We start from the raw sequence: 133,682 nt of genomic DNA, 5'->3' as shown, positions 1-133,682 counted from the left end.
ATGTGCCACCCTGTTACAATCAGTCATACAGTTGAGGGATGTGCATTTACTACAGTGACATTCATAGAAAGGCTAAAGGAGACTGTGACACTCCTAAAAATAATTCTCCAAAATCCACCACTTTGTAGCTGTAGAAGTGAAACATATTATTACAATGATCAGTGGCGATGGGATGTTTTAAAACATTCTCTTTGGTAACAGTAAGAATACCACATGCTGAAAAGACCTCAGTACTGCATTATCCAATGAGATGTTTGTCAGGGTAAATGGCATTTCTAAATTGGCCCTAGTTGTGGATATGAGTGTAAACTATTGTCTTGTTCTCTGTCTTGACTGGTCACCTCTAGAAGGTGTACCTAGATGGGATAGGCTCCAGGCCTGACACCGTGTCAGCCAAACTTCAGCTGTCGGTCAAATGGCTTCACATTTGACTTTAGAAAACTTTGGTATACAAAGGAGTTTGTGGTCAACTCAGTGACCACTGATTATTTCTGGTAACCGCTCCAAATAAGGCACACTGACATGGTCTTTTTTTCTTATTGCACCATCACTAACTTTTACATTTAACGTTCTACCTGAGGCCTGTAGACTCTGAGATGTAGGTTCTCTGAGCATTGCTAGACTGTCTACTACTGGGGAGATTGCAGCTTTGTATTAATACACACCTGAATGCAGGTGACCAGCAGGTGCCTAAGCGTCTGCTTTTATAGAGGTGGTCGCAAAAATACATTTAATTAGCAGCACCTGGCTTCTACTTATCGTCTTAATTCCTATTGAAGCAGTTTTCATCTACTTAGTTTTTCACTGGATTGCAAACTTATATTCTGTTTCAGAAGTTTGAGCTACTGCAACACCCCTAATATTATAACACAACATATTTCGGCAGCACAGGTATGGAACAGTAACGCTTATGTCAATGAGTCATTTTGTTCGAGAACAGAACTTTTTTCAAAAAATCTTTGGTTTTGATTTATTTACACAAAGGGAGACATTTGTGAGTACTGATCAATAGTCACTAATGTTAGCTATCATAGCTAAGCTCTCTGAAGCGCTCTAATAAGCAACACATCTGCAAAAGAAAAAGATGTTGGACATGCTGTGTTAAACAAAAACACCTTCATTACATTTTATTTCTGTCCAGGTGATTGCATGTATAATTAATTTAAACAGAGAGACCTATCATTTGTTTCAGTCATACAGCCAAACTCTGCATGACTGTGTAACATGTATAGAAGTCACAGTGTTTGAATGGATGCACAGAATGGGTCGTCATGAGAAATGGTGGCAGTAACAATGGGGAAAAGAAGAATATACATTTATCTACAATACTGAGTTGAATTCTTAAAGCATATAAGTTGCCATCATGATGTTCTCATGTTGAACACATAGTTTCAAACAGACCGAGTTTGTCTTTATGACACCTACATCTTTGAGAAGAAAACACCAGCAGATGGAGTAGAAGGCGCTGCAGCGATCCTTTTGTCTGCTGCAGATCCAGCATCTCTTCCAGACGTCTTTTTTTTCTGGCGGCTATATTACGCAGCGAGTCTCCAAACTGAAAATAGATTGAAAATGCAATTTCAGTTTCTGGAAAAAGAACCTCATTACTGGTGGTTTAGTGCTCAACTCATGTCCCTGAGAAAGGTTTGGTCTAACTTGACTAACAGACGAATGTAAGTCTACAGCCTGCTAACCTTCTTTCAGCTGTCAGTTTTTGTAATCTTACCACATGTTTTGAAACATGGTTTACTGTTTGTATATCCAGGGATAGAATAGCAGTCCAGGATTTTGAAATACACTATTTTCCTCCCAGACATGAATTTCAAAGCAAACCCAAATTGCAAAGAGAAACATTTTGTAGGAGAAACAAATTATGATGCAACACAGGAAAAAAAGCACCACTCAACATTTTTTCCACTGATGCTAAACTAAACCAGGAAAACATACTATTTTTTCTCCTACATTTTGCACGTTATTACCCACAGTCTTTCTGCATCACTTAAACAAACAAGATAAAGATCCGCAGGCCAACATAATGACGACCCGGTCGTCGCTGGTCAGATGAAAGGTTGAGCAGGTGGTGGATGTTTGTTGATACAGGAGCGAGGACGTCTGGAAGAATGTTCCACATGTGATAATTGTTCGCAGTTGAAAGAAAAAAGGGGGAATGAAAAAGATCAGAAAGCAGACATCTAGGAAAAGAAAGAAGAAGGAGATTAGAGAAGGGAGGAGTAAAAGAAAACTCTGGGTACTAAGAAGGGGTCAAGAGAGCAATTGACACTTGGGATACACAGTATTGTGTGCATGTGTGTGTAGATACTTCATCCTTACAGTTCTACACTTTTAATCCCAACTTTATTTCCCTTTTTTTCTTTCGTTCTCTGTTCACGTCTCACTACTCCCATCTTAGCTTTCCTCCACTGGTGATGTGATTTCTTGCCATATAGTTCTGGTTAGTAAGTTTCCCACTTTTTGCACATTCATGATCAAATGTGCCACAAAGGTGGTGATTCTGAAAAACCTCTTCAGGAACTTATGTTTTGCATCAATATGATATGTTCAAACTGTCATATGCAGTTGTTGGTCAGAGGTTTATGTAGACTTATCAAGGGTATTAATATCATGGTAATATTGGTACTTTATTCATTTCTTTGAACTGTTCTTTTTTCCAGGGTGGAATGATTGTACAGCATATTTCTTTAATGACTTAAAAAAAAACAAGAATTTAATTCACCAGCTTGAATTTATTTTAGATTTTCTCTAATCCACGCAGGATCATAAGCAAGGTCAAATATATACAGACACAACCACTATTCTGGCTGGATGTTTGACCATTTTTGGTTGTTTTTCTGAACACAGAATAGCCTTTGGGGAATAATCCACAAATTTTCAACAGGTTTGAGATTGAGTCTTTGGGATGGCCATTTATGAAGATTAACCTTAGCCCACATTTCCAAACCAGTTTTGATGTATGTTTGGGGCCATTATCCTGTTTGAACACCCAACTGTGTCCAACTATCAACTGTCTAGCTGTCCTCGTTCTTCATTATTCCATGGACTGCAACGTTCCAGTATTACTGTCATCAAAACAGCCTCAGAGCACGATGCTACCACCGCCATGTTTGACAGTCAGTGCATTATTCTTAGGTTTGAAAGCCTCACCTTTAGTCTCCCCAATATACCTGTTGTCATTGTGGCCAAATGGCTCAATCTTTGTCTTGTCTAACCCTAAAGCTTTTCTTCAGAAAGCATTTGGCTTATACTTGTAGGCAGCTGTAAGTTTCAGTCAAGCTTAAAGGAGTTAATTTAAGAGTAGGTTGGCATCTTGGTTGGCATCCTGTCAGTCAATAGAGATGCAAAACTTGCTTGAATGTGAACAGTGACAGTGATGTTCCAGCAGTTTTCAGCTGGCAGACTTAAGCCTTGGCGGATCCTAGGTGATTCCAGAACATCCTAACCAATTTCCTCTCACCTGACCATAACAGTTTGGATCTTCTTCCATACCTTGGCTATCTTGTACTTGTACAGTTATTTGAAATGATCACCTTGGATTCTGCAGTTGTTTAGCAATGGCTCGAAGAAAACTTCCCAACAAACAAATCCTTTTTACGCTGTAAAGGGAAACTACCAGTCGTAGTCAGTCATGCTCACTAACAAGAAATAACTAAACCATGCCCTTGTCAACAAAAGACACTGGAGAACGTTCACCACCAAAAGCGAATCCTATCCCCATTACCAAATAATCTGCCAACACGATAAGGTGAGCTGGTGGCAAATCTGTAGACTCATGTTTCTTTCTTCCACCCTTATTTCCTTTACATTATTTCCTCTTTCCCTTTTTCCTCCTCGCCCTCCCCATTCCTTTTTCCTCTGATCTTCCTTTTGTGTTCTCCATCTTTCCGCTTGTCCTTTTTGACACCCCCCATTACTGCCTGTTCCCTTCTCTTCCTCTTCTTTTCTCATATCTTCCTCTTCTCTACTTATTTCTCTGTGTGCCATCAGGAAGTGCCTCGTCAATGGGGACTATTGAGTGTGCCCGGCTCTGGCCCAGTTGGGCCTCTCTGGCCCTTCAACAGTTGTCTTGGAGAGGGACAGCAGCCGCCAGAGCTGGCTGTCCTCCCACTGTGCTTCTTTGGCCCAGCTCGGCCCAGAGCTGCTGGACTGCCCGCTCCCAATGCAAACAAGTCGGTCCGGAGCCAGAGGAGGTGCTGCTGGTGGATTATGTATGTGTGAATGAGACAGAGAGTGTGTATGGGCTGGTTGGCTTGCTGGCTGAGCTCACTGTCACAGCTTGGATGGACATTCAAGAGGAGGCAATAAGAATTCTGTGATTTTACTTATTCTTTAATTTGATATGATGCAGAAAACATGTTTGAACTGATTATTTACCAAATACCCAATTATACCTAGTGCAGCACTGTTTCGATGCATCTGTTAATCACAGCAGACTTAGTAGACTATTAGATATGCATAACCTTTAAATGGCAACATAAGGATCAGTTGGACTGAAGTTTTGTGACTGACTTCAGAAACTCTGGGATCCTCCCTTATGGTTTCCCCATTTTAGCGCAGAAGACCCTGACTTGAAGCCAGAAATATGAGATTGGTGTGGGGGTTTTTTTCTAGCTTCACTTTTCAATACTACATAAAAAAAAGTCTGTTTGTATAACTGCTTGCTGTGGTGTAGTTACACCATATAGAAACTATCCTGAGAGCTACAGCTGTGGCCTCCAGTTCTGAAAAGAGCTGGACACTTTGATTTGGCTGTTCTTTGGTGTAATGTAGAAAAACATGCTGCAACTGTTTGAGAGCATGTGATACTATAATTATGCAATGTACATAGCCCTACTACAGTATGTAATTATGTTTTAAACCACAGTCTGTGGTTTCTTTCAAAACAGAAAGTCTGCTGTTGAGAAATAAGGGGAAAAGCACAAAGTTGCTTTGGTCGTCTTTAGCATGCAGCTGTGAAATAAAGACAGAATTGGCATGTGAACAAGTTACACTTTTGCCCCCTGGCAAGACTTAAAAGACTTATTTTGAGATTTCACCTGAATTACTCTCAGCAGATAACCTGATGCGTGATGTGCTGCTACATCTGGGAAGTCACTGCTAGAAACTTTTTAGCAAAGAGCGCGTGCTTTAAAAAAAACTTGGTCGGTTTTTGGGTGAACCATCTGTCACTGTCTACCACAGGCCAGCCCAACCATTCAGATTAATGAACCATAGGAAGGAGAGACACGAACAGGCTAAACAAATCACTGTCTGGGGAGGTTTGTAATCTGTCAAAATTAAAACACAGCTTTAGCTGTAACTTCTGGTTTTGTCACCAGAAGTTCCTCAAAGATGCATCATCTCAGCTAAGGTAAAAAGTCCTCTCTTTTATGACACACATTTATTCCACGGTCTAAATATAAAAGACAAATGTAGCATTTGGTTTTGGACTCTGCGTTAGCTTCAGGCATGTTGGTTTTTTGGAGACAGAAGTAACTATATGTCAACTTTAGTGGGTTCTTAGTTCTTGATAGCAAACTTAGATAGTAAGCTCCATTCAAAATCTGTACGGGTGCGATGAACAGATAAACATATCTGCTAATTATATATATATAACAATAATAATACTAGAATTTCACTCATTAAAACTGAAGCATTAACTTCTTGTGTCGGCTCTACCACAAAGTAAACCATTCTGTTTGCATGGTCCAGTTCAGTGCCTGGAATTACTGGAAGGGAAGCCAGGAACACAACAATGCACTATTGCTCACTATGTTGGCATACCTGTCAATCAAACTGTCAAGTTTCCAAATGGAGGAGGAAAAAGAACACAGAGGGCACAATTGTCATGAAGGGGGAAATTACCCAAATGGCTCTAAACTAGTCTTTGGCTCAGACTGTCAGCTTGTTGTTGTTGTTATTGCTGTTTTTAGTGTTTTGGCAAATATATATTGTCTATAATTATTTCCAGCAGAGTCATACAGTGTATGTTATTTAGAGAAAATCCAGCATGGAAGTCTTATTGTGCTTTGACCTGCAGGATAAAGAGCTAGAAATGGTATCGCTCGGATCTGGCCCACACAATGTGCTTACACATGGCCCACATACTGCAAAGAATGACGACCCTTTGGTGGCCCAAATTTGGTTTGCCAGAGGTGGCCCACACATGAGCCAACACAAGGCCAGTTGTAGACACACTGCTGGCCCTGTGCTGGCCCAGAACAGTTTCAGCTCTGGCCCCAGATGTCAGCCTAATGTGTACCTTAATCAAGCCACGTAATAACAACATGCATAATAGAGCAAAAGTAACATGACAAAACTCTGTTCAGATAGCATATGGAATGATTCTTATACAGCGCTTTTCTACTCTCCCAGATTACTCAAAGCACTCAACACAACAAGCCACATTCTCCCAATCACAGACATTCTCTAAACTGAGTGCTTCCTAACTACTAACTCCTAACTACTTTCATACACATTCACACTCTCGACATGCAGACTGGAGGAGCCAAGGATCAAACCACCAACCTTCCAATTAGTAGGTGACCTGCTCTACCTCCTGAGCTACAGCCACCCGGTGGTAACATAATTAAACCGTCACTTATTTTTTGGATAAAGTGTACACTCACAAACCTGTCAAACCTGCATTTGAAATGTTGGCTGCCATAGCAGTATCGTATAGTGATGGGATTTCCGGCTCTTTTTAGAGATCCGGCTCTTTCGGCTAAAAAGATTCGGCTCTTTCGGCTCCGAACCGGCTCTTCAGGTTGTTTTGTTGCTTTAATTATTTAATCATTAACAATAATACAAAATTATGCAGAAAAGGAATTACTAATGTAAAAAAAGTGGTTTTATTTATATATGTTTATATATGGCCCCTAGAGACAAAGCACGTACAAACTCTAAAGCATTTACAAACTCCAAAACACATTTCTAGCGTTTACTGAACTTCCAAAACAGAGCTACCTAGATCACTTAAATTACACAATTGAAAACATGTGTGTATTGTTTGTGTATTTATAGACAAGCACTCATATTTATTCAAATAATTTAAAAAAAAAAGTTCATTTACCTGTTACTACCACACACCAAATCCAGTTGTTGATACTTCCTGGCTTGTGTAGCCACTAGGTAACAAAAGCTCAACACTGCGCCCTAGAAAGCTGGAGCACTTCTGTTGTCATTTGTACGTGTTTTGGACTTTGTACGTGCTTCTGAGTTTTTACGTGTTTTGGAGTTTGTACGTGCTTCTGAGTTTTTACGTGTTTTGGAGTTTGTACGTGCTTTGTCTCTAAGGGGCACCATAAATATACTTTATTTATTCACTCCACATAAAATGTAATAAATAAATCATATAATACAAAGAACAACTATTTACATTTTAAACTTTTAACTATTTAAATTTTCAGCTTTTTCCTTTTAAACAAATTTAACATGAAACAACACAAAACACTGCAAACCACAACACAATTAAATATAAATTAAAATATTAAAACAAAAAGAAGATGCACATTCTCTGTCATATGGGCCTGCATGATTTCTGAATCCTTTATCATCTGCAACTGAAAATAGTGGATGATTACTATACCTTTCTAATGTGACGTTGTTGTCCCTCGCTCTCTTTCTCTCTGGCTCTGTTCCTGTGCTACTGCGAGTGTAACTAACGCCCCTCCCCCCCCTGCCCAGCGCAAAGTACAGGCCGCGTGTGCGGAGTTCAGCGGAAAAAAGGGTGAGAGAGAGGGTGAGAGAAAGAAAAAAAACAAAAAAAACCAAAAAACAAAACCTCACGGCTCCCAATAAGGAGCCGGCTCGCATCGTTTACTTCAAAGAGCCGGCTCTAAGAGCCATTTCGTTCGCGAACGACCCATCACTAGTATCGTATTATAGTATTAAACCCGATTCTTTGATCCCCATGATAGAACAGAGAAAACCCGACTCAGGAGTGGTCAAAACATTTTTTTTCTTTATTCAATCATCTTCTGGAAGAGAGAGCCCTGCACAGCCCAAAGCCAGTTGCAGAATCTCTAACATTAGAAGCTAAAAATGTGTCTCATATAGGTGTTATTTTGGTACTTTCCACGTCACACATAGTTTCGATATAAACAACTCCTTAAATGTTACCAGTTCCGCTTTTTCTGTCTGGTTTCCTGTATGTATTAATATGCTTGTACAGCTCTACACTAACTTCCTGTTTTTCAGTCTGGCTAAGCACTTAGTTTGTGAGTCAAAACTGGCTTTGCTTTACAAGCCTTTATTGTTAAAATACATAAAACAATATAATCAGAAAATAAGCACTAAGAATATATACATTTATTCCTTAACAATAGTCTTCTAACTAACAGGAGTAACTGTCATGTTACTCCTGGAGGTACCCAGGTCCAAGAGAAAGCTCAGAGGGGACAGGGCCTTCTCTATTGCTGCTCCTATGTGGAACAATCTTTCCCAGCACATTAGAGAGGCCCCTTCACTGTCCACTTCTAAAACACGTCTTAAAACCCATTTTTACTCCTTGGCTTATGACACAGTCTGACCCTGATTTTATTGTTTTAAATGTAATTCTCATCATCATTTTTATACTATTTTATTATTGTTTTTGCTGTTTGTGCTAATTTTATTATTTTAAATGTCATTTTAATAATCATCTTATTTTTTAAATATTTTTTATTTATTTTATATTATTTTAATTATTTTTTAATTTCTTATTTTTTGTTAAATGTATCATTTCTGGCATGTCAAGTGTACAGCCCTTTGTGTTCAGCTGGGGGCTGATCTGAAAGTGCTATATAAATAAATTGCTTGCTTGCTTGCTTGCTAAAATAGGAAAACAACATAACAGCAACATAAACAGTGCCATCATTGCCAGACCTGGCCCATATCTGGTTGACAGACACTCTGCCATGACACCAGTCAGTCAGAAGTGCCAGCTTCACGCCAGATTTGGGCCAGACCTGTTTTCTATGGGCCTGGGCCACATAACCCAAACCATAATCGAGGTAGATATGGCATGCCATCACATAAACAGTGCCATCTATGACAGGCCTGGTCCATATCTGGATGGCGTACCACTAACCATGCCAGACGTCAGCCAGCAGTGCCGGCTTGATACCAGATCCGGGCCAGACCTGCGTGCTATGTGGGATAAGTGTACGTGTATAAAGCCTGTATGGGCCAGACAGTAAACATCTGCTTCTTTAGTTGAGTGTTATTTGTAGGAAAGTAAGGAAGCTAGAAAGCAAATATGAGGATGCTTTGATGCTGACAAAACAAAATGACACATATAAGAGCATAAACACTCTATAATATACTGTATATGAGCAGCATCAGAGTGCACTGTGAGTTAATGGAAAGCTGAAGAAAAAAATACTTTTGTTTTTTAGGGGTTTTTTTTGTCACATTGACAAGGTAAAAATGATAACACCCTAAAATACTTAATGTACTGTTATCACTATAAAACACTATGCAGTGAACACACTGCAACTCTTTGAATACATAAAACAGAACAACATCAAGTCAACCATTCTTTTAAGCCACTGTGACACCCGCAGTCTCTCACTGATGTTTCAGTAAACGAAGAAGAGACTTCTCTCTGCTTTGACATACAGCAATGTAGCAATGCAAGAACAATCGACACGTGTGACATGTTGCCAAATATTATCACAACAAGACACAGTAGCTCTTTGATTGCATGTTTAAAACCAGCCAACAGCTTTGAAGTACATGCAGGACTTGAATGACGAAATGAAGGAAAACGAGGAACTAAAAGCATACAAGACATCACTGAAACCACTTGCCTAATGCTGTACAAATCTCCTTTGGTCTGTTAAACAGCTCTAACCCATGGAGAGATTAGCAAAGACCTCTGAAATTGTCTTGTGGTAACAGACACTACGGCATTAGCGGTAGATCCTTTAAGTTGCAAGGTGTGGTTCTTGGATCTGAGCGAAAGTCAACACCTTAAACTCTTCATATATTCTAGTCATATTCCTCAGACCAGTCATTGCCATGAAGTACAGCAAATTATCCTGTGGAAAGATATCAGTGACATCAAGGATTACTGCTAGTAGGAAAGGGTGTACACAATTCGCAAGCATTATCCGCATAAATGCCATTTGCTAGATATAAAAGAAAAGGTGACTCATCCTCCATCCATCCTTCCATGGCTCCATGATCTTGTTTACCTGCACATGCATTGCTTTCTGCAGAGCACAGGGGTCCACCACCACAGTTGCATATATAGCAAATTGCAATGCTCTGTAGAACCTAGCGTCTATCCATCAATACTTCTTCTTTCACTTATCCAATTTAGGGTTGCAGGAGGCTATCCCAGCTGGGTTAAGGTGAGAGGTAGGGTACACGCTGAACGGGTCACCAATCTATCAAAGGGCTAGCATCTATCATAGCTAGCACATAGCGTTTTAGTAGTTTGTGCTATAGTGGCTCTTCTGAAACTGACTGTTCCCCTTTTGCCTAGCAAATACCACCTTTTGACAGATCAAACTGTAACAAGATAATTGTTCACATTAAATGAGAGTGGTTTTAACCTAAGCTGAGAAGCTCAAATCATTGAGTAATTACTACAGTCTGTCTAAATACAGTTTAGCTGCATCTTCTGAGAATCAGAAATGAAAACAGTATGTGAGTTGACTTTGTAAATATGGTGTGTAAGTACAGCATATACAGTTTGTGAAAACTGTTCCTTCGTCAACTTTGTGATGCCACCTGTGCACCAAGACGGGTCCATAGCAGTTCTTTTATTCTGCAATAACTTTGGATGAACCAGACTATATTTCCTGACTTCCCACTGTAGATGTAAAACATGCATGTAGCTTCCAGGTCAGAAAAATGAAACCAAGGTTGCAAGTGCTTTGAATTTAAAGATGATACTTGTGGTTGGTTTGACAAACAGTGTGAACAGAAAGGGAAATCATGAGCCACATCTCAGATAGTTTATGGGCTTTTTTTTCATTTACAAGTTTTAGTGACTTAAGAGTTTAAAGTCATTCAGCCATCTGTTTATACATTGTGTAGGTTTGAAATGTCAGCATTATTCTGAGAATCTTTTTTCCCCCCCAGTAATGAGACAGTCCTAATCACCAAGTCTAAATTTGGGTTCTCAGTGAGCATCCCAAATTCAGTTACTGTCAAATGTGGTAACTGAATTCCCCCGGACTGTAGCCAGCTCCACATGTCCACCCAAAAGGAATGCACTGATAAACAAGTGATCCAAACTTGTCATTTTCACAGAATGCACAGGTGTTCACATCTAGGTTAAATTTCAGTCTTAGGAATTCATTAGTTGGGTAAACCTCATTTATGACTTTAAAATTAACCTCTCTTGCTTTAGGGGGAAGGGGAAGGCTTTAGGATTTAGGCTATGTCCACACGAACACGGGTATTTTTGAAAACGGAGATTTTCCATTTTCATTTTAAAAAATAATCCCGTCCACACGTAAAAGCAGAAATGAAGGAAAACGCTGCTAGGAACATGCCAAAACAACAGGTGGCGATATATTCCTAACCGTGTAGAAATGTTGGCCAATCAGAAGTCTAGAAGCCTCGGTGGGAAATAGTAAACAAAGCTGGGGCATAGAAGCAGAACTGAGTCGTATGTGTGGTGGGACAGTAACTGTGTGTGTATATGTAAGCATTTAAACACTGCAGAGAGAACAATTAACAGTAACAGTATTGTAGAAATTCATTTCACCGAAACAATAACGTGGCGCACAGTGTGACGTCAAAAAAGGCGCACACCTTTGACGCTGCGTTTTCTCCGTTTTTCTCGTCCACACGTAAATGCAAAAACTGAGTTTTAGAAAATATCCACCCTGGCCGGAGTTTTTAGAAATCTCCGTTTTCAGTGACCAAAAACGGCGTTTACATGTGGACGAAAGGTACAAACACATAGAAAAATCTGCGTTTTCAAAAATGCCCGGGTACGTGTGGACATAGCCTAACTATTGGGTTGGCTATCTCATTTCTGAAATCCTGAAGCAATGCAAATTAGCCACGTGGTGTGATGTAAGGAGCTCTCTGATTGGTTGGACAAACACAGGCTGGGTCAGAGGGGATTGTTGGGGTTTTCTCTCCTCTGTCTCTTTTTGACCTCTTTTTACCTTGTTTCTTTATTTACTTGTTTGCTTATCAAACAAAATAATAAACCAACCAACCTTAATTGATCCTTTGAATATTTTTCATCTAATCTTTCCAAAACATTTTCAAACATTCAGATCTGTCTTTTATTTTCTTGTTGTAATCTCATGAATGGTGAACTAAAAACCCTGGAATATTGTTTGAAACACTGAAACTTTAGTCTTCAAGGGAACATGTTTGGCTTTCTTGCAGCTTTTATTTTGAAAGTGGAACACTAATCAGTGCTTCTCCACACCTGTGGTGCAGGCGCTGCAGAGCATGCACACCTGAGGAGGGGGCTGACTTGATCAGAAAGCACGCAGAAACAAGTCGAATGGAAAAGACAGACCGATGAGGAAAAGCAGACACAAAGAATTTAACTGAGCTTGAGATGAAACAAGATCTAGCCAATCTCTGCCTGACAAGTAATTACCCCTGTTTGGTTTAATGTTTGATTTTAAAACAGTGTAGCTATGAAGCTCAGACAAATACAGATCACATATTTTCATACAGCGATGCTCCAGTCAGGTTAATGTTTGTGGGTCATCACTGTAAAGACTGCAAGTTATTGGAGAGTGTCTGAAAATGTGTCTGTAAAGCGCCCCTTCAGTCCCAATTTTAACCACCGTCTGCACATCTGCACTTCAGTCCCGCTACCTACTCTTGAAAATTATTTGTTTGTTGGCCTTAAGTAAGGAATTCCTGATCCCCAAAGTGATGAAGTAATACCTTCCCTCAAATGCCTTAAAGCTAAAGTACTAAGCCCATTTTGAAAATGTAAGGAGTAAAAGTAAAAAGTTGTCAGAAAAATGACTACTCAAGTAAAATACAGAGACCTGAAAATTCTTCTTAAACACATTAATTTGTACTTTGTTACTTCCCACCTGCCTAGGTTTGGTGCAGGTTTGCAGTATCAGTTTCTCAATGACGAGATCTCCACTCAGATTAAAAATAAATAAATAAAAACAACCTTAGCTGGAAATGATGGTGATAACATTAACCATTCTTGTTAGCACAGTGGGGATGTTCCTGGCAAGGCTAACCAACTAGTCGCTTGTGCTGAAAAGGATGATACCAAACCAGGAAAGGTAAATAATCTTTAAAGTGAAATGTAGAGGTAAAATCAAAAGTAATGAAAAATTACAATTACCACAGTAATAAAACTGCAATTACCGTGCAGCACGGTGGCACAGTGGTTAGCACTGTTGCCGCACAGCAAGAAGGTCCTGAGTTCAATTCCAACATCAGGCCGGGGTCTTTCTGTGTGGAGTTTGCATGTTCTCCCCGTGTTTGCATGGGTTCCCTCCGGGTACTCCGGCTTCCTCCCACCGTCCAAAGACATGCAGCTTGTGGGGATAGGTTAATTGGATAATCCAAATTGCCACTAGGTGTGAATGTGCGAGTGAATGTGAGTGCGAATGGTTGTCTGTCCCTGTGTGTTGGCCCTGCGACAGACTGGCGACCTGTCCAGGGTGTACCCCGCCTCTCGCCCTATGACAGCTGGGATAGGCTCCAGCGTGCCCCGTGACCCTGAAAAAGAAGCGAATGGATGGATGGATGAAAAATTATACCCCAGAGCAGGGGTGGGCAACTCCAGGCCTTGAGGGCCGGTGTCCTGCAGGTTTTAGATGTGTCCTTGATCCAACACAGCTGATTCAAATGGCTAAATTACCTCCTCAACATGTATTTCTCCAGAGGCCTGGTAATGAACTAATCATTTTGACCCTGGGTGAGATCTACAACCTGCAGGACACCGGCCCTCGAGGCCTGGAGTTGCCCACCCCTGCCCCCAGAGGGTTAAATTTTTTTTTTTAAGTAACGCAATAGTTACTTTTTCTAGTAATTAGATACTTTTTTGATACTGTAACTGAGTTACTAACTCAATTACATTTTTGAAAAAGTAACTGATAACTATAACTAATTACCTTTCAAAGTAACTTGCCCAACACTGGCTTTTATACCCTCTACACTTCAAATCCACCCAACAACTATTGGATGATGTGAAATGCTGATAACAAAGTGATGCTGAACCTCACAAAACAGCTGAGTTTTCATATAACATAATAAAAACAAACAAACAAATAATTTTAAGATTATCTTTCTAACTGCATAGTTTTTAACTTTTGACTGGCATATAAAATACCCCAGAACACCTTATTATGGTGGATTGTGTTTGTCAAAGGAAAAGCCCTGCATTGTGCCGTTATACTTGGGTGTGGCATGCAGAAAATCTTTAGACAACACATATGTGTAAGGTTTTTTTTACTTACATTTTCACTGCATGTTTGAAGTGTGTGAAGAGTGCAATGAAAATATACAAAAAAGCTTTTATGTAATATTACCTACTGTCTTAAGCAGGCTGCAATATTTTCCATTACTGTAACCTACATTGCATTACACACTCCAGCATATTTGCACTATGAAAGAACAATACCATGCTACTCTATATTTCACCAGCATTTTAATTGAACTCCCCAAACAGTGCTGGGGGTGCTTTCTAGCACTGTACCTCCATATTGATCGCAGAGAACAATAGAGACCCGAAGGCCTTTGTAGTCCAGCTTTTGACAAAGAGCCGTTTGCAGACAGATAGAAATGTGCGTGGAGTGCAGAGCCGCTGGACTCACCTGTCACTGCGCACTGAGGAGCGTTTAATCTCCACTACAGCTCATCCATCAAACGCTGACACCACAGGAGACAGCCACTATGTTTACATGCACAGAGCATTCACTTCTAAGTAACCTAGTTACTCGACCGCGATCAATTTTTTTGTCATAGGCACAAGTAAAGAGCTATTTCGATAAAAAAAATCTCTAAATAATTGAAGACAATTTATATGTATAGATGATAGATGTGCTGCCCTCACTTTCAAGCAAGAATAAGACATCTAAATGCTGAGAAACGTTTTCTGTGGGGATACTTCATTTCCATGCACGGAAGCAGCCTGGTTTTGATCGGTGCATATAAATGACACCACTCTCAATGACCTTGCTAAGCTTATAATTTAATTATGGGTTATAGGTAGATTTGGATGTCAATAAAAAGGCATGGCAAGCGAGCAGTACCTACTATCACCGCTGCCATGGAAATCCTCATTTATTTACCCTGTAGGCTATTAAAGGAAGCCTCGGTCACTGAGGGAGCTGGCAGCCAAATCCTTTCATATATTTTATGGAGCAGCAGGCTCACAGCAGACAGGAATATTCTATTAACTTTTTTTTTGACAAGAGGGAAACTCAATCCCACAGTATCAAAGGTTCATGTAGAGTCTGGAAGCTTAACCTGAATAATACTTTAAGTATGACCAATAGCTAGGTGGCTCTGTACATGTATTTTTCACTGCTTTGCAGACCTACACATAGAGTATTGCGCTAAGTGCCAATACTATGTGCTCGATAGATTTCCATTGTGTTTTGCATGGCTTTGGGAGTGTCAAGATGGTTATATTGTATTTAATACAGACCTGACACTATTTAAAGGATCTGGTAGCATTGCTTTTACAAACTAGTGTGCCTCTTTTTTCCTCTTGGATGGCAGAGGAAGTCCCAGTTACATTATTTGTAGGCCAATATTTTGCCCCTCTAGCATCATGAATGGGCTGGATGTATACTGCAACACACCAGTGTAGGTGAAATCATTAAATTGCCTGCGCTGTGTGTAAAAATCAACTGCGTGTTCCTTTGTTTTTTGACTTCATGGCTGAGGGCTGATTAGGTCTGAGTTACAGCACCTTCCTGACAAAACTAAGATAAATCCATGTTCTCCAATTAAAGGTTACAAATAGAACAAATAGGAGTGGATTCTTATGTCTGAAAGAAAATCATGCCAGAATAATTATTCTTAATATGTGACCCACACAGGAACTTTGCAACGGTCTACACTGTTTTCTCGTGGTAAGTTCAGCCTTCAGGGTGACTTTGTCTACAAATTTAGTGGTTAATGCTGTTTCTCACCTCTTTTTTACCCATTTTCAGAACTGTAGGTATTGAAAAATGACATAACCCATCACCATGTTTACTGTTTTTCCGGTGCCATTTGTCCCCCATTTTACGGAGTTGTTCTTCTTTTGGTTGCTCTCTTCACTGGTCGCCAGAATGGATCATCTACCTCTACTCCTCGCATCCTGTAGCTTCTGTCCCACCAACTCTCTGTATTTTCTCCTTTACTACATCTGTGGACCTTCTCTATGGTCTTCCTCTTTCCCTCCTATGTGACAGCTTCACATTCAACATCTGTTGTCTAATATATCCACACGTCTAAACCATCTCATCCTTGCCTCTTTAACTCTTGTCTTTAAGCCACTAAACCTGAGCTCTAGTTCTGATATACTAGTTTCTAATCTTTTACATCCTGGTCACTTCCAACAAAGCATAGCAACTCTGTCACCTCCAGCTTAGCTTCCCGTCTGTTTTACAGTGCCACTGTCTCCAAACGATGAATAATCACCTTCCCTGGCCCTCTTGCTACTATCTTTCTCTCTTCTTTGCTTCCCTTGTTCACTGTCCTTTGCTGACCGTTCACAAAGCAAAACATCATATCTAAAGTGTTTTTTCTCAACAAGAAGCCATACAGCTCCTCACTGATGGTCAACTCCAGTCTTAATCTAGTTTCAACAACTCTTTCCTGTAGCTTTATCCTATGGCTCATCCACGTCCATCTCATCCACCTTTCCACTCTTCTATGAAGAGACCATCCTCTCCATAGCTGACGTACTTCCTCCTTACTAATCCTCTGCTGATTTTCCAGCTGTCTTTTATTTGTCTTCCTCTCTCATTTTCATCATTCAACTACTCCTCAAAATACGCCTTCCATCTTCTCAACACTCTCGTCACTCTCTGTTAGCTTATTAGCGATCACTTTATAATACAGTTTTCTAATACGTCAAACTAATTTTCCTAACCAGACAGCTGCCTGCTGAGGGAACCTAACAATATACATTTCCTTAAAAAACTCCTTTCCTTAAAGCAGCTCTATTCAGAGCCCTTTCCGAATGGCAGAACCTCTCACCCTATCTCTAAAGGAGAGGCCAGCAACCATTTGGAAGAGGCCCATTTCTGCCGCTTGAATCCACGATCTTGTTCTTTCTGTCACTGCCCACAGCTCGTGACCAGGTAGGGACGTAGATTGACCGGTAAACTGAGAGCTTCACTTTTACACTCAGCTCTCTCTTCACCACAACGGACCGGTACAGGGTCTGGGGCACTGCAGCCACAGCACCAATCTGTCTGTTGATCTCCCGCTCCCTTCTCCCGTCACTTGTGAACAAGACCCCGAGATACTTAAAGTCCTCCACTTGGTGCAGGAACTCGTCCCTGACCTGGAGTCAGCACTCTACCCTTTCCGGCCTTCTCCGATACTAACCCCAAGTTGCCCTCCAATGTGTTCATCGAAGTGTGAATGTGTGTGAGTGTTGATTAGTTTGCACTTGTGCTTGTATGAGTGGGTGTGAATGGGTGAATGAGGCATGTTGTACTCCGGGAGAGTAGAAAAGCGCTACATAAGGATCAGTCCATTTACCATTCTGGCTGAGGACCACGTTCTCAGATTTGGAGGTGCTGAATCTCATTCCCACTGCTTCACACTCAGCTGCGAACCGTTCCAGTGCGAGCTGGAGGCCATCATCCGATGAAGCCAGCAGAACCACGTCATCCGCAAAAAGCAGAGATGAGATTCTGAGACAACCTAAACGAAACCCTCCGCTGCTTGGCTACGGCTAAAAATTCTGTCCATAAAAATTACGAACAGAATCGGAGACAAACTAAATGAACAGGAAAAAAAATCTATGAAACAAATGTTAATGCTGCTGTTTTTTATCTTTTGTTTCTACTACATAAAACTGTCATGTAAATCCACGTAAAACAGTAACTTGATCAGTCAGGGCTGATGCTTCATGTAAATTACTAGCTGTGGCATACAAGAGTGGAGTTTCTCTAAGTTACAAACCAAAAGAAGAGATAAAAAGGATGAGTGGAGAACAAGTTGGCCGCACTGTTGAAAAATACATGAGCTACTCTTATATTTTGCAGCATAAATAGGTGCATTTCATCATCCTTACACAATTTTGGCTGATGACTGCATTGTGGTAACTACAGGGGGTGATGTTTTCCTCCCTCTCTGCTACGGATCTGTTGATATCAAGATAAAAGTTATCATCTCATTTGGCTGAGTAATCAGTCAAGTTTAATTTACTGTGATGGATACGGCTCGCTATAGAAGCTCAATCCAAGTATGAAAAGAGAAAAGCAGACATGAAACTGAGGCAAAAAATGAAAAAGAAATCATAAATAGTCAAGAACTGATTTATTAAGACAAAAACGAATAAGTTCAAAATACCCTTAAACATTCTCTCAACATTAACTGAGCAATTAAAACAAGATAAATCTGTAGTCAGCAAGTGAGAACGCAACAAAATAACATTTGGACTTGATGAAAATAGACTTCATAGATTCAAAGTTTATAGTGTTCTGTTGAAGGTAGTGCTCTGTAATACTGCACATTTTGGTATCGATCAATACTAAGTAAATAAATACAGGGGAAGCTTTTAACCTATAAAGGCAGCCTGTGTAGAGGAGAGCAGTGTGCGATAATTTATTAAATGAAATATAATTTATTTACAAGTTCTGAACACATTTTATTGACCTCTGAATCTGAATCACAGATTTTTTTATTTGTCACAATAATTAAAAAAACTCCACTCTTTTCAGCTTTGCAGGTACTGTAAACTGGGTGTTTTTTGGAGACCTGGAAGGTAAATGTGCTTGTCTCTAAAGCAGTTTGGGGGTGCTGGGGGTGGCTATAGCTCAGGAGGTAGCGCAGATCATCTACTGATCGGAAGGTTAGTGGTTCGATCTGGCTCCTCCAATCTGCATGTCACATATCCTTGGCTAACCCCAAGTCGCTCTCCGATGCATCCATCGGAGTATAAATGTGTAGGAATGTAGTTAGGAAGCACTCAGAAGTTTAGAAGAAAGTGCTTGTGTGATTGGGTGAACGAGGCATGTTAAATAAAGCGCTTTAAGTACTCCGGGAGAGTAGAAAAGCACATAGATATAACATATATATCAGTCCATTTACCACTTTAGGCTTCTGTTGTTTAAATGTGCTATAGGCTATAAATAAAATCAACGTGACAGTCAACAAATAAAGCTTCATCTATTTTTTTAATGCATATTTTAGGTATATTTTTACATACTAAACTTAGTAGATAGAAAAAAGTAATCCGATGCCGATATCAGCATTAGTAACGATGCTATTGGTTTGTGGATCAAGCTGCCCACCTATATTTGAAGGATGTTAATCTAAAAAATCATTATATTTTTCTCTGGTAATGCATTCACTTTTTCTGTCTCACGCTAGATTAAATTTTCCGAACTGTGATGCCTCCTTCCCCCCCAGGCTTTACCTTTTGGTGTCAAAAATGTATCCCACATGACAATCAACAACATCGAGGTACTGTGATTTGACCTGATGCGTCAGACTCTGTGGAAACTTCCCATATCACTGTGTGAAACAGCTCTTCATCCACACCTCCTACCCATCACATTCCACCTGGCCCCACATACACAGACCTCCTGAGCTCTGTCTTGGTAGCAGCAAAGTTTCACAGGCTCACTTTAAATTCCACATTGGTAGCACTGTGTTACCTCAGTGTCATCAGTCATGTTCATTCCTGTCTGGCAAAAAAGTGGAGGAAGTGTTCTCGAGTGTTTCTGCGTGTGTGTGCGTTGCTGTGAATGATCAAAACATCCTGCAAGGTCAAACGAAAATGTGAAATGTGTGGGTGAGAATAAGATGTATTGTCGGCGCAGTGTGTTGTTAAGTTTGTCATTGATGCTACTTTCTAGGTCAGACGTCTAGTGAGAGGGGAGATTTGAGCTCTCAGTGGGGCTACCTGCAACTAGCTTAAGGTTATAAAAATAAAAGAGTGAGGGCAGGAGAGTGAGTGTGAGTGAGACCTTGAACGTGAGACTGAAGACAGTTTTCGCATGTGGAACCATTTTCCCCAGCCTTAATGACTGCTAATTTCATGGCAAATAAACTAAACAATGATGTCTTTGAGTCTCGCTTCATTTATAGAGCGATGCTACAAGACAAAATCACATTCTTTTCCAGTTAAAGTGCAGCTTAAATGTTCCTTTCTTATCTACCAATCGACCTGTGAGTGCACTCAGACGGATTTAGTTTTGTGGACCAGTGCAGAAATATATATATGTGTGTGTTTTGTAACATAGGCCAGCACTGTTGTCTCACTGCAGGAATGTACTCGGTTCAAAGTCACCATCTGGCCAGGGCCTTTCTGTGTGGAGTTTACATGTTCTCTCCATGTTTGTGTGGGTTCTTACCGGGTACTTCAGCGTCCACCTACAGTCCAAAGACGTGCAGTTAGTGAGGTTAGGTTAACTGATTATTCTAAATACCCATCTGTGTGAATATGAGTACAAATGGCTGACTGTCTCCCAGTGTTAGCCCTGCAACAGACTGGTGACCAGTCCAGGGTGTACCCCGCCTCCCACCTTATGGCAGCTGGGATAGGCTTGTGAGATGATGGAGGGATGGCTGGATGTTCAACTTTGAATTTCATGGTTGTTGGCCTGAATATTTCAGAAACTGCTGTTCTACTGGGATTTTCCCACACAAGGAAGTCAAGGGTTTACAGAGAATGGTATAATAAACAGAAAACACCCAGTGATCATTGAGTGAGGAGAATAATCAAACTGCTTTAAACTGACAGGACCAAAGGACAGGAGAGAAGAGGGTGTCTGAAAGCGCATCGCACTGAACCTCGAAGCAGATGGGCGGCAGCAGCAAAAGACTGCATTGGGTGCTACTTCTGAGAACAGGCAATCGAGGCTACAGTTCATATGGGCTCTCCAAAATGAGACAATAGAAACATTGGACTGACGAGACTCTTCTGCTCTGACATTTGGAAGGTAGGGTTGGAATTTAAACACCACAAAAGCATGAATTTATCCTGCCATGTACGACAGTTCAGGCCACTGCTTGGTGGTGTGTTAGTGTGAGGAAATTTTCTTGGCACTCTTTGGGCCGCTTAGTACCAACTGAGCTGACCATGTCTCTTTATAACCACAACATACCCATCATCTGATGGCTGCTTCCAGCAGGATAATGCATTGCCTTAAAGCTCTAATCATTTCAAACGGTTTGCTTAAACATGGAAATTGAGTTCTCTTAAATCGGCCTGCACAGCAACCAGATCGCAACACAACAGAGCAACTTTGGTGTTACCACATTTGGTCTTTAATGCTACCATAAAGAAAGGAAAACTCAGTGGTGGCATTTTAATACATGAATTTAATATTAACTGCATCAAACACATCGTGAAATAAATGCTGATTGTACAATATAGTGCCAACAGAATAATAACAGGATAATAACATCCCCAGTGTTGTTTCCTATAAATCTGCTTTCACTGCACATTTCTTTCTGCCACCATTTACTGACTCCCCCGGGAAAGTTAACTGTAACTTAACTCTTACTTATTTATGAACATCTAAAGTAACTGTGGATCTATACCGAGAACATGGAAATTATCTATTGCAAGTTTTAATGTAAGGTAAATGTATTTTGATGGGTTAAAAGTTTTCCATTTCTGTTACTGTGGAGCAGAGCTGTTATTGCGTGCTTTTACGGTTTACTAAACAAGAATCGGTGTGTGCGTGTTTTACTCTCACAAATTTTCCAAGGAGCAATGGTGCAACTGTGACCAATAAAGAAAACCTGATGGTTAAAGATAGATGGTAAGTTTCTTCCAAGCCTAGCTCTCCAAGTTTAGGTTGAAATACATCTTACATCATAGCTGACTTTTCTACACTCATCCTCATGTCTGTTGATGTGTGCTTTGCTACAATAATGTGTGCAAGAATGATCAAATACGTGAGACACCAGAGTTCAAACAGCACACAAAAATGTATTTACATAACCAAGGACACTTTAAGAAAATGTCAAGAAAGAACCACAAACACGTTGTAACCTCCACTCCCTTCAACCACCCTGATAAATGCCATTGAATGTTGTGATACCGTGACCTACACAGGCATTTCCCCCCCATGATTGCACATCATGGGTGAACTTGTCAAAACAGCTCTGAGACAACTCTTAACAACCAGGGCCTTCCTGTCAACCATTAATCCAACAATTAGAGAAAAGGCCAGAGAGATGAGCAGATGCTCCATAAATGGGAAAGGCTGAGGGAGTCCTGGCCATCAAAGGTATTCCTAATCTCTCTAAGGAGGATGACCAAGGAGAGTAAGAGAACAGTCGTCCTCCTGTAGTACAGACGGATTTCAAATAGTCTACTGATAATTCATGTGGCTAATTTTAATCAGGACAGGCTGCCAAAAATAGTTGAGATTGCCTGTAAGAGGGTCACTTTGAATCTAGTAAAGTGCTTATTTAATCAACAAACTCTTTCACCTTTCTAATATTAAAACTGGAGGATCTACGGTAACCAACAATCCAATAATCATGTGTACCTGGTCATTAGAAGAAGAGTGATTCATGATTTTGGCGGACTTGGTGGGACTGAATATGGCAGTGCTGTGTTACTGAAATAACAAAAAGAACAGGAGACCTGAGCAATCAAGACCTTCTGCAACTTTGCCTGTAAAAACCATCCATTCTCTTCCACTTATCCTTATCAGGGTCACAGGGGGCTGGAGCCTAGCCCAGCACGATTGCGAGAGGCAGCTTCGCTATTCTGACATAAGGCTAACACAGAGAGACAGATGACCATTCACACTCATATTCACACCTATGGCCAATTTAGACACGTTTCTAAACTGTGGGAGGAAGCCGGAGTCCCCAGTGAAAAATCTGTGGAGGACATGCAAATGCCACACAGAAACACCCCTGCCAGATGTTGGCAGTCGAACTCAGGACCTTCTTGCTGTGACATAGTGATGCTAACCGCCATGCTACTGTACTGCAAAAATCTTATCTGGTTTAAATTTAGCTTTGTACTTTGAATACTGTGCACAACATGTACACGCTGGATTGGGCTCTTTCTTTGCTCATTGTATTTTCTCAGGTATGGGAAGCGATGTCCTGAGAGTTAACGTAACTGATCCTCTCATGCAGCCATATAACGACTTGCTTGCTAAATCCTGTCTACATACCCATAGGTATATATTTAAGTTAGCTTTAGGATGAAATCAGGCCAAACTCAGGCCAACAAACACATCAAAGGAACACAGCCATGGTAGATTAACTAAAATAAATTGAAATACAGCAAACTACCTCCTTGCCTAGGAGCAAACAGTGTCAAAAGAAATGGAAACCCACCCCTAAAAACATTGTGGCTAGCAAGCAAGGTACATGGTAATGGCTACAAACTCACATATTGACTTTTGCTGCATCTGGTTCAACTGGGAAGAGCCTATTCATCTTGACTTTGGGACAGAACAAAGGAACTGGTCATTACCTCATCAAACACTAACAAAACTAAAGAACCACATGTTTGTTGAGAGCAAGATAACCGAACAGGTCCCACACACAAAAAAGTTAGCTTTGATGAACACAGTGTGGATATCTGTGACTGCTCCACATAATGACGCCACATCACACAGAAAACTGTTACACAAAAACACACAGAACACTGCTCTTATACAAAAGCATAATTTAACTTACCTAAGTGTTATTTGCCCTTTCTCATGGCTAGTGTTGGGATTGCAAGGAAAGAATGTATCACACAACACTTTGTGGGTGTTGCGTTAGCAGCAGTGGATAGCTGCTTCTGGCCTGGTACAAACCAGTTAACCTGAACACTGGATTTTCAAAGTATCCAAAGTGAAGCTATAATGCTTACTAGGAATAGCACATACAGATGGGGTCACACAGGAAGCAACTTGCTCAGTGTATATAACTGTAGCTGATGGTTGGTAATTAGTGGACACCACTTGCGTAGATAAACATCTGATGAACATACTGTATCATCCTGCCATATGTCAATCAGTGGCATCCTTTGCTGTTGCTCACTGTGTTAACTGTTCATGGCAGGCCAAAATGATTGACACGTCACTGGGAAATGTCCTGGTTCTCTGGACAGGCAGTCCACCACTGGTCACTTTGGTGAAAGTGTTACTAAACAGACTTTTGGAGTTGTTGGGTGCTTATCTATTGCTCTAGTGAGACAGCTACCAGCTAGTTTTTTTCCTCACAAAAATAGTGTGTAGCTTTCTAAAAAAAATAATGTGAATTTTACGTATTGTCTTTCCAAGCTAGCAACATTAGCACTGTGCTCTCTGCACTGAATCATAGTTGTTATTAATCTCTGGCTCTCTTCCACAGCATGTCTTTTATCCTGTCGTCCTTCTCTCACCCCAACCGGTCGTCGCAGACAGCCCCGCCCCTCCCTGAGCCTGGTTCTGCTGGAGGTTTCTTCCTGTTAAAAGGGAGTTTTTCCTTCCCACTGTCGCCAAAGTGCTTGCTCATAGGGGGTCATATGATTGTTGGGTTTTTCTCTGTATGTATTATTGTAGGGTCTACCTTACAATATAAAGCACCTTGATGCAACTGATGTTGTGATTTGGCGCTCTATAAATAAAACTGATTTGACTTCAATAGTTAATCCATTTTAAACAAAGCACTGGTTAGTACATATCCACCAAGAGTTTTGGAGACGTACAACATGTTCTTTTGTCCTAATGATGTCACACTTTGTTTGTGGTAAGACTGAGAGCCTGTCTTCAAAATATAAACATAATGTATGACATAAAATATAAAACAGTTCTCCACAGTTCAAACAATGCGGTTAATGCAATTTCAGAATCATGATCGGTAATTTTGCACTGGCAGATCAACACACATGCCAACACAAATGTTTGTGCACTCCAAAAACAAAAAAACCTTCCAGCCATCCATTCACCCCTGTTTACAAATGTGGTCGCCAATGAGCAAAGTTCAGGCTGTGCGTCCTTACTTCATTATCACCTGTCCCTCAAGCACTGTGGGCGGAGCTCTGACAGCTTCTCTCCTGAAATAGAAAACACAATCAAAGAGGAAATCTATGCTACGTTCAGTCACACAGTAAGACTTAAATTTGAATTTGTTTGAAATATTATACAGATTCTTGATTTTTTTCTGGCCTTGCCTCTCGTCATTTAATGCTCTTAAACAGTTATTTTACCTCTTTAACCAATTGTTGCTTCTGCGCCCGCCACTCTAGCAGCCAGCTTTTAGAAGGGCATCTAGCTAAGCGAAGACAAACCTATGTTGGTCCCTAAACTATCATCAAGTCTATTCCTGCTTTTCAGTGGGACAGCAGTTCTCCAAGGAGTGCTGAAAACCGGATTGTTTTACACACACCTGTTTCAAAATGTCACTCAGCTACACGCTTGTCTCAGAGGGAGCGCAGTTAATCGCTGATTTGGCACACTTACAGTGACAACATACCAAGGTCCAGTTTCAGGAACTCAGTGGCACACTCACAAAACACACTGTCATTCTTATAGTCTCCCACACGCATGTAGTGTTTCAGACTTGGATGCACACAGATAAACGCACACACACAATTCAAAAACTCAGACGTTTGCAGAAACACGTACATTGTGTTAATGTCACAGGCACACAGCGTATGTAGCAGACACTGAGACCCTATGATGAGACAAACAGTCCCTCTGCTCCGCAGACATCTTTGATTTTCCTCCCAATGTTGACTCACAGTCAAACTGTGCGAAACACATAAGGCTGCGTTTTCAAAGCCAGCCTGAAACGTGCAATTATTTTCAGTTGCCTGCAAAAAAAAAAAGGAAAAAAAAAGACCCACAGTTTGTATATACTGGAACGCTTTGTGAAGCTTTGTGGCTTTGACTGAATGGGAAACAATTAAAGAACTTTTTGGCAGCACATGAAGCCAGACAGCGATAAAAATGGCCAAGCTTTTCAGCACGGGCGAGGCCTCTCAGTTTGGCCTGTCAGGAGGTCTGAGAATCTTCCAGAAAACTTTCCTCCTGGTCTCCCTGGGTTTCATTATTTAGGGACAAAAATACAAAAGTTCTGCTGCTGTACTCATTTCATGTTTGTTAAATATTAGTTATCAGAGCTAATTTACGTGAAAGGCATTAATCATGCTGTAGCTAGCCACTGTACCGTTGTAACTGCATGACTTATTGTGCTATTTTCATTCACGTGTCTTTTAGAGACTCCCAGTGGTCTCCTTCAAATCTTGAGGCAAGTGAACTAATCTGACTGTCGTATTGAATATTTTCTGTGCAGTTATTAATCTCTTTTTGGGCAGGTTTCACAGGCAAGGTTCAAGCCTAGTTGCAAAGACTCGTCTTAAAATAGCTCTAGATTTAGCCTGTTCTGGATTAAACAGATCCAGTCTCAAGATGGGGGATAGAAGCTACTCTGGGCCTACGCCGAAGCTTTAATTAATCCTTCAAGTTGGTAGCTTCAACTTCAGCTTTGCAAATTTGTGAGGGCTCATTAACAACCCTGGGTATTTAAATGAGCATTGACATGCACTGCAAAGACCTGCCCCATGACTGCTCTAGTTGTTGAAAGGACGATTCTATTGAAATTTTTGACAACATAAACTTTTCAACATTTTCTAACATCTGGAATCCATCATAATGAAACTGGTTTTATGTGTTGCCAGAGAAACAGCTGTGTGCAGAATTGTCTAATAGTCTGCAGGGTCCTTTTTTAATGCAAAGTTTTAGAGAAAGATGGTTCCAGCTTCTTCTTCTGAGGAAGATGAAAAGCTAAATCTCAGCTGACGGAGAGCACGATTGTGTGTTTTTGTTTTGGAAAAATCCGAGTTTTTAATGCACTGCCACTCAGTGCATTTTTACGAGCCCGTTTGTTGCAACAGTAGAACTACGGTTCGATAAACTGACCCTCGAGTACAAATTCATGTGTTTGTCGCCTTCCTAACTAGTGCGCCTTCTTTTTCCTCAGAGACTATGGGCTCTTTTAATGTGAAGATTTCTGTTTGATAGCTGTGTCATAGCTGTACAACCGAGTCATAACACCAGTGATGATGCTCGAAAGGTTGGGGCATCCCCGTGCCTGATGATGCTGCTGTTCCTTTGAAGTCAGGAGCCACGGCACAAAGAATCAACCAAGTGACACACTCACAATGTCAGCAGTTTCCATGGCAGTGAACCAACAATCCCGAGGTGCACTTCCCTCAAATTCTTGAAAAGTTTCAAGGGTTTGTCACCTTGGTAGATTGCCCTGATGTCGGGTAACTTTCTGCCTCCTTTGAAATAGGAAACCTGCAAAAAAATGTAATTGGGCTAAATGATTTATTTATCATAGGGCTTTAGTAACATTTCAAAGTTCTCCTCAGTAGATTTCGCTCGCTGCTCTGTGCAGCCATATTTGATAGCAAGGCAATTGCAGAGCTTGCCTGGTGAGAGGCAACCTGTCATAGCCATTTCAAACTGACCACGACTGGTCTCAGACCAGTGGGAAAAGGTTTATGAGTAACTGTCTAATTTATAAATGGAGAAAGACTGCCAACTCGTTACAGTCTGAGTCAGTGTGTGCCAACGAGTGCAACTTTTCTGTGCAACATCTCTTTGCAACAGTGGACTGAATTCAGCTGGTTGCCAAATGGTTCTATTCGGTTTATATATCCATATAACAGAAAGCTTGCCAAGTGCCTATGCCATTTTGCAGCTAACGTGCCATCGAACAGTAACTACATCACTATTTTCACATTTATGAAGTTCTGGCGAGATTCTGAATGTCTTGCCAGAACATTCACAGAAAAATACATTGCTGTGTATGTAGACGGCAACAGATTTTGCCGTTCGTCACCATATTGTCGCAGACAGATTACTTGTAATTGACCAATATGACCGTATTTAATCACAAACTAATAGACACGTAGTAGACTGACTGTCTTATTGTTGCTTTATCTTCTTGAGTGACCAAAGTTGACCCCACGTGGTCAGAGACCTGGACCTCACCTTCAAAGCAGCCATTTGAAAGACAAAGAAATGGCAAGTTCATTGCACTTTTGATCTTGTTGTTGTCTCCAACCACTGTTTCCCCTAATGTGACGGCAGCACTTATCAGACTCACAGATTAAACAGTCTCAGGGAACATAACGTAAATGATGCCCAAACTGGAAAGTCCACAGATGCAGTTCTTTAATGCAGTTTTTTCCTAAAGCAACTGTTTCTCATCATTTTACACTTGATAACATGTGCACTGTTTTACATGAAAAGATACAGATGTGTAGCCGGCTGATTAGAAGACTCACCACTTCTGCTTTAGAGAAGTGAAAAAAGTATCCATCCCTTTATATCTGCTTTGCAGTTACCCCTCCTCGACTCCGGCTCCTCCTGTGCTGAGAGGTGGATTAAAGGTCTAACAGGAGCCTAAAGTGGGAGTGTGAGTTTGATGAACTGCAGCTGAGACTGTAGTTAGCTGAGAACAGGGAGGAGAAACAGAAGGGAAAAGGAGAAGGAGAAGAAGGGGAAATGGGAAGTCAACAGGAGGAGGAGGAGGAGAAAAGTGGGGGTAGAGGGTGTGTGCGTAAGTGTGTGTGTCTGGGGGATGGCGTGGAGTGGAAAGCGTCCAGTAGCACAAACACCTCTGAAACAGAAACATCCATTTAGCAGCAAAAACAAGCCCCCCTCACAAGACCTCCATGAATGGGCCACTTCAGCAGGCCGAGGAAGTTCCAACGAGGGGCAGGATGTTCCCCTCAGGACGCACTTGAGACGGGCTGAGGGCCAAAAGCCTGAATACATAGACCCCTCTCTCTCCCTCTGTCACTGTCCAGCTTTGCCCTCCCACCCTGGCCGTGCCTTCAGTACCCCTCTGAAAAAAATCTTCCCCTCCTACCAGCCATTTACTGAGCTGCAGCCAGTGAGGCGGCGAGGGAGGGCGTGGAACCATGCTCAGCAAACAAAGACAGAGAGGCAAAGACTTTACTTGATTAAAGAGCAGTTAAGATGCTATGAGAGGCTAATTTGTTCACTGTGTGACAGAATCAACAGGAACTGGGGCAACAAAATCTCTGCTCACTGCATTTCCTGTTGCACTTTAAAGGTGTTATTCAAATTCTCAGCATCTTTGGTTTCCCTCTCTGCATGCTGTACACATACCATGTCATGATAATATAAACATTATTCTGAAGGACACAAATAATTATTGTAATTAAATTGTAATAACACATCTTCACATTCAGTTGATTTACATACCTGCATGTACTGGTTTTGGACCTTTAAGTTTAGCCCCTACCTTGGAGGAGACGAGGTCATAATATACAAAGAATTTCTTTGTCATAAAGCTAACTGGACACACTCTATTACAAATTAAACATCACCACAATAACCAGTGCAGTCACTGACTTTGCTCGGCATCCTTGGTTTGCTGACTTGGCTTGTTAATCAATCAGCATTTGACTTTCACACAGCGCCATTGTTGCTGGACAACGGAAGTGTGTCTCTGCGTTGGTCGAATTCCCATAATCCTCCTCTGTGCATATAAGAGGCTCTTTATGCAGAGTGGCATAAACACTTGGTCTCTTATTTCCCTTCAAGTTCCTTTAAATAAGATAATAACAAAGTAATGTGTCCACTTGTCGATGGAGATATTCGGGAATCGAAGGAAACAATACCATCCAGTAACGACAGTTATCTGTAGTTGCTTTTTACTTGACTGAAAAACCGTGTTTAGGTATTGCTAAAGACAGTATGACAGCACGCTGGTGCAATGCTTAGCACTGTTGCAGCACATGCAGTTAGAGAGGTTAGGTTAATTAGTTAATCTAAATTGCCCGTAGATATGAATGTGAGTGAGAATGGTTGTCTGCTTCTATGTGTTGGCTCTACGACAGACTGGTGACCTGTCCAGGGTGTACCCTGCCTCTCGACCTATGGTACCTGTGATAGGCTACAGACCCTCCGTGACCCTGAATTGGATAAATGGAAGAGGATGGATGCATGGATATTTATTTTTAGCCATGCTTGTGACACGGCCTGAAGGGTTGGCCCTACAAACTGAGTATATCTAATGCTGAAGTCTTTGTTGGCCAATTTTCCTCTGCATGCAAAAACAAGTCTATTTGTGTAGAAATCAGTGACAAAAATGACAAAAAATGTTGGCTTTACGTGTTTGTAAAACATTTTTGTTTTCATGATCTCATAATAAAAAATAGCATGATGGTCATTTTGTAAATTATGTTTCCTTTTAGAGTAAAATCAGCTTTCAAAACAGGAAATGCTTGGCTACCCCATGATAGCTACCTCATCGTTGATAAGTTGCCATCAAGTTGGCCCCTGAGCATCGTTCAAATGCCACAGTTTAAATGAGCATTACTTACCGTGTCCTTTACACCACAGTGTTATCCTGACATAAGGCATCATGTCACAAACCTCAAATGACCTTAAACTGGTTTCTCAAGCATGACAGTGACTTTGCTGAATGCAACTGGCCTTCGCAGTGATCCGGTCTCAGTCCACCTTTGAGATGTGGTAGAAAACAAGATTTATATCATGGACGTAAACTGACAAGTCTGCAAAATTTGTCAGGAATGTTTCTGAAGGCAAAATAAGGCTGAACTGGGTACTAGTGACATGGATGTAGTAAAGACTCCAGTGAGTGTGTTTCTTTGCAGCAACTTCTTTGTCTTTGTTAAAGTCTTGCATTTCATCCCTCAGTTATGTAAGTTTGTGTAGAAGGGAAAAGTCCCACAATCTGTGTTTGTACTGACAATGTTCAGACGAAACAACCTGAGACAGCGGGCAAACAAACATGCTGACATTTGTACTTTTGTGGTATTTTAGCTCCATTTCATTGACATACACTTCCAAACTTCTACCATGAATCATAAAATCTGTCTGGGGGTTTTTAATGTTTGACTCATTTTTTGCCACGGGAACAGTTTGTTTTGCAAATTCATACTCTTAGCGACAGACACACTGCTGACAGCAAACGCTATTATATTGTTTATTGAAAACGTTTTTGTTTTTTTTTTGACAGCATAGTTTGTCAGGCACAGAGACACACAGAGAGAGAGAAACTGAGAGAGAGAGACATAAAGAGAGAGTTGTGGAAAGTTGTTTTGTTTGCTCAGAGGGGGTGTGATGGTGGAATGTTACAGAGGATTCACCATGAGCAGAACAGGTACGTTACAACAAAAGCTATGAATTACACACACACGTTAAAAAAAATAAAAATCAAATAATGCCAAATGGTTAGTTCCACCTTTCGATGTTAGAAACATGAATACAGAGGGAGGAAAAATAAATAGTGCGGGATTGTGAAAAAAAATAAAAATCTGAGGATCATTTTTGCAAAAAAAACACAAAACCCCGACAAACAAACCCTGCAGAATGCAAAATGACGGAAATAAAACAAATGCATGAAAACGATACTTACAAAACAGCTCTACTCGTGCATACTTAAGCAACGTAAAAGCGCATTTCAAACTATAAATTATGCTGGACTAACTCATCGCGAGGTTAGAACTACATGAAGCGTAGAGAAAAATGAAAATAGCGCGGAGCTGCTTGACAACTTACTGAAAAAAACTGAATCCACGTGAAAAAGGACGTGAATGTTTGGGTGTAGTTGTGCAATAGAGGGAAGGAAATACGTATACTTAAGATGACACCCCCCCTCTCCCCTCCTGATCATCGCGAGTGATCGGAAACGGGAGAATAAATAAATAAATCCAAGCGGTAACCGCAAGCGTTTAAAGGTCAACGCGTGACTGTAAGTACAGTAAGAGTCTCTCCCTGCTGAGGCTGTGGGGGTTGTTCAGTTTAGTAGCAAAGCAACCATATTCACTCAGATACATGTGTTGTTTTTAATGTGTCGCAGATACTTCTGCACAGTAATACGGAAACGTCTCCACTAAAACTCCCGATTCCGATTTTATTTGAATTGTGAAACACCATCACATTTTATAGAAGATTCATTATCTTTGATAGATGTGTTTGACAGGTTGTTGAAATCACATGACTCAAAATCAAAACCGTGGAAACGAGGTCCTGGTTATTGCCAAAAATAGGACACGTCTTAAATACAACACATTCATTTTAAGAGTGATGAAACAGAGAGAGGCCATCAGTGTCAAGAGTAAAAAGCTCGACATGGACACAGAAATAACATAAAAAATAAAAGATAAACTATGCCAGGAGCAAATCCTGATGGGGAGCATCAGCATCTAGTACAATTACTACTCTACATCATCGTCACCATCATCTTCTTCTTCTTCTTCTTCTGGCTCTTTAATGAATAACAACACTGAAAAACTGAAATAGTTAAGAATAAAAATACTCTCACCATAGGGAAAGCTTTTACCCAGCATGGAAGAATAAATACAACAAAACATCATCTGTTTCATTAGATCCATCCAACCTTTTACCGAAGTGCCTTTTTTTTGTTTGTTTTGTTCACTTGGGAAAGAAAAGAAATAAAAAAAATCAGGCTAATAGTTGCGCGCTTCTAGTGAGAACTTTATTTTGGTAATTATACATTCAAAATGTGATCAAAATGAACCAATGTCCTAAATTATTTCCAGGCACTTTACAGATTTGGGCCAAAAACTGTTCTGAAAACAGAAATAACTACGACTTTGTGTGGCTGCTCACTATGCAAAGGCCTTGTTTCAGTGCTCTACCAGTGAAGCAATCAATTCAAATATGAATTTTCACACTTTAAAGTACTTCAGGTGAGGTGAGGGATGACCACGTGTCTAAAGTCGTCTCACACACTGAAGCGAGGCCTTTGCAGAGCGGCGTGTCTGCACCTTTTCCATTTAGCAGCGAGTAAAATGTGTTAGTGAACCCTTCAATGCCACTCGAACGTCGCTTTCCCTTTTGTGACCTTTCTGGAAACAGATTCTGTAAACATTTCAACGCTTTTGCTTTTTTGAGGGAGGGAGGAGTCAGCTAGACAGATGACTGCATTAAAAAAAAGAAAGAAAAACAAAAACAAAATAAAAAGATGGATCCATCTTGGAAATCCCATGATCCTTCCCTGCACGTGTAAACCTCTGCCCGCCTACATTCACCAGTGCAGTATTTGGTTCAGAGATCTGAAGAATTTGATAAAATAGACTTTTAAGACTAATTTGGCACTTTTCTCAACAAATGGAAATTGAAGAAGGACCCACCACAGACTTTAGAGTCTCATTCAACAAACCAATATTTATATATATTTATATATATATATATATATACTGTATATATAGTTTCTTTTGTTGCCGTGTGATCTGTAAGTCGCACAGCATGCCTTCATTTCAGTATTAATACTACAGAGCAGCGATAAAATCTCAAGCGTTTGGGCAGAGTGTTTTGTTTCCTCACACTCAAGCACAAAAGGACGTAACAGCTTTACATTTCTGCCTTCAAGCTGATCTTTTCATCCGTGAAAGTGTACACAGGCGCTCAGAGTTTTGAGGCTGAACGCAGCTTGTTAGCGCTGACCCTGTGACCTTTACGAGTTAAGCAATCGAAGCCTTCAGAAGCATGTTTAAAAAAAAAAAATCCCCCTATAATTACGTTAAATCTTTTCAAACAACACCAGCTACAGGTGATGCAACTTGAATTCCTCTTTTTGGTCATTTTAGACAACGAAACAAGTGACGTTTAACAATTACACATGAAGAAGCCCATTTCTAACCCTCGTCGTAGCTGCTAATCTTAACCCTAACCCTCTACAGAAAACTGTGAATACAGGCTAACACCTTCATGTTTGCAGGTGAGACGTTACTGTGACACCAGCCTTTGTGTTCAGATGTAAAAAATGACTATAATGCCAAAACTTGGAAGAACAATTGATCCAGATGGCTGCCCCTCCCTCAGCCTGAATCTAGCAGAAGTCTTCCTGTTAAAAGGGAGTTTGTCCTTCCCGCTGTCGCCAAGTGCTCGCTCTGATTGTTGGGTTTTTCTCTGTATTATTGTAGTTTCTTCACCTTACAATATAAAGCACCTCAAGAAGACTGTTGTGATTTGGTGATTACATAAATTGAACTGAAATAATAGAAGCAAACACATTAATAAGTAAAACAGTTCAAACAGGAGGATTTTTTTTCCCCTTACAAAGCGTCTGAAGGCTTCTTACGATTCACAGCTAGTCATTGTTGTTGATGTTCAATATGTGTTTAAGTACTAGAAGGTCTCCCCGGTACGCATCTCCTGCCTTTTCTTGCCCAGCAAGAGTTAATCGTCGCTTCGATACGGCAAACGCTAACTTTTCTAAACCAGAACTCAGAACTCATTGGAAACACCCGGCTCTCCTCAGCAGGAGCCTTCAGCCTTCGCGAGTCCTCCTCCGGCAGTCAAATCGCACTCTCTCGCTCTCAAAACAAATCATCTTCGTGTCATACATTCTAAACTGTAAACAAACCAATAAAAAGATGGATCAGAAACCAGAGGAGTCCGCCAGCTGTGAAAATAACATCGCAGTTTGGTTGTAAAATAAGTTACAAAAACAAAAGGAAAAAACCCACTGAAATAGAAATCTTTGCGTACAGTACTAAAAATCCTAAACTAGACCTTTCGAACTTAAGAACCACATGTTAAGTCTATAAATATCTTTACAAATATACACGTTAATTACTCAAATAAACCTTTTCTGATTAAGTGTTTTACACGTTCATGACAGTGTCTCCTAGATTGCAAAGTTTCCAATCCTAAAACAATATCTTAAAAAAATGTCATTTTTTGTCTTTTAAGTACACGGCTGTGGACAGCATTATGATACATATTTGCATTTATATATTTACAATAAATCACTTTGTAGATACATTTTTAAAAAAAAAACCCTCGTAACCTCGCTGTTCTTATTACTGAATGGCCCTGAAGCTTTGCCTCATCTTTGATGAGAAAAATTTGTTCCATGATTATCACTTTTTCTTTTTCCCAGGAAGCTAAAATGCGGATGATGGCGTACACATTCACGAGGAAACGCTCACGTGATCCTCTCTGTTGCTGAACGTCTTCTAGTAACTCTGCGGAAGAACAAATCCCGTCATTGAGCTCACGCTGGCTTTGCTGGTATCTCGTTCATCAATTTTCTTTCAGATCGCTTTATTGCGATAAAAGGGCTCCGTGTAGTAAAAAAAAACAAACCGAAAATCGGAGGACCCCCACCCACTGGATCGCCAACAAGTCACTCATCAATGCCCTTCATTTCCTCCTCCTAAATCCAGTCTCAGGAGGTTTAATCCCAGTAGGCACGGAATGGTTTCACCCCACAGATTGTCTGTAACAAAAGACTGGCCCGAGTACAAAAATATAATTTCATTTCTGAAAAGAAGAACACAAACATGGTTCAACGGCAAGAAAAAAAAATCCTTCAATGTTTAAAGAGAGTTCTTGGGGATGAGGAGGAAAAGAAAACACGAAACAGAGCTTTGTCCGAGAGTTTAAGACAAATCGAAAAGAGCTGAAGCACTGTGGAAGTATTGCATGCTGAGTTTTCTTTTTTTTCTTTTTTGTCCCTCTCCGTATCTTGAGGTGCTTGAGTCAGTGAGCGGTGATATTTCTGTCACAAACTGTGAGAAGAGGTTAATGTCCGACCTCCTCCGGCACAGATTTTATGTCCTAATCACCCCGTTACTGGGAAGCTGTTTGGGAAGACAGGGCTCGTCAGGCAGCGGGTCGTGGGCGAACACGGAGTCGTCCCCTGAGGAGCAGGTGCTGTTGGAGTCCTGACAGGTGGGCGAGTACTGCTCGAAGGGCACCGACAGGTCCAGGTACTCCTGTCAGAGGAGAGGTCAGAGGTTAGACTCTGGTGTCACAGTCAAACCTTTTCACTTTTTGGTGGTCAAATGAGTGGAAAAAAGTTTAGCGTATTATTCAAAGTCTTCAGAATATGAAATACTTTGGAAATGTTATGCTGCTTTACATTGTTCACTCGCATGCAACTTTAAAAATGCACCCAAACATCTAAAGAATCTCTCATTGCGACTCTTTAGCAGTGTTTTTATGGTTGGGTGAAGCAATAAGCTGCCTGTGCTTTTATTTCTGGTGTTGTGTGTGTTCTGCAGCTTTGCAGGGAGACTTACGTCTGTGGAGGTCATTGATAAAATCCGGTCGTGATCTTCTACCAGCTGTCGGAAGGTCGGCCTCTGCGATGGCACGGCGTGCCAACACTCCCTCATGATCATGTACCTGGAATCCCAACAGCGAGGATTTAGTCACACTGCATCTCGTTCACTACATTCTCCGATCTTAGATGGACTGTTTTTACTGTTTCGCTTTTTTTTAGCAGACTAGACATAACGCACAAATAGTGTTTAAAAGGTCCCCATTAGGCTCATTTCCAGCTCCTTATTTTTATTCTTAGCTTTGAGTGATTCACAGCTGAAAATGATCTCATATCTATATTTCACAGGGCCAACAAGCTGTTTGGTTCCCTTATACCAGGGGTGTCCAACTCCAGGCCTCAAGGGCCGGTGTCCTGCAGCTTTAGATATCACCTTGGGTCAACAGCGGTCCTAACCCCCGGGCCGTCGTTTGGTACCGTGAGAGATGAGACTCGGGTGTGAAATTTAAGGTTTTCAGGGTTTTTATCATTAACTTGGTTTCCCTGGATCTTTTCCCGTGTTGTAGTTGTGTGTCTTATTTTGAAATAAATATTTACGTGTTACCATAGTGACCAGAGAGCATTAAGGGGCAGAGAGGAGGACGTTACTCTCTTGTTGGCGCATTTCAAAAGGGGACGCTGCTAATAAAGTTACACAATTACACAGTAAATTCTTGTTTATTATTATATTTACAAAATACCACAGTTTTCGTCCTATCGTATCATTTTATTTTGTTGTATTTATCTGTGATGGATCAAGGGGACATTTAAAACCTGCAGGACACCAGCCCTTGAGGCCTGGAGTTGGACACCCCCGCCTTATACAAACATATTATGAATACAGTATTTTAATGACAGAACAACTCATTAAGACATCGAAACCCTCCTAACAAAAAACACTTCAAAAAAGGGGTATAAAGTTATGGCTTTCTGGGAATGTCAGCAAATGTCTCTGTTTATAAAGTTGCTACTTCATGTTTTTTCAGATTTTACAATTAATATTCCAAAACTGGAAGGACTTGGTTTTGATTTGCATTAAAAAAAACACAGATAACTCGATAATAATTTGTATTTTACGTACTATAACAATCCTGTGAAATTAGAAATATGTTATTGAGGTTTATATCAGTGAGGAAGCTGGAGAATGGGTGGGACTAAATAAGTGTGCACATCCTGTGTATTTTGTATAGTATTTCTTGGAAACTTGGATATTTAATATGAGCCCCCACCATTGAAACAGTATGACAGATAAACAGAATATTACTGAGGAACATAACAGGGCCCTGGTGTAATCTGCTGTTGTTTGGCTCATCTGGACAGCCTCCTGTAAACAAAGGTAACACACTTATACTCATACAGACACCTACAGTTCATGGGTGCAGTTGGCAGGCTTGTCCATTCGATGTCCTTCCTTCAGCAGTTTAAAGAGTTCTTCCACTGGGATCCCTGGGTACGGCGAGCCTCCCAAGGTGAAGATCTCCCACAGCAGTACCCCGTAAGACCACCTAAACAGCAGCGCAAACACACGAGGAATATAGATCAGAGGTCGTAGCGACGCAGCGGTCTAAGGCAGTCATAGTTCACACAGATGCGCTCTGTCCACCAATCGATCTGTTTGAGGGAAAAATTGATCCTCAGTCATGTTAACTGCACTCAATTTGAAAAAATCCATTTGAAATTCTTATTGTTTCAGACAGCTGGTCAATATTTGTAAACAAACAAAAAATCGACTTCTCTTGCCTCAAGCAAGAAATAAGACGAGTAAACGAAAGAAGGAGACGTAATCATCAGTTTGTTGTTTTGATGGCTCAAGAAAAAAACAACAAAAAACGAAGCGTGCACCAAAATCTTGTGGTAAATAAATGGTAAATGGCCTGTATTTATATAGCACTTTACTAGTCCCTAAGGACCCCAAAGCGCTTTACATATCCAGTCATCCACCCATTCACACACTGGTGATGGCAAGCTACATTGCAGCCACAGCCACCCTGGGGCACACTGACAGAGGCGAGGCTGCCGGACACTGGCGCCACTGGGCCCTCTGACCACCACCAGTAGGCAACAGGTGAAGCGTCTTGCCCAAGGACACAACGACCGAGACTGTCCAAGCCGGGGCTCGAACCGGCAACCTTCCGATTACAAGGCGAACTCCCAACTCTTGAGCCACGATCGCCCTATATAGGCAGCTGTTAACTATGGACGCAGATAATGATGTTTCCACAACACCAACACAGGCTTGACCTGAAGGGAGAAGCAGAGATAAATGGGAAAACTTATTATACAGCATCTAGCGTTAAAGCGCAGCTGCTATCTAAACCAAGCCATCATCTCTCTTTCTTTCTCTCTCGGTGGCAGCAGCTCCAATGAACCCCTGTATTATTTCTTAATGTCTAAAAAATGAGGGACAGTAATCATATAACGGGCAGTCTATTAACTCAGCATACTATTGTTTGGCTATTCGTCCAGTGAATCAGAATGAGTCCCCTCCTTCTATAGCAGCTCTTGGTAGGTCTAATCTAATTATCCGCGCTCTGGTCCAGAGGGTGAATAAATAAAAAAAAAAGGCCGCTACACTGGCTTAGCCGGCTGGTCCTAAATCCGAATACGACGCACGCCTGAGACAGAGTGGGAGAGAGTCGGATGAAAGCCTGAGAGACGACTGTGGTGAAAAAGAGACATCAATATTCAAAGAGAGGGAAACATGTCAACAAAGCAGGTGTTCAGGGTCACAGCAGGAGAGTCGGAATCAGAAGGAAGAGCAGAAAAGAGAGGCTGCTTATATTTATTGATGGTTGCTAGGAATGAATATTCACAGGCTATTAGGTGACTAACAGGAGAAGAAGGCAATGAAGATATAAACACTTCATTTGGGCACCTGCAGCAACGGGAGCTGACCGTCTCGGAATCTCAATGCAAGCATCACCGATGGCTGATTTAGTGAGATTTAGAAGGATAATCACTTTGGGGAGGAATGAATATAATCCTGCATTTGGTGTGCTGGTTCAATGATAGCTGTGGCAATATCTATCGACTTCAAATGTGTTCATCAATCAGCCCCGTTGGGCGATGAAAAGCCGCCGAAAGTACACGTGCGAACAGACGAAGAGGAACAACGCTGCCTTAGTAGCAAAAAGGCCATGCTGCCACTACTAATTTCGTTAGTGGGGAACTCGTTATTTGCTTGGATTTTCTCTTCACCAATCATACCAAACCTGTTACTGACAATCTGGCAGTACTGCATGTGCTAGGTGGTTGGAGACGAGAGTTAATGAAAAGTCAGCCACAACTTCATTGGCTTTATTTGTTGCCCAAGCATTGCTTCTTGCTGTTTTCATGTTCAGCACCGACTCTCTTCGTGACTTATACGGAAAAACAACATCATCTGTTTCTGGGACTAATAATAGACTCTGACGAATGGCATCCATCTGTGATTTCAGTCCTGTAGACACTTTTAATAAAGAATATTTGCACATGATACCAATCAACACACTGCCGATCGTGTATTCTTACAGCAGACATTAATAAACGTCAGCCACTCATATAAGCAGCGGCATGAGTAAAATTAAGAAAATGAAGTGTGCAAAATTATTGAAAGGCTTTTTCCCATGTGTCTTTTTAACATAGTATATCTAAACATACTACTTTTACTGAGCTATAGCACAAACCACTACAGGGTGTGCTTTAACTCTGTAATGCTCAACGCTTGCAAAATGTATCTTTCTATTTATATACAGTATAAAAACTTCAGTAAGGGTTCTTAGCTGTCGCTGTGAAAGCATCGTGCCAACAAAAAGGGAATCGGTTTAGAGGAGGTGGACATAAAAAGTTATCAGAGGGTTTCCAAGTGTCAGGAATTGGAGTGAGAAGTATCACCAAGAAACTCAAAGAGAGCCACGCCGTACAGAACGAGCCTGGCAGAGGTAGGGAGCAGAAGATTTCAAAGACTCTTTGAGAGAAGTGTCAAATAATCCCAGAACACCTGCCAAGACATGAGTGAATGCTGGGAATTGTAGTCGCAAAGAAGACAATCGCACACAAACTCTGCACAGGAATGGACTGCCAGAAAAAGTCCACTCCTGCAGAAGAGAAACCTTCAACTCAGACTCAACTATGCTAAGGATGACCTGGAGGAAGATACTGCATACTGGAAAAACATGCTTTGGTCAGATGAGACAAAAATAAAGGCATTTGATCATAGAGGCACTGCTTGTGTTTGGAGGAAGAAGGGAGAGGCGACCGACCCCAAGAACACCGTCCTCACAGTCAAACACGGTGGTGGGAGCATTATGTTCACAGTAGAAGGAATCATAAAGGAAGGATATGTGAAGATTTTGAAAGAAAACAGCAACACACGTCACTGAGGAGTGTCCCAGTCCTGGTGAAGTCTACAGTGAGTGTCATTGACTGTGGGGTGAACTGACGACCAGGGTCTGTGCAGGAAGTGCATCACATTTGGAGGAGCTCGAGAGATTCACAAAAGAAGAGTAGGCTGGGACTGCTCAGGAGGACATATACAGTTGAGTATCAGCATCAGGGGGGATAATAATTTCAATCCAAAGCAAGCCTTGGTTTTTGGAAAAGCTGTGCTAAAATGTTTCATAGGGGGACTTAGAATTGCATCCTCATCTAAAGATATTGACATTGCTTAAATCAGGCTTGGCCAACTCCAGGTCTCGAGGGCCGGTGTCCTGCAGGTTTTAGATCTCATTGTGGGTCTACACATCAGGACATGTTGAGGAGGTAATTTAGCCCTTTAAAGCTGAGATGGATCAAGGTAGGGCTGGGCGATATATCGAGTTTTTTTAAAAAAAATATCGATATATTTTTATACGAGATATAAGATGTGACAATATCTTTTATATCGATATAGTCTATGTTACGTTATAATTATAGTTGTGGAGCCACAAGTTTGCCTCTCTTTTGTCCACTTTTGTCTTTACGCAACGTTACTCGGCCTCGCCTCTCCTTCACTGAACACAACTCCCCCTCCCTCCCCGATTGCTTCACCTGCAGGCAGCGACAAGATGGACACGGCAAATCTCCGTTAACGAGTTACAGCGCATCGCCCCGTGCGTGGGGCTGGACGGCGTCAATGTGTTAACGAGCTAACCACGCTAACGAGCTAACCACGCTAACGAGCTAACCACGCTAACGAGCTAACCATGCTAACGCCATGTACGGCCTAAAATCCGTTCATTCTCTCAAAAGTTGACAGCGCCGCCTTATGTATGAATTCTGGTTGTGCTTGATGACCGCGAACCGATTTTATGTGGTACACGGCACATAAAATCAGCAATCTGTCAAAAAATGTTTTAGTACGACTTTGGTAAGCTACGGAGCTGCACCGGCTTGATGGATTGTCGGAGCATTACGGCGACCGAGGAGCCTCGCGGAGTGATACGTACTGTGCTTCAACGTAATATTACCGTATTGTGTGTGTATAAGGACCATAAATGGCACCTGTTAAGAGACATGGTTTCAAACTCCAGGCTGTCAGTCACGCAGTAGAAGTTTTGAACAGAGCAGCTGCTTGTTATTATGCTCAGCGTCTTTTAGTTTACATTTTGACTGCACAATTGTGAGCTTTTTTGTTATGCACAAAAACAACATAGTTTTCTTTTATTTATGGAGCATTATTATTATTTAATAAATGCTCATAATTTATTTTTGAGTAGTTTTTTTCCTGTACATCTACACTGTATGTTAATAAGTGCCCGTGTGACATCTGGGACACAGCTTTGACTAAGAACTCTCTTTTTGTTCTTACCTTGTGGCTTTAAAAAAATATCGAGATATATATCTTATATCGCCATCCAGCTAAAAAATATCGAGATATGAATTTTGGGTCATATTGCCCAGCCCTAGATCAAGGACACATCTAAAACCTGCAGGACACCGGCCCTCGAGGCCTGGGTTTGGACACCCCTGGCTTAAATGAAAAGAATGGCATCTACTCTATCTGTGACTATATCTTTGCTCTAAGCCTACCAGCATTACATTTACTGTTCTACTGGACATTAATTTGTTTATTTAGTTACAGGTAAGTTTCTTTCCCTTTAAAATCATTTCTGCAAACGTGTCAGTGCCAAAAGCTTTAGTCTTAATCATACCTGCTTTTACAACCCAGCTGCTTTTGGCCCACACCTTCCCTGCTTTTAATGGGCTAGTGCGTCACTGTGAAGCTGCAGTGAGATTTCTCCACTGCAGCTTTTATAGGCTGACACCTCCGAAGCTGTCCAAAATAAAATCCTCACCTCCGTGACATTGGCAGCGGCCGCAGTGCTGGCTGAGCCTCTATCTGCACTAAATAACTCTGGTGTTTGAAGTCGAAAAGAGAACTGGCGATGTTAATGACGACTTACACGTTTTCTTGAAAAATGAAAAATGTGCGAAAGGACAAAAATCCTATAAAAATGGCTCCCAAATGTTGCCACTGTGTTTTCTGCCTTTACAGCTGTGAATGAGCCAGGAGGGTTTCAACAAGCATGAATCTGACAGGAGAAACAATATGCACTACTGTTTTTTCATTGTTTTTTAATTGATTCGCCATCATATTTCCTAAAAAAAAAAAAAGGGGGAAAAATAAGAAATCATTGCGAGTCAAAAGTCAAGGTCCCCCAGGGTGTGTGAGAGTAAACTGGCTTCAGAGCGACTACTGTATAAAAGGAGGAGGAGGAGGTTTGGCGGGAGGATTGACTGTGTAATCCAGACCTGCTGAAATAACAGAGAAGCCTGATTCTCCCCTCAGCCTGTTCCCAGTCTAGTGTAATCACACGGCGAGCCAGTGTTGACAGGGGCCTGTGTTTGGCTTGGATGGCTGTGCTGGGGACACGGCGTCTGGCTGTAGCCGGCGGGGCTTGGGGGTTGAGAAGACGTTTCGGGGTGGGGGGTGGTATGTTACAGCTACTGCAAGGCAGGCCGCCTCGCCTCCTCACCTTTCTTCTCTTGATCGTGGCCAACACGGAAGCAATCAGAGGTTGTGAAAACTGTCTCTGCTGCCCAGATTCCTTTTGAACTGCTGTGGGGAAAGTCCCCGAGGGAACACCTTGTGATAAATCCACTGACCCTCTTTATCTCCTCCTGCTCTGGGGCAGGTTGGATTTTCACTGATAAAACAGCACTAAGATGCCGGGACTCCGTTGTGTTCCTATCTCTCTCTGATGTCGTCGGATAGAGATTAAAAGAACAAATGCAGGAATGCGCCGCGGCTAATACGCGAGAACCTCGGGGGTTATCAGGTGAACCGCAGATATTTGGAAAGGGAATGTTATGATTCCGTGTTCGCACACGGTTGATGCTAACGCGCTCAGTCACGATATTTCAACACCCGGATTCCGCCGGTGCACTCGCTTCCACGCGACTGGGCAGTTGGTATGTGACGGTTAGTTTGTGCAAACTCACACATCGCTCTGGTGCGTGTAGACCCGGTCGAAGAGAGCCTCTGGAGCCATCCATTTCACGGGGAGACGACCCTGAAACAAAGGAGACAGAAACGCTTGGGTCAGCAGAAGCACTCTGTACGGAGCTGACAACCAAACACTCACACAAACACACAAACTTCAGCCTGGTCGCGCTGCCACCACAGCTTGAACTTCAGCTAGCTTCAGAAATCTGATGACCATTTCGGTGCTTCATTCACAGCAACGCTTTTGCTTGAAAACACATTCATATCAACACTGTGGATTCCGCATATACACTTTTAATTTTGCTCAATCTGCTCAATTCTACTTTTGTACTGCGACCCGACCGTGACACTGATAGAAAAGACTTTCAGCCATATGTAATAAGCTGCTGCTGCATTCAATACCATCCCCTCGTATCGCTTCAAACACGTAATATTTTCCTAAAGGAGAGCACCAAAGGAATGAGCCTCACATTCGTGGTCTTTTTGTAGTAGTCTATATTGTGCACATCTCTGGCGAGACCGAAGTCGGCGATCTTCATAACGTTGTCCTCCGTCACAAGGACGTTTCTGGCTGCCAGGTCTCTGTGGATGCACTGAGGGAAGAAGAACAAATGCATCAAACACACGGTGCATTGCACTCACGCATACACGCAAATATACTGAAACACTGATGTAAGTTGACAAGTTTTACTTTGCACTATGAAACGCACAAACTGAACTTTAAAAGCCTCAAATTTAGTTTAAACTTAGATTTTTAATTCGCTAATCTAATTATCTTTCAATATCGCAATTAACACATTGTTAATGGACTTGATTTCTTCTTGTTAAAAGGGAGTTTTTCCTCCTCACTGTTGCCAAGTGCTTGCTCATAGGGGGTTGTCTGATTGTTGTGATTTGGTGCTATATAGATAAAACTCAGATGAATTGTCTGCCATCAAAAAATCTTTCCTGTTTTCTCACAATGTTTAGAAGTTAAGCGCAGGCCGAAGCATCCTTTTATATGATAACTGAGTTAAAGTGAAGCAACGTGGCGAACCTTCTGTGAAGCAAGATACTCCATGCCTCGGGCAACCTGGTAGGCACAGGACACCAGGTCTTTGAACGTGAGCTGCTCATCGGGGATTTTGCACGTGTCGAAGGAGTAGTCCATGCCCGGTGGCCGCCGTGCACGCAGGTACTCCCTCAGGTTGCCTTTGGAGGCGTATTCCACCAGGACATACAGAGGACCTGCACGGGAAACAGAGAACAAATATGACTTTCATGGCAACGGTTAAGTCCTGCATTAATTCTGTTATTACTGCACTCTGCGCTCACCATCCTGTGTGCAGGCTCCGAGTAGGTTGATGATGTTTTTGTGTTTCCCAATCATCTTCATCATCTCCATTTCTGACACCAGGTCTGATAAATCTTTATCTGTGGCGTCATCTGAGATAAGAAAATCAATGGAGCATTTGTACTGACGAAAATACGAACTGAAGCTATCAAACCAACGCAAATCCAGTACACGAGACAAACAGAACAACAGCGAGCATGGTAGCACTGTCACTGCCAAGGTCATGTATTCATTCCTGGAGGGCAGCCACAGTGATTACTTACCTTTCAACATTTTCACAGCAACAGTGAGCGACTTGTTGGGCTTCTCTTTGTCGATGCCAACAGCCTCAGCCATAACCACCTGACCGAAGCAGCCCTCTCCCAGAGGTTTACCCAGAGTTAGCCTGAAACAAGTGGCCAGATTTCAGACTTGGAGTTCAGTGTGTATACTCAAAAGACTTTAAGTAATTTGATTACATGTAAATTTCACATAAGCACAATGTAAAATGTGAAATATAATTGACTTGACTTAATAATTTTTTTGAGCGTGTGCTGCAGTGTGCTTTTTTCCTCACCGTGTCCGAGGAAACTCCCATTTGGGGTCGGACGGCAGCTCCAGCTCCGAGACGTTGGCGAGCATCGGGCCGTCGCTGGACGACAGACGGGCGATCCTGACCAGCGGCGTGTTTGAGTTCATGGAAGAGTTGGAATCCAAGGACACCTGCTTGGGTACAAAAGAATAAACTGTTATAGTCTCTGAAAAAGAGTTTGGTGACAGGCATTCAAATAAAGACAGAGGGAAAAGAGAAATCTAACCGTGACCTTTGACCAAATATTTTTTTAACTAAATAATGAATAAGTAATTCCTTTTTCAGATCAGTTTGACTCTTTATTATTTATTCAAACAGTCCTAATGTTTTTGATGTTTTTGAAAATGAAACAGCCCCTGAAACATAAAATATATTCAAAAGAAATCCTTTCTCGTGACATACTGAAAATCTTGACACTCTTTTGGGGGGTGAAAAAAAACAAAACCTGACAAAAATACATCCAGTGCAAAATCCAGTCAAATTCAAAACAGCTTTGAAGTTTAAAGAGCAACATTCAGTGACTTGAGATAAAACCCTTTTTGGGAAACATCACACATCTCGGGACCAGACCAATGTCAGTGACTTTTACAAACAGCAGGCCTGTGGCTGCGCACAGGAGGAAGCGAGAGGTAACAAAGATGAATGAAGGAGGATGCAGAGGTGGGCGAGTGAGTGGCGAGGTGGGGTGGACATCTCTATCCATCAACAAGCTCCATTTCTGGATCGGCGGTCATTCCGCTGAGCCCTTGGGCTCGGCATCCTCCCGCTATTTATCTGACTGCTGGGGAAAAAACCGATGGCTCGGGCCTGCTTTTTGATAGATCTGTTTATGTCAGGGTCTGCCGGCTCAGACCCTTCAGGTGGGGTCCTGAAACAAACATGTCCACTTACCAGACTTCTTGACTGGAAGAAAATGAGAAAAAAGGGCCCTGACCACAATTTCAGAGGCATGAAAAGTAATATCTGATAGAACATGCCAGGAGCTTTACAGGAGATTTACTCAGAGTTATGAAAAAGAAAGGAGAGAACAGGGAGATTAGCTTTACAAAAACGAAGCAAAGATTATAGAAAAATGCAATAAGAACTTTCCCTGCACAACCTTATAAGACCATTTATATGAGCGCTGCACAAGTAGAAATGATTTAGAGGCTACAATTAAAAAATGTTTCAATAGATGAGGTTTCTACTTGATATAACTTAACAATACTTCTTTATGTACCAAAAAAAAACCCAACCTCAGACTGTATAACAGCCTTTACAGCTGAAACCTTATCGTGGTTTTAAAAGTCTGTTTGTTTTCCAAGAACTGCATTATGGCTTTCAAATAATATTTTCTTTTCTAAAAATGCATCGTTTCCATTTTGAGACGCACAACCCTTTAATTATGGAGTCGGAAAGCTGGATTTTGCACAAAACACACAGACACACATAGTGGCTATGTCCTGCACAGAGTGGGAGCCAGCAGGGTGGGGCCGAAGAGATAATCGCAAACTCGTCTACATGTTAGACATTCAGACAATCTTGGCATTCAGAGAGAAATGGTAAGATGCACATCCCTGCCTGGATTATAATTACTGTAAGAGACCAAAAGTAATGAGCTAAAGGCTCACAGGGATTAGTGTGACTGCTCTAAATAATCTGTTTCTGACTGCCTTGTTTTGTTCTTGGCTCTCTGTGATGTCATTCAAAGTGGCTATCCTTAATATGCTCAACCCAGACTCACAGCTCTGGCTCTGAGCACAGAAGCCTATTTGTCCCACCTCTTGTTCGACCTTCTCTTTAGAAAAGGTTGAAGGTAAAAAAGCTTTTTTCAGATGGAAGATAAACTACAGTACGTAGGATAAATCAGGATTTCTTGAACTGTGATTCATGCAAAGCTAGAGTCCAAAAATAATAACTTGGACTTATAAAAGAGCGTAAAGTTCCCTTTTAACCCGGTACTGCCAAGTGTATCATATCTGATATCTTAATTTTTGAGGCCTCATCAGTGTGTTTTTATTTCTCCTAATATGATTTTGCTTGTTTAAGGGAAACAAACCGTGAACAATAAATTGCACAAAATGCTATTTGTAGCAGAAATTATACAAAAAAAAAAAAAAATTATCGTGATTTAACCTAAAAACTGAAAGCCCCCTTCATATATCTGTTAAAAGTTACCATTAGAGCTGCTCACAGTAAAGCACAGTAAAAATGGTTTTATATTAGCTATTTGGCAACATATAAGTATCAGCATTTATAACGGCTTATAAATAATAATTAAAAAAGTAAACAAGAGACAAAGAAAACACACTTTAACCATTATATCAGTGCTGACGTTGTATAGTTAGTCCACAAGAGGGCGCTCTGCAACTGATGACAACACAAGTGTTTGAGAGCGTAAACTGGTGACAACGACTCGCGATCCGATCCGCAACTGATCTTAGCAAATGATCCACGAATAAATAACTGCATAACAAATGTTAAGGAGATGTTTTTTCGTGCGTCTTAACTCTTACCCCCAAAAAGATGACATCTGGCGGCGTCCCCCGTACAGATAATGACGAGTTTTAGCATCTCAGTAAAAATCAATAAGGATGTGGTGTGATGACCATTATTTAGAAGCAGTTCCTGTTTTTTTTTTTAAGGGTAGCTGCATAAGCAGAGACCAGCTATGATAACGTCTGATGCGCACCCAATAATTTTGTTCTATAAGCAGTCCTGAAATATGACAGAAACCACTAAGGTCAGAAAAGAGCTTGAAAAGTTAAAATATCAACATCAGTCTTAAAAAATCCTGCATCTGTCTCTCTCTGAGTGTTTACTAACGAGTCAAGCTAGCGTCCCCAGGTTTTAATCTTTATGCTAAGCTAACCCGCTACTAGCTCTAGCTTTGTGTTTACATAAAGAGATGATCAATCCTTTGTCTCAACTCTTGTTGGAAGAGTGCTCAACAATTATTCTACAAAATAAATTATTCCTTCAGCCCTCGAGACTTGCTTTAATTTCAATAACAGCCTGTTCGATAACAAACTGAGCATGATTAGCCTGATCTTAGTAGATACTGTATCTAAGCTTAGTCCTGAAGTCACGAAGAGTTCTTCGGACTAAAAGCTGCGGCAATGCAGCTGCTCCACTCTGTGTTTCTTCGCAAACAGTTGATGAGAGAGAGTGTGTGATACACTCAGAGTGAAATCTAAAACCAACACTGACAGTCACAGGAGGGCATAAATATCCCTGAGCCAAATCTGCTCCAAGATAAATGTGAACACATGTCACCAGTGTGCTGCCGTCCATCGTCAACACAGCGCCAATTAAACAACAGGACAGACAGACGTGTAGAAACCTTCTTTAACCAATTTATACTTTGTTCTATTATTTAAATGACAGATACCCCAAACTCTTCCTTTCTTAGTTTGACCTGGGTTATATACTGAAAGCTGCATTAAACAGACAAGCAGAGAGAAGAAGGGTTTTGGGAAAGTCTTGTGCAAATCTTGTATCTACTTTCTGTTACCTGTCTCTTGAGGGGGAACTTTGACAGTTTTTGCACGGGAGGCGTGGGCAGAGTCTTCTGCGTGGTCATCCTCATACGACAGAGGATTGCAATGACCACGGCGAGGATGAAGAGCACGCAGCCTGTCACGTAGATAAGGATGTCGGCGTAGTAGTCTTCCTTTTGTGGACTCACTGCTTTAGGAGGGAAAATGTGAAATGTCAGTTGAAATTCACCAAATTCACACAGCATTTTGTTTTAATTCCCACTCAAAAATAGCTTGCTTTGTTCAGTAGCACACTTCAACCAAATGGATTTTTAGTGAGCATTTTCTGTGAAGAAATATCCATAAATCAAAAGAGAAACAGAACAGAAACTTGTCGTTCCTCACTGAAAGCTCGCATTCACACCGTGGGTTGGGGCAGCAACGTGTAGATCATCGTGTAGTTTTATCCTGCTGCAGGTAATTGCACCTGTGATACGCTTTTCCTCAGGGAGGCAATTATTGTCTTGAAAAGCAAAAGCTGAAGTGTCGTTAAATTGCCTCATAGCCCAGAGACATCTGAGCAGACGATCTGCTCTGATTAAAAAGCGCCTTTCAGTGAAGGATGGATTGCATGTTCGGTTGGTTAAATTAAAGGGGTGGTGACAGAGCGTCGACGCACTTAAAATATGTGCTTACAAGTAGCAATCTATGATAATTAGGTTTGAAAATTGATGTTAAATATTGTGCTGCAGAGCAAAACAAGTTTTGTGGCGTTTCTAACATTTCAGGTAACACAGGTGGGAGAAAAATGGACCCACAGAGTGAAGAGTATACCTGGAAGCACCGTCAGCCAAGCAGAGTGGTGAGAATAGCCGATAGAGTTCCCTGCGAGACAAGTGTACTCGCCCGCATCCTCAAAAGACACATTGGTCAAGAAGAGAACCTCTAGCTCCTTATCTGTAGTGTTAATGCCAGCCGTCTGTGGAGGATGAGAGGGAGGAGAGGGAAGAGAAAGAGACAGAGAGAGAAGATATATCGTAAGGCGAAAGCTTCTTAGAGGAAACACCAAATGCACCCTGGAGGAAAGGACAGTCTTGTTTACTGTTGTCAGCACCATCACCCACACCTGAAAACACCCAAGCAGCACCTACACCACGCTGTGAGACAAGCTCGTTGGTTCAGCCTAACGCCACAGGCACTCTTTGATGTAATGAACTCCTATCAAGAATTTTCTAGACTGCAGCAGTGATTTACTTTCATATGTGGAATCGTAAGACACTGGCATCCATTTCCACATTTAGAACATGCAGAAGTGTCATTGAGTTTCCTAACACAAAATATTTCTTACAGACTTCTGTAAGCTTCTTTGATAAGGAGAGTTTTCTGTTGCCTCCAAACGCACCCGTGAGTTTAAACTGAACCACGTACCTGACCTGATGACAAAGCTTGCCTTTGGTTCTGGTCTTGCTTATGAAGGTCTTTGTGTGTGTGTGAGAGGAAAGTGATTTGCGCCTTTGGATCAGTGTTTTTCTAGGAATGCCTCAAGGATCAGTCCTAGATCCTTTATGTTTTTAAAAGAAAACTAATTCAAATGAGCACCGGGTTTTGTAAAGATGTTTTAAAAAGATATTTTTAGTTTAAGATTACTGCTGCAAGATGTCATTACCAAAATGGGATTTCACCTGAATTTTTTACAAGTAAAATTTAGAGCGCCAGATTTATTAAATGGTGCAAAAATAGCGCGAGCGCAATCCCCAAATAGAGCTCAGAGGCCTGGTTAGTTTTATGGGTGATTTACAAAAGCGCCATAAAGCACAAAAAAAAAATTTTTCCCCCAGCTTTTTAAATTGTGCAGATATTTAACGTTAGTAAATCAGTTTGCACGGTTGATTTAAACAGTCTAAGGCTACGTTCACAATGCAGGTCTTAATGCTCAATTCCGATTTTTTGATCAAATCCGATTTTTTGTCTGCTCGTTCACACTACAAATAAAATGCGACAGCAAACGCGCTCTAGTGTGAACGCTCAAAGCGGCCCGCATGCGCAAAAGAAGACGTCACACACAACGTGCTCTGTTTAGACCCAGAGCAAACAATATTGTTTGACTGATGGCCCTTAATATAAAGACTTCGGACTTCACGTTTCCAAATTTTTGCTTTAAGTTATTTTGTTATTTACATAATAATGTAAATAACCTAATAATGATCCTTATTGCTGTTTTAGAGGAGCGGTGCTTCAAAGGATAGTTGCAGATTTCTGTCAGAATCTGCAGATTATGCTGTATAAATAAAATGTTCACGTTGTCTTCCCAGCAGTTTCACCGGATGGCCAGGAAGCGTTCGCGAGGTTTTCTCCGGCGCTTCTCCGGCGCTGATAATTGGCGTCTGTCTTGTGTCAGTGACGTAAAAGACGGATTTAATGCGACTTGACCATTCAAACAGCAGTCGCTTTCTAAAACATTGGATATGTATCGGATTCAGTACCACATATGAAAGTGACCCAGATTGGATTTGAAAATATCGGATTTGTGCCGTTCACATTGTCACACCATGATCGGATATGAGTCGCATAGGGTCAAAAAAATCGGATTCGATGCGCTTTCGCCTGCAGTGTGGACGTAGCCTTAGTCTTAAATAGTTTGTGCCTTGAGAAAGGAACTCCCAGAAATACAACAGGGTCTGAGTTCCCACCTCTTACACGCCATCTTGTCGCTGTGCACTTTTTGTAAATATCAAGAGTATCATCAACGTCAACTTTTTTTTCTTTAAGCACCAAAGCCCAGCCCAAAAAGTGCATCACTGCAGTTGTGATTTTTCTTTCTTCAAATATCATTTGGTGTGATGACCGCTAGGTTAGCTTGATTCAAAGGCAGTGCTCGATGTGGCTTAGTAAAGGCTGAGGTGGAGGACTTATTCCCCGTGCCTCAGTAATGAACACTGACATCCAGACGCCTGCTGCATGCTCTCATATAAAAGCACATTAATATAGCAGGAGGATGCTCTCCCAGAGAAATCAATACTGGCCTGTTTGTGTACGTGTACGCTTTGGTCAGTAAAGGTTTTATGTGGGCTTTAATCTGTGTGTGTGTGTGTGTGAGAGAGAGACTTTTGAAGTTTTTGCATTAATTAATGGCGCAATATTGTCTTTCTCTTATCGACCGGGAAGGAAGACAAAGTGGCACTGGGAGCTAAAATAGATGATGGCCATTAGCTAACAAAATGCGAGCATTAGAACTCAAACCTCACTGATGAATGTCTATAGGTGTGAGTATGTAACTGTTTACCCTGTCAGCAAGCCAGCGAGCCAGTCAAAACCCACAACCAAGAGGAACATTGCAGAGAGGAAGAGGCACAGCAGATCAAATGTGGCGACGACGGTTCTCGCCCAGAGTTCAGAATTTACCTGGTTTGTATATGTTAAGCCAGAAAGCGTTTTCTGACTTGCCTACAAAGTTTGAGGCACGACACCAGTACTTCCCGGCGTCTTTCTCTGTCACGTTGGACAGTTTCAACTTACTGTGGGTCTCAATGTGTTTACTGACAACACTCTGTAAAGGGAAAATTGAAAGGCAGAGTGAGGCCTTCACAGCTCCTGCAAAAACACATAGTAACAACATGCAAACCTACATACTAAACACACACACATCTAAAAGAAGCACTGCACATTGGTTTTTACATTTACAACATTTTGTTGTGTTATTAGCTTAGTTTCATTGTTTATTGTGAACAAAGGGGACCTACTACGCTCATTCTTTTCTCCACATAGCTCTATGTGCTTCACAGCTCAAAAATGATCCAGCTTCTCTCCCTTTAAGGCAAACTTTCTTCTGATTGGCTGGTCCGTGTGTTTTCATACATCACAGAGAGCCATCAGTAGAAAAAACTGCCTCAAACTGAACATTTAAAGAAGTCTTATCATCCTCATCATTTAGTCCACTATTGTAACAGTATATATGTGATAGAAAATAATGAAAAGCATGATGAATAAATCCTCTTTATAAGCTGCTGTTGTAAAAAAAAAAACAGAGACAGCCAGGCTATGACTTTCCAGTTGTTTCCAGATTTATGCTAAGCTATGCTAACATGAGAACTTGATGTGAGAGGGATACAGTGAGGCATAGTGTCATTCTGTCAGTTTTGTTGATTAAAAGCAACATGTCAAAGCTGTAAGATCATAAACACACAACAACAGGAACACACACGAACCATACATTGCAGACTCGCACCAATCCGCGCTGTCTGTTGCTAGTTTAAAGGCATTACAGTATGTCAGTCCTATAAGGGTGTAAACCTGCGCGTGTAAACACTCACGATCTGACTGGGCGCTTCGCTCGCAGAGAAACTGCAGCTAAATTATTAAACGGGCCCGGCGCATAAAGGAGAAAACATATCATGTTTTATAGTTGCTTAATGAACATCCACGGCTTGGCTCCAGACGTCTCCTTCTCCCTCCCCCGTGCGGGGCGAGTCACTCATCGTTAACCCTTTTTTCAGGCATCAAAAGAACGATTCAGGCATTTCTCAAAAAAAAAAGAAAAGAAAAATTCTTTTTTTGACCCCCTCGTCTCACCCTAAGCTGTATTTAACTTCTACAGTATATGCCACACACGAGAGAGCATATCATGTCTGAGTGAACTGTGGTGGGCCTAGAGAGAGAGACTGAGAGTGACAGAGAGAGAGGGAGGCACACACAAATCTCAGTAAATACTGTTTCAATTATGCGGTAGTCGAAAATAGAGCGTGGAGCCGCAGTCTGGGCTGACAGGCTTGCTTTCCCCCCTCTTTCTCTCTCTTTTTGTTGGCCTCTCTCTTTCTCCTCCTCTTTCGCTCTGTCTTACTCTCACTCTCTCAGTCCTTTTGCTTTCTATTTTACTCCACTTTCCCCCCCAGTCTATCACGACCTTCTCAGACGTACATTTCTAAAGATTTGGTGGACACTTTATATGCTGATCTTGTGTTTGAAGTCGTGAAGTTACGAAGACAACATACTGCACCCACAACCATATCTCTTATCCACAAACGACCCACGTATTTCAGCTCAAGCATAAATTAAATGACACTACATTGATGTAAAAGGCTTCGGCACAGTCAGTGTTTTAATAAGTCATAAAATAACTGTGAATCCAGCAGATTTAAAAATGAGTGAGCACCTAGGACACCTCGCTAAACTACCTGGCTCATATAGCCTCATATTCAACGTGCGGATAGGAGAGCGTCTCATGTAACAAGTGAAGGTATTTATTTATTTATTTAAATGACTCAACATTAAAAGTCAATGAAACTTTAATGTCAAGATGGAGTGACCCAGACCTTCAAGCCCACGACTCATAGTGTGAAGATATTTAAAAATGTTAATAATAATTCTAATAATGTGTTAGAAGATTAGAAACTCAGGCCTTGAGCATCTCTTCAACTCAGGAAGGTTATCATCTAAAGGCTTCAGCTCCAAAATAATCTATTTGCAACCTGAGAGCACTCTTGTACCTGGACTGTTACTTTCATATGTGAAAAGCTAGCACTGTGACGTTTTGTTCAGCTTCTATCTCTTGCTCTTCTTGTTTCACGTTTGCATTTATTATTTCCTTCGTCCCCTCCTCCCGCCCGTCTCGCTGCTTTTCTAATACCCCAGCCACTCGCCCTCCGTCTTTGCCCACCAATCTGTCACACATTCTCTCCCTCTCCCTGCTGACTTTGCCCTTCCTCGTGTTCCTCCACTAATTTTTTCCATGGCTTTTTTGGTTGACTCTTCCCTTTTTCCTCTCTCCTCCTCCTCCTCCTCAAACCACGCGACGCAGCACATCTGACGGCAGTGGCGGTTAGCAGAGCCTGCCTCTCTCCCTGCGTTGCCGCCACCACAGCAGTTAACTTAGTCCAAACCAGATGTTTGTTTTATTCACCCTCTCCTCTTTCTCTCTCCAGAGGCAGAAAAAAGAAAAAAAAAGGAGGGGGGGTCAAAATGAGACAGCTAAGCCCTCTCGGGTTTTGCGATGTGGATGGGAGTCTTCCTTTCTAGACCCCAGATCTAAAAACACGCCTCGAAGTGGGTTTAAGGCTGTTGCCCTCTCTTCGATTGATTGAGGACAATCCTATCTACACTTTCCTAATACTTCATGAGGAAGTATGTGATTAAAATATCTTTTTAAAAACTAAAAGATGCTTCATCGGGGCAAGGACATATACTGAAGACGGGCAACGCTGAATAGCTCAGAAAAGTTGTGATTAATCTACAGGGACATCTGAAAATGCAAGTCACGTATACGTAATTTTCTTGCTCGATTTATAATTAAATAGTTCTTTCCCAAGCAAGTAAACATGTAGGGCCACCTTGACTGATCAGACTTATAACCTTTAGGGTGGATTTTTGATTCATTTTATTCATGTATTTTGTTTTTCTGACATTCTTTAGTTGAATTACGGTTTGACTCAATACGAAATAAAGCGCAATAAAAAAAGTCAAGTATCTCTTCTTCTCTATAATGCTGTAACCAAATATAGATTTTAGGAAATCTGACAAAGAAAACCTTTTCGTTGATGTGATTGTCAGTCTGTCACTTACTGAATCAAACAATGCAAACATGACTGCCTTGGCAATCTCCTTTCCAGTGGTTAAATAAACAAATCTGGGATTTGCAATGAGACTGAAATTCCAACAGCTGATATTTGGATAAACCACGACATTTATCTCAACAATAACAAACTTAGCAATAAGTATTTCTCTGCAAATGCAGCTATTGCCTATTTTGTGCACTTCCTCCAAACATATTTTATTCAAATGTAATGTAACCAGTAAACGGCACTCGACTGATTGGCTTGTGGAAATGCTGGTTAAGCATGATTAATTGCTGTTAGCCTATTAAAGAAACATGATTACATTTAGAGTGGTGGAAGAGACACAATGCGCAATCACTGGGTAAAATCCTGCACTAAGTTAGCATAGGTGCTCACCCCCAACCATTCCCCTTGCCCCTCCCTCAGCCTGCTTCTGCTGGAGGCTTCTTCCTGTTAAAATGGAGTTTTTCCTTCCCACTGTCACCAAGTGTTTGCTAACGGGGGAATCGTCTCATTGTTTAGGTTTTTTCTGTGTTATTGTAAGGCCTTTACCTTACGATATAAAATGATCTGAGGCGACAACGGTTACGATTTGGTCCTTAACAAGTAAAACTGATTTGAAATCGAATTGAATTAGAACGTCTGTGCTGACAGCCAGAGCTGTGTGTCTGAGACAATCTTAAAAAGGATATCCTCTTATTGTTTCATCATGATGAAGTAGAAAAAAAAGAAAAAGGAACAAATAAGAAAAAGGAACAAAATAAAACACTGTAATTATAAGTGAACTGGCTCCATCATCACCAGTATGGAACCACACTGCTCAGGCCAGCATTAGAATAAACTGAAGCAGTGCAGGTGCTGTGGTTAAGTGGAGAAAATTATTTACAGGGCTATTATTAGGTTTATGAGAATCCATTTTTATATGGTGCGGTTTGTCGCAAAATGCAGGTGTGTGTTTTTTCCCATAATGAAGGTATGGTGTTTGAGGAATGAGCTCTTCGGGTTTAGGCTGCAGCGAAAACAGCCTGTGGGCCCCACAGACCCACCTACTGTAAAAGCTCATTAAACAGAACTATTAGGAGAGATTAATTATGAGTCAAATTATCGCAGACTGAGATCGACTCCAGGCAGTGAGACCCAGGCTCATTACAGATGTAAAACAAAGAGCTCTGAGCTACAGACCCACCTTCAGCACGTTGACGTAGGGAACACCGTCGGGGCCAAGGCGACTGCCGTTCACCTCAATGTGTTTGAGCCACTGGATGTGCGGCTGGGCGTCGCTGTAAACCTTACAATGAAACTCCACATTGCTGCCCACCTCCACTGTCTGATTGGCTGGCAGACCAGCCTGGAGGATGGGCCTGTGAGGTGAACGCTCTGAGGAAAAAGAAATTATAGAGTCATTACCACAACTCATTTGTGGCAATAATATGCTGCAGGAAATTTAGACTTAAGGTACAGCTAAAAATAAGCTCTTTTATAATTGCTGTGTGTTAAGTTATGTGTTGTTAAAGCAGCAGAAGTGAAAAGACATTCACCGAGCACGTCGAGCTGGTAGGTGTGGCTGATGGAGCCGTATTTGTTTTGCACAATGCAGGTGTAGTTTCCCCGGTCTGACGGCACGGCGCTCTCCATCACCAGACTCCACTGCTGGTGTCTCAGCTTGGGGTTGGGCGGGGTGGAGGGACGACGGAGGTGAGAGAGGAGAGAATATTTAGTATATGTCATAAAAAATGACAAGGGTGCAGAAGTCTTTGGGAGAATTTGCTTTCATATTTTCAAGAGAGCAACACACAAATACCCATTTAGTATATTCCTACGTTTAATAAGACGGTCACCATAGAGAAATTGCTCCAATAAATACCAGCTATTGCTATAGCAATATTGCTATTGCTATAGAAAAGCGTCCTCTCTACTGTCAGAGCTATTCCCTCCTTTGATATCCTTTTTTATAAAACATCATAGAGTGCACCACTCGGTAAACAGGAGAGGCCTTTGTGCAGTGCATGTTTACTGAGGTGCAAACCCTTTTGAACAAACACTTCAAACGACAACACAACTTTAACCTCTTTTTATTAATTGCGATGCAGAACAGATGTGATTAGCAGAACGCAATATTTTGACGTGGTGTAAACGTCTTAATGGGAAATTATTCCGCGTGCCCGCAGCGGCCAGAGAAGCTGCACAGAGCCTTTTCAAGAAGTAGAACGCAGCGCGCGCCATATGTTTGAGAAACCAGTTAAACTAACTGGCATCATGACTTGATGAAATACGACATTTTCAAATAGCAGAGAAGTATTTTCTTCTCTCCGCCTGCAGTGAGGGTGAGTTTTTTTTCTTCCTTTGCACCTCTGAAAGTGGTTCCACTGTGCCACTCAGGAGCAAGCCATCCCCGGAGACCCGAGTGTTGAATCGTGTGTAGTAATTCAAACCAGGTGTGGCTGGATGGCAGCAGCAGACAGATACTAGACAGATTCAGAAGTCTATCGGACGGGAGAGCGAACGTGCGAGCGGTCCGGCACCGCGAGGCGCGAAGACAGAACCCGCCACGCATCGATAAGCAGAGTCTCCACGGGCCGAGAGGAATGACCTCCACGGTTTAAGTGGAAACGTGTGGCGCTTAGCGCTGCGAGACAGGAGCAGAGTGAACTCCTCCGCGAGAGGTCAGAATTACTAACGACGGGAGTGAGTGATGTCAACAAGGAGGCTTTTCAGGGTGGAACACTTAACATCACCCGCAAAGGAAAATGTGCCGACCCAGAGAAGGTTTAATGTTTTTGCAAACATTTAACCCCACACATTTTGGTGACCAGCCAGCCATTCACAGAAGGTATATATATATATTTGTATGCTGAGGATCAAATTCTCCTCCCCAACTTCTTCTTCTTCTTCTCCTCTGTCTGTCTTACAGTATACACTTCTTGACTCCCACTCTTGGAGGCGTATACGGAAAATAATGTAACAGTGTAAATATTATGCCTGTGTGTGCTTTTTGCAGTTGCGTGGTAACATAGGCTCGCTCGACGCTGGCAAATGGTTCTTCAGAGGGGCTGGCTCCACCCCGTCTACCCCTCTCAGAGACAGGAGTCAAACCGAAGTCAATGGCTGCTCTCATGAGCAGCTGAGTGACGCCTTGTGCTGCGGTGGCTGGGATTGAGCTGAGCTGAGAGGGGAGTGAAGGGAAAAAACCCCCCCCAGAAAACAGGCGACACATGCAGAGGGAACCGAAAAGGTGGTAAAATATGAGAACAAGTTCAAGCTCAGTAGTGGGCAAGACCACCAAGAGATACAGAAAGAGAGTGATCCAAAGCATGACTTTGGTTCTTTGCTTTGTAACTCTTTGCAAACTTTTAGTTCAGATTGAGCTTTTGCGCAACTACATTTATATGACAGCTGTTGTTACATTGCAGATTCTGATTTCACACCTAGCCCGAGACATCTGTGTCTGATACACGCACTCTTTTTAAAGTGTTAACTGCCACTAATATCGCGGCTACTGAAACCGAACTTCTTGTCTGCGGTAATAATTAACTTTGAGTGCCATTCTACTTTAATTCCTCCTGGCACTTTTCATTATTTTCTAAACACACACATCACTGGCTTTTATTACCATGTTACACTGGCTAACCCCCGTTGAACTCGTAGCATTAGTCCCCAAATGTGATAATCCTATCCATTCCAATCATGCCAGATTCCAACCAGAATTAAATTATTAAGCAGCTTACATTAGAGTCATACAAGGCTTTAAAGGTTTTAGGGCTTTGGCTGTGGATGTACGGAGCGCACAGAGCATGCCATGGGAATGGACAGGCAGTTTTACACTGCAAAAAGTGCACTTTGAAAGAGACTACCAGCTTTCCAGGAGTCTGAAGAGGACAGAGAAACAACTTGAAATTTGTACTCTGAAATATTTTGGGACAAAGTAAACTGCCTTTCAAGACATTTCCTTTTGCTTCACTGGGATTGCCATCGAAAACACTTCAGTTCCCTCATCCTATGTGCAGATTCTCTCACGTCTTTTCATCAAATTCAAGCGAGCTTGAGAGACTGGCAAAGATGCTGACATTTTTTGCAGTGTATTAGTTGTCTGAGAAAACACAGGAAGCTCTTTTCCCTTTATAGTCCAAACTCTCCGTCTTCACCTCACAAAATAGCTTCTGTCAGAACCAGCGGGGCCAGTTACCAGAATTTATGAGTGTGTCAGAGCGGACCAGTGGCCCGGATCTGCGCTACCGTCTAATTTGACCCATAGAGAAGGTAGAAACAGAGAGATGCGGCCCTAAGGGGGTTGCTATTAAAGCTGGTAAAGTTTAGCTTTGCAAGACAGCAGAAGGCTGTAAAAATGGAAGTATACGAGTAAAAAAAACAACAAAAAATTGGATCATCTGTCTTTTGATATCTGCGATGTGTTTGATTAAAATGACCGAGAGGGGAAAAAGACGTGCGGCTGGTCTAAAATTAAAAGAAGGAGTCCAAAAATAATCTTGCTATGTGTAGAAATTCCTGCGATGCCTACTGAGACTCACAATCCAGGCTGTGTTAAAATCCGGAGTGGAAAAAACAAGGATTTAAAGTGCTTAAAGTCTTAAAAAGCAACAGTGTGGAGCCAGTTTAAGAGCCCCGTCTTGGAAAGCTGTCAAAACAGGGATTGAAAAATCAGTTAAGTGCTGAGCGACCTGGAAGGAATGAAACACAATAATTACATTGTCAGCTTTAGCCTCGCTTGTGCTGCCGAAGTTTAGCATGAGCACAATAAAATCCCATCCGCCATATGTGGCATCACACAACGGCGATGACTTTATCTGTCGAAGGCTCGGGCTGGCTCAATGGGTCGACAACACGCCCATCTCTTGCCACGTCCATCTGATGGCTCAATAGACGGCTGAACTTTAACCTTTAGGGCTTGGCCTTCACAATAAGGAGCGCCGCAGTTGTCTGGGAAGGCGAACAATGCTCCGGCACATCGCACTGCTGGAATTTTATTTTCCATTTTATAAATGAGCCACACATCCTATTTAGTTTCCTTTAGTTTTCAGCTAATGAACCGCTTAGCTTTTCTGGGTTGCATTTCAACAGAATTGCAAAGTGCTTGCAAGATTTTAAGCAAATATCTGAAACAGCCTCCAGCTTGCATGGGGAAAAAGGTGTCAGTGTACAAATATACAGGCCTGTAGGGTTAGACTATCAAATACTGACACTGGAGCTGCTAACACACGGATCATTCTGCTGATCCTCTTCTGTAAATTAAACAATCCCTTTGTTGTAGTCAGCATTTTCCCCCAGAAATACATTACCTTCCAGAATGGAAAGCATGTGAAAGACATTAACACTGAAAGCCAGACTGTCTGATAATGCCTTTGTCAGCAGCTGGTAAATGCAGCTTGACCTACAAAAAATAAAATAAAATAAAAAATCTAGAAAGAGCTTTAAAAAGTTTAGTTATGCAAAATAAAGTATAAAATCCATTGATCGAATAAAAAAAAGTGTTGTGTGGCCAGAAAAAATGCTTCAAAATGAGTGGAATATTTTCCTCATACTACTACAACAGCATATTAATACAATCCTGCCTTCTGCCATTTGTTTTCTTGCCTGTTCTGAAATTCAATTCAGTTAATTTTTATAGCGCCCAATCACAACAATGGTTGCCTCAAGGCACTTCATGTAAGATAAAGACCCTACAATAACATCTTTGAATCTCTTTACCACAGAGATGACATTATCTCTGCCATCATTTTACTTCAGCCTCCTGTAAAAGATACCCTTAATCTCAAGAGAGCACTTTTATCCCTGATTACATTGTAACCACTGAAAATAGACATAAGCTGTTTTGCCTTTGAGATACCTTCAAGATAAATGCTCGATGTCAACATCTTAATTGTATTTAAAATGAGAGTTTTGATGGTCATCGACAAAAGAGTCAATGTGCCACTTTTCCCCCTACATTTCAATAAATTCTTCAAAAGAAAAGTAAAACCGGAGACTAGTTTAGACGTGTGCATATTTGCAAAAGAAAAGAGCGATTGTCAAACCTTCTGTTAAAGCGGAAGTCTTTAAGCAACAAAGGTGAACGTAGTGCATCCTCGGAAAGGCTGTTTTCAAGCACTCTGGCGTGAAGACAGCACGTATTTTCTGTAGGTGGCTAATGGACCCTAATGGTCCACTCAGTCAGTGCCTTTCTCTCACACGTCCGCAGATCTGAAGGCACTCAAGAGAAAATGACAAACTGGCTGGTGGGCAGCGCTTACATGGAGTGGACTCCACTGTGCCCGTCAGCATGGATCAGTTAGCAAGTCAGTCCCCAACCAGCACACTCCAAGCCCTGAGATATGCGCGACAGTCGTTTCATCCCCCCATCCGAAGCCAATTCATTCAGCCAAAGTTAACCATGGCTGTCACATCAAAAATGATCTTGTCATTTCAGTATAGATGCTGGAGGAAGCGACTTCACCTTGACGACCTGTTGGAGGAATAGAGTCTTTAAGAGGCCATTGTCAGGCTGTCAGGACTTCGAGACCCCCCTAACCACCCCCAGCCCACTAAGATGAACCAATATATTTCTATTAACACAACTATTATTCAAACTTTAGCTGTTAGTTTGAAAGACTAATGACTATTACATGTAAATATCATTTTGTGCTACAAGTTTAGACTTTTTTAAGAAAAGAAGTATCCTCAATAGATCATGTTTAACATTGGTTACTGTGTCTAAAATGACAAAAAAATAAGAGATGGAGGATTAAGGAATAAAGTATAAAAGTAGTTTGTGGACTAACAACTTCGAGCATATGGCAGGAACAAAAAAAAAAAAGACAAATTAAATTATATTAGATACTATTGGGCACATCAATCAACTTAACCGAGGATAATGTGACTAGATTTTCAGTGTTAATATCTTTTAGTGCAAATTAAGCCATTATGGAGATTTCTTGGGCTGCTTTTGAAGAAGGGCGTTATTTGTGGCGTGCATAGTAGCAGAATAACATGACGAGCAGCAGTTCTTGGCATTGAGATGGACTGAAGCTGTCACCCTTGACCTCACTGAAACGTAGCTGGGTCACAGACTTGTCTGTCACCCGGCACTGTGATTTTATAGAGGATGACCTCTCTGTTCACCTCCCTTAAGGCCAACAGTGGTCACATGGTGATTAGCTAAATGGATTTCGAAGCATCTCTGGGAAAGAAGGGAGGGACGAGGGGAGCGTGTGAAAACGTCTTGATAAAGACACGTAGAGGAATGTCTTAATAATCACAGGACGTGCTCTTATGTGTCCATTGTATGGTAAGTGATTTAAAATTTCAAGCTAGTTTGTTATACATGTACAGAAATGCTAATGCTAACCATTTATAACAGTGAAATAACTGAGGCCATAGTGTGAAGAAGTGGCCAAGCCACTACTAGAACCTATTCAGTCCACTGGATACTTTTATCCTTAGAGTACAAGTGGCCACAGATACAATTAAACCCACAGCAGTGGTTGTTTTGCTCAAGCTACACAGAGCAGAACATGTACAGGAATTTGTGTTAATGACTTGTTAGTGTCACAGCTCACACTCAAATAAAGCCAGCCCAAGGTCAATGTGACTTTACATACTTTGTAAAGGCTTAGTATGAAGAGGCAGCTATACATATCGACCTCTAACTATACATGGAGCATCCCATAGGAGCATGTATTAAAGCGTAAAGGTGTACAAAATGGTTACTGCTGCTTCAGGGGCAAACACACGAAGCTAAACACACTGCATAGGCTGAGTTTGTGTGAGGAAAATACAATGATGGCGCTGACATTAAGACCAGACCTTAATGCTAAAAACACCTCCGCTGTGCTCTTTAACTGGACACTGGTGAGTACAGAACAACTCTGGGATTTGGAGAACTCAGAGATTTGTTGAACAGTTGGATTAAACATCTAAGTGCTCTGAGCGCTCAGTTTGGGATTAATTTGCTGCTAACAACAAAATTTCTCATCCGTTAATCTTCATGTGTACTACACATGCTAAAAGTTGCTGTCAGGGAACCACTCCAGTCAAAGTTGGAGCGTCCTGAGGACTGGTGACAGGTGTGTGTGAATCTGTGTGTGTGTCAGAGTGGGGACAGAGAGAGGGAGACAACTGCTGTTGGTCTGCTGGGAGCAGATGTTGAAGATCTCTGTAAACTGTTAATAGCTGCAGAGTCTCATTACATTTAACTCTTTAAAGGCCAAATGTCTCTCACTGCTTCTATAGCAGTCTGACACACGATTAGCCCGCTGAAAGTGGAAGATAAAATGTTAGGGTAATAGGAAATAGCTCAAATGGACACTTTCCCTCTCTTCTGTCTCAGTTGACTCTTTAACCTCACTCTTTCTCATTTTTAATTCAGCAATTATTCTGCAAGTACACTATTAGTTAGTGTACTATGTCCTCTACATACCTACTTGTGTAGTATGTGAATTCTGACAGCCTACTGTAACACTATCTAGAAATAACGTTAACGTTTAGCACAACTGTGGTGCTTTCACAAAACTTAATACTAAATTCTTTAGCAGTGAAGATGACAGTTTAACACGCTTATTGCATTTATTAACTGGGTTTAACTGCAATGCCTCGAAATGAAAAAGTTTGTTAGCTAGCTCTTAGCTAGCTAGTAATGGCTAGCTAACAACGCTGTGATTATCTGATAATATATACTTCCTTTTACTGGCTGAAAAATGTTTGTCCACGTGTACAGTGACTGTTAGGAGACACTATACTATACTACATTTCTAGAGCCCTCAGTGTAGCCACAGTTAGTAATTTGAGTACTATAATACTCTGAAATTAGTGAGTTTAAGTATAGAAGTGCAGACAAAGCATTAACTTAGGGTGGCTAATGTTACTAAATGTTGGCAAACCTCATGTACATTTTTTTCTGGAACATTAGTAATGACTTGATTACATTTTAATAAATCATAATTGCTGAAATGACGGCAATTTTAGGTAAGAAAGTAACAAATTAATGCAGCTCTCCCTTACATAATTCACCACATATGTGAATGTTAGCATCTAAAACAGCCCCCACCCTCACCATCATTTTAGGAAAGCACTGAGAAGAACGAGAAGGACAAAATAATAAGACACAGGCTGAATGACCCTCAAAAGAATTTACATCTCTGGGCATAATTTTAGAATTTATGTGCCATTAGGTTGAAGTTTATTTTGAACCAAAACACACGTTTTTACTGTTTGAATTCCGATGGTCTTACCACACCAAGTTTGTCCTTTAATTCTGCAGCTCAGGGCCATTATGGGAAAACAAAAGTAAACCAAGCCCCGCTACTTTAAGCAGTGCCATTCCACCCGAGAGCCTAGTGTTTAGAGTGAATCCGATGACAAAACTGAGCAAAACAGCTGTCTGCTGCACTGGGTTACTGTCAACACTGAGCTATCACGCGAGCATGCACGTATCTGTGAACCATTCTGATTTCAGCACAGCGGTCTGACCCTAAATTTATATTCAGCTTATCCGGAGGTTACGTTTCTGAGTGCCGGGGGTGTCCTCGACTATGGCGTGTTTCCTGACCTTTATTTACCGTGAGAAGATTCACAGAGCGTGAGTTTCTTTCAGCACTCTGCTTCACAGTCTCCCAGTTATAGACATTCACACCAGGGAACATTGCAACACCCACGCTGATCTACTGATGGACACGCAGCAGGGGATTAAAATGCCTTGCTAAAAGGCACTTTGACAGTAGCTCAAACAGGGAAGAACATGAGACTCCTCCAAGCAGATTTTTTTGGTGCTGTGTGAAGATTTGAATCTATAAATCACAGTCCTGCTCCTTTAACCTTTAGGTGTTAACATGTTATTGCTCTCACCTTGATGCCTCCCATTCTCTGCTCTCCCTTGAACTCTTTGCCATTCTTCAGCCAGTGTATGGTTGGCGGTGGGTTTCCAGACGCAGCGCAGCGGAATTTGACAGTGTTGGCCGCAGGAACAGCCAATAATTTCTTGTCCATTCGTTCTGGCTTGGTCCAATATGGCGCTTCTGTTGGGAAAACACAAAAGACTCATTGAAAACTCTTAAGACTTTTAAATATTTCCATTTCAAAGACATTAAATAGATAAGGTGGACTCACGCAATACGAAGATGCCACTTTTTTTTTTTTCTCCAAACAGATCTGTCTACGGTTTTCCATTTACTCTTAGATCATAAAACATTTGGGGAAAGACCCTCCAGGAATTTACAGTTACATGTTTTTGTAATTGTTAAAAGACGGCACAGATGGGACAAGTTGCTCTTCTGCCCTTTTTTTTAAACGACTGCTTCATCTTGGATGAGTTACGCACTATACCAGAACAGATGTGGTGTCACCAGAGGTCTTCCCTCATCTAACAACACAGAGTACCTGCAGTGTTTACAGAGACTAATACACATGTACACTGTTAGGTTTCTGTGATTCATTTTCAGTCATTTTAAGCTCTTTTTTGTGATTTCAAGATGTTTTTCTTGAGTAAATCACGAGGCTTTTGTTTTGATATCCCAAAGGAAGAGTTGCTGATGGATGGTTGAATGAAACCTTTTCATTTTTTACTGATAAAACAATCTTTCTTCAACGTCGGCCCTTCCCCGCTGTCCACAGAGATACAGTTAAGTTGAAGATGTGCGCCAGCGGTGTAAAACACAGTTTGACGGAGGCTGAAAGAGCTCAAAACGGACGCATGAAGCGTCACGGGGGGACCAGACAAAACCATCTTACCATCTTTCCTCTATAACAAGATGAGGAGTTGGTCTGAATCATGAGATCCTGAGAGTTTGGAAACCTGTCAGGGCGATTTATTGAGTTGTATTGAGAAGACGGTGGACAAAGAGAGCGTAGTGAGTCAGGAAGGGCTATTGTCCATGCTGTGTGGGTGTGGAGAGTGAGCGCAACGAGGCATGGCTCGCTCACTCTCCTCTTGGTATAATCTGTGTGTGTGTGTGTGCTTCCCAGGACAAAAGCTGGGGAGTTGGCTGACCGGTCATCAGATGTCTCTTTTACTTTCTAAATGCAGCAGGAGAGAGTGGAGCTAATTACCATCTCAATAGCTGCGCTTGTGTGTGTGTGTGTGTGTGTGTGTATTTGAGTGAGTCAGGCAATAGTTAAAAAGTAATTCTCACCCTCGAGCGCAGAACGGGCAAATTCCCATCTCATCTTGGCGACTCAGGTGAGATGTCAACCACCGTTCGATATAACATCTACCTATAAACGCCTTTGATCTACTGTGTGTCTATTTATCAAATGTCTGGGGTGTTCTGATACTTTTCTGACACTTTGGCTCCTACCATCAAACTCTGGCTTCAGCTTCACAGAGTAATTGCAACCAGACTGAGAGAGATGTTCAGCGATTAAAGACACCTACCTATCTTCTTAGAAAGCAAACAAACAGGATGTTACTGAACCCTCTAAACAGACTGTGTGTGTGTGTGTGTTTCTGCTAATAAAGCACACAGACCACTGGCTGACTTAGAGACTCCCCAGCTTGCTAAGACAAACACCCTCCACGTGCAATCACACACACATACACACAGACACACACACAGCTTCCACCTTAAAAGGGAAGTGTCTGTTTGAATTCATGACTTCTCTCCCTCCATCTCTCTTTTTCTGTCTCTGGAGCGACGTTCCACACTCCACACTGGGACAATCCTCCAAAAGCAGTCTGAACACATTGTTTTTTGGCATGGTAATCAGCCACCCTACACACACACTGACACACAGACACACACTCAGTCAAACAGAAACGCTCAGTGAGGTTTTAAACAAGTCTCTAACCCAATGTGTGGTCCTTCTCCTCATCCTCCTCCTTCCCCTGCTGCTGCTGCTGTGGGTCCTGAACTCATCTGGGCCTGAAAACATATTCCTGCTGCTGATCCTTCAGCCACAATGACGCTCATAACCCAAAATAGATGCTTAGGTGGATTCACAGGACGGACTAAGGGAGTCTCCGTGGTTTTGTCACCATAACACACGGAGATTGTTTTATTCGCTGACCTTCAGCTGCTAAGCTCTGACTGACGCTCTCCTCTGTGGAATCAGGAGATCGGCCGTCAGTCAGGCAGTCTGGATGAAGCTTTTGAAATCTTCTCGTAATTTGTTGCCCATTGTTGTACTTGTCGCTCATGCGAGCAAGTCTCCTCTCATTCAACGTGTTCCAGATGTAACAATCGCCTCCTGTGAACCATTAAGCGAATTAGTAGCTTGCCGAAACAAATGTTTATTCCACGTGAAATTATGCCGTGATTAAGCGGGGACGGTGATTTGACAGTTTAAAAAACAAAATCATTTTTATTCGCGTGACCGAAAAGCTTTCTTTCTGGTGCTTCAAAAATACGATATGCTGGCTCTGCCGATTCTTAAAACAGCTTACTTTTCAGAGAGCTGATGCAGACACTTTCCACCAGAAGGAAAAAAGTGAAAGAGCCGCAGCCTTTTCCAGTTTAGAAAAAGCCGTCGATATTTTGATTTCAGCGTGCTTTTGATTTACTGCGCAGCCTCGCTCTGTATGCTCAGCAACACGCAGGAATCCCATCCCGTGTCTAATTGGCAGGATGGTATTTCCTCAGCAGCAAAGGGGAGTGGGATTTTCTGGGAGGGAGGCGAGGAGGCACGGAGGAGGGGAGGGCTGGCACCCCTCAACCCCTCGCGGAGGGGGGTTAGAAGGGACTCGACAGATAACCCTGCCCTGCACGGATATGCAGTCGCTGTAGTGGAAACTGGTTTACAATAACATCTTAGCACAACTCAGCAGCTACAGTGTCATGCCCACCTGTCAGACACGGAGGGTAACTGCGAGGGGAATCTCTCTGGGAGCCTATAAATACACGAGCGTGATCCGCTTTGCTTGCTTCGTGTTTGATAACAGATTTCAAAGTGTGGCTGGAGAAATCCCACCAACATAGACGGGGTAGAGATCAGTCAAGGGGAGAAGGTTGTTTCCGCAGGCACACAAAGTGTCCCATTGTCAGCAGGTATATTCTTCCCCATTGCGGCTGCAGTGGAAAAAGCCTTCCACAATCAACCTTAAGGTAAGACTCAAACTCAGTGATATGGTGCAAAATATTGTGCAAAAAGCACAAGCTAACATAGGAAGACCGTCCACTTTTTGGTCTGGAGCTGGGATTTCCCCTATTATTATTATTATTATTATTATTATATTGCTTTTTTAATTAGGGTGGATATGGTGACCCAGAATCCTCCCTTAAGTTACGCTGCAATAGGCCTAGGCTGCTTCTCATGATGCTGTGAGTCTCCTTCACTCACCTGTTTTCCACTTTGTGTTTATACACCGCTCTACATTTCATTATTAGTCATTATTAATGTCTGACTCACCCCCAACCATTCCCCATGCCCCTCGATGGGCCTGGTTCTGTTGCAGGTTCCTTCCTGCTAAAAGCAAGTTTTTCCTTCCCACTGTCGCCAAGTGCCTGCTCATAGGGGTTCCTATGATTGTTGGGGTCTACAATATAAAGCGCCTAAATAAAACTGAACTGAATTGGAATTTTCAAGATTTTCTCATGAACTTCTTAGTTAAAGGACGGATATCTTGCAAATGTAGCAGAGCTACGCACTCCCTGAGTGCTGATTGTGTTAACAAAAAGAATAAGATTAAATTCTGCTTTTTTGGCTTTGCTTAGATTATGCCTTGCCTTTGCAAGTGTTCCATACACATTACAACCGACTGCCATACAGCCCCCTGCAGCCCTGCGCTCACGTCTTTCTGGCTCATGGATCTGTGCTGCAGGTTGGAGAAGCACGACTGTGGCTCCTCTATCAGCTATGTTGAGTACAACAGCAATTAGCTGGAGCACGACACAGCGCAGCGCTGATCGCCACGGCACAAGCCTCTTCAGCGCTCAGACACCGATCTGGGAAAAAAAAGGGGGGTCTAATTGTGTAATTGTATAATTTGCCCTCACTGACGCCTGCGAGCACACAGGCAGATTTCATTACAGATTACACTGGGGCTCTTTGAAGGCACACTGCCCTGGAGGGCCTGCGGGGACTCAAGGCAAACAGAGCAGGAGGAATGGCGGCTGTGGAGCAGCGTAGCGTGGCCCGGCGTCCAGCTCTCTGCTCTCCTGCCAGGGTAAACAAGGAGGCTGCATAGCTCAGGAGCACAGCACAGCACAGATTAACCCTCCCACCCTCGCTCACATACACGCTGCCCTTTTAGTTCGCACAGGCTCCGAGTGTGTTCGCTGCTTTCCATGCTGCAAAAAATACTCACACACTCAATTCGCATTCATCGTGTGAGGGCGGACGGCTGTTCAAAAATTGCCCATCTGTCAGCGCAGCATCTTCAGGGCACTCCATTTTAAAATGTTTTTTCAAGTTTTTACGCATATTTTGAGAGATCAAACGTCAGGTCTGAGAGATTCGAGTGGTAGGTTCTTGCGCTCTCATTGCTGAAGTTGGCATCGCTCTGGTCACTTTACACAAGTTTTGTGACTGCAAAAATAGTCCACAGACAGCAAAGTCCTTGAAACCACCTTGGCTCTCCAACAGTTTTCTTTAGGGCCACGCTCTAAAGATCATGTAGGTCATCATACAGGTAGGGCCTCTTCCTCCCCACTTCAAGCGCTCTTAACTCGTGGGTCGGACCGCACTCGTCCTTGAATAAACCTTCAGCTTGTTCTCAAATCCACCTGCAAAACTGCGTGACTACATCCACATCCTATTGAGAAAACCTCTCATATGAGCACCTGGCAAATGAATCAAGCCTCTGTGTTGGTTTCTGCTAAATTTGTGTCTCCAAGACCATAAAATTGCAAAGATGACAAACACAGAAATACATGTTGAAAACAATGCACACCACGCTGTTTCAGCTGCAAAGGTACCGCTAATTAATTTAGACATGTGTTGCACGGAGGAGGCCACCTGTTTCCCTGATACCTTTGTTCACTCTCAATATCTCAAAATGCTGCTGAGGCTAACAAAAGAAGCCTACTGACAGCAACAATGCAACTCTCATTGATGAATAATTACTCAGTAAATATTTTAGTTCCCCAGCTGGAAACTTTTTCTTAAAGTGGTCAGGTTAATGCGACCTGCTTTCCTTGTTTCCTGCGCCCTCTTTTCTCATTAATACCCCAACATTTCCACCATCTCCACATATCCGTTATCGTCTGCTCAGCTTGTAGATGCGGATCTTCTTTCGGGGACTCTGTCTGGTTGTGTGGTTTGTCACATGGCTCCTTCCTGCTACAGCTGGCTAATTAGCATTGGCTTTGCGGACATTAAGCGGCGATAGGGGTTTAAAGTTTCCGGGCTAATCCCTCTCCTTTTGGTCAGGAAATCAGAGCCTTATATGTCATGAGGTAGACTTACTTTCAGAGATTAAGTCTGGCAGTCTGAGGCTATTTACTGGCATTCAGGATGTCTGCCGTAAGCTGTTACCGCCTCTGCCACTTCGGCCTGTTTAGAAAAAACACACTGCAGGCTTTCACTGTGACGTGAAGCTGTGCATTCAGAGATTTTACGCTGAAGCTGTTAGCAAGCTTTTCCAAAGCGGCCTGCACTACAAAGACCGCATCAGCAAGTTTTCTTTAAGAAAAAGTATTTATTTTGTTCATTTTTTCTATCTCTCTGGATAAAAGCAATCAATTAAATCAATTCTAGTTTAAGTCGAACTGAATCAAGTCTGAAAGATTAAAAGTCAAACATGAAAACGAAGCAATATTTGGTTTGAGTCTCTCACACATATTGAGTAGGTTGAACAGTTTAAATGTTGATATTGACAGAAGTAAAACATTTGTAAGCTGACTCACACACTCAATTCGCATTCATCGCATTGGATTTATATAGCGCTTTTCAAGGCACCCAGAGCGCTTTACAATTCCACTATTCATTCACTCTCGCACTCACACACTGGTGGAAGCAAGCTACGGTTGTAGCCACAGCTGCCCTGGGGCAGACTGACAGAGGCGAGGCTGCGCCATTGGCCCCTCTGGCCAACACCAGTAGGCGGTAGGGTAAAGTGTCTTGCCCAAGGACACAACGACCAGGACAGAAAGCCCGGGGATCGAACCAGCGACCTTCCGGTTACAGATACGGTTCTGGAGTGGCCACATTTATATGTCATAAGTCACTGGACACTGTGAACATCCACGGTCACCACTTCATGCATAATGGACCTTCCATGACCTTCCAAGCTATATAGTTTATGTCTTCCATATTTCCAACTATATCCATAATCACATACTGTGTATGCTACCATTGTATATAGTGTATTATCTTACTGTTTTTCATTGATTGTACTTATTTGTATTTTTGTATTTCCTTCTGATATCTGCACCTGAGCTGAGGTGACGCAAAAATTTTCCCGTTGTGGGATCAATAAAGTCTTATCTTATCTTATCTTATTTATATTTCCGTGGAATAGCTTTGCTTGTTTTTCACATGATTTTAGAAAATTTAAAATTTATAGTTTCTCTTGAACACCAGTTCATCTCCCCTTCCCGATCCGTCTCTCGCCATGCAATCGTTGTAGCTGGATAACAAACGATTGGGTGAACTGTTAATGATAACCACGGGGCACTGAGAGTTTCAGGAGCGGCAGTATCTCCCACAATCATTGCCTCAGCTTCAGTTTTATTTTAGTTTGAGCTGAGTGTGATGACGTTTGATTTGGTTGGATCTTTGTAGCGACTTTCACAAAGGGGCTTTGATTTCGGCTGGGCGTGCGCCTGTCGATGTCACTGAAGCAGTTGCGCATTTTGCTTTTGGCACCAATTTTGTTGAGTGGTTAAGGGTGGACTGGGAGTTGGTTCAACATATCATGGTCTGTTTGACATCGTTAGCATGTTTTGGGCTGGTTTTCACTTTTATACAGTCTGCTGACTCCCCCTTTTTTCGTCTCCGCATCCTACACTCTATCTTTTACCCTTCACTTATATCCCATTGTCTTCCCTTTATTACTGTAGTTCCATCAACTCTTTCCTCTCACTTTTTAGATTCGTCTCTAACTGTCTGCACCTCACCTTCTGCTGTCTCGCTCCGTATGGTACAACAAAGGCAGCACAGTGTGGCGTCTGGCTGGCCGAGAGCTTGCCGAGAGGGGTGGAGGTGCTTTCTGTCTCTCTGGAGTCATGCTAGCTGACAGAATAGAGCGTGTAAAGTGTGTGCAGCCAGTGAAAGCCATCCCTCTTCATTCTTTGTTCACCTACACCTGAACTCCGCAGGTCTCTGAATGCCAAAACAGCTCACATCACAAAAGAGCAGTGAGAGGGGCTGTTACCTGCTGGAGAAACAGCGGCCTTTGATCTGTGCGACAGTGGCATTTAGTTTTGTGCTTGTGGGGGAAGGTTTAATGCGAGCGATTATAAGAGCCATATAATGTCAATTACAGATATACAACTCTGATTACGCTCGTACAAGTCTAATCGCCTGCATAAATCCATTTGTAGTCACACAGTGGCCCATAAAAGCGACTTTGTGGGGACGTGCTGTTGCTCCTGCAGATGAACTCTTTTATCACTATGACAAATGAAATGAGCTTAAATTGTAAACTGCACATTAACTTCTGAGGATAAAAGTGCAAGTGTGGTGTAAATAATATGAAGAGCTCATTTATGTACGACATAGGGAATTTATAACTTTATAAATATCTGACACAGGACCTTAAAGATGCATTTGGCCCTTCAGTTCCTCCAAGCCTCATCAGAAATGGTTCCTGATGCCATTTTTGGTTGCTGGGGGATTCCCATGATGCATTGAGTATTTCTTCTTTAGTCACCTTTCTCACTCACTATGTGCTAATAGACATCTCTGCATTGAATCACACTTGTTATTAATCTCTGGCTCTCTTCCACAGCATGTCTTTCATCCTGTCTTCCTTCTCTTCTCTCAATGAGCCGGGTTCTGCTGGAGGTTTCTTCCTGTTAAAAGGGAGTTTTTCCTTCCCACTGTTGCCAAAGTGCTTGTTCATAGGGGGTCATTTGATTGTTGGGTTTATCTCTGTATGTATTATTGTAGGGTCTACCTTACAATATAAAGTGCCTTGAGGGAACTGTTGTTGTGATTTGGCGCTGTATAAATAAAATTTAATAAAATTGAATTTTTACAGAAGGAAACAGAGGAAAAAACTGAGGTATGGCAAATTACACAAGAACTTTACTGGCATTCGGTGGCAACAGGTCTCATGGTGTGACGAATCCAAATTTAAAACTTTTCGGTTCAAATTTACATCATATATATGGAGCAGGTGAGGACAGAGGGATAACAATGAATGTGTAGAGCTAAAGCACGGCGGAGGCTCTGTCATGTTTGGGGCTGCATTTCAACCAGTGCTGTTGGAGATCTTGTCAAAATTGATGGAGCTTTAAAAGCAGAAAAGTACCATCAGGTTTTGACTCACCATGCAGTGCAATCTGAAAAGTGTCTGAATTGCAACAGTTTCATTTTCAGCATGACAATGAACCCAAACACACTGCCAATCCAATAAAAACATGTCTGAATATAAAAACACACAGTAGACTCCTATCAGTTATTGATCTCAGCATTACTGAAGCAGTGTGGGATCATCTTTACAGAGAACAGAACAAAAGAAAGAACCTTGAAGAACCTTAAATGTCCTTGAAGAACCCTGGAGAACTATTTATGAAGACTGCTTAAAGAAAGCTTGACTAAGAGAGTTCAATCAGCATTGCAGAGTAAAGGTGTTCATAATAAATATTGACTTAAGCTGTCATTCTACAAACTCTATTGTTGACCTATGTTCTGTGTTTCCACATATGTTTGAACATGTTTCAAGAACTCGCTGTACCCATTTACCATTTTCCTTGCAAACTATAAATAGATGAGGACTGGTTCAACACTCTTGCACAATACTGCATTTCCTGATGACAGACGTATCATACTTTCTGACTGTGAAATGTGGTTTAAGAAAAGAATTCACCATTTTCATTACCTGCACCTTCAGGGTCTTCATCGTAATCTTCATCATCACCAGACGACAGAGAATCTGACGAAAGAAAATACAAAAAAAAGAGTTTAATTAATTATTAATTTATGGCTGAAATGAAATTATTTCATTTAAAATAATATAAATGAGCAATAACTCATTTTAAAAAATACAGCAGTTATATGAGAAAACACATAATGCAGTGTCTTTTCTTATACAACTCCTTGAACTATTTTGCCTATTGGATGAGAAGGAAATTACATGTGGAAAGTTTGCAGACCAGAATGTATTTTATGCAACAAGAGGGAGATAAAGGGAAAAGGGGGTGTTCACAACCAAGCACGAATAGACAAACAAGCACAAAGACACACACACACACAGATGCATGAATGCATATTAAAGCTGTTCATTCAGAAACTCATGAATGAGCCCACAGTTCTCTGTAGCGTGGCAGCTCTCTCAGATATTGCAATCCAAACATTTCCACAGACGGCACAAATAAGAGGGTCATTAGTGTCGCTGACACGCACTTGCACAAGAGCGTGCGCACATGTGCTGATACACGCACAAAAACTATTCTTTCTAGCTATCTCTGCAACACACACTGACCCTAACTCTTGCTAACGGTTAGCGCGCCGGTTTACGCCAAATTACTTTCCATCTTGCTCTCCATCTTGTTTAGGTTTGCTGTATCACACGTTTTCACTCCGCTGCTGTAATTATTTTCGATGTGACCTCAACGTTTTCTGGTTCAGCTCCACGGGTCTGGTTAATGAGAGCCAGCTGTTACCTCGACAACTCCAACTGCTCCTGGAACTAGCAGGTTTTGTTTCTATTATTGGACACATCAGCCCACAACTCCACTCTGCTAGTGTTTTGCACCTTAGAAGCAAAGGCAGCAGTTACAGTTGACTGACGGATCAGATGGGTGCCAGCACTGTATCAGTAAACCAAGTATTTAACACACTATAGTGGTTGTCAAAATGAATGACATAATAGAAAACTTTGGAATAAAAGAGAGAAATAATAGAGAAAAGCAGGCACATGTATTTTAGTGCACTGATAAAGCTCTAAAGCCTTCCGGCTCAATAAATGAAAGGATTAGTTTAGCTTTAGCATACAGTTAGCATACAGTGTAGCCATAGACTGGACATAAAGGATGGACGTAACCACCATAACATTTTGACAGCTGCCATCTTGTTATGTGGAATCAGACATCACATGGAAAAGGTTGACCGACAAAATATCCACATCGTAAATCCCAGTTTATTGTCTATTTTACTGTATTTGGATCATATTTTGTTAACGCTATATTAAACAGCACTTGAAACAAGTGATGGAGTCCATAAACTCGTAAGAGAAATGTTCACTTGGATCGCAAATCAAGCGAGTCTTTTTCTTTTTAACTAGAGGATGTGCTCCATGCAGGCTTTGAGAAAGAAGTCAGGTTTAGGCCACTTCATCCTTCATAGTCTATGGGTGCAAATGCTCATCTTTAGCCGTTGTTATTTGCTATTAAACTTTTAGCAGTTTTTGTCTGCTAAAACTGCTCTACACCCAGATATGTAAATCATATTTCACTTGTTTATGTGTTTCTTAAACACATTAAATCTTAAACCATTTAAACATTAGTCATAAGTCTTTTGTCATGCCCATCACCCCCAACAGCCACAGGCAGTTGCTGCCTGTGGCTGTTAAAAGGGTTTTTCCTTCCCACTTTCGCCTAGTGCCTACTCATAGGTGGTTACCAGATTCTTGGGGTTTTCTGTGTATTATTGTAGGGTCTTTAGCTTGCAGTATAAATCACCTTGAGGCAACTCTTATTGTGATTTAGCGCTTTATAAATAAAACTGAATTTTTGTCAATAAGTAATTCACGTACTCCTTTGTACAAACCTCAGTTTGTAGTTGTACTTGTTGCATGTGTGCTGTGTGTGTACAGTGAGATTTGGCCCCTTTCTGCTGCCTGGAAGCTGTCCAAGTGCTAAATCTGATACCGCCCCTAAATTTCTGACACCTTGCTCAAATATTTGAGGGAAAACACAATAGTCCATGTGTGTTTTAGATAAAACGGAGGCTCTATGTTTAAAGTAGAGGGAGGAGAATCAGCGGTATAAGGGGGGGGGGAAAGAGGATATTGCAACGCATACTGGAAGAAGTCTGGCTTCTTGAGTAATTTAAACATGCATGGAGAGCCGAAACAATATGAAATGTCAGACATGTGCAACACCTGAGACATGTTAAGTGGAGGTGGAACCAGCTTCAATTATCTCTCTTTATTTATCAACTTCTTTAAAGACCAAAAAAGTCAGATTTTAAAGGAGAACGCCTCTTATTCTTCCTTTTAAGTCACTGATGAAGGCACTGTGTTTGCACAGTGTCCTGGTGTGCAGTTTGGAGCTGATACGAAGATCCGGGAGGAGAACCTTCCCACCTCTGATCAGTAAAAATGCCCATTTTCTTCCCAGTTTTCTGCCAAACAAATGCATCCGTGTGTGTGTGTGTGTGTGTGTGTGTGTGAGAGGAGGTGGGGTGAGTGAGCTGAGAGTGAACTCTCTCATTTCTTGCCACCCATCTGCTTTCAATGATGAAATGTTTCAAGCTAATTGCTTTCTAATTAGTTGTCAATAACAGGCTCAGTTGGTGTCCATGAGTTTTACGGGTAAATGTGGCTCCACTTTTAAGCACACACACACACACACACACACACACACACACACACACACACACACACACACACACACACACACAGAGCCTCCCCCACCCCCTACACAAGCATTCCTATTAGAGCTCCGCTTGCATCGCACACTTGTTTAAAATGTTTCCCATCCCCTCGCCGCATAATGAATTTCACCTTTGACTGTGCATCAGGAGGTGGGAATCTGTGTGAAGCTTGGCTGGGTGTTAGCTGGTGAAAGCCTGTACCGGTATGCTGGATATGTGCTTGTGTGTGTGTTGGTGTGTGTGTGTGTGTGTGCAGCTTGGCAGGCAGATGACATGGAGCTGAAACTGAGCAGGAGTAGCAAATAATAGAAATTTCCTCCTGAGCTACGTTTTCAGTGTTTCTCTATAAACAGCTGTCACGTAGAGACAGCGCTACTGTAACTGTTTGAGTATATTTATTGATAGAAAAAACTTTGAGACTCGGTTTGTCTGTCAGACAGGCAGAACAACCGAGACAGGTCGGATTTCAGAGAGCTCTGCGAGGTGCAGCCAAAGCGCCTGTTTCTGCTGGAGCTCTGCTAGTAACTCAACTATCTTAAAAATATTGTGGGTCTCGTATCCTATTTAAAGCTCAACAGTTAACGTATCTGCCTTCCACTTTTGCATTTAAATATATGGCTAGATGCCCCTACTCAAAGTTTTCAGATACTCAACAACTTTTGTCTTTTCTACACACTTTCCCCACGCTCTCACCTGTCACCCTGATGGTGTAGTTGCTGAGCAGCGTGTTGCTCCGGGCGAGCCGGCACGAGTAGACCCCGGAGTCGTCATACGACACATTGATGATGCGGAGCATCCTCTGGCCCAACCGTATCCGGTTGCAAGGCACAAGTCCAGCGCCGTCTTTGAACCACACAATAGGCTCCGTGTGGTCTTCCTGCTCTTCCGGGTCACATGACATATCCAGAGTTTCCCCGATGCCCAGAACATAGTCCTCCAGGAAGGCCGTCTCGCTGGATACAGGGTCTGCAAACCAAAAAAGAAGGAAATGGTTTATGTAAGAAGAAATTTTTAATATGTCGCTAAATGGAATCAACTTCATTAACGGGGTCAGTATTTAGCCTCACATCTAAGTCAAAAAACAATCTGATAATAAAGCACCTCTGCCCATATCAACCTTCAAAAAAGCAATAAAGTAGCAGAATTAAGTAATCTGACCCCGGAAGTCGAAAAAGTGCAACTTTTTTTTTAATTGTCGAGTATGCAGATCTGTGTGGAAATGACCTCCCCACCCTCACCCCTCCCTCCCTCCCTCGTCTCCATGCCTCCTCCTCAGCTGGCCCGGGTCGAACACCAGCTCATTTACTCCGCGAGCTCCGTGAGCCAGCTTGGTTAGAGCCAAGGAAAAATCAACATGTTTACAAGCCTCGCTAAGGATGCCAGCCTCCACTGGAGGACGGTGGAGACATGGAGGGACACGTCTGGATAAACAAACTCTGGCTCCCCTCGCGTCTCCCGCAGTCCCCTCATTAGAGATGTCTTCTTATTCTGAACTTAATCACACGTCATCACCCATCGCAGAGACACAAGAAAGATGGCCTTATGCGCCCACTGGTTTATTTACTAGCTTATTTAAGCAAACACACTTTAAAAAACACACACATTTAGGACACTTACGAGGACGTCACAGACGCTTTCACACACGCGGGAATGTAGCCACTGTAAAAGTCTTCGAATGAGCTGCTCAGGCAACAGAGTACACAACGCACACTTGTTTGCTCGCACAAGTGCACACCCACCCACCCATGGGAAACAGTGAATGAGGTGTGTTAAGAGCGTGATTTACGATGGCAAATACACCCACTGTTGACCCGCTAAAAGGGCAACGGTGTTACTCAAGCAGCGATCGTGAACGCAGCCCTCTGGAGCACCCTGATATTAAACGTAAACAAGTAACGCACAAAGCAACTTCAGCCATTAGATAAATGTGGTGGAGTTAACAAGCCCAACGCATTTCTCCCATGTAGCGCGGATCATAAATAAAATGAACGGGACAGATGATTTGTGTGTTTTATTGCATCCATCGACCCATTAAAAAATCCTGGAGATATTAAGTCAATGTGCTGAACGCCGCTGTGCAGTTCTCTGCGTAGCCTCTGGCTTTGACAGCCGTATTTACAATGCTTTTTGTTCAAACAAAAAAAAAGGTCCATTCAGGAGAAGAAAAACACTGAGGCAACAGGGCCGAACGCATAAATCCAAGCCCAGCATGAATGAATGAATGAATGGCTATGGAACAAACGCAGAATACAGGCCACAGAATATCTCCAAGTCTTAAAACATGGGAAATTTGGGTTTATGACATAGATATAATAATCTCCAGAGACTCATAGCTCACTCGTGCTTTATGGAAGGCGAGTGCTCAAGCACAACCTCGTATGGCAGCTCTGAATGAGCAGCAGCAGCAGCTAGAAGTGTTTCTTTGTATGAGGCACTGACTTGGTTTAGAACCATTTTTTATTCCTTGCACACAATAATGTGCAACCATTCAAAGAGTCTCACTTTTATGTGCTAAAGTTTTGATATATATACAAAAGGATTGGCCAATATTAGCTTACAGGTTTAAAACATGCCACAAAGTTGCCCTTCTTTCCAGAAAACTGGTAATATTCATAATGTGTACAAATCTACTCTAGGCTATGGCCTTAGTGGAGAGAAATCTGGATTAAGCAGTAAAGTTTATTTAATTAGGATTTGTTAATAGCGAGGCGAGGCGTTCATGTGATCCAGCTCGCAAAACAATACTTTTTTGCTTTTTCACTTTGATCCTGGGGAAAATGGATAGGACAAACATTTGCACACCACTTGGATGTTTACACCACCAGAGGCTAAACAAATGCAATTTACAGAAAGAGCAAAACAAAGAAAAAATATACTTCTTGGACGTTAAGGGAGGAAAAAACCCTCAATTTTTCAGATTGATTCAGTTGCACAAAGGAGCAAAGAACCCTTTTCTTAGTCACCATCAATGACCAAATATCTGTTTCTTTCTCAGATCCTGCACTTTGAAATGCAGATTTGGAAAGTGCTTTGAATAAAAAGTGGATTTTTGGTTTGAAAAAGCCTCACGCCGTGCCGGCTGCGCAACCTCTCAGGACAGATGTACCAGCCGGTGAGCTTGGGTGGAGACCCGGGTCTCCATGCTGCACCTTTCAAGTGAAACTTCTCCTACGTGACGTGATGTGTTTGATCACACTGACAAGAGACGGCTCTTTGAGCGGCAATAAAATGTGCTCGTGGTGGTGAGTCACAGAGAAATGTTCCTTAATTAGCAGCTGATCACCTAAAGAAAAAAAAAATCCGGCTGCTGTGTGCCTAGCTGTGGAGGAATGGGGTTTTAATAGGCAGCGTCCGGGTGGGTGCTTATGGAAGTGACTAAATGTGAAGCAGGGTGTTGCTCGGGCACTTTTTTCCTGCATACAAGTTAAGATAAAAAACGAATCAAAGGTAGTTTGATTCATTTCATTCAGCAGAATGAAATAAAACTCGGCCACAGCGTCTCACGTGGTTCCCTGCATCTGAAAGAGTGAGGCCTAATAATCTGAAATGAGTCCTTGAAAGACCACAGGAAGCTTAGCAGGAGCCGGGGAACTACAGCGCTACTCAGACCAAAGAATAATTAGCTACTTTGAAAAAAATCATAATGCAGACTTTCAAAATAAACTTAGATATTAAACATGAGTTCTGATGAAAACGCAGGGAAAATCATCAAACCAGAGGCGATTCATCCAGAGCACAACTGTCCTTCTGACAGCATCCAGTCTAGATCAGGGGTCGGGGACAAACTCATTTCACATACAGACCACTTTGATCCTCAGTGAAACTCCCCTTTCTGTCAGTGTAAAGAAGTTTAACAACACAGTCGATCACTGAGATACCTTAAATACAAGAAAAAGAAGTGCAATTTCAACAGCACACCTCAGTTTTTTTAAATGATAAATGCTGTAGTAAGAAATCTGTCAGCACGACTCTTAAACTGTGTGTATCCAATAGATACGCAGTGTAATCTTTGGTATCGCATGAATGGTCATATGGGAGGTCTTTATCGGTAAAGATAAAGCTGTAAAAGTTACGAAAATACAGTTAAATGTCGAAAATGAGTGCCTTCTTTCACATTTATCAAAGCTCTCCAGTTGGACGTCTTTGCAGGGACGATTCTGGGTCCTGGTGTTTGACACCCCTGATCTAGATCTTCCTGCCGTGTGTGTGTGTGTTTGAGGGGGGAAATCTCCCAACAGAACCTGCAGCCAGCTGGAAGCAATGTGTGATGTGTGTTTTTTGAGTGTGTGTGCTAGAGTGGATGTGGGCTCTGATATGCGTGCGTGTATTTGTGCAGTACAGGCTGGACAGTCACTCCATAAATCAAGAGACCCCTGCCCTCCTGGCCCTTCTAACCCTCTCGGCTCAATATCATAACAAATAGCCCTTCAGAATAATATAAAGTCTGTCTTTGAGATAGGACCGCGCGCCGTCCGCTAACGTGCCGCTCACAGACCCCATCTTTTTCTGCGCCTCTGAAGAGGTTTATTTATCCTCTACAAACTTCTCGATGAAAAGGCCTCTTTATGTGGGGGAACCTTTCCACGCCTGTCTTTCTCCCGCTCGAGCGCACACACTGAAGGACTGAGCGACGGATCCCGAGGAACAGGAAGGAGCGTAGACCAGACCGAGAAGCTGTCGCCGTGGCCGCTGACATATCAGGACTTTTTAAGGGAAATTCTCAAGTTGTCAGCAGATCTCGAAGGTTTTTCGCTCGGAGAAAGAACACGAGGTTTTGATAGAGATGTGAACAAATGCAGGCCAACATCACAAATATAAAAAACTGTGCAGTCTTGAATAAGGCACGCTCCTCTCTGCCTTCTCAGTGCGTGCATGTGCATCCCTGGGCTTTCCTGTTTCTGTGGTCTGCCACCCTGTTTTCGCTATATTTGTTTACATGTCTAGATCAGATTTTCCCCCCTAAATCGAAGCTTTTGACACCAACGTCTGAGCGATGGGGGGAAAAGAGGAAGATCAAGCAGGGTCGAGTCGAGCAAGAATCCTTAAGATGCGGTTTTATATTACGTTCTGTATTTGGGTGGGATGTTTCCGGATACGTATCCTTCTTGACACATTCAGAGTGAAGAGAGCATTTTCTGAAGTTCACATCCGTCGGTAAACAAGTACGCTGATGCATCACGATGCTGCATTCTGATGAATTCATTTTCTGCTCTGAAGGAGGCGAACACGTCGAGTTTCATCGTTCAGCGCTGAGAGACTAATCCTTAAAAAGTTTGGTTGTTTAAGTACCCTTCCTAACTTCCTGCTGATGATGGTCCGGGTTGATTTACGAAGCTGCTTCAGTCGGGCTGTTTTACATAAGGCAGAATCCAAACTGGTTCAAAGAGGCAAGAGGGATCGTAAATGGTGACCGATAACAGGACTCGCTTTCTTCGGGGAAGGAGGGCTTAACAGGTACTTTTATTGAGTCTGGTACAAAAGCAGGAGCACATACTTTTTCAGACCATATCTGCTCCTAAACTGCTCTTGAAAGTGATGGATTCCAGATGGGCCGGGGAGACGTTCATCTTTATCAAGCGCCCTCTTTTTCCTCCTCCTCCTCACTACAGCTAATAACACAACAAGGCCATGTTTCCAACATGTGCGGAGCGTGCCGATGCTAAACCAGCAGCAAACAATTTAGCAGCAAATGGTCTTTTAAAGAAGGTAATTAGTTGTTTGCTTCTACTGCAGAAAAAGGCCGGACTTCGTCTTTTTAAGCAAATACATCACTAATTCAACACAGGGCAACAAACAGGTTTTAGGATTTTACACAGAGAATGACTTTTGCTGAATCTTAAGTTGTTTTCACACATATGCACGAGCAATGTTAGGAAAATGGTTTTCTACTCTAAGACTCAAGATCCCTCATTCACACACAATCATACAAGCAGTTTTTTCTATGCCTAAGCGCTTTCTATCCAACATTCACACACATCCAAGCTCTGATGAACACATCACAGAGCAACTTGGGGTTCAGTTTCTTGCCCGGGGATACTTTGGCATGCAGGCTGGAGCAGCCAGGGAATGAACCACCATGAGTGGACGACTCGCTCTTCCTCCTGAGATGTGGTCAGCCCAGATCAGAATCAGGACATGTTTTCAATTTGTTCAGCAGGAGATTTTCATAATCTCCTCAGAGAAAAGATGCATTGTATCAAAATTTAGCTACTAGCTAATTTTAATCTGCAGATCCTGGACAGGTCAAACAACAGACAGACATTTATAAAAACACATCTTCAGTAAGCAAATCACACTAATATGATCACTTTTAATCACTTTTATTTAGGCTAAGGTCCTGTCTGGGTCGGGCGTGCAGGAGGAAATACGCACGACGCATGCTCGCTGTGACTCCGCCAGATGCTTTACGTGCACTGTTCTCACTTTTTAAATTATCAGCCATGATAAAGAAATCATAAACACTAAGATTAATAAAATAAAGTTACTTAGTTACACTAAATTACACTAAAGATATTTCCCAAAGAGCTAGCTGAACGCAGACGGACAGCTTGGTTCGGACCATGATGTCCTCCACAGCAGCCCGTCTGCTCACTGTGTCCCGCCAACAGATTCTTTTACTTCTGCTTCCTATGTTGTAAATCCAGACCGGCTGCCAACCGTTTGGCAAACTCAACACCCCCACCAGACGAGCCAGCATCACATGACCTTCAAACAGGATCTGCGGAACCCCTACCCCACCCCACAAACCACCCCCAACAGCAACAACAACCATCACCTCCCCTCGCCATAAAGAGTGCATTTCTCTTCCCTCCATTTCACAGCTATGCCAATTGTAAATCCTGCTCATCTTAGAAAAGCTCCCCCCACACTTTGCTTTTTCCCTTTTTTCGAAATGTGCTGCAGAACCGCTAATCTCTCTTTAATATGGTTTGGCCGGATGTAAATACCTTCGGACAATGCCCCTAATCTTGGCCAGCCTGACAACCTCACACCGTTGTGGAGAAGCCTGCCAGGAGGAGACCGGAGAGAAAGGAGGGATGGCTCGGTGGAGATCAAGGAGGAAGGGGGGAAAGAGAGGAGAGAGAGGGGTGAGGTTTCCCCCAGCTTGTTGCCTCTATTCTTCTGTGAGCCTGAGCCGCGCCTTCTCAAAAGAGCCTCGAACATCAAGTTAAAGATAGACGTTGCCTCTAAACATCCCGCCCCGGCCTGTGCCAGCCTTCACCCTCCCTTCCTCCTCCACCTCATCCCTCCTCGGTGGCTGGCCCTCTACTCAGTTGCGCTAACGAGCATCGGAAGCTACTGTACATACAGGGTATCCTGGCAGCGCCCAATCGTCTTTGCTCCTTTCACACCCTCATCATCACCCCCCACCTCGCCTTCATCCCTTCAGCCTCAGAATAGGACCGGGGTTTGGTCCACGGTAATTGTAATTCCAAAGACGAACTGGCCTAGTTTCAATTCAACAGACAAGTGTAAGAAGCTCGCCCCACAACGGCCAGGATGTCTGCGGAGTGTGTGTGTGTGTGTGTGTGTGCGGGCCTACTAAACAACATAATCACCCTTCCCCGAACAACGCGGAGGAACCAATCTGATTACAGCACAGCTTTGAGAGCTTTGAATTCATACGTCACAGCTTCTTACTCGAGTGTTCCTAATAGAGCGAGTAGTCGAGTAGTAGTAATTTCTTATACAGCATGCTGATTTAGTGCCACTTTCTGGAAAGTCAAATCACTCACGATTTCCCAAAGACTTTGAGGAGGAGGGGGGCAGACCGGTACTCGGAAAACACTTTGTGAATGTGGGAAATCGGAAAAAAGGTAAAACTCGAAAAATCTGAGCAAACGCATGAAAAACAAACGTTTTTGCAAGAACTGAAAATGTAGTGTGAGAACTTTTTTTTCTTTTCCTGCTTAAATTCATCAATGTTCTTCTTCTTTTACAAAAAAACTCATCACTTGATTAGCAACGAGACAAATGAATGCCCGCACGAACAGCTAAACATCTGGACAACGAACACGTTTACGGCACATCTGACCTGAAACAGAGTTTCAAAGAGTTCAAAGAAAGAAGACGTCTCAGCTGATGGAAACCATCTCCGAACACACCCACGGAGCTCGGGGAGATGCTTGATTCAAACATTAAACTTTGACCTCAACTGACCCCGACCAGGACCCTGCTCTGACCTCCCAGTGTGGCAAGTGTACTTCTGATACTCTCCAGCGGCGACGACCCTCCCCTGCAAAATCTCTGGCTCGACAACGATAGCGATGTGTGTGTGCGTGTGTGTTAAAAAGGAAAGTGTGCCTTAACACTGATCACAGTCCTCAACTCGAGCACTCAGACACACATTTACAAAACAAGCCTAAATCCTGGATCGCTCCGTGTCTAGTCTGTTCCCCTTGGCAACAGTGCAAACTTTGATGGCGGCGTTGTGCATTCATCTGGTGAAGAAACCTACAGTAATCGTATTTACTCTCTCTCTCACTTAACCGACTTAACAAAGAGCTGAAAATTAAAACCTCAACTGGGGTTTTGGTAATTAGCCTATCGAGCATTAACCGTGTTTAGGTGAATTCAAGTAAGCACAGTTAGAACCAGAAACATGTTGCAGGAGATAAATGTGTCCTAAGTAAACTTTAGATTGATGTCTTTTGTGTTCCTTTGGGGAATCTAATTGAAACTCAACTGATATCAAGCAGCGCATACATCAGTGTTATTTGGTCCACCTTTGTTAACTCGTGTCCCAGGGTGGTTCGGGGGGTTGGCGGTGCATGTTTGCATGAGGGTTGGGATCAGCAGGACGTGAAAGCGTTTACTGCTCTGTTTATGATGCGGTTTATTAGTGCGGCGGGACCGTGCGGGTCTCTCCCTCAGCCTGGTTCCAACCTGCCTCCTCTGAAACCTGCTGCTTGGCTCAGCCACATGGTTCAGATCACCTGGCGCAAGGTCAAAAACATCCCAAGCTTTCTGGGCAACCGACCACTTCGTCACTTCGTCTCTCTCTTCTTCTTCTTCTCGTCTTGCTCTCCCTATAGTCGTTTTTTTGTTCTCACTCTAACCTGACAAGGAAAAATGAGGAACATGTCACAGAGGACGTATCAAGATTACAGCTCCCTGCGGGTCGTTGTCTGAGCGCGGTGAAAGCCTTGAATGAAGTACTGTTAGAGTATGTTAGCTTATGAGAGCAGGGCAGGGGCAGGAAAAGCCCTTTAATCCCATCATCCCTGCCTCCTGCTTCCCTCCAGGTCCTGCCTCCACTCACAGCACAGGCTGACCGTAGAGAGGAGCCTCTGTTTGGGGCGAAGAACAACTGGAGCACAGTTGTCCGAAGACATCTACACTGTTACATTGTTACCACTGCGCAAAAAGGCTTTTAGAGCCAGGGATGATTTTAAAAAGCCTGGATTTCATTTTAAACTCAGGTTTTTTTAATGAAAGATTTGATTTGATTTTATTAATAATTCTAAGTACAAGACATGGGCAGCTAATATTGCTAACTACTTAGCAGTTGCCCAGACAGCTTGATTTACTTGCGGTAACCAAATCAGTTATCAGGATGGCTGAAACCTGCATGTGATCGCCTACGCTCCTTTAGCATCCATTGGTGTTTCCTAAGACTACAGCACTGCATACACATGAAAAATTTCAGTTGCATTCTTGTTCGACCAGCACCAACTTGTCACTGAGCAAAGAGTTCACACTTGATTTTTACAGTTAAACAGATAGACTGATGATAGCTAAAAGCTGCTGCTGGTGGCGGGTTGAAGGCGGCTTTTATCTGCGAAAATAAAAATGAGAGAAATGCCTCAACAGTGTATAAAATTACAAATTAACTGCTCTTCCAGCCTTTTTAAAAAAAATGTATTTCAAAGCATCGTCATATGAGCGAAGCGTGTTGCTATACAGTTTTTGGAGCTGCTGTAGGTTGCTGGTATTTAGCCGTGCTCCGTGTTGCCTCTTTATCAGCTGGAGCTGTGCTCTCCTTTGTGGAAGTCTGACTTTACAGATTCTGTCAGTTAGAGGCCACCGAATCAACAGGGTGTCAGAAAAGTAAAGATCGGGTTCAGTTCTATCAGCGTTGTTGAAGTTGCTCCTTGTCAGCCGAGGAAGTCGATAAAGGTCACCGATGACATCATAGCTCCTAACGAAGTCTGATGCAGGGTGACGCCCCAAAATGCAGCGAGCGGACACATTTGGAAAAACAAAGAATCAATAATATAAAAAATGAAGTGAGGCCGTTTCCTGGTTTGATTGTGACGGCAGCCAGCAGATAAACCACTGCATGGCGCACGGGCGACGGGGAGAAAGACGACGCACGAGGCGAAAAGACGGCCAATTAATACATCCACCACACTCAAAACTAACATTTCATGGGAGTTCTGAAAAAGGAAAAATCTGATGGTTTAAAAAAAAAAACAACATAAAAACAAATCTGGAGTCAGCTCTTCTGTCACTGCTCTGCTGCTAGCCAGCACACCGAGCGCTCTCGCCCTCTTCTTTCCAGGGAGGAAAAAGGCTTCCCTTACGCTCTGCAGAGGGCACAAGGCTTTATTATTTTAGCTCTCCTGGCAAAATAACATGGGGGGGGGGGGGTGAGAGGGGCGAGGGTGAGAGAGCGAGACGTGGGAGGGAGTTTGGTTTCAATATTAGATGTGTCAGCTGCCCTGAATGCGAGGGAGCATTAAACAGAAGCGCATGCGAGGGTGCGAGTGGAGACCCCAGGTCTTTTATTTTTGGTTTTTTTGGGGGGGGGATCAAGGCAGGAAATAGATGATTCAACCAAGAAAGAACGAAAGAAAGAAACTACTGCTCATGTATAACCTTTTTCAGTCTTACTGCATCACAGTCACCTGTTAAAGTAAAGGAGACGAAATAAAGGAAAGACACAAAGACCGGGACAGGACAGGGAAAGGAGGGATGAAGGGGAAGCAAGACAGAGGACAGAAGAATATGAAAGAGATGCACACACACACAATCACAAGCAAGGAGGTAATCTCATACTGTGCAGTAACTGCTTCCCTCCCTCGCTCCCCGACACACACGGCATTAAACACTGTCTGTTGGCTCTCTGGTTCCATTCACAGAAATGTAAATGGGCTGCAGCAGAGCCAGACAGCTCTGCTTCTGGTTAGTGGTCAGTGAGAAAGAAAGAAAGAGAGAGAGAGATGGACCTGTTAGGAGGAGGGCGATCAGTGCACGTGGGAGGCCTGGAGTAAACTTGCTCACCATGTGACTTTTATTAGTCTAATTACCTTGAAAATACACGTTATTAATGACTCAATATGGTTTTGACTCCCGCTAATGAGATCCTTTATTATAAGTTAGACAGCTTGTCCTCTGATACAGCGGAGACCTGTAAGACAAATGAAGTACCTCCGCTTCATGGTGGAACACTGAGTTGAGTTTCTGTATAGAGGAAATAAACTTGAGTGCTGTATATATCACTGTAAGGATGAGTATGAGTGAGAACGGTGGAGTGAATGCAATTAAAAATGGTAATTGGTGCAAATAGAAGAACAAGAAAGTGGAAAGATAGAGGTAAGCTACTATTTGTGTGGCCCAGAAGACAAGTGGGGTACACAGGGAGAGTCTGGGGGCTTAATGATGGGTGGGACATGAAGCCAGGACTGTGACTCTCTTGGTACTTGTGTGTGTCTGTGTGTGCTGGATTTCTAACAGCCCAGCGCGCAACCTGCCATCTGTTTGACTCTGCCAGCAACAAAATAACCTCTTCCAATGGGGTTGGCTCAAACCGCGCGCACACACACACACGCTTACAGTCGGGTTGTTCACATACAAACACGTTTAGACATGCACGGTGTATATTGGGTACATTTTGCAATCATCATCCATCATGAAGATTCAGCTGAGATTATGCAATTGAACCAACGGTGGCAATAAATCCACATGTCAGCAGGACAGAAGGCAAAACAGAAAGAGTGAGACACCTAACTTAAAAAAAAATCCTGTCAACCCATCACTTCACAGTGCAAAAATATTTTGTCAGCTTCAACTGTGGCTCCAGTTGACTAATTGCCAACTCTCTTTCCCTCGTGCGCCCTCCGAGAGCGGTCTTCCCGATATGATACAATGAGCCTTTTTGTTCTGCTCCATGTCTGCCTTATCTGTTAAGTATCTCAACAATTTCCTTAAGGGGAAGCTTTGTAATTAAAAGCCCAACCGTATGTCAACGCCACTGTCAGCCAGCGGGCTAAGAACCGCCCTGAACCGCAGCCAGGGGTAGAGCAAAGGGCATGCGCAGGTGTGTATGAGGCAGACGAGTGTGCGTACGTGCTGCAAACATCATCTGGTGGAGAAAAAAAAAAACAGAAACAAAACAAGCACACAGTGGATGCAGGAATCAAAGAGCTTAGAAACTGATGGAGATTTGAAAACTTGCCAGAGAGGAGAAAAATGAGCAGATACACAGGAGGCTTTAAGGCTTAAAATGTTGTATAATATATGTATGCATTCAAATGTGGCAAAGAAGAATGCAGAAAAGGTGGCGGGGAGTTAGACGTGACCAGAACACACAGACGGGCCTTTTTCATCCATAATTCATCGAACGGTGTGCAGAGAGGATTTCAAAGGGCATTAATGAGGTGTAATAATACATGCATAGCTGTGGCCTGCAGACACGGCTCGTACGAAGGCCGCGGGCAGACAATGACCTACTGATCTACAGCTGTCTGCTAATTTTTTGTCTTTCTTTTTTGCCTACCTAGTGAAGGTGCACCAAGGTGTGCATCCAGCTCGTACCTGACAAAGACGGGTTTTCTTTCACACAGCAGAGGTCCCAACATACAAGGCGGTTTTTGTTTCACAGTATAGCACAGTTCAATCTGAGCATTTTCACTTCAGTCTGTGATCTGATATGAAAACCTTTAATAACATTTTGCTAAGCAACAGGCTTTTTCCCTTAATGCTCAGCTGTGTGTTATCCTTAGAAAAACACTGCGTCTAGACAGTGCCGCCTAATGCATAACGTGCTTAGAAGGACGACACAACACAACATGTTTTAATGTTGATTTAAATGATCAACTACCATTTATTACTCTTTGGTAAAAAACTGTGTGAATACAGTAACATGTGTAGGTTTACAGATGTAAAAACTGAACACTGGTGCCAGTGTTTGTATAACTGCAGAGAGTCTAGGAGAAATACCCCGCTATGATCCCCTGTGAGTTTGTTTGTAATGATTAATTCCCATCCACAAACGTGTCTGAAATGCCTACTGGATTAAATGCCTGACAGACAGAGGACAGAAGTGCCATTGTTTAACAAATCATCATTCAAAGCTTGTTTGGCCTGAACATTTACTCCACTTGCCAGAACGATTTCTCGATAATGTTGCCGGGGAAATGAGCCTTCGCGCAGACACTGTGAAAACCAAAACGCAACACAACGGAGGAACTTTTTACGCTGAAGTTGTGATGAACAGACAGCCATGCTGAGCCTACACATGTACAGAGCTGGCTAATTACAGGCTAGCGATGTGGAGACTGCTCCACCATAAACAATTAGCAATAAAAATACTAATAATATGCAAAATAAGACCAAGAAGGTACACGAGTATTGCTTTAGGGCTTAAAAAAAAGAAAGAAAGTGCATCGGATGACTAATCGTCAACATGCTTGTTAAAGATCAGATGGTTTATTTTTAGTCACTCTCTATAAAGAAATAGGTATAAAAAATAAGAGTTAAAAAGAAGAAGGTTTAAGGAAAACTTTGCACAGCTGGCAACATGTGCAGACCTATGAACATAAGAGCGTTTTAGCTAAGTAGGTAAACACAAAGGCAACTAACAATCCTCTTACATGAGCTGTAAGATCACTTACAGCTCATGTAAGAGGTGACAAGGAAAGGACTTGATGGTGCTAGAAATGATAGAGCCAACTGGATTCTCCACAGGGACATCTGAGCAAGAAAGAGGGGAAACTCGGACTGACCAGAAGTCTCAGGGACACTCAGGGATACTGGAAGGGAAAGAGCTGCTGTGGGTGGGTATTAATAATGATAATAATAATAAAAATAAACATCTGACTAGAGGGGTGCTTGCTTGACGCAAACTCAGAGTACGAAGAAGGGCTTAGGGGTGGATATCGAAGAAACTAACGTGCACTACAGCAGCACAGTAAAGCGCTTCTGCTGTGACAGTAGCAACATCCTGATTAAACACATCAATACATCCATTACAAAGATTACACAGAACTCTTCCTCCAGACATGAGATGGGAAACAGCTGACCACATCATAAATGCTGACTGGAAACTATCTCTGTCCACACACACACACACACACACACACACACACACACACACGCACGCACGCACACACGCAGGTATAGATCTGTTACCTTCAGGAAGATGCTGTCACCATCAAAGACTAACAGCACACATCAAAGGTTTTCGAAAGTGTGTAGAAGTGAGCGTGTGTGGAAAAAAGTAGGAAACAAGGAGAGGCAGAGAATAAGTGTGTGTGTGTGTGTGTGTGTGTGCACTCGTGCTTGTTTGTGTACTGATGTGTGTGTGAACAGTAGAGCATGAGCGTAAATCGGCAAATGCTGAGGTTTTAACGAGTCGCCTAATCACCCAAACACCTCCTGCTGACATTTACAGTCCTTGCCGATGGGGTGGCGTGACCACACACACACACGCTCACACGCACACACATTTTCAGTCTCTAAACGGGACAAACAACTTGCTTTCTTCTCTAGTTGAAGGACACGGTGACCACACAACCGCGGCGCGTCTTCCTCTCGCTCATGCGGACACACATTTTCTTCTTCTGCCTTCATTTATTTATAATGTCGCATTAACTGCAGACTCTGCTTACGCGTGAACACAAATGTGCGCACACAGCGATGCAATGGCAAAACTGAATGTGCATGTCTGCTGATTCACATGTGCCGTATACTTCCATCAGAGCTCTGCGGGGATATCAGCATGGGGTGTGTGTGGTCAGTAAATACTCAGGGGAGGTTACGAATAACACACACACACACACACACACAAACACACACACACACAGTCTCTGTTCTTTGTCATCAGTCTCTCACATCAGTCAACTTGGCCTCTCAAACTTTTTTTTTGTCACAGCAAATGACACCAGCTCTTGGAGAAATAATCAACGCTGCACACCGAGACAACTTAACACACACCACAAGGCCTGCTTACCTCACACACACATAAATAAACACCCAGAAAACAGCTTGACTTTAAACAGGATTTTTAAAGACCCACTATATTACCATTAGATGACTTTTTAAAGGGTAATTACGACCTTTTTTTCAACTATGATCTATTACTGTTACTTGTTAAGAAGGCACTGTGGCAAATGTTTATGCTTAAAAATAAAGTGGTTTCCTTCTATAACTTCTATCCAGCAGCCAACAGAGGTCAGTGATCACAACCAGAGTTCAACCAAAACAACTACACACTTTAAACATACTGAAAAAGATCTGAATTGATATTTAGAGGCCAGCTGTAAACCTTCAAGGGCATATTTGTCCTTAACACCTGCTGATCCTGACACACACTAATCCACACACTTCCCCCCAAAGTCACACAGTGCCACACACGGAAAACACAAAACCTAAGTGACAACTTTGCAGCCCAGTGTTGCGGTTGCTGAGGGGAAATTGTGCCATCTGCCATTAAACAACACTCATTTTACCCCTACTGCTCGTCCATCTGTGGATGTGGGGAACTCTCCTGGAGGCCAGAGGGCCACGGGGGAGACAAGACGCAGGCCAGAGACGCCTACGAGGAGCAGTCCCAACTGGACAGCAATGAATTGTCAACACTTGAGATTCTTACTTTTTTAAAAATCAATTTGAACCTGAAATTTGGGGATTTTTAATAGTTTCACATAAAATAAAAATGTAGATTCAACCCTCAAATGCAGAGTAGTCCTCTTAGCCAAAGTAAGGGTGTGTCTGATATTCCCTTGTTGGTATTTCTGCATCATCATAGTAATGTTGGTCCGGGATCAACATTCAAACTGACCAATCACGTTGTTGTAATGGAAAAAAGGGAAAACTGTTTTTTTTTTTAAATATTAAACTCTATTCTTGAACCAATGATAAGCATTTTAAGTGTATTCTTTATTAATTTACACAACACAATAAACATGTTGTCAAGTTAGCTTGATAACTGTCGATGTGCTAGTGTTTGTTTTTGCATTAGCATTAGCATTAGCCAAATTCTTGGCTAATGCTAACTCAATGCTCAGTCTTGGCTAATGCTAACTCAATGCTCATGTCATTGATCACTTTTAAGATGATGTGTGAACAAAACCAACACAGGGATATGAGATCACGCCAAAAGAACCAGCAGGAGATGCGGTATACATACCTAAAGTGTCGATTTTTTTTGATGCTATATAGCATAACGTTGACATTACTGTATTTACTACTATTTCTGCTATGACTGAAAGAAAAACAGTTCACAACACTTCCATGACAACCCCCCCCCCCCCCCCCCCCCAACATTAATTTGTGCCAGATATTCAAGTGAAACAAATCTCAGAAATAATATCCAGATCACAACAGGACTTCCAAGTGTCACGAAGGCTGTAAAGAAAGTACCCACTTAACATCAGACGTTGGTGTATTCGCTGTTTCTACACCGGTCAGTCAAAGGTTTTCTTTCTTTAGCCCAAAAATATCAACTGAAAATGTTTATATTCGATCTGATTTGGCCCAAGATGTGTTTGTTTTGGACCTGCAAATAGGGCCTGTAAATGGTCCCCCCCCCCCGGAGAAATAATACAAACTTTAGCAAACATAACAACTTTAAGATTTGGTTGAAAAGCCAAATGTGACAAAAAAAAGAGTCTTTTCAGATCTCTGAAAGGACACTTTAAGAAAAAGATGCTGCTTTACATGCAAACCCACTGTGCAATTTGAATCAAAAAATGACATTTAGATCAACCTCATGTGCCTACACCCTCATCAGAAACACACGATCATAAAAGGACCTAAAGGAGTATCGCCACAACCCACTTTGTTTGTTTGTTGAGCTAATCAGCCACTCTAAAACACCATGTCTATGATCTTAGGGGTGTGTGACCATAAGGCGCTATGACAATCCAGAGGACTGAATGAATAAGGTTGCCATGCAACGCACCACTGAAAAGGAATTAAATTTACATGTAGATGTAAATAAATGGGCAAATACATCTAACCTTCATGTAGCTGTCCTACATTAAAAAAAAAATTGTGCCCAAAAATGCTGGGAGCTTAACAGCGAAAGCTCAGAGCTGTTTAGACGTCTAGCAAAACCTATTTCTTTCCAGCAAGTTTTGACTGGGTGGTTAATTATGAAGGTGAACAAAGAGTCTCGTGTTTTCAGTTTGATTCTAAGGTAAAAAGCTTTCCACTGCACCAGGAAGCATCCTTGGCAGAAGCACTGCTGCACGTGTTATCGCCACAGCTATCCACTTGACATCAGATGAATCATCACACCCCAACATTAGGAACTTGAAACAATATCCTCCTCAGAGCCGTGGGCTCCGCGTGCATTTGGCTGCAGGTACACGAAGATCACAGCCTGAACACTCGCCACCCAGAGGGGGGTAAAAAAAAAAAACACAGACACACACTCAGCTTTTTGGATGATCCCACGCATGAGAGACTGTGATGGCTTCCAGCAGGGAAGGCAATCAGGCAGACAGAATCACACATTGTCTTTCCTTACATTATGCGTTTTACACGAGAGAGGGCGGGGGACAAGTCTCTTTTTAAATCGCTGGATGCAGAGGATAATGTGGCTATTTAGCAGTTATCTCTCAAAGCTGTGTTCATTATCACTGATCAGCAGATTAAGTCCCACAAACGCAAGTCTCCACTTCGGTGACTTAAGTCCAAGTCTTAAATCTCAAAGTCTGCATCTCTGCTCTGACCTCAGTTATTTGGGCAACAGCCAAAACAAACTGTACACACAAAAGCAGCAGTTAGAAAAGCTGTAATACCACGATCTTTTACACACATGCACACAGTGTCTCAGCTTGCGTAAGACAGCTGGGCCCTCTCCAGCAGGCGCCCCGGCTCCTCGTCTTTCTTAATGCGCTGTACCGTGTAAAGAGTGTCAAAGACTCATTTTAAATAACCCTCACATAAAAAGGGAAAAAAAAGGGAGGGGAGAGAAAGAAGTGTTGGCTAACGCCTACGAATAAAGATTACTCTGTGTTGTTTTTTTTTTCTTTAATAGCAATATGGAGAGATTAAAGCAAACGCAGTCAAAGTTTATTTTGGATTGATCTTTGGGTATTTCTCTGCCTCGAGAACAAAGAGGGAAAATCTCGCTAAGCTCAGCGAACCGAGAAGAGGCCAATTAAATCCTCCTCGGACAAAAAACGTCATAAAAAATTTTTGTTGAAAAAGAGAAAGGACTCCATTCGCATAAACAGTAAATGGGACTTTTAAATACCATTGTTTGAAGTGATGAACACAGAAAAATTAATGTCTTTCAAAGAACATGGAAAAGAAAGCAATGAACAAGAGTGCACAAGAAGCACTGTTTAATGACCTTTTTAATGTAAAGCCAACATGTGGATTATTCAAATCACAATTAAAAAAAGGAGCTGGAACCACTCAGAGTTTGGTATTTTTAGCTAACAATATAAATCACAAAGCATTAAAGGGCATCTTTGCTCAAATTGTTCTCTAAAATGATGTTGCAATAAGTTTGAGGCACAAAATTCAAAATGAGTTTTCTCAGCGTCTTAAGCAGACGTAGGACGATTAATAATGTGGCCTCAGCAGTGTGGGGTTGGATGTGTGTCTCCTACCTGTGGGCTGAGCAGTGGGCAGCCCGGCTGGAACGACGGTGAGTGGAAGGAGGAGAGAAAGCCAGAGTGAGCACCACAGAGCAGTCATTCCTCTGGGCGGAGAGGTCAGACGCAGAGCAGCGAGGCCCGACTCCAACTTAGACAACATCCTCCGTTCGCATACTGTCCAGCAGAAGGGCGGCCGCAGATGCCGCAAGAATCTGTCCGACAGCTCCCCACCACGGACCTGAAACAAGCAGCAGAATCAGTCAAAGAGAAGCCAGGATGTCCATTGAGACTACAAACACAGAAATCAACACAGTCTGAAACTTAAATAAACCAACAACAAATGGCTGTACATTGAACGCAGTGCAACAAAGCACCTTGGGGTCTGTGCATATGCTAACGTGTTTTGACCTGACAGTCCACACAGATTTTAAAGATTAGACTGGAAATCCCTCTTCAAAGTTTTTTCTTAGAAACTTTCTCTGAGCACCTGGTTCTTAGGATGGGAAAACAGAAATTCCGACATACGAACAGCTCAAAGTGAAAACTTCAGAACCCTAACGTGAGTCCAGAAAGTTCAACAATCAATCAGTTAACTTGCTCATTGTTACAGAGCTAAACAGCCTGACGCTCTTTTCCCGGGGACTCGTTTCTTCTCGACAAAGTCACCCTCCGTTATCAGAGTGCTCGGGAAGCATGGTGGCTACAGAAAGGGATAGCAGAGTGTTCAGCCCCTAAGTTTTCCCGAGAAAGGAAAAGTTGGAATGCCCAGTGAGATGTGAGTGAAATGCCCAGAAAAGTAAAAGAAAAATCTCCCCGCACGAGCACACGTAAACACACATGGTACCACTATTAACCTAAACGTCAGAGGGTCTGTGAATCTTCTGAATACCTTTGGTCGTGGGACGTCCACCTTAACACACACACTCCTACGGAGACGTTTATTGAATACACATGCTAACATTACAGAACGAGCTTCACTTGCACACACTGAGGTGTATTGCACACAGACACGCAGTCAAAAGAAAGGTTGTGTTGTCTTAAGTCTTAACAGTACTGTTTTTCTTTCCCTTGCAGGACCTGTGACCCACTGCTCGCTTAGCACAACTGCGAGGACGCATTTGCACGTTATCGAGCTTCAGTAAAGAAAAACACAGACTGGGGGACACTTCACAAGACACACGTGGATAAATAAAGCAGCACACACACACAGTGTCCTAATTTAAACAGTGACACCGCACCTTTTACCCGTCAACATACTTCAGCCTTTAATGTTCTCCTTATGAACTCCCAGGAGTCCTTCTATTCCCGTCTCAGCCCATCCTCACCTTCTTACAACACGAGACGCCTACATGCTGCTGAGGTTTGTTTATATAGCACAATAAGGCCTTCGCTCTCAGGACGTGGAGGTGGCTGATTACAGGCCTCTCTAAATCTAAACTTTTGTTTTCTCTGGCTGGCACAGAAACAGACACACACACACAGATAAATAAATATATATATATATATATAGAGAGAGAGAGATAAAATAGTAGCTTTTTACAAGGCAGTACACTTGGAGAGCTGACAGGGCTTCAGAGTTGGTTCATATAACCCGTAGATCTGTTTAGACAAGTAGCATGACAGCCTCTCAAACCATGTGAGAAGAAGATCGAATACAATAGCAGCATTGACTAATCTGCCGTCAGGTAGGGGTTTAGACTAGGCCAGAGTCCAAGGCGAGTGTTTGAATCTGAAGAGCAGCAAAGTGCTGCAGTGTAATTGATGCATTTAGGGTGAAATAAATGACAGCCACGTGCAAGAGCAGTAATTAATGTGTGCCCCTTATTACACACAACTACCTGATATCCTCACTGAAACCCTCATATACAGCACAACCAGCTAAAAACACTTTGATATCACTTAACAACCTCAAATAGCTGAGTAGAAGAAGAAGAGGAGGTAATATGGATCCCAAAGACCGAGGGAGGAGTTCAAAGCCACATATTTTCATGCTAATATTTTCTTAAAGCATGGCAGGGAAACACAACTACGGCAATGAATAAGGCATGAGCATTAATCATGCAGGACTATCTTCACATTGTAATAGCTCAGGGGCGGAAAAGCGCTTCAACCTGGGTTCAAATCCCTGCCATCCCTCTATCCTCAGTGAGGAGCGACGCGAGGAAGTCACATGCTAGTCACACCTCCATGGAGTGTCAGCAATCTTTTATAATTAAGTCGGATAATCAGCGGCTGGGGCCGGATCAGCTCTGTGTTCTTGGTGGGGAAAAAAGGGAGATTAGAGGGATTTTTTGGAGAGTGGAGCCAAGTGGAGGTTAGATGGGTAATAAAGAGACACACAAGTGGGTCATCTTCCTTTGCAGCACGCCTTTCTCCACTCCAGCTTTTTTCTTTTGCAATGCAATGCATGTCTCACACCCACCATCTCCCTTCGGCCTGTCCCTTCACGACTTCTTGCCTGCCTTCATAGCTGATCCACCCTCTCTTCAGAGAGCTCGCTCGAACGAGTCCTCAGGTGAGAAGAGATATTGATCAGCTGAGAGGCAGAGGAGAGCTCGGCACTTCAGAGCTGTCAGAGGTTCAGGGGTGACTCCGGGCTCAGCTCACCTCGGGCTGACACTCAGACGGGCGGCGTCTCGTCTGAGACTCGGCCTGCACATGGAAAAAGATCCGAACGCCAGGGCTTTGTCCTCTGTGTTAAAGCAGAAGATACAGATGGACTGCGAAGTCCCTTTTGAAATTATAAAGACTACACGAAGTGCTGCTAGCAGACACTGGGGGACATTAAAATGTTATAAATCGTACTAAGGTTGGTATAAACTCAGCTTTTACTACCTCAGACATGTGAGAATCCTAATTACAGGGGAACAGAAAGACTAGAAGTCCTTACATATATAGGCACAAATTTTATATCAGAGGTACAGTGTAAAACTCAGATAAGGTCACATAAGTTTATTTTCTTTAAATAGCTGGAATATGAAAGCAAATGAGTGTTTGTGCATGAAAGTAATGATCCTTTTTCTCTGTCAAATTAGACAAGCTGAAGCAGATTAATGAACCCTTCTCTTTATGAACGAGAAGGAAAACGTAAAGGCACTAAACCAGGAGCAGAGCGATGGTCTCGGGCCAATTTCACTAATGAAAAGAGGCAATCAGAGTCTCATTTGGAACCGAAAGTGTCTGAGGTTCGCCTCTGATTGAAAAAGCTGCACACTGGCACGCATTATTTCTCGGGTCAATAGATACAATTAATTTGGAGCATTAGCACAACTATTATCGGCCGCACGCTTGTTTATGACAGCAATTTTTTTTTTTTTTTTTTAATAAGCTAAAGCAACAGAGCCCAAATCTCATTTTCAGCGTCTCTCTCGCAGGACGCAATAATCTAATAATTTTCTTCGGGTTGGGAGTTGACATGGTGAGAATCAAAGCCGAGCTGAGTGGCCAAAAAGGAGAAGAATAAAAAAAAAAAATCACCATCTGAATCCCATTGATGCGCATGTGTTTGAAGAGGGGATGAGTGATCTGCTGCTGAGGGGAGAGAACCGCACAGTTCATTCACTGAGAGGGAGAGGAGGGGGGACAATCCGCCGCTTTCTAACTTCAGAGATGATCAGAGGATTTGGGGGAGTGCGGCTCTGAGAAAGAGATGTGCAATTCATATTTCAGCGCCAAACCTGAGAAGACGTCACTACTGCGGTGAGGAGAAACGGCGTGCCCATCCTAACGAGCACGGGGATGGCTGGATTTTTTATTTATTTATTTAAAAAACTACAACATAAAATCAGGATAGGTTCGATTCATTCTGAATGAAGAGCGAGCTCACCTCAAACGAAATCTGGCAGGTATCACCACAAACCACCCTTTGTGTAAGGATAAGCGTGCGTGATTTCATTTGGCCTCTTTCTTTCTAAAACACTCAGTTTCAGTTTTCCTCATTCGTGGATTTTTCTGTAAATACTGAAAAACTGGAAAGGATGAAGGGAATGACTATGGATGTGGAGAGAACGCTTTAGCGCAAATTACTTTTTTCCCCTCACTGAAAAATCAACCAAACTCAATCAACTGCTGGAAAAAGCATACCCGTTTCCCAACCCAAATATGTTTTACAGTATTTTTTCCACTCGTTTTTTTCTCACAGCGTGCGTAATTTCAGCAACACACACACACCTTCACAAGCTAAAACAGAAGCCGCTTTGCGCTCCTGCTCCGAACCCGTGGCAATAGATTTGCGCACTGACAGTTGATTCCTCCAGAGTCTGCTGACACGGGCCAAGACGCGCCAATTGCGCACAAACAGGGACCTCCACGCCACCTGTGCTGTGGCACAGCCGCGGGGCTGCTTCACGACTCACGCAGTGTACACAGTGCTCAAAGCTCTAACCTGTCCACATCTACAAGGAAGTGAAGCTGTGAGACTTATGTGTCTGAGTCTGCGTAACCTGCTTGTAAATAATAATAATAATAATAATAATAATAATAATATTTACCCACAGTATCCCGTTTTGACAGAAAAGACCAGCCTTCAGATTTTAGATGGCACCAAGCTTTCCTTTGGTGAAATAGCCTCTAATCTCCGGTAAACTTCACAAAAACCCACAAAACTACTTTTAAATCCTCACGTTCCAGCGCTTGGAGAGCAGTTTAGCGACAGCGGAAAAAAAGAGTCACAAATCCCCCCCTCACGACTTGAAGGCGAGTGTCTTCGCCAACTTCTCTCCACTAAATCCCGTCCTCCGCCGCGCGCTGCTGTCCGCGTTGTCCAAAGTGTCCAGTCCTCCAAAGTCCGTTCATTCTGTCCTGCGAGGGGGCAGAGTGGACGAGGCGGACGGGGACGCGGGATGCGCGGTTCCTTTGCGTCTCCTCCGGCGCAGATGCCAGTTTCGGTGCGTTTCGTCGCTTCTGGTCAACCAACGCAGAGTGGTGACTCTTCTCCTCTCGCTGTCTGAGAAGTAGGAGTTGCAAGGTGCTGCCGTCAAGCGTGCACGGCTGGGAAACACGAGGAGTTCCAGGTTTACTTTCAAAATAAAATCCTTGGCTCGGATCCGATGACGCATGCTTTGCTCGGAGGCACTCATTCAATTATGAAAATGCAGGAAAGGTAAGGGAAAAAAGCACTCGCCAGCCTACGAGCCATCTACAAAGGAGCTCTGTAATGCAGCAATGGTTATATCTTATCGTTTCATGCACTTTAGTACTTGTGTGCACTTAAATAAGAGTCTTTATTATGTTTTTCTGTTTTTTAATTGCATTTTTCTTTTTTGCTTAATTGCTCACATCCTGTCATCATTGTTAAGTTGTGAATCAGTGTATTTGATGAGATTTTCATCAAATACACTGAATGCATTCTTCAATAAATGAATATGTAAATTTAAATGTAAAATATGTTAAAATGATATACCAACAGAGCCATCTGAGGAGACAAATAAGTGAAACACAGCTGGCTGTCGTTAGCAGCAAACTGGCGCTCAATTAAATCAGCCTGGCGGACTCAATTGAGTCATCAAAAAGAGTCCTATTCAATAAGGCGACTAGATATCAAGCTTTTATTTTGAAGGCGGAACCTTCGCGTGTACGATTGTGTGACGCTCATCTCTCCTCTTGAGTCCACGATGCCTCCCTCTGCCAGCCTGCGCGCCGCTGGGACAAACAGCAGCAGCGGGGGAAGGGCGATCAGATTTCGGCGCGCCGCCCCTCCGGGGTCCGCTAGAGGCAGCCGGTGATGGATGGTCCAAGCGCCTCCCATCTCTTTCTTTCAAACTTGAGAATCCTGAGCTGCTTTATGAGCCCCGAATTTTTTGTCTGACACTCAGCGTGGGTACAGAGGCACCAGTAGATGGCTCTGAGAGGTAATGAAGACAAGCGTGCTGTATGGAAATGAATACAGTGTCCGCACATGGTGACTGACCGCAGACTTTTAGTTATCTATAAGACTGAGGGGGATCTCAACCAGTTCCGTTCACTGAAAAAACTTATACAAGAAAACGTTTTTGGATCAGAAGTTTGTTGAATTTATATTTTGTCCATCCGAAGTCCTGGATATAGCAAATATGAGAAAACCCCCACTGTAAAATATTTTTAACTTATTTACCTTTTTTTTCTTTAAAGTAAACTAAATAAAACACACTCTCGTAAAACACCCACCTTTGTGAGCTTCTGATGTAGCCAGTGTTCAAAAAGCTTCTAAGTAATACTGATGGCTGCCATCACTTCTTTTGCTCGTCTCCCTGACTGTTCTCTATGATTCTCAATATCAAAGAATGTTGCAGCCAGTGGTTTTTGGGGTGCATGGTGCATACAGCGTAGCTCTGCGTAAGCACCATTAAAGCTGAGGGATACATGCCAAAAGCAATGCATTTTCAGTAAGCTTTGCTGATCTTTGTCTTACATCTGCTGATTCAAAATTTACCACCTCTATTTTCCACTGTTAAACATTATTAAATATGTACTTTTCCCTTAAGTAGGTTTGTTGCTGTCTAATAATTACAGCTCACTGTGGAAACTGTAAGTCATGCAATAATCTGTCAGAACTGTCATTCAAGATTGAGACCAGCCAATGCAAATGTTTGACCAGTCAGACCCCAAAGTGTGCTGAGTGAAGAGCAAATTACCATTAACCACCCATTTAATCTGCCATATACTGCAGCCTTTGGCTAATTACCGCTGTCAGGACAGAGGCGATAGCACCCGACTCTGCGTCAAACAACACACCAATTACCGACATCTCTTAAACTGTGTTTTGAGAAGGCAACTTTATGACACCATAAAGCGCAGCAGACCTCTGCTAAGTGGCTGCGAGGAAGGTTGAGGAGTGTGCCGCTATTTGTTCAGCAGAGGTGGGCTCCTCGGCAATGATTTGTGACAATATGTGTCAGACGTGCACGAACTGACATACGTGTGAGAATGAATGAAGGTTTTTTAGACATGGCTCTAAATTACATACATGATATAGATGTTTGGGTGCTTTAATATTTGCTCATTGGCTTTAATAGACAAAGAATTCTGCTTTATTTTATATTTTTCCACATACGTCATGCATACAGGTGATACTGTACCCGTGCCCGACCTCATGGGAAAGTCAAATGGTGAAAGAACAAAGAGGTCCTCATTAATGTTGGTGAAGACGAAGAGCGCAGACTAATGATGAAGGCCAGTCCCGGTGACCCTTCGTACTACAGAGCTCTGTGAGAAACGCTGGTGGGAGGGAGGCAAGCTCGGGAACAAAAGCCAGTCGGTCGGGAGGAGAGGTCATACAGATGGTGAGAATGCTCAGTCAGACAGCTCAAGTACTGATAGGCAAACTGACCAAATGACCTCTTTGCACACACACACACACACACACACACACACACACACACACACACACACACACACACACACACACACACATGGACACACACACACGCACACACATAAACAAAACTCCTCCACACACACACACACACACACATGGACACACACACACGCACACACATAAACAAAACTCCTCCCAGCTCCCTCACGACACTCTAACTTCTAATGAACTCACACAAACATATGTATTCACACACATAATACACCCCCCTCCACCCAAACACACACACATACAGACACTTACACCCCCCACCCCACCCCTCGAGGGAATAGATCAGCAGGAGATGAAAGGTGAAGCCTTTTCATTTAAAATGGAGTTAAAAATTAAACAACAACAACAACGCTGAGTCCTTAGAGTTTAACTTGATTATCCGAAGACTGGCATGCCCAGAAGAAACTGACAGCCTTAATAAATTCTGTGTTTTTCCTCTTTTTTTCTTTTTCACCCATTACATTATGCAGCTTATCACGGCACATATTTTCACTGATAACCCCGAGTAGCAGGCAGCCCTGATTGTTTTCTCTTTGGGCCTCGTCGCAGCACACTGCCTGTGTGGGCAACAGCCAATTGACTCGCACTGGCTTTGTCTGTAAGAGGTGCACAAAAGCAGCAGGGCTAATCATTAACACCGGAGTTTCGGGCCAGACAAAGATGCAGCACAATGGGAGGGAGTCGATCTCCGAGGTCACTCGGCAGTGCTTTCTTGGTCCTGCACATGCGCTAGTGACCAACTGCTGTCGTCACACGCACCCGCTAACATACTGTATATCAGCGGCTCTCAACAAGGGGGTTGTGACCACTCCGGCGAGACACTATATGACTCACAGGGGCTGTGAGATGAATGATGGGATTGGAAACGAGAAACAACAGTTTTATTCTGAGAGAAAACGTTCCCAGACACAAAGTATGTGAAACCAGAGACAAGCGCGCCCAAGCAGGCGCAATCCAAAAAGGTCAATTATCTGGAAGCGAGGTTATACAATAAAACAAACTGGCTTCTAATTTTATTTGCATTTTATACACAACCCCGACTGTTGGATATCTGTTTGACTTGCTGGAACTTGTAGCTTTCACTTCGGTTTTATCACTAGCTGCAAACCGTGCCAGAGTTTTTTGAGGCCATTTATGTGTATTGAAAACAGTGGTGCTATGCTGCTAACATGACAGCTTGTCATCAGGCTCTGTTTCCTCAGATCTCAGTGCAAACAGGACAGCTTGCAGCAAAATCACACGTCGGTGCATTTGCATAATTTACATTAGTTCAAGAAGTATGGGTGACTATTAATCCAGGCTAATAAATCCAGGCTAATAAAACAAACAGGTTTGCCAGGTTCACAATAAGCACAACCTATTTACTATTTACCATGATCAGTGGAACCAATAGGGCTTTGCCTCGCCTTAGTTTCACCTGCAACAATATAATACTAATACTATTTTTTAGATCACAAAATAATTTGGGGCATTGGTAGTATGGCGTTTTTTCCCAGCATCTTTTAGAGCAAGCTTATTGGCAATCGAGTAGTTGTGCGACCAAACCCAAGAACACAGGGAAACAGTCGATGCGAGTGCATGCATGCAGCGACTCCCTTGTAACCACAAATTGCGATGGGCGCCCACACCTCAAAGCGAAATGAGGCTGACAGGTTTGAGGCGCAGTGTGAGGTGAGCTGAACACTCTCCTGAGGCTCGGCGGGGTTCCAGCACACAGTTTTGTATTGTCTCTCCTCTGCTGGGCGTAATGGCCTCAGTAATGGGAGCTTTTTAGAGAAAAGGTTATAGAGCACAGCCAGTCCACCTGTTTGGCACAGTCACTGCCATTACACCTCTCTAGAAGACCACTGAGCTGCAAGTCATTTTCGCTCTATGGGCTGGTGTTTTCGTCACTGTGAGAGTGGAGAGCTTGTTGGTGAAGTTGCAAAACAGACAGCTTGAGTCTGAGCCCCGGGACGTTTGTGCAGAGTAATGCATCTAAAGACCGAAAAGAGTAAATCACAACATAACTGTGCTCTCAATGTGGCATTGAGCCGCACAAGGACTCTGTGGTCTCTTTGACGAAGACCTCGATTGTCACTTTCTCTAAATAATATAAGAATATGGTTGACTATTAATAGTAGAATGCCTTGAAAAAAGTTTTCCCTCTTTCTAATTCCTTAGTCTTGCATTTTTGTCATGCATGCACGTTTGAGAAAATTCCCCCAAAAGGCTGTTTTAAAAAAATATTTTATTAATTAAGGGAAAAACTATTATTCCAACGTAGCTGACCCCGTGTGAAAAAGTAATTACCCCGAAACCTAGTAGGTGGTTGTGCCGGTAAAGATCCCAGACCATCACACGACCACCACCATGTTTGACTGTATGATGTTCTTTTTCGAAGTGCTGTGGTTTTACGACAGATGTAACGGGACTCAAACCTGCTACTTTTGTCTCGTCAGTCCACGAAACATTTTCTTAAACGTCTCGAGGCCCATCAGGATGTTGTTTGGCAACAGTTAGACGAGGCTTTGTGCGCTTTGGTCCGCAGTGGTTTCAGCCCTGGTCTCTTTCTTATTGTCTCATGATGAACACTGACCTTGACTGAGTGACGTCACACCTGCATTCCTGGGAACGTTCACCACCTTTTCTCCATTTGTAGATAAGGGCTCTCATCATGCCAAAGCCTTAGAAATGATTTTGAATGTCTTGAGTCAACAGGTCTGACAGTAATTAGGCCCGGGTGTGTCTAGTGAAATTGAACTCAGCTTTAAAAAAATATGGTTACTCACAGTTAATTTACGATTTAAAGGGAGGTGTAATTACTTTTTCACATAGGGCCAGGCAGGGTTGGACAATTTTTTCCCTTAATAAATGAAATCCTAATTTAAAAACTCCATTCTGTATTTACTCAGGTTATCTTTGTCTAATATTAAAACTTATTTGATGATTTGAAACGTTCAAGTGTGAAAAATATGCAAAAACTAGGAAATTGGGAAATTTGTGATGGCAACGCAGTATATGATACTTCAGAACTATACTGGAAGTTGCAAATTTCAATTAAAAATGAAATCTCCTTTTTGATTATACTCATTGCTCCGTCAAGACAAAGTTTGGACATACTGAGCTTCCGTTCCCCTGGGTGCCTATTGAACATTTGCAAACAGAGCTCAGAGCAAACAGGCAATGTTTAAGTTATTGACAGCAGGAGGGTTAAAGATTTGGATGGGCATAAAATTCTTGTTTAGTCACTTGTGAAAAATGAGCAGCTGAGAAAGACATTAAGTTGCTTTGTTAATGGCAAGTGAATGGCTTTAATGTGGTTGCTCGGTACTGCTGCATTTTGTAAACTTCCTCTGTGCAAAACCCAAAAACACCATTAAAAACACAATTTTAGAGAGAAAAAGTAAAACAGTAAAGCATGCTGTACAGAATAATTGAGATAATATCATCATCATCATAAATGGAATAGTCAAAGTTAATATTTCTCCAGACATCTGCTTGATTTTGACCTTTCACTGTCCTGATTAAAAAGCAGAGAATTCACATTTTTCCACTTTGATTACTAAAAATTTACCCTACCTAAACATCTCAGACCTTTGGCCATTAAAATCTTTTTATTAATATATTTTTTATTGCTTATAACCTTTGCAGGAGTTTAACCTTTTCTGAACAAACTGAAACTACGAATTTATGCTTTTGTTTTAACCAACATTAGACCAATTTTAAACGTACACATTTATAGAAGTAAAATGTTTTGGGGCAGTAGCGATCCAGACTGCAAACCCACAGCACAGAAACAGGAAGAATCCGATATCAGATCATGTTCTTTTGCACGAGTTCTGCATTTGATATAACTGATTGTGATATTGCTATAAATCATTTTGAATAACTGTGTTGGTATAAAATATACTGCTGTTGTCTAGTTTCATTCCTTTTTGTAATTTTAGTAGAACTCATTTCCCCATTCTTACCCCCATTTTATACTCTATTTATAATTTCCTTGGGAGAAATAATCTATAAGATCAATGTTCATTGTTATGCAGATGATACTCAACTATGTGTTCCCCTGAGTATTAGTAATGGAGAGATGTTTTGTTATTTTATGACTTGATCTAACCTGTGACCTTAGATTTAGATGTAATAATTAACTTTAAACCTTGTTCTGACATACAAATATCAAAGAAAGTTAAATCGTTTAAATAAATCTATACTAATCTATTATTTATTTATAATACATTTATAATAAATCTATATTTAACCAAACTCTAAAAAATTATATTGATCTTGAATAATGTATTATTGTAGTTGATATTTTTTTAATCTTAAGTGAACCTTGAAAAAACATCATCTGTGCTTTTGTCTTGTCATGTCTGGTTTATTGTAATTCCACTGGGGCTCAGCCAAAACTACGCCCTCAGTTCCAACTTGTTCAAAATGTCTCTGCCAGACTTTTGACAAGCTAAATGAAACGTATCACTTTCATCTTTGCTAAAGCACACTGACTACCTGTTGGCTACAGAATTAGTTTAAAGGTTTTTTTTCTTGGTTTTAATTACATCAAAGACATACTCATGCCTTATAAGCTGAGCTACTGTTGTGTTATTTAGGTAGAAAACAGCATTATAAAAGGGCATTTTTTCTGTAGAGTCCTGCAGATGCAGAATCTTTTAATATAAGAACCTCACTTTTACAACAAGCCATTTTTATGCTAGCTCTGTTGGTCGACTTTCCTTTGGGGAGCTACAAAGGAAGGAACTTGCTTGACCACAGTGTGACCATACTTGGCTTCAGGACCTTCAGGGTGGACAGTGACATTAATCGTAGCAGTAGGAAGAAATGTGGATGGGTTGCAATAGCTGTAATTAATAAGTTGCAAGCATGTTACTGTAAAGGAACATTTCTGTGGTGCAGATATAGAACAGCTGGCTGTGGAATATGTTCGTATTACTTGCTGAGAGAATTTTCTTCCATCACTGCTGGTTGAAATTAGCTTGAAGCATCACACTGTTTGGATTCGTCTATCAGCTGACTTGATGTCAGATTTATGGATGTTAAGAGCCAGATTTACTAATGGCATAGAAAAAGTACTGCCATTACTTCATGGGACTTCCTGCCTTACTTAGGAGAATATTTAAATCCTGTTTGTGTCTTGCTGCTTGCTGCTAATTGCACCAATATTTAAAACCAGAGAGAAAGTCTTATTTCTTGTGCTTGATATTAAAAACATTGCATCTTTTGTAAATAACCTGTAAAGCTAACCACACCTATGAGTGCTGCTTGGAGATTTCACTCACATAGTATTTTGTCCCATTTAATAAATTTGGCCCTAAACAGATCCTGACTATCCTCTGCACAAATATCAGACGGTGCAGAAACTGCACCACATTTCTCTAACGTCTGATTCATCTCTGTTGCCTCGTCTTACAATACCCACAGTCATTTTGTATTTTACTTATTAAGCTGCTTATTATACAACATTTTGAAAAGAATATCTTAAAAGCACTTCTTTTTTTTAATACAAGTTTTACAGTAGTGTGGAAACTCCTGCTGTCAGCACTACTCTCACTTCCCTCCCTCATGTATGCTTATGCCGAAAAACTAATGAACATTCAGTTTGTATCTGGTGGACTGTTTTTCTGTAGTTTAGTTTTAGATGGAATACATGAATACATCATTTATGAGGAATGCATCTCTTGGTTGAACTTTTAGCACACAGATTCTCAGTATAGATGTTTGCTACTTTTTGTGATCTGCATATTTTAATGGCCAAATTTATGATTTGTAATCTGAGTTTGATTATTTCCCTCTGCGTGACAGTGGAGCTTCCTGGGGCTGAGGGTGCGGGGTTGCAAATGTTCTTATGTGGATAAAAACAGCCCTCTGACTGAATTAAAATAAGTTCCTTGATGACTGCTATTCAATGCTAGTTTGGCACAGAAGCACTGAGATACTAAATCTCTCTGTTATCCCAGCGTACAGTGGCCTGGTTGTTCCATGCTGGGTACTTGGCACACTCCGCGTGTCTCCATTTCCAAATTCGGCTTTACCTCCCTTCTGCTCTGATTACGAGCTGAGGTGTAAAACAGAGAGTCAACAGATCAAACAAAGCAAGCCCTCAGCTGTGTTTGTATTTCTACTCACCCCCCCAAAACCTCTTAGAGTCAAAAAGCAGGTTGCTTAATTTCTACCTCTCATCCAAGAGAACTCAGAGAAAATCTGCTGTTTACAAGGAGCAAACAAAAAGAAATGCTACGCCACACATATTCATTTATATTTAAAGCAAACTCAAACAACAGAGAATGCTCTATGTGAGGCCAGAGTGTGACGCGGAGCATGAGTTTCTCACCGTGCTTGCATGGGAAGATATATATTTTGTAGATTTGTAGGAGTGAGAAAAGAAAGCAAAATCAGACGAATGAAAATCATTTCCAGGAAGGCATCTTTTTCTACATATTGATATGTAGTCTTCTCTCACGTTCCAGCACAGACTTAAACATTTCAAACTGATCAAAGGAAGTAACGTTATCCGATGGTTAGACGTGTACGTCAAGTAATATCTCGGTTAAGTAGGCCGTTGGAAGTTCTTGGCAAGAAGCAGAGAGTAGAAGAAAATAGAGTATGGAAAAATCACCCCTGCCTGCTGTGTATCAGCTGTAGAGTGTTTTAAAGTTTGCCAGCTGCATTGCTGCCAGCCAGCCAGTGTGACAAAAAGCTTTACTGATCTTCAGCGAATCAAGGTGGAGATGGCAGACGCGCTGCTGTGTGTTTGGATTACAGAGAAACATTTTGTTGTATGTCTCCACACTCACACAGCAGCCGAAATACAGCAGGAAGTACAACAGTTTAACAAACCCAATCTCCTTAAATCAGTTAGTGAAATGAGACTGACTGATGGCAGATTTTAACCTTTTGTTGAATTCTTAAGGATTTTATGGGCTCACATCACTGTTATTTTGTCCTTTCTTTTATCCTTTGAGCCTTTCTCGTATATCCTTCCATTATTCTTTTTCTTTTCACTGCTGCACAGTCTGTCGCCTCATTATTTCATATGTGTTCCCCTCTTTGACCTACCTATGCATATCTGAATGCATGCTATCCTGTATCTTTCTCTTTCTTGCACTGCAGTCATTTCCCACTGTGAGTTATTTACTTTTACTAAAGTGACAACTTGGAGGGTTTTTTGTCTCCGAAGCTGATGAAAATTCAAAACGACTCCACGTTCGGCTCCAAAGGACAGTCCAAGACACACATCAGACGGCAGACTATACATTTCACTACTCAAACATGCACTGCACAGTGGTGAGCGGGCACATAGCCAAAACAGTGTGTACATTTTGCTATTGAGGTTATATAAACTTGGCTGTCTCTCCTTAAAGTTTCACATTCTCAGAGCATCTGAGTTCTACCTTGGCAGCGCTCTGATCACGCCACACCGTTGCTACATTTTAAAAGGCACAGAGGCATCTGGTCGCGTGTTCACTGAGGCTGCTGCTGATACAGTGACACAGAAGTGGAAAGGAGGTGGAGGTCGTGCAGCGAGGATAATAAGCAAGAGGATCATGGCATCATAGCGAGAGATGAGCTTGAATGGCGCAAGTATGATAGGAAAGTACATCAGCACCATTGTTGTTTGCCAATTTGTTTGGTTTTGTGTCACTCACCCTAAAACAAAGACTGAGTAACTTTCTCTGCTGTGCAGCAATAGGAGGAGAAATCATTTCAAGTCTGTCCTTGTGGAAACTGATGATGAAATAGGCCAGAATCAAGTACAGGAACTGCTTAAGGTCCTCTTATAAAAATAATTAAGCAGCATAACAGCTGGGGGAAACACATTGTGATATACTGTGCACATATTTGAGCACCACAGATTTGACATCATTTTTGTTGTGCAAGAAAGACTACAAATGGTTAGAAAACAGGGTCACAAACAGCAAAACTTCAGTTTTAAGTTGGTTTAAAAAAATAATTACTGTTTCTATTCTAATTAAAAGTTTTTGTGTGGATAAAACAGACCTTTTCATAATAATAAACATATTAGATGCTACACTTCCATTCTTCGGCTTACCAGCAAGAGCCAAAATGCCATAAAGACATACTGGTTACATTACTGGTTACATTTACAATGTTACAATTTGATACGCTGGAATAGGCTGCTGCTTTTTTTTTCTTTTACTGGAATGTGAAATGCTTTTTAAACATGGAAGTCGATATTTTGGACAAGGCCTCAAGTGGCCAATTGGGGAACTGCACTTTTTTGCAGCTTCAGGGGTTGCTGCTTTTGTTTCATCCAAATAAATCGAGTAGTATTTTAAATTTTTCATGGAACGTGATGTAAAATTGGCATTTTCAGTTTCAATTAAAAAGACAGTCTCTAACACAGTTTGACAAAACAACTTATTTTAACAGCTGCAAAAGAAAAAGTGTCATTCTGTCCAGCTGAAACCTCTTTTCACTGATCTCACCTGTACTAAAAAAATCATTTATCATGCAGATTATCAGGGTTTCCTTCCCTGTGATTGACAAAGAGGACAGCAGCAAAAATAAAAATGCACGCTGCAAAGACAGATGAAAGGCTATTTTCCGCCTGCGCCTCATCCAAAGGCTATTTTTAGCCCACTATTTTCTTCTTAGGCGCTCCTTCAGTGTATTTTTTTTTTATACTAACATCAAAAAGCCTCCGCTCCAACCAAGAGCCTTGAAAGAAAGATGCATTTGGGAAAGGAGATGGGTTTTCACAGAGCAGCAGAATATGCATCCAGTGCGCATCCATGCTATTACACCGACACAGGAGTGGCAGTGTTGCAGGGATGACCACAGAGCTGGGGGAGGGGTAGAAATTTTTGTGGGTATTGCGATCTTAATGAAGCTTAACAGTGAAAACAATACTGGCTGCACACACAATGGCACCGCCTTCCCTCATCATTTTGTTGTGATACAGTGTGGTATCTGTTCAGATGTTCTCATCACACGAGCACATCCGTGAACACGCTGCCTTCATCTGACGGGAGATAGTTTCTCTCTCTTTCTGCTGGCTGCATGTGGCTTGTTTTAATGACTGAGTGGGAGGGCGGAGAGGCGGAACTGTGCCCCGGGTTTCTCGTTTTTACGCACTAAACTGGCCTCGTCCACTGGATTGCAGTACAGCAAGCGCGGCAGCGTGGGTGGAGAGGTGAAGGTGGAGGAGAGACTCACACTGCTTGTCAGACCTGTTTGTAAAGCCCCGGTGAAAGCAGCCATACAGAGTGCCTTGATGACTGACTTTAGACAGATTTGATTTACAATCCGCCAGTCAAGCTAGATGCTATCTCATCTGCTGTGCAGTGAAACAAGGCCTTGTTACCTCATCACCCTCCAAACAGGTGTGCACACATGCTTTGCTCTGCACTTATTCTTTAATCTGTTTAAACACAGAATGAGCACATCAACGGTGACTTCACGTGTACTCCATTGATGCTACTGATTTGCTTGTGCGTCACACTTGAACTTTATGATTTTGGGCTGCACAGAATTTGTGCAAAAGTAAACGTGGGACAACTTACAAAGGGACTATACTAGGAATAAGCTTCCCAAGGAAAAATAACATCTGGGAATTTCAGATTTCTTTGAACCATGACCACAATTGCAGTCTTTTCTTCTCTTTTACTGAGCCATAAAAGAAAACCAGTGCGACTTTGAAAACTGGCACTATTGTCTAGACATATCTATGTGGCAACAATAGTTTATATGAACTTGTGCCACTGCAAAATACTGATGAACTCAACAATATGTCCAGATGAGACTCCAAGCAACTGTCAGTTAAAGCTTTATCTGTCTCTGATGTGTGTAACAAAGAGCATTTGATGATTCATAAAGCCTTGCGTCTGCATATAGACGACTGCTGGTCATTGGTTTTAACTGCATTCCTGTGAAACAGCAGTGCACGAGCCTCTGAAGGAGTGCTGTTGGCAGACAGGAGGTATGTCACGGCGTTTATCAATCATCAGTGCTTTTCACCTGGCCTCAATCTGTCACTTAAAGGCAAAGACACACCGAACACGTCACAGTTGTATGTTGTAGGTGAAGGTGCAGCTTTATACTGAAACCTTGTCTCTATGACCAGCGTTGCCATCGTTACTTAAGAGAAGTACTTTGTTACACACGTGCAGTGCGTTACTTTATTAATCGCCTTATACTACTTGTTACATTACTTTCTTGTTACCCCATAAAATGTTGTGAAACTCACCACCCACACACCAACATAAATCCCTTTCCTAATCAGGGCACACATATGATCTTTCTTTTAGTTTTTACATATAAACATAAAGTTGACAAAGCAAACAACCAGCCCACAGACCTATTTCTGTGCTCACCTCCTTTCAGTTTGCCGGTTAGGTGATTCGCGCTCACTCTTGTAGGCCTTGTTTCCTTCACACCAGAAATATTTCAGTATTAATCCTTTGTTGTCATTCAGTCATGTGGAAATTCTAGCTCACACCTTAGTATTTTCCCACCTTGATTATTGCAATTCACTTTTCACGCGCATTGTCCATAGCTCGTCTCCAATTATTGCAGAGTGCAGCAGAAATCCTGCTAACAAAAACAAGCTGCCAGTCACACGTCTTCTCGTGTCCCTTCAATGGCTTCCAGGGAAATTCAGAATGGAATTTAAAATTCTGTTACTAACATGTAACGCTCTACATGGACAGAGCTGATATAGCAGAGCTTCTGAAACCTTATCACTGCAGCCGACCTTTCCGATCCCCTAACCAGGGCCTTCTTACTGTCCCTCACTCTGATATTAAAACCAGAGGTGATCGTGCTTTTGAGGTTGTTGCGCCCAATGTGTGGAACAGCCTTCCTTAGTCAACCAGGTCGGCTGACTCTGTTAATTCATTTTAATGACTGCTGAAAACTATTTTTTAATGTGTCTGTATATTTTGACATGTATACATATCTTCAGTGTGTGGCTTTTACTCAAACTATGAAGCAGTTCATAATTGCAGGGGGAAATTCAGGATTGCCCCCTGCAATCCTGAATTGGATAAATAGAAAAAGATGGATGGTCTTCATTCAAACATTGATTTGTTTGTATTGCTGTTTTTGTCGTGGTCTGACCGGTCCTGGCCGGGCGACCTGCTCGTTTGTGTCTGTTTACATTTTGACGGAGCCGCGCTGACCCGGAAGTAGCTCTATGCTGAGTTCCTCTCGTGGTTTTAGTGTCATGATGCTTTTAATGTCTATACTTTCTCTTTTCTTTTCTTCCATGGTTATGATTTTGGAGCATAAAGGCAACGGTCAGGATCATTAGGTTTAAGTAAACGAGGAGAGACAGTCACCTGACAGACATCTGACAGAAACCACTTAAAACGTATGATGCCTTACAATCCGGTTTCCGAAGCTTTATTCCTCCCCACATGTGTGACATTTCACAACATCACAACTTTGTCAACGCTTCAATCAAGAGTGACAACATGATTTCTGGTTCGACCTATCAGAGCTCTTGAACAAATTCCAGGGTAGTTCATGTCGTAATGTAACAAGCCAAGAAAAATAACTTACCCACGTACACTTACCTCTGTCTTCACTTTGGTAACAAGTAGATATGCCCAGCAACACACAGAGGAAACTGCTGTGAAATTGTGCTGTGTGCATTTGTCAGAGCCACAACATATGCTTGAATATTTCTGGGATCGGCCCTTATAAAAGCTGGCTCAAATTGGTCTAAAGGAACAAACAAACCCAAAAAAAACACACATAGAAAAGTGATGACGTGGCTGAGATGGCATTCACTGATCAGCTAGAGTCTACAAATCTTCCTCTTTATTGCTGCATGTCAGTTTTTTAAAGATTAAAAACTGTTATTTACACAGAGCTGCACCTGTGTACTCTGTCACTCATACCAGCGCACAAACACCAAAAACCCTCACGCAGATTACAATCTCTGCTCCCACATGGGGGGCATTTGCCAAGAGTGGCTCACAACTTTGCCGCTCGTTGAAAAGAGCAGCATTTACAGATTGCACGTCAGTTGGTTCCCTCAGGCCACTGGATCGAGTGCACAGGCCTGTCAGCAAGTTCTTAAAAAAAAAACCAAACCAAAACAAAACAAACCTGACACAATAAAATGTTGTGGAACTAAAACGGGAAAAAACCGAAGTATAAAAACTAGCGAAAACTAGGATACCTGTGCCCCTTGAAGACACTTTGTGGCAGCTGATGAATTTGGCTAAATCTGATTAGTCTCCCGCTGGTTTGCCTTCCTTTGGATAACTCTGATTCAGTGGTTTCTTTAAGCCTGTGAATGGAGTCGGATGGGCAGGAGGCTGGAGGAGGAAAACCCCCTCACTGCTCCAAAGCTATTAGCTCCCTCTCTTTCCACCTGTCACACATTGGTGACTTTATTTGGAGTCGGCTGAGGCCCCCTTGCAGATATCAGAGAGATCAACTCCATCTTAAGCTAAACGACTCCAACAAGCGTTGCGCTCTTCCATTCCTCTCCCCCCCGTGACCCCCACGACCCCTCAGCACCATGGGCCGCCAGAGGAGCAGAGGTCTGGGCTAGGGCGAGGAGGATTGGCCATGGGAATAAGAAGGAGATGAGCCGAAATGAGCTCTGTCATGCAGAAAACTGCAGGAGGAGGAGGCGACAAATACACACTGCCACCCCCCACAGATATGCACACACAGCTGGGACAAAGAGTAACACGCACACACTCTCACACTGGCTTTCTCTTTCACACTTTTTCCCTCGAGTTTTCTCTTCATCCCTCACTTAAATTTGTCTTCTCTTTAACCCCCACGTTGTCTTTCTCTCGCTCTGTCCCTATCTCTCTCTCTCTCTTTCACACACACACACACACACACACACACACACACACACACACACACACACACACACACACACACAGAATAGCAGCTGCGACAAAGCCCACTGCAGGATTAGCCAGCCTTTGTTGGCAAAACACAAATTACAAGTCTTTTAGCGCTGACTCCTCCCTCCCTGCATGTGAGTAAGTGAGTGTGTGCATGTGTGTGAGATAGTGTGAGCATGTGCATGGCAAATTATGCGGCTGTGTGTGTCCACGTGCGTGCACGCTCGCGCTCGTTTCTCAGTGTGATGTGATGCATGCGAGCGTGCACGGGGCTGCATGTGGGGGGTTTGTGTTGCTTGCATCTCACGCTGTGCGGAGGCATGTGAAACCAAGAGTGTTTGTGTGTTTATGAAGGGGTGTGGGTGCGGGGTGTTGTGTTGAGGAGTGTTTTAAAGAGGGGGTTTTGTTATCACTCACAGGCCAGCAAAGAAAACAGGCGTAACGGAGAAGAACCCTCAACAAGATGCCGTCTGAAACACTGAGGAGGAGCAGGCTGTCAATTAGAGACGTCTCTTTTAAAACCGCAGTGCAGCTCAGTTTCTGCTATTCTCTCGCTTTTAGAGAATTTAAACCTCCACCACCATCATTTTCCCCCAATAGTTCTTTAAAAATGTGTAGTTACATCTGCAGTCGCACATTATGACGCTCTAGAGAAGGTGGCCATGCTGCAGGCTGGTTTTATTCACTGTTTGTTGTTTGTCTTCATTCAGATGATGACAAATTCCCATTCAGCTCTGCTAAGGTACAAAGGGGGGCCCTGCAGTGCTCACCTCTTTACAGTTTGCAGTTGTTAACTTACCAAACAACACACAGCTGCTATTAAACTAAGAGAAAGGACAAAATGTAGACAGTAGAGTTTCGCAATGTCTGCCTAACAAAGAACTGTCACAGCAGCCCATATTTAAATTAGCAGAATTGTTGCCAAGCATAATTATCTGATAAATGCCAATCAAAAAAATTTAATAATTGTTTTTCTATTGTATCAACACTTAAAATCTGGTTCTGAATAGCTGTTGAAATAATAATTCTCATTCTAATTCTCATGCACATTCTGAGTGTCCTTCAGAGTTATTGACTATTGATCGTCATTGATGACTAGAGGAACCCGGGGATGGTGTGGGTTGTGGGGTCAGGAGAAACACACAGGTAATCAGTAATTCGAAGCACTGGAAACAGCCTTGGACCAGTTTTGGTTAGAAAGATGAGTAAGAATGTATGAACAAGAACAAATAATACGATCAGAATTTAGCATGTGCTTTACACAGCTGCACCCATCTCAGTTAAACAGACCGCCAGTCATTGTGAGAGAAAGTGTTTTCAGTTCTAAGGTTTTGCACATGATAAAAATGACCTGATCACCAGCGGGTCTTAAATTTAGATAAATATACAGCATCATTATCTGTGTAACAAAACGAAGCCAAAATGCAAAAGCAGTGTGAAAAACCAAGTATACCCCATGATTCATTAGGAAGTAGCAGCCAGTGGCTGCTTATCAAACCTCCTTCATTAACTGATCATCAGCACGTGAGAGCACCTCTATAAAAGCAGATGCTTTGGCTTTTTCGTAGGTGTGGAGCGTAAATTCAGTGCCAAAAGGGAAAGAGGAAAAAGTGTTTTTGGAGAAGCAAATTATCGATGTCCATCAGTCTGAGAAGGGTGACAAAGCCATTTCCAAACAATCTGAAGTCTGAAGTGGAAAATATTCAAGACACTTAACAATCTTCCAAGGAGTGGACGTCCTGGCAAATTCACCCCAATGTTAGACAGCCCTCTCCTAGTTTGGAAGGGTTGTCTGGTAAAATCCTCTCTCTCTAAAAAAAAAAAACATGCTTAGGTTTGCAAAGCTGCATCTGAACAAACCACCTCTGGAATAATGTCCTTGGGACAGATGAGACCAAAGTAGAGATGTCTGTTCATTTGGGAAATACCAAGAACAGCATATCCGAATAAACGTCTCATACCAGTGGTCTAGCACGGTGGTGGACGGGTGATGATTTGGGTTTGTTTTTCGCAGCCACAGGACCTGAGCATACCAAAGTATTTTAGACTCAACCACGAGGCCTTTTGTCTGACAGCTAAAACCAGTCCAATACTGGGTCATATTGGTCTCCCACAGTCCAAAGACAAGGTTAGTGAAGTTAGGTTAATTGGTGATTCTAACCTGTAAGTGTGAATGTGAGTATGAATGGTTATCGGTGGTGACCTGTGTAGGCTGTGCTAAGTTCTTGCCCTGTGGCTGCAGGATTAGCCCTCTGACTGTGTTTGAGTTATTTGTGCAGAAGTGTAACTTGTGAAGTGAAAAGTCTCCTGATGTTTGTCTGTTCCTTTATCAAAGATTACACGGAGGGAAAAGGAGGGAGAAAAAAAGAGTGTTGATTGATGTGTACACCAGTTTAGAGGAGCGGTCACCAACCTTTTTTGCGCCACGGACCGGTTTGTGCCCGACAATATTTTCACGGACCGGCCTTTAAGGTGTCGCGGACAAATACAACAAAATAGAACTAGTACCGGTACCGAAAAAAAGAAGATTTATTCATAACACACGTGAAAAGACCCAGGAAAACCGAGTTAACGAAAAAAACCTTTAACAAAATAACGCTAAAAACCGATAAAAACCCTAAAAACCATACATTTCACATCCGAGTCTCACTCTCGTGGCCCGGTACCAAATGACTCGGGGGTTGGGGACCGCTGGTTTAGAGCATTTAAACTGGCTAATTTATATTTATATTACCAATGTAAACCTAAACCTAAAATCTTTTGAGATCTATGCTGTTTACACCGGCTGTTTGTCCTCTTTCATTTTGTTGGTGTATTTCTGCATTTAAAGTATATAGATACAACGACGCTATGCAGTTGTTAAAATGATTTTAACATGCATAGTCCCCACAAAACCAGCAACACATAACTTGGTTTTCAAATTTAAAATTGTGATTTTCCCCCAAAATGTGAGCAGAGATTTTGACATTTAAAAAACAAACCAAAACACTGCTAGCTATTAGATAAACAGCTGTGGCATGTTACCGGCCATAATCAGTTAAGTAGCGAGGTCAGCCATGTCAATATTTTCCCATATCTTCTGAGCATTGTCTCCATTATTTACCTTTGGGAATAGCATTCCACTAACATCTTAAGATGGCTCCAGATCACTTAAGCCGCTGACCATATGTCATAACTTTGCATGGGATTAAGCATATTCTCCACGTTATGGGCTAACTTGTGGGAAAGTGCAGGACTATAATGGAATATTCCAAATTGTTAAAAAAAAAGCAACTACACACACACACACACACACACACACACACAGACACACACACACACATATATATATATATATATATAAAAAGAGAGACTGTTCATTTTCCAAAGAGATAAACAGTCTCTTTTTGATGTTAGTTTTATTTTAATTCAGAGAGACCAAATACAAAAAACACACGATATAAAAGTGATAAATTGATTTTCATGTCACTGAGTGAAATAAGTATTTGATCCTCAACCAAAACATGACTTAGGCGAGCACAGCAGTAAGACGTTTTTTGTAGTTGGTCATCAGGTTTGCAGACATCTTAGGAGGGATTTTGACCCACTCCTCTTCAGAGAAGCTCCTCTAGACTTCTTGGCTGCTGCGTGGCAACTTGAAGCTTCAGCTCTCTCCACAAATTTTCTGTCAGGCGACTGGCAAGGGCACTCGATGGCCTTAATGTGCGTCTTCTTTAGCCACTCCTAGAAGACCTATCCATGACCCACCTTTAGTGTTCTGGCTGAGGCTACGTCCACACTAGCCCGGATAGATTTGAAAACGCCATTTTCGTCTGAAAACGTGGACGGAAAGATGCTTTTTCAAACAAAAACATATTAGTGGGACATGGCCTGATGGAGTGAAGTTCTAGTACAAAATTTTACAGTACATAGCCCAGTCTGTTGGCCCCTCAATGTAGTGACCCTACGCTGTGTTCACTGCATCATGCCATGTTTGGCACTGATCACCACCTGCACTCATGTATATATCTATCTACTTAGCACTTTTAATTCTTATTTTTATTTTTATGTCTATATAAGCGTTATATGACAGTATGTTTGCACTAAGTACCGCAGCAATTTCCTAATGTTGTAAACCTGCTCAACATTTGGCAATAAAACCCTTTCTGATTCTGATTCTGATTCTGAAGTCGTCCTGTCCTGTTCGTTTCTGTCCTGTTCTTCCCAAACCTTCTCTGAACCATTTAGATGTTCACTGGCAAACTTAAAACTGTGTTGTAAACGTGCCTTCTTTAGCAGGGGGTCGTCCACTACAACAGTGTGTGTTACCAGTAATGTTCCTGTTGACCGTCGTCCCAAACGCCTTCAGATCATTAACAAGTTCCCTGACAAGCTCTTTGGTCTTGCCCATGGTGGTGGAGATGCTGGAATAGATAACAGGTAGACAGGTTTGCTTTATGTACATAACAGGTTGAGATGCAGAGTATCAGTAATTGATTGATTGATGCGTGCCACATGGACATACAACCTGTCTGTGGGAGCCAGAATTCCCACTGGGCTCAGTTCACATGACAATCCCACTCTGTAATGTCACGTGGTCTGCCACTTCATGGATGAGCTGCTTTGGTTCCTAAATACTTTCACTTTTCAAGAATACCACTTGCCGTTGATTATCTAATATCTGGGAAGGAAGAAACTTCATGAACTTATTGCAAAAGCGGTATCCTATTACAACACCACGCTTGGATTCAGTGAGCTCCATAGAACAACAGATTCTTTGACAAACATCTGTAAAACAGACTGCATGGATGAATGCTTGATTTCATACACATTTGGCAATGAAAATAAACACCAGAATTCAGAGATTAAGAGGTGTGATCCAATACTTTTGTCCAAATAGTGTAAATATGAATAAAAATACCTCTATACCTGTAGGGCCCTTACCGTATTTTATGTGCAATAATAGACATTTCTCCACGTAATGCCATCTATTCATTTCCAAGCGATACTGTGTATTCTTCTGACTTTGTTTTGTCGCCGTGCTGTTGCTAAGAGCTAATCCGCATTCCCTTTCTTTGCTTTGTTAACTTGTCAATCACACAAAGTGAGCTGTACAGTAAAGTTCTGTCCTTCAGTTTCTATATAAATCAGGTTTGAGAGTCTGTTTTGTTTCTTAGCCAGTTACACCACTTTCTTTGTAACCCTAAGTTTTTCTTAAGTAAATATGCAAAGAGTTTACAGAGTCAAATGTAATTCGCCATGAGCTGGATTGAGCCTCGCATGGAAGGTATCAGAAAGACAATAACTTGAATGACATAAAGACTATATTGTGTTGCTTAAACTAAGAATAACTTAATGGCTCAACTTAAGCTTCCTGCTGTGTTTTATATGCAGACCTACTTAGTCTGGTGACACAACAAATACAAAACAGTTTAAAGACGTTGTTAAGACGTTGTGAAGGAAAAACATGCTGCGGTAACATTGTTTATTTTTGTTGAGTTCAAAGTGAACGCATGCATCATCAACTGAAGTTTTTCCTTCATTTTTCATAGATAGCGTTTACATGCTCTATGCACACGTATTTGCGTTCAGTGTGAGTGACCAGAAGACCCAAACATGATTTGTTAACAGTAGATGTGTAACACAAATGTACACACGTATGGCTTCTTTAGTAGGTCTATTTTCACACCAGGTTTAATGTAACACAGAAGGCAGGTGTAAGTGTAACCCTAACACTTAACACTGGCTTTATTAGAACTGTATTAAGTTCTTTGTTAACCCTGTGAAGCTTGTGCTATGGTCACAATGCCTGACATTTTTTTAAAGCCTGCATTAAAACAAGCATGTGCAATTGAGACAAGTAAATTAGACCAGCAGGGACCACATGAGAAGCTGAATAATGATTGTGCAGTGCAATGATTATTGCAGCAGGGAGCAATAAAAAGACAGATTTCTCTATAAAACACTTTTAGATCTGCATTTATGTAACATATAACCTTTTATGTGCAACCTTCAAAGCTTGATGGAAATCAATGTTATACATTATGCATGTTGCAGATGAAGATGAAATGCAGCCTGGGTTGACGTGTGATATGTGTGGTCAATTTTTGGTGGGCTTCACACCTGAACTCCCTGGAAAACATGTGAAATTGCTGTCTCAGATTTACTGCATACACAATTACTGTGCGATCAGTTTTGTCTTGAATGTGTGTATGCTAACAAGTGCCTTCACCAAGATGTCAAAAATCTTCTGGTCAGTGAAGTTAATCAGCTGGATCTTCAAATTATCTCGGACTAAAGAAAAAACATTATTTCATCAGTCATTTTTTTAATGTTACTGGAAACAAAAAACAATGTTTAATGTACTCAAAAGTGTACACTGAAGGATTGTACCTATATTTTATTATCTGAGACGGCGTTCCCTTCACCAAAGAAGTGAAAAGGTCAAGGAAAGACAAAGCACAACTAACATCTGACTAAAACTTTATCCTCTTCCTGCTCACCTCAAGCCTGAGCTTTTGAATTTAGAGTCAGGTCCCTAACATGCAAAAACATGCATAAAAAGGATGATTTGTTATAGATATTGTCACAGTTACTTATTGTCAGAAGACTGGACATGGCATCCTCCCATCTCCAAACTGCTGACAACAAGCCGGCTAAACAACAATAACAACTGGTTATAAGCTAACATTATGCCAACCCATAGGCATAATTTTTAGGCTTAAAGGTCCTAAAAATCCCACTCTTCATCTGATAAGCAGTTTCATTACTTTCTCATTTTAAATGTGAGTTTATTCACTAAGCATTACAGTCAAATAAAGTTACATTTACTTCAAAGAAAATGGATGTTGTTAGCCGCTGTTAGCCGGCTAACAGCGGCTAACATCAGCTAACAGTAGCTAACTGCAAAAACAGCAGTGCTTACTGACAGAATCCTCAACAACTGACCTCAGTATCACTGTCATTGGTCAGAAGGGATGTTCACTGGCTCATCAACTTGCATCAGTCTTCAAAATATCACTAAATTTCACAGAATAGATATAGACACCTGGCATATTGACACTGTAGACATACTTACAGGAAAGGCTATAGTTGTTTGCTCTACGGTGGTCACTGTAGCGAGGATAATGGACGTGAAATGGGAGGCATAAGAAAACAGAATTTAGCTGACTCCAATCTGGAATCTACCAACATCTATAGTGAGAATTTATGCACTGTAATTTTTAGGTGATCCTTTTTGTGAAACTAATATCTCACAGTGAAGTTAACAGCAAGATAGCAAACACTACCTTCCCTTTTTCCTCAACAAATATTTGCCAAACAGGACTTGCATTTGTATCTGTAATGTTAAAAACAAATTATATACAAAAATGTGATCCCCAAAACTCACTAAAAACCTAGTCAGGAGAAATGGTTCTTAAACTACTTCTAGCATGCTTACACATACTATTTTATATGCATTCACATTGGCTACATGTTTACATTATGCAAAACCTCATCCTAAGAATAATGCGGTGTCAAAGTGTCACTCCAGACAGCTGACGTTTGTGGGAGAATCTAAGTCTTCTTGAAGCCTGGCAATGTAAATATGTACATTTGCTTCAAAACTCCGAGGCAACCGAATCCTCAATATGTATAGCATAGAGGAGGTAGGTAACAGCTCAACGCTTAGATCTGACATGGCACAGTCTTTGCATTCTTTGTGTACCTGTCTTTCCTCCCCTGGGGAAGCTACTGCCTTCAACACACCCACTCAGCCTGCGTTCCAGTGACAAGAACTTGGAAACAAAGAAAGTAATCACGTCAGAAACATTTTCTTAATTTGTGGATCAAATTCAATTCTTCAGCAAATGGCAGGTGATTGAAAACTTTCTGTAATTGTAAAGAATGATTAGACTGTTCAAATGTTTAAAGCAAACTCGCAGCAGAATGACTAATCAGTAGTGCTTAACCAGTCCACAAAACAAAACAAAACATTTATTAAAGTGTTAATTTTATTTCAACAAAGATTCTTCATTTGTTGATTGTACAAAGAGGCTAATTTTTAAAAATCATGATTATAAGATTTAAAATCAATTTCACAGGCTCTCTGCAGTCCCAGGGGTAATTGTGTGATTAACAATGGCGAGTAACCTTAATTGGAAATCCATACAAAAGCAGGTAAGGACTTTAACGTTGCATAGTAGGTGAGGTTCAGTAGGATGCCAGTTGGTGGTTACCTTGGAAACAGAAGAGGATGGTCCTTTAAGAGAGTAGATACTGGGCTCTAATGCAGTTAGAAACAAAGAAAATAGATTAAGATACCTCAGTGCAGTATTCACTTTTTCTAGGAATGTTTGGCTCTCGCTGATGTTTTTGTCTGCTTCTGTGCAATAATGGAATAACGTGGGATGCCATCCACGAATGATTTTGATTGAAATGATTCAAACACTTAAAACACCACTGATAAGTTTAGATGCAAGGCTTTCATCTTTGAAGTCTGTTTTGGTGTGGCTTCTCCAACTTCTGAGTGGGATGTTTAACCTGAAATCTCTGACTTCTCGCTTCAGATCGATTGCACCATAACCCACTTTCTCATTTCTCAAGGTGCACAGCTCTCCTCGACTCCTTGACTCCTTTCTTGGCATCTTAGTCCTTCCCACCAGACATGTGAGCAAAGGAGGTAAGACAGGGGTACGAGGAGAGAGGAGTCGTGGCATTTAACAAAATGAGACATCCATGCTCCTTTTAAAAGCAATTAATTAAATATAATGAATGCATTTAATTAACTTGTTAATTAAATAAAAGGGCTGCATTATAAATTGTTTGGTTTCAGTCACCTACTGCTGCATTTATGTTAGTGCTCATGAAATGTTTTATGTTTAGAGCCACTTTAAATTACATTTAAAACATTGCACAATGTTACAAGAGAATTACACTTATATATTTAATCCAAAAAACTGATCATATTAAGTTTAATAACAATACTGATACTGTAAACACTTGCAAGTGTTTACAGTATGCAACTACCAGTGACCTGCTATTACAAACTGCAAGAAACCTCCAATAACCACTTGCCAACTGGTTGCAGATTACACAATTTTCCTTGTAGACCTGTGCTTATCAGGGGGCCATTGACTGTTCTCTAGCCCTGCCAGCAATTACTTTCCCACCAGTTAGAGAATACATCTTTTCCCTCTTTTCTGATGGTCGCTGAGAGGTCTCTAGACCTGTGTGACTGAGGCCTTAATAGCTGAAACAAGGGGTTTAATAGTACACTAATATTATCAAAACGCCTTAAGCTAATTTTACATTGTGGGCCACATAGGCTTACTTTAATCTTAAATGGGCAGGGCCAATAAAGTCCCTGTTTTTGTCAGTGTAAAGACGTTTCATTACACACTTATTTCCTGATATATCATAATGTTCAGTTCAGTTTTGTTTCTATAGCACCAGTTCACAACAAGAACTGAACCCAGGACCATTTATAATAAAATATTTAAAATAATAAAAAGACATTTAATTTCAAGAAATGTTGATGTAATGAATTAAAGAAATTTGTCAGCGTCAACTCACCTGTAATGTGAAAAATTACAGTTTGTCCTGTAACCATAAAACAGACATTTTCTGTTAATTTATAGTTTTTTAAACAAACAAACAAACAAACAAACCATTGTAAAAAAAAAAAAAAAAAGAAACAAAAAAGAAACAAAACAAAAAACCCCAGAAATTTTTCTAATAGATAGTGTGTGTGTGTGTTTGTGTGTGTGTGTGGAGGGGAGGGGGGCATGGGGGGATGGGGCACATGGCAGTTCTCTGAGCTGCTTGAAGTCAATGACTAAAGCTGGGATAAAGCAAATAAATAAACTTTTTTAACAAGGTTATGGAAAGATTGTGGCCAAGGATGTGAATACATCCACTGATGACTACATCATGTCCCTAAAACTTTATTTATTTATACAGCCAGAAAGCCAGAGAGTCAGAGGCAAAAAAGTAACACATTAGTGGATATTGTTACTTTTTTAATGAGCAAAATGGAATTTTGTGCCATCATATTCAACTGAAATGGTAATTTCTCAGCTACCAAACTCATACCATTTTCTCTTTTGTGGTTCATTTAAAAATTTTGTTTGAGCACAAAAAATTGGTCAAAGCTAACTCAAAGCCAGGAGTCCTCAGTATCACTCATCATCTGAAAAGCCCCAGTCTGGCAAAGTAATAACACCAGAGTGGACCAGGCTTGATAGCCTGAATAAAAAAGGTTTTTGCTTTTGTGTCTATCTGACTTCCTTTGTCTGCCTCTCAAAATCTAAAATCTAAAACATTCAAAAGCATTCATCAAAGTTGGTCAGTCAGCCCTCCCCCCTTTCTGCCTCTTCTCATGCACTATATATATATATATATATATATATATGTCTCCCTCCCCTTTTTCTTCTTTTATTGTCTGGTATGAGTGGACAGTTCCCCACTTTTATGCTCCCTCCCTCTTTAAGTGATGCTATATAGCAGCCCAGCCAGCCCCTGCAGTTAAACGTGGGTTACTATGTCTGGTTAGCGGTTTTGTTCAGTTTGACAACCTCGCCTGTTCTCCCTGAGCCTAAACATTTTGTGTTATGACAGCTAAAAGCAGGGAGCGCAATTACTGCAGCATAGTAACCTTAGTGTTTCTGTGGGGGCGAAAGGACTGCATAAACACACACACATCACTCTTAAATAGGTCGCATCCAAAATAGAAGACCGCAAATGACACATGGTAATAGAAAGAGCTCTGAGAGCTCTGAGAGCACTTCAGCGTGAACAACACTAGCAGCAGAGTGCTTTAGATAGGGCGCAAATTCTGATCTAAAAGCCTCACGTTTCACTCTATTGTTAGTTTGGCTGATTTAATGCTGCAAAGTAATATTTCATACAATCATAAGTAAAGTCATTAAGGTTTGTGTATAGCTGAAATGCTCGCTCACACATGCTACACCTGTAAAACAGCAACTCGAGCTAAGCACTGGAATGCAGTAGGAGTGCATACCATCCAAGCTTGCCATTTGAATGATCTTGAGTCTGGATATAAATACATGCCGTGATTCCAAAGAAATATTTTCTCTCCATACTGAAGTTAAAGGCATTTTATTGAACATATTCAGGACTAATAAATAAAACAGACCTCATGATATGCACTTTGTCTGGCACGTTAATGGTAGATGGACTGGTTCTTATACAGCGGAGAGAGGAGGTGGACCCAAATGCAGGCACTTGTAACAAAACTATGATTTAACAAAGGGTGAGCCATTCATTGATGCCTGAATAAGAAACATACACAACAAGAGGCAAGGCGAAACTAAACAACAACATAAACTGGGTGAACCAAGATTAAACATAAAAAACCCTGAACATGAAACTTGGTGAGGATGCCTGTGAACCTTGGAAACATGGCATGAGCATAACAGACAACCTGACAAAGAATGAATGACAGCAGGCCACAGAAACACACACCAGGGTGATGAGGGAAGTGGAAACGCACGGGAAACACAGCCAATACAAACGAACATGTTTGTATCGCTTCCACCTCTGCGCCTCGCTTCCACCTCTGTGCCTCTCTTCTACAGCGCATCTTCTTGTCCCGTCTTGTGTTTCCACTCACCACAAATCAGTTGTGGCAGATAGTTGATAGCTCAAGTTTATTCCTGTTAAAAGGTCGTTTTTTCTTCCCACTGTCGCCAAGTGGTTGCTTAAAGGGGGTTGTGATTGTAGGGGTCCTTCTCTCTATCATTGTAGGGTCTTTACCTTACAGTATAAAGCACCTTGAGGTGAGGGTTGTTGTGATTTGGCACTATGTGAATAAAATTGAAATGAATTAAACTAAAAGGATGGGGCAACGAGATCATGATTAGTCCGCAAAGTAAATTTGTTGTATTTGTTTTCTACTGTTTTCTAATGAAACTATATTTCTCTGTTGAGCAGTTTAATGGAGAAGACTGTGAAGCAGTAAAGTACTAACACATTTTTTGCAATTGTTTCTTTTGCAGATTTTATACCTTTTCATATATTACCGTGATAGATAGTGTTTGAACACTGCCAGTATAAAGTATCACTCCATAAGTTTCTCTTTTTCGTTGAATAACCGTTTTGAATTCACTCTTCCACTCTTTTATTTCATATAAATCACCTTTGTTGGTCTTGTGGGTAGGATTTTTCCCCTCCCCTGTGCCCTCTAATAGCCAGGCCTTGCATTCTCACGATAGCTTGTTTTGACAGGAGTTCCACACTCCAGACGGAGTGAGTATTATTTGACTCCAAACCGCCCCCTTTAAAGGCGCTGAGCCTTGCCTCAAAAACCCGATTAAGGCCTCGGACAATAATCTTCCACAATTTCAAGCCCCTCATCTTCACTTTGGCCTTCCCACTGCCCCCTCCAAGCCCCGTGATCTCAACCAGAGCTTCTCGCTTTTGGTCAAAAAAGCACAGTGAGATCCCTGGCGCCGGGGTTCATGTGTTTTCACAACTGCTTGCCTAAGCGCTAGGAGCGCCTGTTAGCTCTGCTCTGTCCACCACTGAACACTTAAGACAAAAAGGATCTTTGAGGAAAGGGTGTTAGTGCTGGTCAGTCCTCCCACAATAAACCCCAAAAGTATTATGTTTCATTCCTGGTGGATTTACTGAAACGGTTGACTACTGTTGTTCAAAGATAAAGCCCGGTCTGACTCTGAATCTGCACTGAATCTTTAACCTGTCTCTCCTTGTCTGTTCCTTTATTAGAAAGAATTCATGCAGGCTGAGAATACACTCTCTGTTAGCCAGTTCATTCATCCAATATGCAACTTAACATCCAATACTACAGACAGTCACAGGGTTTTTGAGACACCTGCAACTAATGAGCATACATGTATTTTTGTCGTGACTTAAGGTTGTATTAGTGAGTACATTTGTAGTAAATTCCAATTTCTCAAACCGTAAGGGGAGGTTTTGTTAAAAATGATACAAAGAAAGCAGAAATCAGTGCAAGTTGATGTTGTTTGTGTGATAAAATGCTCAAAAGTTTGATGAAACTATTGACTACAAACAATTAAATAATAAAATAATAAAAATAATAATAATATAATAATAATAATTAAATAATAACTGGTTAAAATTTAAGGTACATACTGGACAGATTCACTCATGTTACTTCAAAGTAAATAAATTAGCCACTTATGACTGAACTGTATTCAAACTATTGAAAGAAAAACACAAGAAGAGCATCAGTAAAGGATTATAATGAGCCTTTGTAATATCTGGATGAAAAAAAAAAACATTCATTTGAGCAAAATTTCTTATTTGAATTTTCTCCATCTTTTATGCTTTGTTTCAGGAGGTGAAGATTTCTCCTGCTTTGTTAACAACAACACCACTGCCAGAGTCAGAGAGCAATTAACCTAGCATTAAGAGTTAAGGGCAACAAGACACTCGACTCTCTCTTTAACGTGAAAAAAAAAAGGGGGGAATGTAGCAATTTACAGGTTTATGTATTTTTGTACATGTATATATTTAGAAAGGGATGTTTGTCTTTATCCCTGTACCTTCAAACTCTTTGTCTTCTTTAAGTTAAGTGTTCCTAATGTGCAGCCTTTCATAAATATGAATTTGCAGCTATGCATGTCAGTACACTTCAGTAAACAGCTGTGGTACCTCCTGAATTCAGCCACGCGCCTTCACTGTTTCAATGCAAATGAGCCTTAATCAAAAGTGTCTTGGCAATAAGTGGTACATTAGTCTCATTTCTCTGACAGATGTTCTCCCTGTGGTCGCATAATCTTTTTCTAACCTGCTGAATATACCAGTTCACCAAGCAAAATGCGTCACGGTGCGGTGGGTTATCGTGGAGACAAAGGGTGCAGGTTAGTGGAGTAAGTATTTCTCTGGATGTAGAAAAGTAAAATACATTGACACCAGTTTTTCATGTTATATAATCATCAGCGTAACTTTGTGCTGAACATTGGGGGGGGGGGGGGGTTCTAGATCTCTAAATAAATACATCTGGGTAAATTCCCAGATGATTAAACATGCAACTATTTTGCTGGTTATTGGGGGTCATAACCCCCCTAACCCCCCTGGAAATTGCGCCCCTGTATATAATCCACCTTAAAGCCAGTGTGTAAAGCTTGAACCATGAAAATGGAGTGTTTATTGAACCTTCTCCCAAATATAAAAAAATCTAGAATTTAGATGTACAGATTCACAGAAACTCATATATCAAACGTGATACACTTGCCATTACAGGTTTAAGAAAACACCCAATTGTGAATAGCTGTAAAAGCACACAAAACACAATGGACGCTGGATCAAACACAACGGAAATATAAAAAAAAAAAAACAGTGCTGTAAATCTCTCAAAAAGACCCTCACTAAACACAAGAAAGTAGTTTGTGAATGTATTAGGTGTTCAATTACAAAACACACAAAAACCGCTGTGTTTTATGTGCTTCTGTTCCAGTTTCTATTTGCTGGTGTTTTCTTAAGTTGGTGCATTTGACCTCTCAGGCCCACCACAATGTTCTTTTAATGAAAGAACTGCATGACAAAAAAAAAAATCGTAACATGATTCATTCAGCACAAGTGGCCACATGGACGTTTAAGGTTACATGTTATGTTAAATGCATTTCAAAGAATCTCTTTCATCTGTTGTTGTTTCATTTTGTTACACAAATATGTATTTTAATGGCAGATTGTGTATTCATAGTCTGGTTTTGCCACTCATTAAGGTGTGTTCAGTACAGCCTGTCTGTACAACGTGTACACCTGATTACCATTGAAACAGCTGTCGGGAGTATTGGAAGCTCAGGAAACTAGAAAAATATTCTCTGACTAACCAGTTTTCTTACTGGGATATCACTAGTCGACTTTCTACAAGACACAAACCATTACAGCTCCCAGTGCTGGCTTGCAGCCATGTGTCAGGTTGTTGGCTGAACTGTGTCCTAGATTAATAATCATTTAAACACCCTTCTCTCCTGCACCGCCTTTTTATGACTGAAGCAGATTTAAGAGGGCAAAGAAGTCCTTCTGTGAGTGTGTCAGCTATGTCACGTGCAGCACGTGTATGTTTGTGCATGCAGCGTGTCTCTGAATATCTGCTCGGGAACTCTCGCACTTAAATGTGCAATCAATCTGTCTTTCCTCAAAGCATTCAAGGTGTGCCAGAACAATCAACGGTGAAGAATTATAGCAACACGCGTGGGAGACAACAGCAGCCGAAGAGGCTCACAGTGCAGCCACACCTTCGGGTGAAGGGACCGAGTGAAATAACCACAGATATCAATCATGCCCTGGCTCAGCTGCTGGCTGCTGGGTCTGTGCCGACATTTCCCGGCAGGTGTGAAATACCAGAGGTGAGAAACAATTAACAGAGCAGTGATGCATGGTGACCTCCGATGGGTTTGTGCACAGTACAAGCTGAATTTTCAAGACTCTTTGTCCATTGGCTGTTTGGTTTAATTTAAACAGCTTTAGTTTAGTTTGGTGTATAGTTTGGAAACGAAGAACACATTAATGTCTTCACTGTTGGTACCAATTATATGTCGTTTCACATGCCTGTTATCTCATAGTATATCATCTAATAAAATTCAAGTTATCTCCACATCAGGTGAGCAAATTCCCGTCAATAAGGTAGATCATGTGACTGGCTGGGTTTTTAAAACATAGTAGGTGGCTATTATGTTCCAAATTTGTATTTATGGACTCTACTAGAGTGGTGTTGGATGAGTCAGTTCAAAATAATCCCTTATTTTCTTATATTTGAAGTAGCCTCTTCAGGAAGTGCCTGAAATAAGACATGTTAAGCCAGTGCTTCTTAAACGATAGGGTGGGTCCCACCGGGTGGGGCATAGAGCCACTGTAGTCAGGGTGTTGGTGACCAGAGGATTACCTACATTAATCCCAGAAAATTTAAAATGCATCATTGCTTAGATTGCCGTCCAGATGAACCGTATCAAAATTCTGGGATTTTCTTACTTGGAGCATACATCAAGACAACTATCATAAACCCAAGGAAAACGTTAGCTGTTAGCATTATTTTTGGTGAGTAAATGAACTGAAATTTTAATTTTAGAAATTGGACTAAAAGTTAATCTTGATAGAGGTTGAACTCTTTTTTTTAAGCTTCTGAAGTGGTGTGCTCTAAAAAAGTCTGAGAACCACTTTTATAAGGCAGCTTGTTCCTATTGGTTGCCCCTTATAAACAGTGGGTTTAAAAAGTAGGTGGGCGGGGCCTCTACATTCATAGCTATGGCTTTGACCTGGATGACTATATTAAGGATGCTTCCTTTTTATGACATCAAACACATCCAAGAGTAAGAAAAAAACTGTCTGAAGCTGGTCAGTCTGAGTTTTTAACACACTCAGATTATTTGCACATAAGCAGATCTCATTATCAAACTTTTACAGTGTTCAGTATCAGGATTGTCCATTCTGCTGTACATGAATCACATAGGGAAAAAAATATTGAATGTAAAACTCCTTTACGTAACTGTTTGCGCTTTCACTTATTTTTAAGTCAAGAAGCATCATTAATCATAAAAATGTGTTTGCAGTCGTATAACGTTTTGGCTACTGAGCCGCCAAGTAACAGTTTCACTGCCATTAGTGCATTTGGCATGAAAAAGATCTGAAAGCATCTGAATAATTTTAAGAATTGCTCAGATTACAGATAATATTATTTTAAAGCTGATAAAATACACATCTACTAAAAGTGGTTACATCATGTAATATATTTGTATGAATAAAAGCCACTAAGACTTCAGGGCTGGTTAGTCATGATTCAGTAACAGATTAGAGTTTGCCATCACATTTGCGAGTTATTACCATGCTTTATGAGTGGGCTGATGTCTGGTTTTAAAATGCAACCAGACATCTGGTAACAGTGAATTGTAATTTTAAAGCCAATATCTAGTTTTTTGACATGTTTTGAAAGATAAATCAAATTATTTTGTGCTGTATAATGTAGTATTACATCAAATATAATTGAATACACAACTTTTTTACATCAAATAATGTTATTTAACCCAACTGTTAACTGTATATTTCTGTAAATTTAAGCATTATCATTCATATTGACACATTCATTGACCTTGTTTATAGGTAATTTCATTGTTTAATCACATTAAAATGTTCCAAATTTAATGTTTAAAAGCACTTGAAAAAGGCAAAATCCCATGTAAATTTAGGGCAACAAATTGTATTGTCATTATTGAAAATAATGTATTTTTATGAGGAAGTTATTTTCTGTTATTTTACGGTATTATTTTGGCGCCCCAGCTGCCAGAATATTACTGTTTTTTTAAGAATATTTTTGAGATTTTTTAACAGTGCAGATGAATTTGGGATGTTAATGAAAAAAATCTGTGGGGTTAATGGGTGTTGGCAGACTATTAGAGTTTTTAGGTGAGCAAATCTCATTTCAGGATACAGCTTTTTGCTTGTTTGCATCTGTAAATCCTGGTATCCCAGAAATCCCTTTACAGCCACTTTGAGCGCTAATCAGACCTGCAGTAGACCAAAATCGCTGTCTTGCTGGTAAGACATCAAATTTTGTAATTACATACTTTGCAAGTCCATGCCTGTTGCACCTAAAAGCAAGACGATGCCAAGTCCTTAGGCAGTGGCTGGTTCGTTTTTTGAACCCCAAACATAACCCTACAGATGTCTAAAAGTGCACA

At 41.8% G+C, this 133,682-nt stretch overlaps 1 protein-coding gene across 7 annotated transcripts; it reads right to left on the bottom strand.

Moving 5' to 3' along the window:
- Window positions 1-34,870: 34,870 nt before the first annotated feature.
- Window positions 34,871-100,817, bottom strand: fgfr3 (fibroblast growth factor receptor 3). Of its 7 annotated transcripts, none has more exons than XM_085142568.1 (18): window positions 100,353-100,817; window positions 95,875-96,100; window positions 77,777-78,049; window positions 74,355-74,420; window positions 65,294-65,463; window positions 56,998-57,121; window positions 56,646-56,836; window positions 52,314-52,458; window positions 48,947-49,122; window positions 45,439-45,587; window positions 45,146-45,267; window positions 44,864-44,974; window positions 44,586-44,776; window positions 44,020-44,142; window positions 43,546-43,616; window positions 37,512-37,649; window positions 36,125-36,230; window positions 34,871-35,818 (listed from the first exon to the last, which is right to left on the bottom strand). In XM_085142568.1, exons 2-18 carry the CDS (start codon window positions 96,020-96,022, stop codon window positions 35,654-35,656), a joined length of 2,469 nt encoding a protein of 822 aa, XP_084998694.1. In that variant the 5' UTR covers window positions 96,023-96,100; window positions 100,353-100,817; the 3' UTR covers window positions 34,871-35,653. The 7 variants fall into 7 exon arrangements, with proteins under 7 accessions (XP_084998694.1, XP_084998698.1, XP_084998695.1 ...); XM_085142572.1 differs by having other exon boundaries at window positions 48,947-49,119; XM_085142569.1 differs by lacking the exon at window positions 52,314-52,458 and adding an exon at window positions 49,746-49,890 and having other exon boundaries at window positions 100,357-100,817.
- Window positions 100,818-133,682: the final 32,865 nt, after the last annotated feature.

This window comes from Neolamprologus multifasciatus, chromosome 19 (genome assembly GCF_963576455.1).
Source record: "Neolamprologus multifasciatus chromosome 19, fNeoMul1.2, whole genome shotgun sequence".
Classification (NCBI taxonomy): domain Eukaryota; kingdom Metazoa; phylum Chordata; class Actinopteri; order Cichliformes; family Cichlidae; genus Neolamprologus; species Neolamprologus multifasciatus.
Note: the sequence above shows the minus strand (reverse complement) of the source record. Positions and strands in the feature narration are given on the sequence as shown.

Coding starts and splice junctions, on each gene's coding strand:
- fgfr3 (XM_085142568.1), bottom strand. CDS start 96,022: ATGTTGTCTAAGTTGGAGTCGGGCCTCGCTGCTCTGCGTCTGACCTCT. Junction 44,975..45,145: donor TGCTGTGAAAATGTTGAAAG/GTAAGTAATCAC, acceptor TTCTTATCTCAG/ATGACGCCACAGATAAAGAT. Junction 44,777..44,863: donor CGGAGCCTGCACACAGGATG/GTGAGCGCAGAG, acceptor TTTCCCGTGCAG/GTCCTCTGTATGTCCTGGTG.